Genomic DNA, 142,933 nt, shown 5'->3' with positions numbered 1-142,933 from the left:
TTGGTAATCCCAGCAGGTGTTTGGTGAAGATTGGAACAGTAATGTTATCAAGCTGCTCCCTCAGACTAAAAATCAAATATTTTTCCTTGCATTTGTGTGTTTTGCAAAGATCCTTTAAAATGGCCTCGTGGATATTTTTTAGGCTTTTTGGAGATAGATCCAAATGTTTGTCATTAATTTCTGGCCACATTTTCTCAAGCAGGCGATCACCAATGCAGTCAGGAGTGAGGCGCTCTGTGAAGAGCTTGTGTTTAGAGGCGACGTTGTCTATGGCCTTTGAAACCACCATCTGAATAACTTTGTTGACACACAACTTTTCCTCGCTCAGAGAATCAGATAGTGGACTGATCTGACAAGAAGTTAAAGACTCACTGTCACTGAGGAATCCCTGAAATCTGGGGGTTGCCTCATCTTTCAGTCCTCGACTTTCTGTTTCATCTCTGTAGCTTGAGTTGTCTACAGATATGCAGCCTACAACTGGTTGAGCCTCCAATCCCTGGTCTTCTACAGAGCTTTCACTTAGAGAATCAGACAGCAGACTGATACTAGAAAAAGTTAAAGACTCAGTGTCAGACTCAGGTACTTCTAGCTTCACATTGTTTTCCAGGAGACAAGATTCTGTTTTGTCAAAGTCTTTTCTATCAGCTGTGAAGTTTTTCTTCATACAGCTCTTTTTTGGCTTTGCTGTGTCTATTGTTTCGAGTTGTGTGTTTGAATTACCCACAGATATGCAGTCTAGGGCTGCTTCAGCCTCCAGTCCTGGAGTTTCTAAGTTTTCATTATCACTGTGGTCATCCACAGAGCTTTCATTCAGGATGCTGTCCTTTGCTCCTGTATCCTCTGTTTTCTCGGGGCAGTCTGTGCCCATGGACTGAAGACAGACCTCAGAGGTCTGCATGGAGGTTGGATCTCCATTCTCTGTGGGTTCCCTAGTTGATCTCACTAACATTTTACAAAACTTCAGCATGTCTGTTAACAAAGTGGAAAGCAGATGAAAGTCACAGTACTCTGGTTTGAACGGTACCAGAGATTGCCACTGTGGTACAATTGTACCAAAAAAGTGGTTGATGAGTAACTCCCAAGTTTCCACTGAGGTGTAAGTGAGTGGAGTATTCATGTTAAAGTCTGTACTATTTAAACTCTGAATTGGAGAAGTGGGATTCATTTGATGTGTAGTTGCAGTTGTGCTAGACATGTGTGCTGTTTGTAAACTAAATGCGCTTAAATTACACTCGCTGCTCTGATGCATAAATGCTTTGTGAACTGAGCTTTACTGGCATTGCTCTTGGCTATTTATAGCCTCGCATGTCAGAAGCCACGCCCACCCCGAAGAACGCATTGATAGGTCACAGCAGGTAGCCAGTGTGACGTCACACGCAGTTCTTGGCCCGAAGAAAACTGTTTAAAGTTAAATAATAATAATAATAAATTCTGTTTAAAGTAAGTAACAGCTCTCATGTGGCTCATTTATCAATAACAAAGAACCTTAAACGTTTTTTTTTTAGGTTAATAGCGATAATATATCCATAAGCACCCCAAGGTGAAGAAATACAGACAGGCTTTGAATGCTGCCTTGTTTTCATTGTCGCTAATAAAGTCTCGTACAAACATCAGCTAACGACAGGAGCGAGAACAGCCTGGAAAGCCTTAAGAGAGATAAAATAAATATAACTTTGATATGAACTAAAGTCTTTTTGTTGTTATTTCGTTATTGTATTTTGTGGCGTGGTGGCGGGGAAAGAACTCAACTAAGTATATCTGGTATACTTATCCGGCAGTATTTCCTAAATGTATATTAAATTGCAAACCATTGGAAAGAGATCAACAAATGTCGTGTAGCTGTGATCATTTTTGGCTGGATACACTAGGTGGAAGCAGCGATTTCTAATCCAAGGTACCTCAACCAAAGAAGAAGCACAGAGGCGAGCGATCCTTTCTAACTAATGGTGAGCAAAGTCCTGAAAAATCAAGCCGCGTTTTATTTTATTTTTTAGAAATCAGAGAAGGTATATTTCAAGATATTCTAAAACACACCCGGATTTTTTAAATGAAATAGGCTATTATCACAATATTTTTTTGGCTATCATGTCTGATCTCTCTTGTTCTCTTCTTCATCTCTAGGTTGGTGCTCCCTGCTCCGACTTTCTCCTCCTCTTTCTCACACGCTGCTGAATTTATCCTTGTGTGTCAGAGGTGCAAAGCCATAAGAATGAACAATAAATAGAACTGAAACTTTTTGGGTTGTTATTTAATTATTGAATTCTGTGAAGTGGAGGCGTAAAAAGAGCTCAGGTTATTTAATTAAGTGGTACTAGCAAACATAGGGAACATACATACATCTGCAGCCATGCAGCTGCACTGCTTTTTTAAGGTTGAGTGAGGATGGGAAGAACAGACAAAGAAACCACATGCTCAAAAATAAACAATAAATTGACCTCCCCAAAGGGATTAATAAAGTTCTATTCTATGCTCTACGTTAAGAGACCTGTTTTAATTCGGATAAGTCCCTCTGAGAGTAAAGGCAATCTCCAGCAGGCCTGAGCTAAGGAAACAAAGTACACTAATGTAGTTATAACGTAATGAGTCGTTATAGATATATACGTAATTATACACTGTATTGAGCAGGCTACTGCCCACACTAAACTGTGACTATCACCAGGCAATCTGGGGGTGTTTCCTAAATCACTAGCAGGCGCCAAACTTCTGACAGAGTGAACAGGATGTATGCAGGTAAACTCCAGATTGACACGAGCTGATTGGTGGAGTCATGGGGAAAATATTGGCTCGTGATCTACCTTACAGAAAGACAGAGAGAGGTACAACACCAGATGGAAGGTATTTTATTTACACACTAAACTAATCTGATATCCCATTTTCAGCAAATGAAATGAAACAACACAAAATGTATTTTTATTTCATTTTATTTTTTATTTTTTTTATTTATTTTGGTGTGGCACTGTTTCTTAACTTAAAATGTCCTGTTGTAATTGGACATTTTAAGTTAAGAAACGGTGCCAAACCACCCCCCTCCACTTCCCTCAAGGTGTATTATTGCAAGGTCAAGACCATGCAATAATACATAGAAACTCCAACCCCCAAGAGCATGCACTTTGGCGACAGTGGGAAGGAAAAACCCCCTTTTACAAGGGGGAAACCTCCAGCAGAACCAGGCTCAGGAATGGGGTGGCCATCTGCCTTGGCCAGTTGGGGATGAGGGAAGGAAGGCAGGAGAAAAAGAGTGGTTATTTTAACCACTCTTTTTTTTTTTTTGCCAATTAAAATTGGTCCATCTCATCTAAACTTGGTTTTAAAACTAAGTTTAGATGAGATGGACCAATTTAAATAAATATTTTAAGACAAGCACGTGTGCTTGTCTTAAAATAGCACACCTTTTTCTCATTTGCACTCATTTAGTGTGCACATGAGAAAATCCTAGAGATGATACTTTGTCTCTTCAGCTTGGCATGCTTTTTGAAAGTGTTGACAATTATTTCGTCAACCGTTGGGTTGCTTAACTTCATGAACTGTCCTGGAGAATGCCACTTTTCATGGAGATCATTGTATACTGTCAAGCTGAGTTCTTCAATGTTCTCTAGGGAGATTTTATATTTTTTGGACAAAATTTTGTTCCAGATCTTTTGGCTAAGCCTCTGTACAATGAAGTCAGTTGTTCCTGAATGCCATGTCGTCGTCTCATTTAGTTCGGCCATACTGTGTATTACCAGATCTCTAGTGAATTTTTCCACAAGCTCCCAGTACTCGTCCCAGTTTTTAGATACACTGAGTACTCTTTTTGGTAATCCCAGCAGGTGTTTGGTGAAGATTGGAACAGTAATGTTATCAAGCTGCTCCCTCAGACTAAAAATCAAATATTTTTCCTTGCATTTGTGTGTTTTGCAAAGATCCTTTAAAATGGCCTCGTGGATATTTTTTAGGCTTTTTGGAGATAGATCCAAATGTTTGTCATTAATTTCTGGCCACATTTTCTCAAGCAGGCGATCACCAATGCGGTCAGGAGTGAGGCGCTCTGTGAAGAGCTTGTGTTTAGAGGCGACGTTGTCTATGGCCTTTGAAACCACCATCTGAATAACTTTGTTGACACACAACTTTTCCTCGCTCAGAGAATCAGATAGTGGACTGATCTGACAAGAAGTTAAAGACTCACTGTCACTGAGGAATCCCTGAAATCTGGGGGTTGCCTCATCTTTCAGTCCTCGACTTTCTGTTTCATCTCTGTAGCTTGAGTTGTCTACAGATATGCAGCCTACAACTGGTTGAGCCTCCAATCCCTGGTCTTCTACAGAGCTTTCACTTAGAGAATCAGACAGCAGACTGATACTAGAAAAAGTTAAAGACTCAGTGTCAGACTCAGGTACTTCTAGCTTCACATTGTTTTCCAGGAGACAAGATTCTGTTTTGTCAAAGTCTTTTCTATCAGCTGTGAAGTTTTTCTTCATACAGCTCTTTTTTGGCTTTGCTGTGTCTATTGTTTCGAGTTGTGTGTTTGAATTACCCACAGATATGCAGTCTAGGGCTGCTTCAGCCTCCAGTCCTGGAGTTTCTAAGTTTTCATTATCACTGTGGTCATCCACAGAGCTTTCATTCAGGATGCTGTCCTTTGCTCCTGTATCCTCTGTTTTCTCGGGGCAGTCTGTGCCCATGGACTGAAGACAGACCTCAGAGGTCTGCATGGAGGTTGGATCTCCATTCTCTGTGGGTTCCCTAGTTGATCTCACTAACATTTTACAAAACTTCAGCATGTCTGTTAACAAAGTGGAAAGCAGATGAAAGTCACAGTACTCTGGTTTGAACGGTACCAGAGATTGCCACTGTGGTACAATTGTACCAAAAAAGTGGTTGATGAGTAACTCCCAAGTTTCCACTGAGGTGTAAGTGAGTGGAGTATTCATGTTAAAGTCTGTACTATTTAAACTCTGAATTGGAGAAGTGGGATTCATTTGATGTGTAGTTGCAGTTGTGCTAGACATGTGTGCTGTTTGTAAACTAAATGCGCTTAAATTACACTCGCTGCTCTGATGCATAAATGCTTTGTGAACTGAGCTTTACTGGCATTGCTCTTGGCTATTTATAGCCTCGCATGTCAGAAGCCACGCCCACCCCGAAGAACGCATTGATAGGTCACAGCAGGTAGCCAGTGTGACGTCACACGCAGTTCTTGGCCCGAAGAAAACTGTTTAAAGTTAAATAATAATAATAATAAATTCTGTTTAAAGTAAGTAACAGCTCTCATGTGGCTCATTTATCAATAACAAAGAACCTTAAACGTTTTTTTTTTTAGGTTAATAGCGATAATATATCCATAAGCACCCCAAGGTGAAGAAATACAGACAGGCTTTGAATGCTGCCTTGTTTTCATTGTCGCTAATAAAGTCTCGTACAAACATCAGCTAACGACAGGAGCGAGAACAGCCTGGAAAGCCTTAAGAGAGATAAAATAAATATAACTTTGATATGAACTAAAGTCTTTTTGTTGTTATTTCGTTATTGTATTTTGTGGCGTGGTGGCGGGGAAAGAACTCAACTAAGTATATCTGGTATACTTATCCGGCAGTATTTCCTAAATGTATATTAAATTGCAAACCATTGGAAAGAGATCAACAAATGTCGTGTAGCTGTGATCATTTTTGGCTGGATACACTAGGTGGAAGCAGCGATTTCTAATCCAAGGTACCTCAACCAAAGAAGAAGCACAGAGGCGAGCGATCCTTTCTAACTAATGGTGAGCAAAGTCCTGAAAAATCAAGCCGCGTTTTATTTTATTTTTTAGAAATCAGAGAAGGTATATTTCAAGATATTCTAAAACACACCCGGATTTTTTAAATGAAATAGGCTATTATCACAATATTTTTTTGGCTATCATGTCTGATCTCTCTTGTTCTCTTCTTCATCTCTAGGTTGGTGCTCCCTGCTCCGACTTTCTCCTCCTCTTTCTCACACGCTGCTGAATTTATCCTTGTGTGTCAGAGGTGCAAAGCCATAAGAATGAACAATAAATAGAACTGAAACTTTTTGGGTTGTTATTTAATTATTGAATTCTGTGAAGTGGAGGCGTAAAAAGAGCTCAGGTTATTTAATTAAGTGGTACTAGCAAACATAGGGAACATACATACATCTGCAGCCATGCAGCTGCACTGCTTTTTTAAGGTTGAGTGAGGATGGGAAGAACAGACAAAGAAACCACATGCTCAAAAATAAACAATAAATTGACCTCCCCAAAGGGATTAATAAAGTTCTATTCTATGCTCTACGTTAAGAGACCTGTTTTAATTCGGATAAGTCCCTCTGAGAGTAAAGGCAATCTCCAGCAGGCCTGAGCTAAGGAAACAAAGTACACTAATGTAGTTATAACGTAATGAGTCGTTATAGATATATACGTAATTATACACTGTATTGAGCAGGCTACTGCCCACACTAAACTGTGACTATCACCAGGCAATCTGGGGGTGTTTCCTAAATCACTAGCAGGCGCCAAACTTCTGACAGAGTGAACAGGATGTATGCAGGTAAACTCCAGATTGACACGAGCTGATTGGTGGAGTCATGGGGAAAATATTGGCTCGTGATCTACCTTACAGAAAGACAGAGAGAGGTACAACACCAGATGGAAGGTATTTTATTTACACACTAAACTAATCTGATATCCCATTTTCAGCAAATGAAATGAAACAACACAAAATGTATTTTTATTTCATTTTATTTTTTATTTTTTTTATTTATTTTGGTGTGGCACTGTTTCTTAACTTAAAATGTCCTGTTGTAATTGGACATTTTAAGTTAAGAAACGGTGCCAAACCACCCCCCTCCACTTCCCTCAAGGTGTATTATTGCAAGGTCAAGACCATGCAATAATACATAGAAACTCCAACCCCCAAGAGCATGCACTTTGGCGACAGTGGGAAGGAAAAACCCCCTTTTACAAGGGGGAAACCTCCAGCAGAACCAGGCTCAGGAATGGGGTGGCCATCTGCCTTGGCCAGTTGGGGATGAGGGAAGGAAGGCAGGAGAAAAAGAGTGGTTATTTTAACCACTCTTTTTTTTTTTTGCCAATTAAAATTGGTCCATCTCATCTAAACTTGGTTTTAAAACTAAGTTTAGATGAGATGGACCAATTTAAATAAATATTTTAAGACAAGCACGTGTGCTTGTCTTAAAATAGCACACCTTTTTCTCATTTGCACTCATTTAGTGTGCACATGAGAAAATCCTAGAGATGATACTTTGTCTCTTCAGCTTGGCATGCTTTTTGAAAGTGTTGACAATTATTTCGTCAACCGTTGGGTTGCTTAACTTCATGAACTGTCCTGGAGAATGCCACTTTTCATGGAGATCATTGTATACTGTCAAGCTGAGTTCTTCAATGTTCTCTAGGGAGATTTTATATTTTTTGGACAAAATTTTGTTCCAGATCTTTTGGCTAAGCCTCTGTACAATGAAGTCAGTTGTTCCTGAATGCCATGTCGTCGTCTCATTTAGTTCGGCCATACTGTGTATTACCAGATCTCTAGTGAATTTTTCCACAAGCTCCCAGTACTCGTCCCAGTTTTTAGATACACTGAGTACTCTTTTTGGTAATCCCAGCAGGTGTTTGGTGAAGATTGGAACAGTAATGTTATCAAGCTGCTCCCTCAGACTAAAAATCAAATATTTTTCCTTGCATTTGTGTGTTTTGCAAAGATCCTTTAAAATGGCCTCGTGGATATTTTTTAGGCTTTTTGGAGATAGATCCAAATGTTTGTCATTAATTTCTGGCCACATTTTCTCAAGCAGGCGATCACCAATGCGGTCAGGAGTGAGGCGCTCTGTGAAGAGCTTGTGTTTAGAGGCGACGTTGTCTATGGCCTTTGAAACCACCATCTGAATAACTTTGTTGACACACAACTTTTCCTCGCTCAGAGAATCAGATAGTGGACTGATCTGACAAGAAGTTAAAGACTCACTGTCACTGAGGAATCCCTGAAATCTGGGGGTTGCCTCATCTTTCAGTCCTCGACTTTCTGTTTCATCTCTGTAGCTTGAGTTGTCTACAGATATGCAGCCTACAACTGGTTGAGCCTCCAATCCCTGGTCTTCTACAGAGCTTTCACTTAGAGAATCAGACAGCAGACTGATACTAGAAAAAGTTAAAGACTCAGTGTCAGACTCAGGTACTTCTAGCTTCACATTGTTTTCCAGGAGACAAGATTCTGTTTTGTCAAAGTCTTTTCTATCAGCTGTGAAGTTTTTCTTCATACAGCTCTTTTTTGGCTTTGCTGTGTCTATTGTTTCGAGTTGTGTGTTTGAATTACCCACAGATATGCAGTCTAGGGCTGCTTCAGCCTCCAGTCCTGGAGTTTCTAAGTTTTCATTATCACTGTGGTCATCCACAGAGCTTTCATTCAGGATGCTGTCCTTTGCTCCTGTATCCTCTGTTTTCTCGGGGCAGTCTGTGCCCATGGACTGAAGACAGACCTCAGAGGTCTGCATGGAGGTTGGATCTCCATTCTCTGTGGGTTCCCTAGTTGATCTCACTAACATTTTACAAAACTTCAGCATGTCTGTTAACAAAGTGGAAAGCAGATGAAAGTCACAGTACTCTGGTTTGAACGGTACCAGAGATTGCCACTGTGGTACAATTGTACCAAAAAAGTGGTTGATGAGTAACTCCCAAGTTTCCACTGAGGTGTAAGTGAGTGGAGTATTCATGTTAAAGTCTGTACTATTTAAACTCTGAATTGGAGAAGTGGGATTCATTTGATGTGTAGTTGCAGTTGTGCTAGACATGTGTGCTGTTTGTAAACTAAATGCGCTTAAATTACACTCGCTGCTCTGATGCATAAATGCTTTGTGAACTGAGCTTTACTGGCATTGCTCTTGGCTATTTATAGCCTCGCATGTCAGAAGCCACGCCCACCCCGAAGAACGCATTGATAGGTCACAGCAGGTAGCCAGTGTGACGTCACACGCAGTTCTTGGCCCGAAGAAAACTGTTTAAAGTTAAATAATAATAATAATAAATTCTGTTTAAAGTAAGTAACAGCTCTCATGTGGCTCATTTATCAATAACAAAGAACCTTAAACGTTTTTTTTTTTAGGTTAATAGCGATAATATATCCATAAGCACCCCAAGGTGAAGAAATACAGACAGGCTTTGAATGCTGCCTTGTTTTCATTGTCGCTAATAAAGTCTCGTACAAACATCAGCTAACGACAGGAGCGAGAACAGCCTGGAAAGCCTTAAGAGAGATAAAATAAATATAACTTTGATATGAACTAAAGTCTTTTTGTTGTTATTTCGTTATTGTATTTTGTGGCGTGGTGGCGGGGAAAGAACTCAACTAAGTATATCTGGTATACTTATCCGGCAGTATTTCCTAAATGTATATTAAATTGCAAACCATTGGAAAGAGATCAACAAATGTCGTGTAGCTGTGATCATTTTTGGCTGGATACACTAGGTGGAAGCAGCGATTTCTAATCCAAGGTACCTCAACCAAAGAAGAAGCACAGAGGCGAGCGATCCTTTCTAACTAACGGTGAGCAAAGTCCTGAAAAATCAAGCCGCGTTTTATTTTATTTTTTAGAAATCAGAGAAGGTATATTTCAAGATATTCTAAAACACACCCGGATTTTTTAAATGAAATAGGCTATTATCACAATATTTTTTTGGCTATCATGTCTGATCTCTCTTGTTCTCTTCTTCATCTCTAGGTTGGTGCTCCCTGCTCCGACTTTCTCCTCCTCTTTCTCACACGCTGCTGAATTTATCCTTGTGTGTCAGAGGTGCAAAGCCATAAGAATGAACAATAAATAGAACTGAAACTTTTTGGGTTGTTATTTAATTATTGAATTCTGTGAAGTGGAGGCGTAAAAAGAGCTCAGGTTATTTAATTAAGTGGTACTAGCAAACATAGGGAACATACATACATCTGCAGCCATGCAGCTGCACTGCTTTTTTAAGGTTGAGTGAGGATGGGAAGAACAGACAAAGAAACCACATGCTCAAAAATAAACAATAAATTGACCTCCCCAAAGGGATTAATAAAGTTCTATTCTATGCTCTACGTTAAGAGACCTGTTTTAATTCGGATAAGTCCCTCTGAGAGTAAAGGCAATCTCCAGCAGGCCTGAGCTAAGGAAACAAAGTACACTAATGTAGTTATAACGTAATGAGTCGTTATAGATATATACGTAATTATACACTGTATTGAGCAGGCTACTGCCCACACTAAACTGTGACTATCACCAGGCAATCTGGGGGTGTTTCCTAAATCACTAGCAGGCGCCAAACTTCTGACAGAGTGAACAGGATGTATGCAGGTAAACTCCAGATTGACACGAGCTGATTGGTGGAGTCATGGGGAAAATATTGGCTCGTGATCTACCTTACAGAAAGACAGAGAGAGGTACAACACCAGATGGAAGGTATTTTATTTACACACTAAACTAATCTGATATCCCATTTTCAGCAAATGAAATGAAACAACACAAAATGTATTTTTATTTCATTTTATTTTTTATTTTTTTTATTTATTTTGGTGTGGCACTGTTTCTTAACTTAAAATGTCCTGTTGTAATTGGACATTTTAAGTTAAGAAACGGTGCCAAACCACCCCCCTCCACTTCCCTCAAGGTGTATTATTGCAAGGTCAAGACCATGCAATAATACATAGAAACTCCAACCCCCAAGAGCATGCACTTTGGCGACAGTGGGAAGGAAAAACCCCCTTTTACAAGGGGGAAACCTCCAGCAGAACCAGGCTCAGGAATGGGGTGGCCATCTGCCTTGGCCAGTTGGGGATGAGGGAAGGAAGGCAGGAGAAAAAGAGTGGTTATTTTAACCACTCTTTTTTTTTTTTTGCCAATTAAAATTGGTCCATCTCATCTAAACTTGGTTTTAAAACTAAGTTTAGATGAGATGGACCAATTTAAATAAATATTTTAAGACAAGCACGTGTGCTTGTCTTAAAATAGCACACCTTTTTCTCATTTGCACTCATTTAGTGTGCACATGAGAAAATCCTAGAGATGATACTTTGTCTCTTCAGCTTGGCATGCTTTTTGAAAGTGTTGACAATTATTTCGTCAACCGTTGGGTTGCTTAACTTCATGAACTGTCCTGGAGAATGCCACTTTTCATGGAGATCATTGTATACTGTCAAGCTGAGTTCTTCAATGTTCTCTAGGGAGATTTTATATTTTTTGGACAAAATTTTGTTCCAGATCTTTTGGCTAAGCCTCTGTACAATGAAGTCAGTTGTTCCTGAATGCCATGTCGTCGTCTCATTTAGTTCGGCCATACTGTGTATTACCAGATCTCTAGTGAATTTTTCCACAAGCTCCCAGTACTCGTCCCAGTTTTTAGATACACTGAGTACTCTTTTTGGTAATCCCAGCAGGTGTTTGGTGAAGATTGGAACAGTAATGTTATCAAGCTGCTCCCTCAGACTAAAAATCAAATATTTTTCCTTGCATTTGTGTGTTTTGCAAAGATCCTTTAAAATGGCCTCGTGGATATTTTTTAGGCTTTTTGGAGATAGATCCAAATGTTTGTCATTAATTTCTGGCCACATTTTCTCAAGCAGGCGATCACCAATGCGGTCAGGAGTGAGGCGCTCTGTGAAGAGCTTGTGTTTAGAGGCGACGTTGTCTATGGCCTTTGAAACCACCATCTGAATAACTTTGTTGACACACAACTTTTCCTCGCTCAGAGAATCAGATAGTGGACTGATCTGACAAGAAGTTAAAGACTCACTGTCACTGAGGAATCCCTGAAATCTGGGGGTTGCCTCATCTTTCAGTCCTCGACTTTCTGTTTCATCTCTGTAGCTTGAGTTGTCTACAGATATGCAGCCTACAACTGGTTGAGCCTCCAATCCCTGGTCTTCTACAGAGCTTTCACTTAGAGAATCAGACAGCAGACTGATACTAGAAAAAGTTAAAGACTCAGTGTCAGACTCAGGTACTTCTAGCTTCACATTGTTTTCCAGGAGACAAGATTCTGTTTTGTCAAAGTCTTTTCTATCAGCTGTGAAGTTTTTCTTCATACAGCTCTTTTTTGGCTTTGCTGTGTCTATTGTTTCGAGTTGTGTGTTTGAATTACCCACAGATATGCAGTCTAGGGCTGCTTCAGCCTCCAGTCCTGGAGTTTCTAAGTTTTCATTATCACTGTGGTCATCCACAGAGCTTTCATTCAGGATGCTGTCCTTTGCTCCTGTATCCTCTGTTTTCTCGGGGCAGTCTGTGCCCATGGACTGAAGACAGACCTCAGAGGTCTGCATGGAGGTTGGATCTCCATTCTCTGTGGGTTCCCTAGTTGATCTCACTAACATTTTACAAAACTTCAGCATGTCTGTTAACAAAGTGGAAAGCAGATGAAAGTCACAGTACTCTGGTTTGAACGGTACCAGAGATTGCCACTGTGGTACAATTGTACCAAAAAAGTGGTTGATGAGTAACTCCCAAGTTTCCACTGAGGTGTAAGTGAGTGGAGTATTCATGTTAAAGTCTGTACTATTTAAACTCTGAATTGGAGAAGTGGGATTCATTTGATGTGTAGTTGCAGTTGTGCTAGACATGTGTGCTGTTTGTAAACTAAATGCGCTTAAATTACACTCGCTGCTCTGATGCATAAATGCTTTGTGAACTGAGCTTTACTGGCATTGCTCTTGGCTATTTATAGCCTCGCATGTCAGAAGCCACGCCCACCCCGAAGAACGCATTGATAGGTCACAGCAGGTAGCCAGTGTGACGTCACACGCAGTTCTTGGCCCGAAGAAAACTGTTTAAAGTTAAATAATAATAATAATAAATTCTGTTTAAAGTAAGTAACAGCTCTCATGTGGCTCATTTATCAATAACAAAGAACCTTAAACGTTTTTTTTTTTAGGTTAATAGCGATAATATATCCATAAGCACCCCAAGGTGAAGAAATACAGACAGGCTTTGAATGCTGCCTTGTTTTCATTGTCGCTAATAAAGTCTCGTACAAACATCAGCTAACGACAGGAGCGAGAACAGCCTGGAAAGCCTTAAGAGAGATAAAATAAATATAACTTTGATATGAACTAAAGTCTTTTTGTTGTTATTTCGTTATTGTATTTTGTGGCGTGGTGGCGGGGAAAGAACTCAACTAAGTATATCTGGTATACTTATCCGGCAGTATTTCCTAAATGTATATTAAATTGCAAACCATTGGAAAGAGATCAACAAATGTCGTGTAGCTGTGATCATTTTTGGCTGGATACACTAGGTGGAAGCAGCGATTTCTAATCCAAGGTACCTCAACCAAAGAAGAAGCACAGAGGCGAGCGATCCTTTCTAACTAATGGTGAGCAAAGTCCTGAAAAATCAAGCCGCGTTTTATTTTATTTTTTAGAAATCAGAGAAGGTATATTTCAAGATATTCTAAAACACACCCGGATTTTTTAAATGAAATAGGCTATTATCACAATATTTTTTTGGCTATCATGTCTGATCTCTCTTGTTCTCTTCTTCATCTCTAGGTTGGTGCTCCCTGCTCCGACTTTCTCCTCCTCTTTCTCACACGCTGCTGAATTTATCCTTGTGTGTCAGAGGTGCAAAGCCATAAGAATGAACAATAAATAGAACTGAAACTTTTTGGGTTGTTATTTAATTATTGAATTCTGTGAAGTGGAGGCGTAAAAAGAGCTCAGGTTATTTAATTAAGTGGTACTAGCAAACATAGGGAACATACATACATCTGCAGCCATGCAGCTGCACTGCTTTTTTAAGGTTGAGTGAGGATGGGAAGAACAGACAAAGAAACCACATGCTCAAAAATAAACAATAAATTGACCTCCCCAAAGGGATTAATAAAGTTCTATTCTATGCTCTACGTTAAGAGACCTGTTTTAATTCGGATAAGTCCCTCTGAGAGTAAAGGCAATCTCCAGCAGGCCTGAGCTAAGGAAACAAAGTACACTAATGTAGTTATAACGTAATGAGTCGTTATAGATATATACGTAATTATACACTGTATTGAGCAGGCTACTGCCCACACTAAACTGTGACTATCACCAGGCAATCTGGGGGTGTTTCCTAAATCACTAGCAGGCGCCAAACTTCTGACAGAGTGAACAGGATGTATGCAGGTAAACTCCAGATTGACACGAGCTGATTGGTGGAGTCATGGGGAAAATATTGGCTCGTGATCTACCTTACAGAAAGACAGAGAGAGGTACAACACCAGATGGAAGGTATTTTATTTACACACTAAACTAATCTGATATCCCATTTTCAGCAAATGAAATGAAACAACACAAAATGTATTTTTATTTCATTTTATTTTTTATTTTTTTTATTTATTTTGGTGTGGCACTGTTTCTTAACTTAAAATGTCCTGTTGTAATTGGACATTTTAAGTTAAGAAACGGTGCCAAACCACCCCCCTCCACTTCCCTCAAGGTGTATTATTGCAAGGTCAAGACCATGCAATAATACATAGAAACTCCAACCCCCAAGAGCATGCACTTTGGCGACAGTGGGAAGGAAAAACCCCCTTTTACAAGGGGGAAACCTCCAGCAGAACCAGGCTCAGGAATGGGGTGGCCATCTGCCTTGGCCAGTTGGGGATGAGGGAAGGAAGGCAGGAGAAAAAGAGTGGTTATTTTAACCACTCTTTTTTTTTTTTTGCCAATTAAAATTGGTCCATCTCATCTAAACTTGGTTTTAAAACTAAGTTTAGATGAGATGGACCAATTTAAATAAATATTTTAAGACAAGCACGTGTGCTTGTCTTAAAATAGCACACCTTTTTCTCATTTGCACTCATTTAGTGTGCACATGAGAAAATCCTAGAGATGATACTTTGTCTCTTCAGCTTGGCATGCTTTTTGAAAGTGTTGACAATTATTTCGTCAACCGTTGGGTTGCTTAACTTCATGAACTGTCCTGGAGAATGCCACTTTTCATGGAGATCATTGTATACTGTCAAGCTGAGTTCTTCAATGTTCTCTAGGGAGATTTTATATTTTTTGGACAAAATTTTGTTCCAGATCTTTTGGCTAAGCCTCTGTACAATGAAGTCAGTTGTTCCTGAATGCCATGTCGTCGTCTCATTTAGTTCGGCCATACTGTGTATTACCAGATCTCTAGTGAATTTTTCCACAAGCTCCCAGTACTCGTCCCAGTTTTTAGATACACTGAGTACTCTTTTTGGTAATCCCAGCAGGTGTTTGGTGAAGATTGGAACAGTAATGTTATCAAGCTGCTCCCTCAGACTAAAAATCAAATATTTTTCCTTGCATTTGTGTGTTTTGCAAAGATCCTTTAAAATGGCCTCGTGGATATTTTTTAGGCTTTTTGGAGATAGATCCAAATGTTTGTCATTAATTTCTGGCCACATTTTCTCAAGCAGGCGATCACCAATGCGGTCAGGAGTGAGGCGCTCTGTGAAGAGCTTGTGTTTAGAGGCGACGTTGTCTATGGCCTTTGAAACCACCATCTGAATAACTTTGTTGACACACAACTTTTCCTCGCTCAGAGAATCAGATAGTGGACTGATCTGACAAGAAGTTAAAGACTCACTGTCACTGAGGAATCCCTGAAATCTGGGGGTTGCCTCATCTTTCAGTCCTCGACTTTCTGTTTCATCTCTGTAGCTTGAGTTGTCTACAGATATGCAGCCTACAACTGGTTGAGCCTCCAATCCCTGGTCTTCTACAGAGCTTTCACTTAGAGAATCAGACAGCAGACTGATACTAGAAAAAGTTAAAGACTCAGTGTCAGACTCAGGTACTTCTAGCTTCACATTGTTTTCCAGGAGACAAGATTCTGTTTTGTCAAAGTCTTTTCTATCAGCTGTGAAGTTTTTCTTCATACAGCTCTTTTTTGGCTTTGCTGTGTCTATTGTTTCGAGTTGTGTGTTTGAATTACCCACAGATATGCAGTCTAGGGCTGCTTCAGCCTCCAGTCCTGGAGTTTCTAAGTTTTCATTATCACTGTGGTCATCCACAGAGCTTTCATTCAGGATGCTGTCCTTTGCTCCTGTATCCTCTGTTTTCTCGGGGCAGTCTGTGCCCATGGACTGAAGACAGACCTCAGAGGTCTGCATGGAGGTTGGATCTCCATTCTCTGTGGGTTCCCTAGTTGATCTCACTAACATTTTACAAAACTTCAGCATGTCTGTTAACAAAGTGGAAAGCAGATGAAAGTCACAGTACTCTGGTTTGAACGGTACCAGAGATTGCCACTGTGGTACAATTGTACCAAAAAAGTGGTTGATGAGTAACTCCCAAGTTTCCACTGAGGTGTAAGTGAGTGGAGTATTCATGTTAAAGTCTGTACTATTTAAACTCTGAATTGGAGAAGTGGGATTCATTTGATGTGTAGTTGCAGTTGTGCTAGACATGTGTGCTGTTTGTAAACTAAATGCGCTTAAATTACACTCGCTGCTCTGATGCATAAATGCTTTGTGAACTGAGCTTTACTGGCATTGCTCTTGGCTATTTATAGCCTCGCATGTCAGAAGCCACGCCCACCCCGAAGAACGCATTGATAGGTCACAGCAGGTAGCCAGTGTGACGTCACACGCAGTTCTTGGCCCGAAGAAAACTGTTTAAAGTTAAATAATAATAATAATAAATTCTGTTTAAAGTAAGTAACAGCTCTCATGTGGCTCATTTATCAATAACAAAGAACCTTAAACGTTTTTTTTTTTTAGGTTAATAGCGATAATATATCCATAAGCACCCCAAGGTGAAGAAATACAGACAGGCTTTGAATGCTGCCTTGTTTTCATTGTCGCTAATAAAGTCTCGTACAAACATCAGCTAACGACAGGAGCGAGAACAGCCTGGAAAGCCTTAAGAGAGATAAAATAAATATAACTTTGATATGAACTAAAGTCTTTTTGTTGTTATTTCGTTATTGTATTTTGTGGCGTGGTGGCGGGGAAAGAACTCAACTAAGTATATCTGGTATACTTATCCGGCAGTATTTCCTAAATGTATATTAAATTGCAAACCATTGGAAAGAGATCAACAAATGTCGTGTAGCTGTGATCATTTTTGGCTGGATACACTAGGTGGAAGCAGCGATTTCTAATCCAAGGTACCTCAACCAAAGAAGAAGCACAGAGGCGAGCGATCCTTTCTAACTAATGGTGAGCAAAGTCCTGAAAAATCAAGCCGCGTTTTATTTTATTTTTTAGAAATCAGAGAAGGTATATTTCAAGATATTCTAAAACACACCCGGATTTTTTAAATGAAATAGGCTATTATCACAATATTTTTTTGGCTATCATGTCTGATCTCTCTTGTTCTCTTCTTCATCTCTAGGTTGGTGCTCCCTGCTCCGACTTTCTCCTCCTCTTTCTCACACGCTGCTGAATTTATCCTTGTGTGTCAGAGGTGCAAAGCCATAAGAATGAACAATAAATAGAACTGAAACTTTTTGGGTTGTTATTTAATTATTGAATTCTGTGAAGTGGAGGCGTAAAAAGAGCTCAGGTTATTTAATTAAGTGGTACTAGCAAACATAGGGAACATACATACATCTGCAGCCATGCAGCTGCACTGCTTTTTTAAGGTTGAGTGAGGATGGGAAGAACAGACAAAGAAACCACATGCTCAAAAATAAACAATAAATTGACCTCCCCAAAGGGATTAATAAAGTTCTATTCTATGCTCTACGTTAAGAGACCTGTTTTAATTCGGATAAGTCCCTCTGAGAGTAAAGGCAATCTCCAGCAGGCCTGAGCTAAGGAAACAAAGTACACTAATGTAGTTATAACGTAATGAGTCGTTATAGATATATACGTAATTATACACTGTATTGAGCAGGCTACTGCCCACACTAAACTGTGACTATCACCAGGCAATCTGGGGGTGTTTCCTAAATCACTAGCAGGCGCCAAACTTCTGACAGAGTGAACAGGATGTATGCAGGTAAACTCCAGATTGACACGAGCTGATTGGTGGAGTCATGGGGAAAATATTGGCTCGTGATCTACCTTACAGAAAGACAGAGAGAGGTACAACACCAGATGGAAGGTATTTTATTTACACACTAAACTAATCTGATATCCCATTTTCAGCAAATGAAATGAAACAACACAAAATGTATTTTTATTTCATTTTATTTTTTATTTTTTTTATTTATTTTGGTGTGGCGCTGTTTCTTAACTTAAAATGTCCTGTTGTAATTGGACATTTTAAGTTAAGAAACGGTGCCAAACCACCCCCCTCCACTTCCCTCAAGGTGTATTATTGCAAGGTCAAGACCATGCAATAATACATAGAAACTCCAACCCCCAAGAGCATGCACTTTGGCGACAGTGGGAAGGAAAAACCCCCTTTTACAAGGGGGAAACCTCCAGCAGAACCAGGCTCAGGAATGGGGTGGCCATCTGCCTTGGCCAGTTGGGGATGAGGGAAGGAAGGCAGGAGAAAAAGAGTGGTTATTTTAACCACTCTTTTTTTTTTTTGCCAATTAAAATTGGTCCATCTCATCTAAACTTGGTTTTAAAACTAAGTTTAGATGAGATGGACCAATTTAAATAAATATTTTAAGACAAGCACGTGTGCTTGTCTTAAAATAGCACACCTTTTTCTCATTTGCACTCATTTAGTGTGCACATGAGAAAATCCTAGAGATGATACTTTGTCTCTTCAGCTTGGCATGCTTTTTGAAAGTGTTGACAATTATTTCGTCAACCGTTGGGTTGCTTAACTTCATGAACTGTCCTGGAGAATGCCACTTTTCATGGAGATCATTGTATACTGTCAAGCTGAGTTCTTCAATGTTCTCTAGGGAGATTTTATATTTTTTGGACAAAATTTTGTTCCAGATCTTTTGGCTAAGCCTCTGTACAATGAAGTCAGTTGTTCCTGAATGCCATGTCGTCGTCTCATTTAGTTCGGCCATACTGTGTATTACCAGATCTCTAGTGAATTTTTCCACAAGCTCCCAGTACTCGTCCCAGTTTTTAGATACACTGAGTACTCTTTTTGGTAATCCCAGCAGGTGTTTGGTGAAGATTGGAACAGTAATGTTATCAAGCTGCTCCCTCAGACTAAAAATCAAATATTTTTCCTTGCATTTGTGTGTTTTGCAAAGATCCTTTAAAATGGCCTCGTGGATATTTTTTAGGCTTTTTGGAGATAGATCCAAATGTTTGTCATTAATTTCTGGCCACATTTTCTCAAGCAGGCGATCACCAATGCGGTCAGGAGTGAGGCGCTCTGTGAAGAGCTTGTGTTTAGAGGCGACGTTGTCTATGGCCTTTGAAACCACCATCTGAATAACTTTGTTGACACACAACTTTTCCTCGCTCAGAGAATCAGATAGTGGACTGATCTGACAAGAAGTTAAAGACTCACTGTCACTGAGGAATCCCTGAAATCTGGGGGTTGCCTCATCTTTCAGTCCTCGACTTTCTGTTTCATCTCTGTAGCTTGAGTTGTCTACAGATATGCAGCCTACAACTGGTTGAGCCTCCAATCCCTGGTCTTCTACAGAGCTTTCACTTAGAGAATCAGACAGCAGACTGATACTAGAAAAAGTTAAAGACTCAGTGTCAGACTCAGGTACTTCTAGCTTCACATTGTTTTCCAGGAGACAAGATTCTGTTTTGTCAAAGTCTTTTCTATCAGCTGTGAAGTTTTTCTTCATACAGCTCTTTTTTGGCTTTGCTGTGTCTATTGTTTCGAGTTGTGTGTTTGAATTACCCACAGATATGCAGTCTAGGGCTGCTTCAGCCTCCAGTCCTGGAGTTTCTAAGTTTTCATTATCACTGTGGTCATCCACAGAGCTTTCATTCAGGATGCTGTCCTTTGCTCCTGTATCCTCTGTTTTCTCGGGGCAGTCTGTGCCCATGGACTGAAGACAGACCTCAGAGGTCTGCATGGAGGTTGGATCTCCATTCTCTGTGGGTTCCCTAGTTGATCTCACTAACATTTTACAAAACTTCAGCATGTCTGTTAACAAAGTGGAAAGCAGATGAAAGTCACAGTACTCTGGTTTGAACGGTACCAGAGATTGCCACTGTGGTACAATTGTACCAAAAAAGTGGTTGATGAGTAACTCCCAAGTTTCCACTGAGGTGTAAGTGAGTGGAGTATTCATGTTAAAGTCTGTACTATTTAAACTCTGAATTGGAGAAGTGGGATTCATTTGATGTGTAGTTGCAGTTGTGCTAGACATGTGTGCTGTTTGTAAACTAAATGCGCTTAAATTACACTCGCTGCTCTGATGCATAAATGCTTTGTGAACTGAGCTTTACTGGCATTGCTCTTGGCTATTTATAGCCTCGCATGTCAGAAGCCACGCCCACCCCGAAGAACGCATTGATAGGTCACAGCAGGTAGCCAGTGTGACGTCACACGCAGTTCTTGGCCCGAAGAAAACTGTTTAAAGTTAAATAATAATAATAATAAATTCTGTTTAAAGTAAGTAACAGCTCTCATGTGGCTCATTTATCAATAACAAAGAACCTTAAACGTTTTTTTTTTAGGTTAATAGCGATAATATATCCATAAGCACCCCAAGGTGAAGAAATACAGACAGGCTTTGAATGCTGCCTTGTTTTCATTGTCGCTAATAAAGTCTCGTACAAACATCAGCTAACGACAGGAGCGAGAACAGCCTGGAAAGCCTTAAGAGAGATAAAATAAATATAACTTTGATATGAACTAAAGTCTTTTTGTTGTTATTTCGTTATTGTATTTTGTGGCGTGGTGGCGGGGAAAGAACTCAACTAAGTATATCTGGTATACTTATCCGGCAGTATTTCCTAAATGTATATTAAATTGCAAACCATTGGAAAGAGATCAACAAATGTCGTGTAGCTGTGATCATTTTTGGCTGGATACACTAGGTGGAAGCAGCGATTTCTAATCCAAGGTACCTCAACCAAAGAAGAAGCACAGAGGCGAGCGATCCTTTCTAACTAACGGTGAGCAAAGTCCTGAAAAATCAAGCCGCGTTTTATTTTATTTTTTAGAAATCAGAGAAGGTATATTTCAAGATATTCTAAAACACACCCGGATTTTTTAAATGAAATAGGCTATTATCACAATATTTTTTTGGCTATCATGTCTGATCTCTCTTGTTCTCTTCTTCATCTCTAGGTTGGTGCTCCCTGCTCCGACTTTCTCCTCCTCTTTCTCACACGCTGCTGAATTTATCCTTGTGTGTCAGAGGTGCAAAGCCATAAGAATGAACAATAAATAGAACTGAAACTTTTTGGGTTGTTATTTAATTATTGAATTCTGTGAAGTGGAGGCGTAAAAAGAGCTCAGGTTATTTAATTAAGTGGTACTAGCAAACATAGGGAACATACATACATCTGCAGCCATGCAGCTGCACTGCTTTTTTAAGGTTGAGTGAGGATGGGAAGAACAGACAAAGAAACCACATGCTCAAAAATAAACAATAAATTGACCTCCCCAAAGGGATTAATAAAGTTCTATTCTATGCTCTACGTTAAGAGACCTGTTTTAATTCGGATAAGTCCCTCTGAGAGTAAAGGCAATCTCCAGCAGGCCTGAGCTAAGGAAACAAAGTACACTAATGTAGTTATAACGTAATGAGTCGTTATAGATATATACGTAATTATCAGAGGTGGGACCAAGTCATTGCTTTGCAAGTCTCAAGTAAGTCTCAAGTCTTTATCCTCAAGTCTCAAGTCAAGTCTCAAGTAATGTCAGGCAAGTCAGAGTCGAGTCTCAAGTCACTGGTGTAAAAGTCCAAGTAAAGTCACAAGTCTGAAACTTTGAATTTCAAGTCCTTTCGAGTCTTAAAAAAAAAAAACGAAAAAATAATGTTGCAGTTATGCTAAATGTAAATATTAGACCATGTAATTTTAAAATCTGTGTTTTTCTCAACACATGACAAAATAGTGAACTTAGAAAATATACACAAATTGTGAAATTGCACCTCTTTAAAATGCAGCTCAATTAAACCTAGCTCCAAGAATAATTTTCACCGACAGTTCTGAGATAAGCTGCATGTTATTCTTGGATGCGGTTGTAGGACCGGCTTTAAAATCGCATGACAAAAATATCATACACATTAAAAAAAACTGTATCACCAACGTAGCCTGGACAACATTTGCTAGTTAGATGAAGTCAGCTATCTCATCGTAGCATATTTATATGCATATTTATAATTATACGGTTCTTGGAGTGAGTGCATACACTCGTGAAGTTTAGTAACTTCCGGTCACTGCAACAAGCCCAGGTACAGTTTACCGACGGATGGGTGCAGGACCTTGAAATGCACCGTGTAGAACGAAAGACCATCGTATGTATCATAAGTTTACCAGTCTCACAAATCGTCGTCATAAATACACATTCCTTAACCGTTTATTAATATAACCTTAGCAGTGACAATAATACTGTATGCTGTAATCGCACTGGGCAATTAGTGATACAAAACAACAGTTTTATCCTGTGAATAAAAGTATATGTTTTTGTCAATGTACCATAATAACAGAAGCGAAACGCAATATTGTGTCAGGACAATTCACTATTTATGCACAATAAATAAAGGAGCATAGCGCGACAATTTCTGTTCAGCGCCAGACTTGCTTGTAACCTATATCACTAATTATGTTAAGAAAAATGACGTATTAACTACAACAGCAGACTGACCTGTGTGGAAATGCTTGGAGCAGACTGACCTGTGAGCTGGAGAGTTCTGGGACGTTATAATTGGTCTTTGAATGGCTGCAATCCAGTCGCCTCTTTATTACTTCGGAAACATGGCTCGAACAATTTCTCTTCAACGACGTAATCCGATAACAACCGATCTCTTTACCCGTCGGCTTCCCGTGGCTGTCATGCGACCGGCTATTGCAGTTAATAATACAACGGCTTCTTGACATTTTTGTGTTTCTTTTTTATCGCTGTATAACTGATTTTAATTGAAAGCCTGCGTGCGCTAGTACCGCTCGCCACGAGTTCCCAGAATCCTTTGCGGTTCTACCCGTGAATGACGTCACATTTTCAATCTCTATATAATATGCATGTTAAATTTTATATTTTGGGTAAAATATCAAGTCTTTTCAAGTAAACCGGTTCAAGTCCAAGTCAAGTCCCAAGTCATTGGTGTAAAAGTCCAAGTCAAGTCACAAGTCTTAGAACATTTTTTCAAGTCAAGTCTAAAGTCATAAAATTAATGACTCGAGTCTGACTCGAGTCCAAGTCATGTGACTCGAGTCCACACCTCTGGTAATTATACACTGTATTGAGCAGGCTACTGCCCACACTAAACTGTGACTATCACCAGGCAATCTGGGGGTGTTTCCTAAATCACTAGCAGGCGCCAAACTTCTGACAGAGTGAACAGGATGTATGCAGGTAAACTCCAGATTGACACGAGCTGATTGGTGGAGTCATGGGGAAAATATTGGCTCGTGATCTACCTTACAGAAAGACAGAGAGAGGTGCAACACCAGATGGAAGGTATTTTATTTACACACTAAACTAATCTGATATCCCATTTTCAGCAAATGAAATGAAACAACACAAAATGTATTTTTATTTCATTTTATTTTTTTTTTTTTTTTTTATTTTGGTGTGGCACTGTTTCTTAACTTAAAATGTCCTGTTGTAATTGGACATTTTAAGTTAAGAAACGGTGCCAAACCACCCCCCTCCACTTCCCTCAAGGTGTATTATTGCAAGGTCAAGACCATGCAATAATACATAGAAACTCCAACCCCCAAGAGCATGCACTTTGGCGACAGTGGGAAGGAAAAAACCCCTTTTACAAGGGGGAAACCTCCAGCAGAACCAGGCTCAGGAATGGGGTGGCCATCTGCCTTGGCCAGTTGGGGATGAGGGAAGGAAGGCAGGAGAAAAAGAGTGGTTATTTTAACCACTCTTTTTTTTTTTTGCCAATTAAAATTGGTCCATCTCATCTAAACTTGGTTTTAAAACTAAGTTTAGATGAGATGGACCAATTTAAATAAATATTTTAAGACAAGCACGTGTGCTTGTCTTAAAATAGCACACCTTTTTCTCATTTGCACTCATTTAGTGTGCACATGAGAAAATCCTAGAGATGATACTTTGTCTCTTCAGCTTGGCATGCTTTTTGAAAGTGTTGACAATTATTTCGTCAACCGTTGGGTTGCTTAACTTCATGAACTGTCCTGGAGAATGCCACTTTTCATGGAGATCATTGTATACTGTCAAGCTGAGTTCTTCAATGTTCTCTAGGGAGATTTTATATTTTTTGGACAAAATTTTGTTCCAGATCTTTTGGCTAAGCCTCTGTACAATGAAGTCAGTTGTTCCTGAATGCCATGTCGTCGTCTCATTTAGTTCGGCCATACTGTGTATTACCAGATCTCTAGTGAATTTTTCCACAAGCTCCCAGTACTCGTCCCAGTTTTTAGATACACTGAGTACTCTTTTTGGTAATCCCAGCAGGTGTTTGGTGAAGATTGGAACAGTAATGTTATCAAGCTGCTCCCTCAGACTAAAAATCAAATATTTTTCCTTGCATTTGTGTGTTTTGCAAAGATCCTTTAAAATGGCCTCGTGGATATTTTTTAGGCTTTTTGGAGATAGATCCAAATGTTTGTCATTAATTTCTGGCCACATTTTCTCAAGCAGGCGATCACCAATGCGGTCAGGAGTGAGGCGCTCTGTGAAGAGCTTGTGTTTAGAGGCGACGTTGTCTATGGCCTTTGAAACCACCATCTGAATAACTTTGTTGACACACAACTTTTCCTCGCTCAGAGAATCAGATAGTGGACTGATCTGACAAGAAGTTAAAGACTCACTGTCACTGAGGAATCCCTGAAATCTGGGGGTTGCCTCATCTTTCAGTCCTCGACTTTCTGTTTCATCTCTGTAGCTTGAGTTGTCTACAGATATGCAGCCTACAACTGGTTGAGCCTCCAATCCCTGGTCTTCTACAGAGCTTTCACTTAGAGAATCAGACAGCAGACTGATACTAGAAAAAGTTAAAGACTCAGTGTCAGACTCAGGTACTTCTAGCTTCACATTGTTTTCCAGGAGACAAGATTCTGTTTTGTCAAAGTCTTTTCTATCAGCTGTGAAGTTTTTCTTCATACAGCTCTTTTTTGGCTTTGCTGTGTCTATTGTTTCGAGTTGTGTGTTTGAATTACCCACAGATATGCAGTCTAGGGCTGCTTCAGCCTCCAGTCCTGGAGTTTCTAAGTTTTCATTATCACTGTGGTCATCCACAGAGCTTTCATTCAGGATGCTGTCCTTTGCTCCTGTATCCTCTGTTTTCTCGGGGCAGTCTGTGCCCATGGACTGAAGACAGACCTCAGAGGTCTGCATGGAGGTTGGATCTCCATTCTCTGTGGGTTCCCTAGTTGATCTCACTAACATTTTACAAAACTTCAGCATGTCTGTTAACAAAGTGGAAAGCAGATGAAAGTCACAGTACTCTGGTTTGAACGGTACCAGAGATTGCCACTGTGGTACAATTGTACCAAAAAAGTGGTTGATGAGTAACTCCCAAGTTTCCACTGAGGTGTAAGTGAGTGGAGTATTCATGTTAAAGTCTGTACTATTTAAACTCTGAATTGGAGAAGTGGGATTCATTTGATGTGTAGTTGCAGTTGTGCTAGACATGTGTGCTGTTTGTAAACTAAATGCGCTTAAATTACACTCGCTGCTCTGATGCATAAATGCTTTGTGAACTGAGCTTTACTGGCATTGCTCTTGGCTATTTATAGCCTCGCATGTCAGAAGCCACGCCCACCCCGAAGAACGCATTGATAGGTCACAGCAGGTAGCCAGTGTGACGTCACACGCAGTTCTTGGCCCGAAGAAAACTGTTTAAAGTTAAATAATAATAATAATAAATTCTGTTTAAAGTAAGTAACAGCTCTCATGTGGCTCATTTATCAATAACAAAGAACCTTAAACGTTTTTTTTTTTAGGTTAATAGCGATAATATATCCATAAGCACCCCAAGGTGAAGAAATACAGACAGGCTTTGAATGCTGCCTTGTTTTCATTGTCGCTAATAAAGTCTCGTACAAACATCAGCTAACGACAGGAGCGAGAACAGCCTGGAAAGCCTTAAGAGAGATAAAATAAATATAACTTTGATATGAACTAAAGTCTTTTTGTTGTTATTTCGTTATTGTATTTTGTGGCGTGGTGGCGGGGAAAGAACTCAACTAAGTATATCTGGTATACTTATCCGGCAGTATTTCCTAAATGTATATTAAATTGCAAACCATTGGAAAGAGATCAACAAATGTCGTGTAGCTGTGATCATTTTTGGCTGGATACACTAGGTGGAAGCAGCGATTTCTAATCCAAGGTACCTCAACCAAAGAAGAAGCACAGAGGCGAGCGATCCTTTCTAACTAATGGTGAGCAAAGTCCTGAAAAATCAAGCCGCGTTTTATTTTATTTTTTAGAAATCAGAGAAGGTATATTTCAAGATATTCTAAAACACACCCGGATTTTTTAAATGAAATAGGCTATTATCACAATATTTTTTTGGCTATCATGTCTGATCTCTCTTGTTCTCTTCTTCATCTCTAGGTTGGTGCTCCCTGCTCCGACTTTCTCCTCCTCTTTCTCACACGCTGCTGAATTTATCCTTGTGTGTCAGAGGTGCAAAGCCATAAGAATGAACAATAAATAGAACTGAAACTTTTTGGGTTGTTATTTAATTATTGAATTCTGTGAAGTGGAGGCGTAAAAAGAGCTCAGGTTATTTAATTAAGTGGTACTAGCAAACATAGGGAACATACATACATCTGCAGCCATGCAGCTGCACTGCTTTTTTAAGGTTGAGTGAGGATGGGAAGAACAGACAAAGAAACCACATGCTCAAAAATAAACAATAAATTGACCTCCCCAAAGGGATTAATAAAGTTCTATTCTATGCTCTACGTTAAGAGACCTGTTTTAATTCGGATAAGTCCCTCTGAGAGTAAAGGCAATCTCCAGCAGGCCTGAGCTAAGGAAACAAAGTACACTAATGTAGTTATAACGTAATGAGTCGTTATAGATATATACGTAATTATACACTGTATTGAGCAGGCTACTGCCCACACTAAACTGTGACTATCACCAGGCAATCTGGGGGTGTTTCCTAAATCACTAGCAGGCGCCAAACTTCTGACAGAGTGAACAGGATGTATGCAGGTAAACTCCAGATTGACACGAGCTGATTGGTGGAGTCATGGGGAAAATATTGGCTCGTGATCTACCTTACAGAAAGACAGAGAGAGGTACAACACCAGATGGAAGGTATTTTATTTACACACTAAACTAATCTGATATCCCATTTTCAGCAAATGAAATGAAACAACACAAAATGTATTTTTATTTCATTTTATTTTTTATTTTTTTTATTTATTTTGGTGTGGCACTGTTTCTTAACTTAAAATGTCCTGTTGTAATTGGACATTTTAAGTTAAGAAACGGTGCCAAACCACCCCCCTCCACTTCCCTCAAGGTGTATTATTGCAAGGTCAAGACCATGCAATAATACATAGAAACTCCAAGCCCCAAGAGCATGCACTTTGGCGACAGTGGGAAGGAAAAACCCCCTTTTACAAGGGGGAAACCTCCAGCAGAACCAGGCTCAGGAATGGGGTGGCCATCTGCCTTGGCCAGTTGGGGATGAGGGAAGGAAGGCAGGAGAAAAAGAGTGGTTATTTTAACCACTCTTTTTTTTTTTTTGCCAATTAAAATTGGTCCATCTCATCTAAACTTGGTTTTAAAACTAAGTTTAGATGAGATGGACCAATTTAAATAAATATTTTAAGACAAGCACGTGTGCTTGTCTTAAAATAGCACACCTTTTTCTCATTTGCACTCATTTAGTGTGCACATGAGAAAATCCTAGAGATGATACTTTGTCTCTTCAGCTTGGCATGCTTTTTGAAAGTGTTGACAATTATTTCGTCAACCGTTGGGTTGCTTAACTTCATGAACTGTCCTGGAGAATGCCACTTTTCATGGAGATCATTGTATACTGTCAAGCTGAGTTCTTCAATGTTCTCTAGGGAGATTTTATATTTTTTGGACAAAATTTTGTTCCAGATCTTTTGGCTAAGCCTCTGTACAATGAAGTCAGTTGTTCCTGAATGCCATGTCGTCGTCTCATTTAGTTCGGCCATACTGTGTATTACCAGATCTCTAGTGAATTTTTCCACAAGCTCCCAGTACTCGTCCCAGTTTTTAGATACACTGAGTACTCTTTTTGGTAATCCCAGCAGGTGTTTGGTGAAGATTGGAACAGTAATGTTATCAAGCTGCTCCCTCAGACTAAAAATCAAATATTTTTCCTTGCATTTGTGTGTTTTGCAAAGATCCTTTAAAATGGCCTCGTGGATATTTTTTAGGCTTTTTGGAGATAGATCCAAATGTTTGTCATTAATTTCTGGCCACATTTTCTCAAGCAGGCGATCACCAATGCGGTCAGGAGTGAGGCGCTCTGTGAAGAGCTTGTGTTTAGAGGCGACGTTGTCTATGGCCTTTGAAACCACCATCTGAATAACTTTGTTGACACACAACTTTTCCTCGCTCAGAGAATCAGATAGTGGACTGATCTGACAAGAAGTTAAAGACTCACTGTCACTGAGGAATCCCTGAAATCTGGGGGTTGCCTCATCTTTCAGTCCTCGACTTTCTGTTTCATCTCTGTAGCTTGAGTTGTCTACAGATATGCAGCCTACAACTGGTTGAGCCTCCAATCCCTGGTCTTCTACAGAGCTTTCACTTAGAGAATCAGACAGCAGACTGATACTAGAAAAAGTTAAAGACTCAGTGTCAGACTCAGGTACTTCTAGCTTCACATTGTTTTCCAGGAGACAAGATTCTGTTTTGTCAAAGTCTTTTCTATCAGCTGTGAAGTTTTTCTTCATACAGCTCTTTTTTGGCTTTGCTGTGTCTATTGTTTCGAGTTGTGTGTTTGAATTACCCACAGATATGCAGTCTAGGGCTGCTTCAGCCTCCAGTCCTGGAGTTTCTAAGTTTTCATTATCACTGTGGTCATCCACAGAGCTTTCATTCAGGATGCTGTCCTTTGCTCCTGTATCCTCTGTTTTCTCGGGGCAGTCTGTGCCCATGGACTGAAGACAGACCTCAGAGGTCTGCATGGAGGTTGGATCTCCATTCTCTGTGGGTTCCCTAGTTGATCTCACTAACATTTTACAAAACTTCAGCATGTCTGTTAACAAAGTGGAAAGCAGATGAAAGTCACAGTACTCTGGTTTGAACGGTACCAGAGATTGCCACTGTGGTACAATTGTACCAAAAAAGTGGTTGATGAGTAACTCCCAAGTTTCCACTGAGGTGTAAGTGAGTGGAGTATTCATGTTAAAGTCTGTACTATTTAAACTCTGAATTGGAGAAGTGGGATTCATTTGATGTGTAGTTGCAGTTGTGCTAGACATGTGTGCTGTTTGTAAACTAAATGCGCTTAAATTACACTCGCTGCTCTGATGCATAAATGCTTTGTGAACTGAGCTTTACTGGCATTGCTCTTGGCTATTTATAGCCTCGCATGTCAGAAGCCACGCCCACCCCGAAGAACGCATTGATAGGTCACAGCAGGTAGCCAGTGTGACGTCACACGCAGTTCTTGGCCCGAAGAAAACTGTTTAAAGTTAAATAATAATAATAATAAATTCTGTTTAAAGTAAGTAACAGCTCTCATGTGGCTCATTTATCAATAACAAAGAACCTTAAACGTTTTTTTTTTTAGGTTAATAGCGATAATATATCCATAAGCACCCCAAGGTGAAGAAATACAGACAGGCTTTGAATGCTGCCTTGTTTTCATTGTCGCTAATAAAGTCTCGTACAAACATCAGCTAACGACAGGCGCGAGAACAGCCTGGAAAGCCTTAAGAGAGATAAAATAAATATAACTTTGATATGAACTAAAGTCTTTTTGTTGTTATTTCGTTATTGTATTTTGTGGCGTGGTGGCGGGGAAAGAACTCAACTAAGTATATCTGGTATACTTATCCGGCAGTATTTCCTAAATGTATATTAAATTGCAAACCATTGGAAAGAGATCAACAAATGTCGTGTAGCTGTGATCATTTTTGGCTGGATACACTAGGTGGAAGCAGCGATTTCTAATCCAAGGTACCTCAACCAAAGAAGAAGCACAGAGGCGAGCGATCCTTTCTAACTAATGGTGAGCAAAGTCCTGAAAAATCAAGCCGCGTTTTATTTTATTTTTTAGAAATCAGAGAAGGTATATTTCAAGATATTCTAAAACACACCCGGATTTTTTAAATGAAATAGGCTATTATCACAATATTTTTTTGGCTATCATGTCTGATCTCTCTTGTTCTCTTCTTCATCTCTAGGTTGGTGCTCCCTGCTCCGACTTTCTCCTCCTCTTTCTCACACGCTGCTGAATTTATCCTTGTGTGTCAGAGGTGCAAAGCCATAAGAATGAACAATAAATAGAACTGAAACTTTTTGGGTTGTTATTTAATTATTGAATTCTGTGAAGTGGAGGCGTAAAAAGAGCTCAGGTTATTTAATTAAGTGGTACTAGCAAACATAGGGAACATACATACATCTGCAGCCATGCAGCTGCACTGCTTTTTTAAGGTTGAGTGAGGATGGGAAGAACAGACAAAGAAACCACATGCTCAAAAATAAACAATAAATTGACCTCCCCAAAGGGATTAATAAAGTTCTATTCTATGCTCTACGTTAAGAGACCTGTTTGAATTCGGATAAGTCCCTCTGAGAGTAAAGGCAATCTCCAGCAGGCCTGAGCTAAGGAAACAAAGTACACTAATGTAGTTATAACGTAATGAGTCGTTATAGATATATACGTAATTATACACTGTATTGAGCAGGCTACTGCCCACACTAAACTGTGACTATCACCAGGCAATCTGGGGGTGTTTCCTAAATCACTAGCAGGCGCCAAACTTCTGACAGAGTGAACAGGATGTATGCAGGTAAACTCCAGATTGACACGAGCTGATTGGTGGAGTCATGGGGAAAATATTGGCTCGTGATCTACCTTACAGAAAGACAGAGAGAGGTACAACACCAGATGGAAGGTATTTTATTTACACACTAAACTAATCTGATATCCCATTTTCAGCAAATGAAATGAAACAACACAAAATGTATTTTTATTTCATTTTATTTTTTATTTTTTTTATTTATTTTGGTGTGGCACTGTTTCTTAACTTAAAATGTCCTGTTGTAATTGGACATTTTAAGTTAAGAAACGGTGCCAAACCACCCCCCTCCACTTCCCTCAAGGTGTATTATTGCAAGGTCAAGACCATGCAATAATACATAGAAACTCCAACCCCCAAGAGCATGCACTTTGGCGACAGTGGGAAGGAAAAACCCCCTTTTACAAGGGGGAAACCTCCAGCAGAACCAGGCTCAGGAATGGGGTGGCCATCTGCCTTGGCCAGTTGGGGATGAGGGAAGGAAGGCAGGAGAAAAAGAGTGGTTATTTTAACCACTCTTTTTTTTTTTTTGCCAATTAAAATTGGTCCATCTCATCTAAACTTGGTTTTAAAACTAAGTTTAGATGAGATGGACCAATTTAAATAAATATTTTAAGACAAGCACGTGTGCTTGTCTTAAAATAGCACACCTTTTTCTCATTTGCACTCATTTAGTGTGCACATGAGAAAATCCTAGAGATGATACTTTGTCTCTTCAGCTTGGCATGCTTTTTGAAAGTGTTGACAATTATTTCGTCAACCGTTGGGTTGCTTAACTTCATGAACTGTCCTGGAGAATGCCACTTTTCATGGAGATCATTGTATACTGTCAAGCTGAGTTCTTCAATGTTCTCTAGGGAGATTTTATATTTTTTGGACAAAATTTTGTTCCAGATCTTTTGGCTAAGCCTCTGTACAATGAAGTCAGTTGTTCCTGAATGCCATGTCGTCGTCTCATTTAGTTCGGCCATACTGTGTATTACCAGATCTCTAGTGAATTTTTCCACAAGCTCCCAGTACTCGTCCCAGTTTTTAGATACACTGAGTACTCTTTTTGGTAATCCCAGCAGGTGTTTGGTGAAGATTGGAACAGTAATGTTATCAAGCTGCTCCCTCAGACTAAAAATCAAATATTTTTCCTTGCATTTGTGTGTTTTGCAAAGATCCTTTAAAATGGCCTCGTGGATATTTTTTAGGCTTTTTGGAGATAGATCCAAATGTTTGTCATTAATTTCTGGCCACATTTTCTCAAGCAGGCGATCACCAATGCGGTCAGGAGTGAGGCGCTCTGTGAAGAGCTTGTGTTTAGAGGCGACGTTGTCTATGGCCTTTGAAACCACCATCTGAATAACTTTGTTGACACACAACTTTTCCTCGCTCAGAGAATCAGATAGTGGACTGATCTGACAAGAAGTTAAAGACTCACTGTCACTGAGGAATCCCTGAAATCTGGGGGTTGCCTCATCTTTCAGTCCTCGACTTTCTGTTTCATCTCTGTAGCTTGAGTTGTCTACAGATATGCAGCCTACAACTGGTTGAGCCTCCAATCCCTGGTCTTCTACAGAGCTTTCACTTAGAGAATCAGACAGCAGACTGATACTAGAAAAAGTTAAAGACTCAGTGTCAGACTCAGGTACTTCTAGCTTCACATTGTTTTCCAGGAGACAAGATTCTGTTTTGTCAAAGTCTTTTCTATCAGCTGTGAAGTTTTTCTTCATACAGCTCTTTTTTGGCTTTGCTGTGTCTATTGTTTCGAGTTGTGTGTTTGAATTACCCACAGATATGCAGTCTAGGGCTGCTTCAGCCTCCAGTCCTGGAGTTTCTAAGTTTTCATTATCACTGTGGTCATCCACAGAGCTTTCATTCAGGATGCTGTCCTTTGCTCCTGTATCCTCTGTTTTCTCGGGGCAGTCTGTGCCCATGGACTGAAGACAGACCTCAGAGGTCTGCATGGAGGTTGGATCTCCATTCTCTGTGGGTTCCCTAGTTGATCTCACTAACATTTTACAAAACTTCAGCATGTCTGTTAACAAAGTGGAAAGCAGATGAAAGTCACAGTACTCTGGTTTGAACGGTACCAGAGATTGCCACTGTGGTACAATTGTACCAAAAAAGTGGTTGATGAGTAACTCCCAAGTTTCCACTGAGGTGTAAGTGAGTGGAGTATTCATGTTAAAGTCTGTACTATTTAAACTCTGAATTGGAGAAGTGGGATTCATTTGATGTGTAGTTGCAGTTGTGCTAGACATGTGTGCTGTTTGTAAACTAAATGCGCTTAAATTACACTCGCTGCTCTGATGCATAAATGCTTTGTGAACTGAGCTTTACTGGCATTGCTCTTGGCTATTTATAGCCTCGCATGTCAGAAGCCACGCCCACCCCGAAGAACGCATTGATAGGTCACAGCAGGTAGCCAGTGTGACGTCACACGCAGTTCTTGGCCCGAAGAAAACTGTTTAAAGTTAAATAATAATAATAATAAATTCTGTTTAAAGTAAGTAACAGCTCTCATGTGGCTCATTTATCAATAACAAAGAACCTTAAACGTTTTTTTTTTTAGGTTAATAGCGATAATATATCCATAAGCACCCCAAGGTGAAGAAATACAGACAGGCTTTGAATGCTGCCTTGTTTTCATTGTCGCTAATAAAGTCTCGTACAAACATCAGCTAACGACAGGAGCGAGAACAGCCTGGAAAGCCTTAAGAGAGATAAAATAAATATAACTTTGATATGAACTAAAGTCTTTTTGTTGTTATTTCGTTATTGTATTTTGTGGCGTGGTGGCGGGGAAAGAACTCAACTAAGTATATCTGGTATACTTATCCGGCAGTATTTCCTAAATGTATATTAAATTGCAAACCATTGGAAAGAGATCAACAAATGTCGTGTAGCTGTGATCATTTTTGGCTGGATACACTAGGTGGAAGCAGCGATTTCTAATCCAAGGTACCTCAACCAAAGAAGAAGCACAGAGGCGAGCGATCCTTTCTAACTAATGGTGAGCAAAGTCCTGAAAAATCAAGCCGCGTTTTATTTTATTTTTTAGAAATCAGAGAAGGTATATTTCAAGATATTCTAAAACACACCCGGATTTTTTAAATGAAATAGGCTATTATCACAATATTTTTTTGGCTATCATGTCTGATCTCTCTTGTTCTCTTCTTCATCTCTAGGTTGGTGCTCCCTGCTCCGACTTTCTCCTCCTCTTTCTCACACGCTGCTGAATTTATCCTTGTGTGTCAGAGGTGCAAAGCCATAAGAATGAACAATAAATAGAACTGAAACTTTTTGGGTTGTTATTTAATTATTGAATTCTGTGAAGTGGAGGCGTAAAAAGAGCTCAGGTTATTTAATTAAGTGGTACTAGCAAACATAGGGAACATACATACATCTGCAGCCATGCAGCTGCACTGCTTTTTTAAGGTTGAGTGAGGATGGGAAGAACAGACAAAGAAACCACATGCTCAAAAATAAACAATAAATTGACCTCCCCAAAGGGATTAATAAAGTTCTATTCTATGCTCTACGTTAAGAGACCTGTTTTAATTCGGATAAGTCCCTCTGAGAGTAAAGGCAATCTCCAGCAGGCCTGAGCTAAGGAAACAAAGTACACTAATGTAGTTATAACGTAATGAGTCGTTATAGATATATACGTAATTATACACTGTATTGAGCAGGCTACTGCCCACACTAAACTGTGACTATCACCAGGCAATCTGGGGGTGTTTCCTAAATCACTAGCAGGCGCCAAACTTCTGACAGAGTGAACAGGATGTATGCAGGTAAACTCCAGATTGACACGAGCTGATTGGTGGAGTCATGGGGAAAATATTGGCTCGTGATCTACCTTACAGAAAGACAGAGAGAGGTACAACACCAGATGGAAGGTATTTTATTTACACACTAAACTAATCTGATATCCCATTTTCAGCAAATGAAATGAAACAACACAAAATGTATTTTTATTTCATTTTATTTTTTATTTTTTTTATTTATTTTGGTGTGGCGCTGTTTCTTAACTTAAAATGTCCTGTTGTAATTGGACATTTTAAGTTAAGAAACGGTGCCAAACCACCCCCCTCCACTTCCCTCAAGGTGTATTATTGCAAGGTCAAGACCATGCAATAATACATAGAAACTCCAACCCCCAAGAGCATGCACTTTGGCGACAGTGGGAAGGAAAAACCCCCTTTTACAAGGGGGAAACCTCCAGCAGAACCAGGCTCAGGAATGGGGTGGCCATCTGCCTTGGCCAGTTGGGGATGAGGGAAGGAAGGCAGGAGAAAAAGAGTGGTTATTTTAACCACTCTTTTTTTTTTTTGCCAATTAAAATTGGTCCATCTCATCTAAACTTGGTTTTAAAACTAAGTTTAGATGAGATGGACCAATTTAAATAAATATTTTAAGACAAGCACGTGTGCTTGTCTTAAAATAGCACACCTTTTTCTCATTTGCACTCATTTAGTGTGCACATGAGAAAATCCTAGAGATGATACTTTGTCTCTTCAGCTTGGCATGCTTTTTGAAAGTGTTGACAATTATTTCGTCAACCGTTGGGTTGCTTAACTTCATGAACTGTCCTGGAGAATGCCACTTTTCATGGAGATCATTGTATACTGTCAAGCTGAGTTCTTCAATGTTCTCTAGGGAGATTTTATATTTTTTGGACAAAATTTTGTTCCAGATCTTTTGGCTAAGCCTCTGTACAATGAAGTCAGTTGTTCCTGAATGCCATGTCGTCGTCTCATTTAGTTCGGCCATACTGTGTATTACCAGATCTCTAGTGAATTTTTCCACAAGCTCCCAGTACTCGTCCCAGTTTTTAGATACACTGAGTACTCTTTTTGGTAATCCCAGCAGGTGTTTGGTGAAGATTGGAACAGTAATGTTATCAAGCTGCTCCCTCAGACTAAAAATCAAATATTTTTCCTTGCATTTGTGTGTTTTGCAAAGATCCTTTAAAATGGCCTCGTGGATATTTTTTAGGCTTTTTGGAGATAGATCCAAATGTTTGTCATTAATTTCTGGCCACATTTTCTCAAGCAGGCGATCACCAATGCGGTCAGGAGTGAGGCGCTCTGTGAAGAGCTTGTGTTTAGAGGCGACGTTGTCTATGGCCTTTGAAACCACCATCTGAATAACTTTGTTGACACACAACTTTTCCTCGCTCAGAGAATCAGATAGTGGACTGATCTGACAAGAAGTTAAAGACTCACTGTCACTGAGGAATCCCTGAAATCTGGGGGTTGCCTCATCTTTCAGTCCTCGACTTTCTGTTTCATCTCTGTAGCTTGAGTTGTCTACAGATATGCAGCCTACAACTGGTTGAGCCTCCAATCCCTGGTCTTCTACAGAGCTTTCACTTAGAGAATCAGACAGCAGACTGATACTAGAAAAAGTTAAAGACTCAGTGTCAGACTCAGGTACTTCTAGCTTCACATTGTTTTCCAGGAGACAAGATTCTGTTTTGTCAAAGTCTTTTCTATCAGCTGTGAAGTTTTTCTTCATACAGCTCTTTTTTGGCTTTGCTGTGTCTATTGTTTCGAGTTGTGTGTTTGAATTACCCACAGATATGCAGTCTAGGGCTGCTTCAGCCTCCAGTCCTGGAGTTTCTAAGTTTTCATTATCACTGTGGTCATCCACAGAGCTTTCATTCAGGATGCTGTCCTTTGCTCCTGTATCCTCTGTTTTCTCGGGGCAGTCTGTGCCCATGGACTGAAGACAGACCTCAGAGGTCTGCATGGAGGTTGGATCTCCATTCTCTGTGGGTTCCCTAGTTGATCTCACTAACATTTTACAAAACTTCAGCATGTCTGTTAACAAAGTGGAAAGCAGATGAAAGTCACAGTACTCTGGTTTGAACGGTACCAGAGATTGCCACTGTGGTACAATTGTACCAAAAAAGTGGTTGATGAGTAACTCCCAAGTTTCCACTGAGGTGTAAGTGAGTGGAGTATTCATGTTAAAGTCTGTACTATTTAAACTCTGAATTGGAGAAGTGGGATTCATTTGATGTGTAGTTGCAGTTGTGCTAGACATGTGTGCTGTTTGTAAACTAAATGCGCTTAAATTACACTCGCTGCTCTGATGCATAAATGCTTTGTGAACTGAGCTTTACTGGCATTGCTCTTGGCTATTTATAGCCTCGCATGTCAGAAGCCACGCCCACCCCGAAGAACGCATTGATAGGTCACAGCAGGTAGCCAGTGTGACGTCACACGCAGTTCTTGGCCCGAAGAAAACTGTTTAAAGTTAAATAATAATAATAATAAATTCTGTTTAAAGTAAGTAACAGCTCTCATGTGGCTCATTTATCAATAACAAAGAACCTTAAACGTTTTTTTTTTAGGTTAATAGCGATAATATATCCATAAGCACCCCAAGGTGAAGAAATACAGACAGGCTTTGAATGCTGCCTTGTTTTCATTGTCGCTAATAAAGTCTCGTACAAACATCAGCTAACGACAGGAGCGAGAACAGCCTGGAAAGCCTTAAGAGAGATAAAATAAATATAACTTTGATATGAACTAAAGTCTTTTTGTTGTTATTTCGTTATTGTATTTTGTGGCGTGGTGGCGGGGAAAGAACTCAACTAAGTATATCTGGTATACTTATCCGGCAGTATTTCCTAAATGTATATTAAATTGCAAACCATTGGAAAGAGATCAACAAATGTCGTGTAGCTGTGATCATTTTTGGCTGGATACACTAGGTGGAAGCAGCGATTTCTAATCCAAGGTACCTCAACCAAAGAAGAAGCACAGAGGCGAGCGATCCTTTCTAACTAACGGTGAGCAAAGTCCTGAAAAATCAAGCCGCGTTTTATTTTATTTTTTAGAAATCAGAGAAGGTATATTTCAAGATATTCTAAAACACACCCGGATTTTTTAAATGAAATAGGCTATTATCACAATATTTTTTTGGCTATCATGTCTGATCTCTCTTGTTCTCTTCTTCATCTCTAGGTTGGTGCTCCCTGCTCCGACTTTCTCCTCCTCTTTCTCACACGCTGCTGAATTTATCCTTGTGTGTCAGAGGTGCAAAGCCATAAGAATGAACAATAAATAGAACTGAAACTTTTTGGGTTGTTATTTAATTATTGAATTCTGTGAAGTGGAGGCGTAAAAAGAGCTCAGGTTATTTAATTAAGTGGTACTAGCAAACATAGGGAACATACATACATCTGCAGCCATGCAGCTGCACTGCTTTTTTAAGGTTGAGTGAGGATGGGAAGAACAGACAAAGAAACCACATGCTCAAAAATAAACAATAAATTGACCTCCCCAAAGGGATTAATAAAGTTCTATTCTATGCTCTACGTTAAGAGACCTGTTTTAATTCGGATAAGTCCCTCTGAGAGTAAAGGCAATCTCCAGCAGGCCTGAGCTAAGGAAACAAAGTACACTAATGTAGTTATAACGTAATGAGTCGTTATAGATATATACGTAATTATCAGAGGTGGGACCAAGTCATTGCTTTGCAAGTCTCAAGTAAGTCTCAAGTCTTTATCCTCAAGTCTCAAGTCAAGTCTCAAGTAATGTCAGGCAAGTCAGAGTCGAGTCTCAAGTCACTGGTGTAAAAGTCCAAGTAAAGTCACAAGTCTGAAACTTTGAATTTCAAGTCCTTTCGAGTCTTAAAAAAAAAAAACGAAAAAATAATGTTGCAGTTATGCTAAATGTAAATATTAGACCATGTAATTTTAAAATCTGTGTTTTTCTCAACACATGACAAAATAGTGAACTTAGAAAATATACACAAATTGTGAAATTGCACCTCTTTAAAATGCAGCTCAATTAAACCTAGCTCCAAGAATAATTTTCACCGACAGTTCTGAGATAAGCTGCATGTTATTCTTGGATGCGGTTGTAGGACCGGCTTTAAAATCGCATGACAAAAATATCATACACATTAAAAAAAACTGTATCACCAACGTAGCCTGGACAACATTTGCTAGTTAGATGAAGTCAGCTATCTCATCGTAGCATATTTATATGCATATTTATAATTATACGGTTCTTGGAGTGAGTGCATACACTCGTGAAGTTTAGTAACTTCCGGTCACTGCAACAAGCCCAGGTACAGTTTACCGACGGATGGGTGCAGGACCTTGAAATGCACCGTGTAGAACGAAAGACCATCGTATGTATCATAAGTTTACCAGTCTCACAAATCGTCGTCATAAATACACATTCCTTAACCGTTTATTAATATAACCTTAGCAGTGACAATAATACTGTATGCTGTAATCGCACTGGGCAATTAGTGATACAAAACAACAGTTTTATCCTGTGAATAAAAGTATATGTTTTTGTCAATGTACCATAATAACAGAAGCGAAACGCAATATTGTGTCAGGACAATTCACTATTTATGCACAATAAATAAAGGAGCATAGCGCGACAATTTCTGTTCAGCGCCAGACTTGCTTGTAACCTATATCACTAATTATGTTAAGAAAAATGACGTATTAACTACAACAGCAGACTGACCTGTGTGGAAATGCTTGGAGCAGACTGACCTGTGAGCTGGAGAGTTCTGGGACGTTATAATTGGTCTTTGAATGGCTGCAATCCAGTCGCCTCTTTATTACTTCGGAAACATGGCTCGAACAATTTCTCTTCAACGACGTAATCCGATAACAACCGATCTCTTTACCCGTCGGCTTCCCGTGGCTGTCATGCGACCGGCTATTGCAGTTAATAATACAACGGCTTCTTGACATTTTTGTGTTTCTTTTTTATCGCTGTATAACTGATTTTAATTGAAAGCCTGCGTGCGCTAGTACCGCTCGCCACGAGTTCCCAGAATCCTTTGCGGTTCTACCCGTGAATGACGTCACATTTTCAATCTCTATATAATATGCATGTTAAATTTTATATTTTGGGTAAAATATCAAGTCTTTTCAAGTAAACCGGTTCAAGTCCAAGTCAAGTCCCAAGTCATTGGTGTAAAAGTCCAAGTCAAGTCACAAGTCTTAGAACATTTTTTCAAGTCAAGTCTAAAGTCATAAAATTAATGACTCGAGTCTGACTCGAGTCCAAGTCATGTGACTCGAGTCCACACCTCTGGTAATTATACACTGTATTGAGCAGGCTACTGCCCACACTAAACTGTGACTATCACCAGGCAATCTGGGGGTGTTTCCTAAATCACTAGCAGGCGCCAAACTTCTGACAGAGTGAACAGGATGTATGCAGGTAAACTCCAGATTGACACGAGCTGATTGGTGGAGTCATGGGGAAAATATTGGCTCGTGATCTACCTTACAGAAAGACAGAGAGAGGTGCAACACCAGATGGAAGGTATTTTATTTACACACTAAACTAATCTGATATCCCATTTTCAGCAAATGAAATGAAACAACACAAAATGTATTTTTATTTCATTTTATTTTTTTTTTTTTTTTTTATTTTGGTGTGGCACTGTTTCTTAACTTAAAATGTCCTGTTGTAATTGGACATTTTAAGTTAAGAAACGGTGCCAAACCACCCCCCTCCACTTCCCTCAAGGTGTATTATTGCAAGGTCAAGACCATGCAATAATACATAGAAACTCCAACCCCCAAGAGCATGCACTTTGGCGACAGTGGGAAGGAAAAAACCCCTTTTACAAGGGGGAAACCTCCAGCAGAACCAGGCTCAGGAATGGGGTGGCCATCTGCCTTGGCCAGTTGGGGATGAGGGAAGGAAGGCAGGAGAAAAAGAGTGGTTATTTTAACCACTCTTTTTTTTTTTTGCCAATTAAAATTGGTCCATCTCATCTAAACTTGGTTTTAAAACTAAGTTTAGATGAGATGGACCAATTTAAATAAATATTTTAAGACAAGCACGTGTGCTTGTCTTAAAATAGCACACCTTTTTCTCATTTGCACTCATTTAGTGTGCACATGAGAAAATCCTAGAGATGATACTTTGTCTCTTCAGCTTGGCATGCTTTTTGAAAGTGTTGACAATTATTTCGTCAACCGTTGGGTTGCTTAACTTCATGAACTGTCCTGGAGAATGCCACTTTTCATGGAGATCATTGTATACTGTCAAGCTGAGTTCTTCAATGTTCTCTAGGGAGATTTTATATTTTTTGGACAAAATTTTGTTCCAGATCTTTTGGCTAAGCCTCTGTACAATGAAGTCAGTTGTTCCTGAATGCCATGTCGTCGTCTCATTTAGTTCGGCCATACTGTGTATTACCAGATCTCTAGTGAATTTTTCCACAAGCTCCCAGTACTCGTCCCAGTTTTTAGATACACTGAGTACTCTTTTTGGTAATCCCAGCAGGTGTTTGGTGAAGATTGGAACAGTAATGTTATCAAGCTGCTCCCTCAGACTAAAAATCAAATATTTTTCCTTGCATTTGTGTGTTTTGCAAAGATCCTTTAAAATGGCCTCGTGGATATTTTTTAGGCTTTTTGGAGATAGATCCAAATGTTTGTCATTAATTTCTGGCCACATTTTCTCAAGCAGGCGATCACCAATGCGGTCAGGAGTGAGGCGCTCTGTGAAGAGCTTGTGTTTAGAGGCGACGTTGTCTATGGCCTTTGAAACCACCATCTGAATAACTTTGTTGACACACAACTTTTCCTCGCTCAGAGAATCAGATAGTGGACTGATCTGACAAGAAGTTAAAGACTCACTGTCACTGAGGAATCCCTGAAATCTGGGGGTTGCCTCATCTTTCAGTCCTCGACTTTCTGTTTCATCTCTGTAGCTTGAGTTGTCTACAGATATGCAGCCTACAACTGGTTGAGCCTCCAATCCCTGGTCTTCTACAGAGCTTTCACTTAGAGAATCAGACAGCAGACTGATACTAGAAAAAGTTAAAGACTCAGTGTCAGACTCAGGTACTTCTAGCTTCACATTGTTTTCCAGGAGACAAGATTCTGTTTTGTCAAAGTCTTTTCTATCAGCTGTGAAGTTTTTCTTCATACAGCTCTTTTTTGGCTTTGCTGTGTCTATTGTTTCGAGTTGTGTGTTTGAATTACCCACAGATATGCAGTCTAGGGCTGCTTCAGCCTCCAGTCCTGGAGTTTCTAAGTTTTCATTATCACTGTGGTCATCCACAGAGCTTTCATTCAGGATGCTGTCCTTTGCTCCTGTATCCTCTGTTTTCTCGGGGCAGTCTGTGCCCATGGACTGAAGACAGACCTCAGAGGTCTGCATGGAGGTTGGATCTCCATTCTCTGTGGGTTCCCTAGTTGATCTCACTAACATTTTACAAAACTTCAGCATGTCTGTTAACAAAGTGGAAAGCAGATGAAAGTCACAGTACTCTGGTTTGAACGGTACCAGAGATTGCCACTGTGGTACAATTGTACCAAAAAAGTGGTTGATGAGTAACTCCCAAGTTTCCACTGAGGTGTAAGTGAGTGGAGTATTCATGTTAAAGTCTGTACTATTTAAACTCTGAATTGGAGAAGTGGGATTCATTTGATGTGTAGTTGCAGTTGTGCTAGACATGTGTGCTGTTTGTAAACTAAATGCGCTTAAATTACACTCGCTGCTCTGATGCATAAATGCTTTGTGAACTGAGCTTTACTGGCATTGCTCTTGGCTATTTATAGCCTCGCATGTCAGAAGCCACGCCCACCCCGAAGAACGCATTGATAGGTCACAGCAGGTAGCCAGTGTGACGTCACACGCAGTTCTTGGCCCGAAGAAAACTGTTTAAAGTTAAATAATAATAATAATAAATTCTGTTTAAAGTAAGTAACAGCTCTCATGTGGCTCATTTATCAATAACAAAGAACCTTAAACGTTTTTTTTTTTAGGTTAATAGCGATAATATATCCATAAGCACCCCAAGGTGAAGAAATACAGACAGGCTTTGAATGCTGCCTTGTTTTCATTGTCGCTAATAAAGTCTCGTACAAACATCAGCTAACGACAGGAGCGAGAACAGCCTGGAAAGCCTTAAGAGAGATAAAATAAATATAACTTTGATATGAACTAAAGTCTTTTTGTTGTTATTTCGTTATTGTATTTTGTGGCGTGGTGGCGGGGAAAGAACTCAACTAAGTATATCTGGTATACTTATCCGGCAGTATTTCCTAAATGTATATTAAATTGCAAACCATTGGAAAGAGATCAACAAATGTCGTGTAGCTGTGATCATTTTTGGCTGGATACACTAGGTGGAAGCAGCGATTTCTAATCCAAGGTACCTCAACCAAAGAAGAAGCACAGAGGCGAGCGATCCTTTCTAACTAATGGTGAGCAAAGTCCTGAAAAATCAAGCCGCGTTTTATTTTATTTTTTAGAAATCAGAGAAGGTATATTTCAAGATATTCTAAAACACACCCGGATTTTTTAAATGAAATAGGCTATTATCACAATATTTTTTTGGCTATCATGTCTGATCTCTCTTGTTCTCTTCTTCATCTCTAGGTTGGTGCTCCCTGCTCCGACTTTCTCCTCCTCTTTCTCACACGCTGCTGAATTTATCCTTGTGTGTCAGAGGTGCAAAGCCATAAGAATGAACAATAAATAGAACTGAAACTTTTTGGGTTGTTATTTAATTATTGAATTCTGTGAAGTGGAGGCGTAAAAAGAGCTCAGGTTATTTAATTAAGTGGTACTAGCAAACATAGGGAACATACATACATCTGCAGCCATGCAGCTGCACTGCTTTTTTAAGGTTGAGTGAGGATGGGAAGAACAGACAAAGAAACCACATGCTCAAAAATAAACAATAAATTGACCTCCCCAAAGGGATTAATAAAGTTCTATTCTATGCTCTACGTTAAGAGACCTGTTTTAATTCGGATAAGTCCCTCTGAGAGTAAAGGCAATCTCCAGCAGGCCTGAGCTAAGGAAACAAAGTACACTAATGTAGTTATAACGTAATGAGTCGTTATAGATATATACGTAATTATACACTGTATTGAGCAGGCTACTGCCCACACTAAACTGTGACTATCACCAGGCAATCTGGGGGTGTTTCCTAAATCACTAGCAGGCGCCAAACTTCTGACAGAGTGAACAGGATGTATGCAGGTAAACTCCAGATTGACACGAGCTGATTGGTGGAGTCATGGGGAAAATATTGGCTCGTGATCTACCTTACAGAAAGACAGAGAGAGGTACAACACCAGATGGAAGGTATTTTATTTACACACTAAACTAATCTGATATCCCATTTTCAGCAAATGAAATGAAACAACACAAAATGTATTTTTATTTCATTTTATTTTTTATTTTTTTTATTTATTTTGGTGTGGCACTGTTTCTTAACTTAAAATGTCCTGTTGTAATTGGACATTTTAAGTTAAGAAACGGTGCCAAACCACCCCCCTCCACTTCCCTCAAGGTGTATTATTGCAAGGTCAAGACCATGCAATAATACATAGAAACTCCAAGCCCCAAGAGCATGCACTTTGGCGACAGTGGGAAGGAAAAACCCCCTTTTACAAGGGGGAAACCTCCAGCAGAACCAGGCTCAGGAATGGGGTGGCCATCTGCCTTGGCCAGTTGGGGATGAGGGAAGGAAGGCAGGAGAAAAAGAGTGGTTATTTTAACCACTCTTTTTTTTTTTTTGCCAATTAAAATTGGTCCATCTCATCTAAACTTGGTTTTAAAACTAAGTTTAGATGAGATGGACCAATTTAAATAAATATTTTAAGACAAGCACGTGTGCTTGTCTTAAAATAGCACACCTTTTTCTCATTTGCACTCATTTAGTGTGCACATGAGAAAATCCTAGAGATGATACTTTGTCTCTTCAGCTTGGCATGCTTTTTGAAAGTGTTGACAATTATTTCGTCAACCGTTGGGTTGCTTAACTTCATGAACTGTCCTGGAGAATGCCACTTTTCATGGAGATCATTGTATACTGTCAAGCTGAGTTCTTCAATGTTCTCTAGGGAGATTTTATATTTTTTGGACAAAATTTTGTTCCAGATCTTTTGGCTAAGCCTCTGTACAATGAAGTCAGTTGTTCCTGAATGCCATGTCGTCGTCTCATTTAGTTCGGCCATACTGTGTATTACCAGATCTCTAGTGAATTTTTCCACAAGCTCCCAGTACTCGTCCCAGTTTTTAGATACACTGAGTACTCTTTTTGGTAATCCCAGCAGGTGTTTGGTGAAGATTGGAACAGTAATGTTATCAAGCTGCTCCCTCAGACTAAAAATCAAATATTTTTCCTTGCATTTGTGTGTTTTGCAAAGATCCTTTAAAATGGCCTCGTGGATATTTTTTAGGCTTTTTGGAGATAGATCCAAATGTTTGTCATTAATTTCTGGCCACATTTTCTCAAGCAGGCGATCACCAATGCGGTCAGGAGTGAGGCGCTCTGTGAAGAGCTTGTGTTTAGAGGCGACGTTGTCTATGGCCTTTGAAACCACCATCTGAATAACTTTGTTGACACACAACTTTTCCTCGCTCAGAGAATCAGATAGTGGACTGATCTGACAAGAAGTTAAAGACTCACTGTCACTGAGGAATCCCTGAAATCTGGGGGTTGCCTCATCTTTCAGTCCTCGACTTTCTGTTTCATCTCTGTAGCTTGAGTTGTCTACAGATATGCAGCCTACAACTGGTTGAGCCTCCAATCCCTGGTCTTCTACAGAGCTTTCACTTAGAGAATCAGACAGCAGACTGATACTAGAAAAAGTTAAAGACTCAGTGTCAGACTCAGGTACTTCTAGCTTCACATTGTTTTCCAGGAGACAAGATTCTGTTTTGTCAAAGTCTTTTCTATCAGCTGTGAAGTTTTTCTTCATACAGCTCTTTTTTGGCTTTGCTGTGTCTATTGTTTCGAGTTGTGTGTTTGAATTACCCACAGATATGCAGTCTAGGGCTGCTTCAGCCTCCAGTCCTGGAGTTTCTAAGTTTTCATTATCACTGTGGTCATCCACAGAGCTTTCATTCAGGATGCTGTCCTTTGCTCCTGTATCCTCTGTTTTCTCGGGGCAGTCTGTGCCCATGGACTGAAGACAGACCTCAGAGGTCTGCATGGAGGTTGGATCTCCATTCTCTGTGGGTTCCCTAGTTGATCTCACTAACATTTTACAAAACTTCAGCATGTCTGTTAACAAAGTGGAAAGCAGATGAAAGTCACAGTACTCTGGTTTGAACGGTACCAGAGATTGCCACTGTGGTACAATTGTACCAAAAAAGTGGTTGATGAGTAACTCCCAAGTTTCCACTGAGGTGTAAGTGAGTGGAGTATTCATGTTAAAGTCTGTACTATTTAAACTCTGAATTGGAGAAGTGGGATTCATTTGATGTGTAGTTGCAGTTGTGCTAGACATGTGTGCTGTTTGTAAACTAAATGCGCTTAAATTACACTCGCTGCTCTGATGCATAAATGCTTTGTGAACTGAGCTTTACTGGCATTGCTCTTGGCTATTTATAGCCTCGCATGTCAGAAGCCACGCCCACCCCGAAGAACGCATTGATAGGTCACAGCAGGTAGCCAGTGTGACGTCACACGCAGTTCTTGGCCCGAAGAAAACTGTTTAAAGTTAAATAATAATAATAATAAATTCTGTTTAAAGTAAGTAACAGCTCTCATGTGGCTCATTTATCAATAACAAAGAACCTTAAACGTTTTTTTTTTTAGGTTAATAGCGATAATATATCCATAAGCACCCCAAGGTGAAGAAATACAGACAGGCTTTGAATGCTGCCTTGTTTTCATTGTCGCTAATAAAGTCTCGTACAAACATCAGCTAACGACAGGAGCGAGAACAGCCTGGAAAGCCTTAAGAGAGATAAAATAAATATAACTTTGATATGAACTAAAGTCTTTTTGTTGTTATTTCGTTATTGTATTTTGTGGCGTGGTGGCGGGGAAAGAACTCAACTAAGTATATCTGGTATACTTATCCGGCAGTATTTCCTAAATGTATATTAAATTGCAAACCATTGGAAAGAGATCAACAAATGTCGTGTAGCTGTGATCATTTTTGGCTGGATACACTAGGTGGAAGCAGCGATTTCTAATCCAAGGTACCTCAACCAAAGAAGAAGCACAGAGGCGAGCGATCCTTTCTAACTAATGGTGAGCAAAGTCCTGAAAAATCAAGCCGCGTTTTATTTTATTTTTTAGAAATCAGAGAAGGTATATTTCAAGATATTCTAAAACACACCCGGATTTTTTAAATGAAATAGGCTATTATCACAATATTTTTTTGGCTATCATGTCTGATCTCTCTTGTTCTCTTCTTCATCTCTAGGTTGGTGCTCCCTGCTCCGACTTTCTCCTCCTCTTTCTCACACGCTGCTGAATTTATCCTTGTGTGTCAGAGGTGCAAAGCCATAAGAATGAACAATAAATAGAACTGAAACTTTTTGGGTTGTTATTTAATTATTGAATTCTGTGAAGTGGAGGCGTAAAAAGAGCTCAGGTTATTTAATTAAGTGGTACTAGCAAACATAGGGAACATACATACATCTGCAGCCATGCAGCTGCACTGCTTTTTTAAGGTTGAGTGAGGATGGGAAGAACAGACAAAGAAACCACATGCTCAAAAATAAACAATAAATTGACCTCCCCAAAGGGATTAATAAAGTTCTATTCTATGCTCTACGTTAAGAGACCTGTTTTAATTCGGATAAGTCCCTCTGAGAGTAAAGGCAATCTCCAGCAGGCCTGAGCTAAGGAAACAAAGTACACTAATGTAGTTATAACGTAATGAGTCGTTATAGATATATACGTAATTATACACTGTATTGAGCAGGCTACTGCCCACACTAAACTGTGACTATCACCAGGCAATCTGGGGGTGTTTCCTAAATCACTAGCAGGCGCCAAACTTCTGACAGAGTGAACAGGATGTATGCAGGTAAACTCCAGATTGACACGAGCTGATTGGTGGAGTCATGGGGAAAATATTGGCTCGTGATCTACCTTACAGAAAGACAGAGAGAGGTACAACACCAGATGGAAGGTATTTTATTTACACACTAAACTAATCTGATATCCCATTTTCAGCAAATGAAATGAAACAACACAAAATGTATTTTTATTTCATTTTATTTTTTATTTTTTTTATTTATTTTGGTGTGGCACTGTTTCTTAACTTAAAATGTCCTGTTGTAATTGGACATTTTAAGTTAAGAAACGGTGCCAAACCACCCCCCTCCACTTCCCTCAAGGTGTATTATTGCAAGGTCAAGACCATGCAATAATACATAGAAACTCCAACCCCCAAGAGCATGCACTTTGGCGACAGTGGGAAGGAAAAACCCCCTTTTACAAGGGGGAAACCTCCAGCAGAACCAGGCTCAGGAATGGGGTGGCCATCTGCCTTGGCCAGTTGGGGATGAGGGAAGGAAGGCAGGAGAAAAAGAGTGGTTATTTTAACCACTCTTTTTTTTTTTTTGCCAATTAAAATTGGTCCATCTCATCTAAACTTGGTTTTAAAACTAAGTTTAGATGAGATGGACCAATTTAAATAAATATTTTAAGACAAGCACGTGTGCTTGTCTTAAAATAGCACACCTTTTTCTCATTTGCACTCATTTAGTGTGCACATGAGAAAATCCTAGAGATGATACTTTGTCTCTTCAGCTTGGCATGCTTTTTGAAAGTGTTGACAATTATTTCGTCAACCGTTGGGTTGCTTAACTTCATGAACTGTCCTGGAGAATGCCACTTTTCATGGAGATCATTGTATACTGTCAAGCTGAGTTCTTCAATGTTCTCTAGGGAGATTTTATATTTTTTGGACAAAATTTTGTTCCAGATCTTTTGGCTAAGCCTCTGTACAATGAAGTCAGTTGTTCCTGAATGCCATGTCGTCGTCTCATTTAGTTCGGCCATACTGTGTATTACCAGATCTCTAGTGAATTTTTCCACAAGCTCCCAGTACTCGTCCCAGTTTTTAGATACACTGAGTACTCTTTTTGGTAATCCCAGCAGGTGTTTGGTGAAGATTGGAACAGTAATGTTATCAAGCTGCTCCCTCAGACTAAAAATCAAATATTTTTCCTTGCATTTGTGTGTTTTGCAAAGATCCTTTAAAATGGCCTCGTGGATATTTTTTAGGCTTTTTGGAGATAGATCCAAATGTTTGTCATTAATTTCTGGCCACATTTTCTCAAGCAGGCGATCACCAATGCGGTCAGGAGTGAGGCGCTCTGTGAAGAGCTTGTGTTTAGAGGCGACGTTGTCTATGGCCTTTGAAACCACCATCTGAATAACTTTGTTGACACACAACTTTTCCTCGCTCAGAGAATCAGATAGTGGACTGATCTGACAAGAAGTTAAAGACTCACTGTCACTGAGGAATCCCTGAAATCTGGGGGTTGCCTCATCTTTCAGTCCTCGACTTTCTGTTTCATCTCTGTAGCTTGAGTTGTCTACAGATATGCAGCCTACAACTGGTTGAGCCTCCAATCCCTGGTCTTCTACAGAGCTTTCACTTAGAGAATCAGACAGCAGACTGATACTAGAAAAAGTTAAAGACTCAGTGTCAGACTCAGGTACTTCTAGCTTCACATTGTTTTCCAGGAGACAAGATTCTGTTTTGTCAAAGTCTTTTCTATCAGCTGTGAAGTTTTTCTTCATACAGCTCTTTTTTGGCTTTGCTGTGTCTATTGTTTCGAGTTGTGTGTTTGAATTACCCACAGATATGCAGTCTAGGGCTGCTTCAGCCTCCAGTCCTGGAGTTTCTAAGTTTTCATTATCACTGTGGTCATCCACAGAGCTTTCATTCAGGATGCTGTCCTTTGCTCCTGTATCCTCTGTTTTCTCGGGGCAGTCTGTGCCCATGGACTGAAGACAGACCTCAGAGGTCTGCATGGAGGTTGGATCTCCATTCTCTGTGGGTTCCCTAGTTGATCTCACTAACATTTTACAAAACTTCAGCATGTCTGTTAACAAAGTGGAAAGCAGATGAAAGTCACAGTACTCTGGTTTGAACGGTACCAGAGATTGCCACTGTGGTACAATTGTACCAAAAAAGTGGTTGATGAGTAACTCCCAAGTTTCCACTGAGGTGTAAGTGAGTGGAGTATTCATGTTAAAGTCTGTACTATTTAAACTCTGAATTGGAGAAGTGGGATTCATTTGATGTGTAGTTGCAGTTGTGCTAGACATGTGTGCTGTTTGTAAACTAAATGCGCTTAAATTACACTCGCTGCTCTGATGCATAAATGCTTTGTGAACTGAGCTTTACTGGCATTGCTCTTGGCTATTTATAGCCTCGCATGTCAGAAGCCACGCCCACCCCGAAGAACGCATTGATAGGTCACAGCAGGTAGCCAGTGTGACGTCACACGCAGTTCTTGGCCCGAAGAAAACTGTTTAAAGTTAAATAATAATAATAATAAATTCTGTTTAAAGTAAGTAACAGCTCTCATGTGGCTCATTTATCAATAACAAAGAACCTTAAACGTTTTTTTTTTTAGGTTAATAGCGATAATATATCCATAAGCACCCCAAGGTGAAGAAATACAGACAGGCTTTGAATGCTGCCTTGTTTTCATTGTCGCTAATAAAGTCTCGTACAAACATCAGCTAACGACAGGAGCGAGAACAGCCTGGAAAGCCTTAAGAGAGATAAAATAAATATAACTTTGATATGAACTAAAGTCTTTTTGTTGTTATTTCGTTATTGTATTTTGTGGCGTGGTGGCGGGGAAAGAACTCAACTAAGTATATCTGGTATACTTATCCGGCAGTATTTCCTAAATGTATATTAAATTGCAAACCATTGGAAAGAGATCAACAAATGTCGTGTAGCTGTGATCATTTTTGGCTGGATACACTAGGTGGAAGCAGCGATTTCTAATCCAAGGTACCTCAACCAAAGAAGAAGCACAGAGGCGAGCGATCCTTTCTAACTAATGGTGAGCAAAGTCCTGAAAAATCAAGCCGCGTTTTATTTTATTTTTTAGAAATCAGAGAAGGTATATTTCAAGATATTCTAAAACACACCCGGATTTTTTAAATGAAATAGGCTATTATCACAATATTTTTTTGGCTATCATGTCTGATCTCTCTTGTTCTCTTCTTCATCTCTAGGTTGGTGCTCCCTGCTCCGACTTTCTCCTCCTCTTTCTCACACGCTGCTGAATTTATCCTTGTGTGTCAGAGGTGCAAAGCCATAAGAATGAACAATAAATAGAACTGAAACTTTTTGGGTTGTTATTTAATTATTGAATTCTGTGAAGTGGAGGCGTAAAAAGAGCTCAGGTTATTTAATTAAGTGGTACTAGCAAACATAGGGAACATACATACATCTGCAGCCATGCAGCTGCACTGCTTTTTTAAGGTTGAGTGAGGATGGGAAGAACAGACAAAGAAACCACATGCTCAAAAATAAACAATAAATTGACCTCCCCAAAGGGATTAATAAAGTTCTATTCTATGCTCTACGTTAAGAGACCTGTTTTAATTCGGATAAGTCCCTCTGAGAGTAAAGGCAATCTCCAGCAGGCCTGAGCTAAGGAAACAAAGTACACTAATGTAGTTATAACGTAATGAGTCGTTATAGATATATACGTAATTATACACTGTATTGAGCAGGCTACTGCCCACACTAAACTGTGACTATCACCAGGCAATCTGGGGGTGTTTCCTAAATCACTAGCAGGCGCCAAACTTCTGACAGAGTGAACAGGATGTATGCAGGTAAACTCCAGATTGACACGAGCTGATTGGTGGAGTCATGGGGAAAATATTGGCTCGTGATCTACCTTACAGAAAGACAGAGAGAGGTACAACACCAGATGGAAGGTATTTTATTTACACACTAAACTAATCTGATATCCCATTTTCAGCAAATGAAATGAAACAACACAAAATGTATTTTTATTTCATTTTATTTTTTATTTTTTTTATTTATTTTGGTGTGGCACTGTTTCTTAACTTAAAATGTCCTGTTGTAATTGGACATTTTAAGTTAAGAAACGGTGCCAAACCACCCCCCTCCACTTCCCTCAAGGTGTATTATTGCAAGGTCAAGACCATGCAATAATACATAGAAACTCCAACCCCCAAGAGCATGCACTTTGGCGACAGTGGGAAGGAAAAACCCCCTTTTACAAGGGGGAAACCTCCAGCAGAACCAGGCTCAGGAATGGGGTGGCCATCTGCCTTGGCCAGTTGGGGATGAGGGAAGGAAGGCAGGAGAAAAAGAGTGGTTATTTTAACCACTCTTTTTTTTTTTTTGCCAATTAAAATTGGTCCATCTCATCTAAACTTGGTTTTAAAACTAAGTTTAGATGAGATGGACCAATTTAAATAAATATTTTAAGACAAGCACGTGTGCTTGTCTTAAAATAGCACACCTTTTTCTCATTTGCACTCATTTAGTGTGCACATGAGAAAATCCTAGAGATGATACTTTGTCTCTTCAGCTTGGCATGCTTTTTGAAAGTGTTGACAATTATTTCGTCAACCGTTGGGTTGCTTAACTTCATGAACTGTCCTGGAGAATGCCACTTTTCATGGAGATCATTGTATACTGTCAAGCTGAGTTCTTCAATGTTCTCTAGGGAGATTTTATATTTTTTGGACAAAATTTTGTTCCAGATCTTTTGGCTAAGCCTCTGTACAATGAAGTCAGTTGTTCCTGAATGCCATGTCGTCGTCTCATTTAGTTCGGCCATACTGTGTATTACCAGATCTCTAGTGAATTTTTCCACAAGCTCCCAGTACTCGTCCCAGTTTTTAGATACACTGAGTACTCTTTTTGGTAATCCCAGCAGGTGTTTGGTGAAGATTGGAACAGTAATGTTATCAAGCTGCTCCCTCAGACTAAAAATCAAATATTTTTCCTTGCATTTGTGTGTTTTGCAAAGATCCTTTAAAATGGCCTCGTGGATATTTTTTAGGCTTTTTGGAGATAGATCCAAATGTTTGTCATTAATTTCTGGCCACATTTTCTCAAGCAGGCGATCACCAATGCGGTCAGGAGTGAGGCGCTCTGTGAAGAGCTTGTGTTTAGAGGCGACGTTGTCTATGGCCTTTGAAACCACCATCTGAATAACTTTGTTGACACACAACTTTTCCTCGCTCAGAGAATCAGATAGTGGACTGATCTGACAAGAAGTTAAAGACTCACTGTCACTGAGGAATCCCTGAAATCTGGGGGTTGCCTCATCTTTCAGTCCTCGACTTTCTGTTTCATCTCTGTAGCTTGAGTTGTCTACAGATATGCAGCCTACAACTGGTTGAGCCTCCAATCCCTGGTCTTCTACAGAGCTTTCACTTAGAGAATCAGACAGCAGACTGATACTAGAAAAAGTTAAAGACTCAGTGTCAGACTCAGGTACTTCTAGCTTCACATTGTTTTCCAGGAGACAAGATTCTGTTTTGTCAAAGTCTTTTCTATCAGCTGTGAAGTTTTTCTTCATACAGCTCTTTTTTGGCTTTGCTGTGTCTATTGTTTCGAGTTGTGTGTTTGAATTACCCACAGATATGCAGTCTAGGGCTGCTTCAGCCTCCAGTCCTGGAGTTTCTAAGTTTTCATTATCACTGTGGTCATCCACAGAGCTTTCATTCAGGATGCTGTCCTTTGCTCCTGTATCCTCTGTTTTCTCGGGGCAGTCTGTGCCCATGGACTGAAGACAGACCTCAGAGGTCTGCATGGAGGTTGGATCTCCATTCTCTGTGGGTTCCCTAGTTGATCTCACTAACATTTTACAAAACTTCAGCATGTCTGTTAACAAAGTGGAAAGCAGATGAAAGTCACAGTACTCTGGTTTGAACGGTACCAGAGATTGCCACTGTGGTACAATTGTACCAAAAAAGTGGTTGATGAGTAACTCCCAAGTTTCCACTGAGGTGTAAGTGAGTGGAGTATTCATGTTAAAGTCTGTACTATTTAAACTCTGAATTGGAGAAGTGGGATTCATTTGATGTGTAGTTGCAGTTGTGCTAGACATGTGTGCTGTTTGTAAACTAAATGCGCTTAAATTACACTCGCTGCTCTGATGCATAAATGCTTTGTGAACTGAGCTTTACTGGCATTGCTCTTGGCTATTTATAGCCTCGCATGTCAGAAGCCACGCCCACCCCGAAGAACGCATTGATAGGTCACAGCAGGTAGCCAGTGTGACGTCACACGCAGTTCTTGGCCCGAAGAAAACTGTTTAAAGTTAAATAATAATAATAATAAATTCTGTTTAAAGTAAGTAACAGCTCTCATGTGGCTCATTTATCAATAACAAAGAACCTTAAACGTTTTTTTTTTTAGGTTAATAGCGATAATATATCCATAAGCACCCCAAGGTGAAGAAATACAGACAGGCTTTGAATGCTGCCTTGTTTTCATTGTCGCTAATAAAGTCTCGTACAAACATCAGCTAACGACAGGAGCGAGAACAGCCTGGAAAGCCTTAAGAGAGATAAAATAAATATAACTTTGATATGAACTAAAGTCTTTTTGTTGTTATTTCGTTATTGTATTTTGTGGCGTGGTGGCGGGGAAAGAACTCAACTAAGTATATCTGGTATACTTATCCGGCAGTATTTCCTAAATGTATATTAAATTGCAAACCATTGGAAAGAGATCAACAAATGTCGTGTAGCTGTGATCATTTTTGGCTGGATACACTAGGTGGAAGCAGCGATTTCTAATCCAAGGTACCTCAACCAAAGAAGAAGCACAGAGGCGAGCGATCCTTTCTAACTAATGGTGAGCAAAGTCCTGAAAAATCAAGCCGCGTTTTATTTTATTTTTTAGAAATCAGAGAAGGTATATTTCAAGATATTCTAAAACACACCCGGATTTTTTAAATGAAATAGGCTATTATCACAATATTTTTTTGGCTATCATGTCTGATCTCTCTTGTTCTCTTCTTCATCTCTAGGTTGGTGCTCCCTGCTCCGACTTTCTCCTCCTCTTTCTCACACGCTGCTGAATTTATCCTTGTGTGTCAGAGGTGCAAAGCCATAAGAATGAACAATAAATAGAACTGAAACTTTTTGGGTTGTTATTTAATTATTGAATTCTGTGAAGTGGAGGCGTAAAAAGAGCTCAGGTTATTTAATTAAGTGGTACTAGCAAACATAGGGAACATACATACATCTGCAGCCATGCAGCTGCACTGCTTTTTTAAGGTTGAGTGAGGATGGGAAGAACAGACAAAGAAACCACATGCTCAAAAATAAACAATAAATTGACCTCCCCAAAGGGATTAATAAAGTTCTATTCTATGCTCTACGTTAAGAGACCTGTTTTAATTCGGATAAGTCCCTCTGAGAGTAAAGGCAATCTCCAGCAGGCCTGAGCTAAGGAAACAAAGTACACTAATGTAGTTATAACGTAATGAGTCGTTATAGATATATACGTAATTATACACTGTATTGAGCAGGCTACTGCCCACACTAAACTGTGACTATCACCAGGCAATCTGGGGGTGTTTCCTAAATCACTAGCAGGCGCCAAACTTCTGACAGAGTGAACAGGATGTATGCAGGTAAACTCCAGATTGACACGAGCTGATTGGTGGAGTCATGGGGAAAATATTGGCTCGTGATCTACCTTACAGAAAGACAGAGAGAGGTACAACACCAGATGGAAGGTATTTTATTTACACACTAAACTAATCTGATATCCCATTTTCAGCAAATGAAATGAAACAACACAAAATGTATTTTTATTTCATTTTATTTTTTATTTTTTTTATTTATTTTGGTGTGGCACTGTTTCTTAACTTAAAATGTCCTGTTGTAATTGGACATTTTAAGTTAAGAAACGGTGCCAAACCACCCCCCTCCACTTCCCTCAAGGTGTATTATTGCAAGGTCAAGACCATGCAATAATACATAGAAACTCCAACCCCCAAGAGCATGCACTTTGGCGACAGTGGGAAGGAAAAACCCCCTTTTACAAGGGGGAAACCTCCAGCAGAACCAGGCTCAGGAATGGGGTGGCCATCTGCCTTGGCCAGTTGGGGATGAGGGAAGGAAGGCAGGAGAAAAAGAGTGGTTATTTTAACCACTCTTTTTTTTTTTTTGCCAATTAAAATTGGTCCATCTCATCTAAACTTGGTTTTAAAACTAAGTTTAGATGAGATGGACCAATTTAAATAAATATTTTAAGACAAGCACGTGTGCTTGTCTTAAAATAGCACACCTTTTTCTCATTTGCACTCATTTAGTGTGCACATGAGAAAATCCTAGAGATGATACTTTGTCTCTTCAGCTTGGCATGCTTTTTGAAAGTGTTGACAATTATTTCGTCAACCGTTGGGTTGCTTAACTTCATGAACTGTCCTGGAGAATGCCACTTTTCATGGAGATCATTGTATACTGTCAAGCTGAGTTCTTCAATGTTCTCTAGGGAGATTTTATATTTTTTGGACAAAATTTTGTTCCAGATCTTTTGGCTAAGCCTCTGTACAATGAAGTCAGTTGTTCCTGAATGCCATGTCGTCGTCTCATTTAGTTCGGCCATACTGTGTATTACCAGATCTCTAGTGAATTTTTCCACAAGCTCCCAGTACTCGTCCCAGTTTTTAGATACACTGAGTACTCTTTTTGGTAATCCCAGCAGGTGTTTGGTGAAGATTGGAACAGTAATGTTATCAAGCTGCTCCCTCAGACTAAAAATCAAATATTTTTCCTTGCATTTGTGTGTTTTGCAAAGATCCTTTAAAATGGCCTCGTGGATATTTTTTAGGCTTTTTGGAGATAGATCCAAATGTTTGTCATTAATTTCTGGCCACATTTTCTCAAGCAGGCGATCACCAATGCGGTCAGGAGTGAGGCGCTCTGTGAAGAGCTTGTGTTTAGAGGCGACGTTGTCTATGGCCTTTGAAACCACCATCTGAATAACTTTGTTGACACACAACTTTTCCTCGCTCAGAGAATCAGATAGTGGACTGATCTGACAAGAAGTTAAAGACTCACTGTCACTGAGGAATCCCTGAAATCTGGGGGTTGCCTCATCTTTCAGTCCTCGACTTTCTGTTTCATCTCTGTAGCTTGAGTTGTCTACAGATATGCAGCCTACAACTGGTTGAGCCTCCAATCCCTGGTCTTCTACAGAGCTTTCACTTAGAGAATCAGACAGCAGACTGATACTAGAAAAAGTTAAAGACTCAGTGTCAGACTCAGGTACTTCTAGCTTCACATTGTTTTCCAGGAGACAAGATTCTGTTTTGTCAAAGTCTTTTCTATCAGCTGTGAAGTTTTTCTTCATACAGCTCTTTTTTGGCTTTGCTGTGTCTATTGTTTCGAGTTGTGTGTTTGAATTACCCACAGATATGCAGTCTAGGGCTGCTTCAGCCTCCAGTCCTGGAGTTTCTAAGTTTTCATTATCACTGTGGTCATCCACAGAGCTTTCATTCAGGATGCTGTCCTTTGCTCCTGTATCCTCTGTTTTCTCGGGGCAGTCTGTGCCCATGGACTGAAGACAGACCTCAGAGGTCTGCATGGAGGTTGGATCTCCATTCTCTGTGGGTTCCCTAGTTGATCTCACTAACATTTTACAAAACTTCAGCATGTCTGTTAACAAAGTGGAAAGCAGATGAAAGTCACAGTACTCTGGTTTGAACGGTACCAGAGATTGCCACTGTGGTACAATTGTACCAAAAAAGTGGTTGATGAGTAACTCCCAAGTTTCCACTGAGGTGTAAGTGAGTGGAGTATTCATGTTAAAGTCTGTACTATTTAAACTCTGAATTGGAGAAGTGGGATTCATTTGATGTGTAGTTGCAGTTGTGCTAGACATGTGTGCTGTTTGTAAACTAAATGCGCTTAAATTACACTCGCTGCTCTGATGCATAAATGCTTTGTGAACTGAGCTTTACTGGCATTGCTCTTGGCTATTTATAGCCTCGCATGTCAGAAGCCACGCCCACCCCGAAGAACGCATTGATAGGTCACAGCAGGTAGCCAGTGTGACGTCACACGCAGTTCTTGGCCCGAAGAAAACTGTTTAAAGTTAAATAATAATAATAATAAATTCTGTTTAAAGTAAGTAACAGCTCTCATGTGGCTCATTTATCAATAACAAAGAACCTTAAACGTTTTTTTTTTTAGGTTAATAGCGATAATATATCCATAAGCACCCCAAGGTGAAGAAATACAGACAGGCTTTGAATGCTGCCTTGTTTTCATTGTCGCTAATAAAGTCTCGTACAAACATCAGCTAACGACAGGAGCGAGAACAGCCTGGAAAGCCTTAAGAGAGATAAAATAAATATAACTTTGATATGAACTAAAGTCTTTTTGTTGTTATTTCGTTATTGTATTTTGTGGCGTGGTGGCGGGGAAAGAACTCAACTAAGTATATCTGGTATACTTATCCGGCAGTATTTCCTAAATGTATATTAAATTGCAAACCATTGGAAAGAGATCAACAAATGTCGTGTAGCTGTGATCATTTTTGGCTGGATACACTAGGTGGAAGCAGCGATTTCTAATCCAAGGTACCTCAACCAAAGAAGAAGCACAGAGGCGAGCGATCCTTTCTAACTAATGGTGAGCAAAGTCCTGAAAAATCAAGCCGCGTTTTATTTTATTTTTTAGAAATCAGAGAAGGTATATTTCAAGATATTCTAAAACACACCCGGATTTTTTAAATGAAATAGGCTATTATCACAATATTTTTTTGGCTATCATGTCTGATCTCTCTTGTTCTCTTCTTCATCTCTAGGTTGGTGCTCCCTGCTCCGACTTTCTCCTCCTCTTTCTCACACGCTGCTGAATTTATCCTTGTGTGTCAGAGGTGCAAAGCCATAAGAATGAACAATAAATAGAACTGAAACTTTTTGGGTTGTTATTTAATTATTGAATTCTGTGAAGTGGAGGCGTAAAAAGAGCTCAGGTTATTTAATTAAGTGGTACTAGCAAACATAGGGAACATACATACATCTGCAGCCATGCAGCTGCACTGCTTTTTTAAGGTTGAGTGAGGATGGGAAGAACAGACAAAGAAACCACATGCTCAAAAATAAACAATAAATTGACCTCCCCAAAGGGATTAATAAAGTTCTATTCTATGCTCTACGTTAAGAGACCTGTTTTAATTCGGATAAGTCCCTCTGAGAGTAAAGGCAATCTCCAGCAGGCCTGAGCTAAGGAAACAAAGTACACTAATGTAGTTATAACGTAATGAGTCGTTATAGATATATACGTAATTATACACTGTATTGAGCAGGCTACTGCCCACACTAAACTGTGACTATCACCAGGCAATCTGGGGGTGTTTCCTAAATCACTAGCAGGCGCCAAACTTCTGACAGAGTGAACAGGATGTATGCAGGTAAACTCCAGATTGACACGAGCTGATTGGTGGAGTCATGGGGAAAATATTGGCTCGTGATCTACCTTACAGAAAGACAGAGAGAGGTACAACACCAGATGGAAGGTATTTTATTTACACACTAAACTAATCTGATATCCCATTTTCAGCAAATGAAATGAAACAACACAAAATGTATTTTTATTTCATTTTATTTTTTATTTTTTTTATTTATTTTGGTGTGGCACTGTTTCTTAACTTAAAATGTCCTGTTGTAATTGGACATTTTAAGTTAAGAAACGGTGCCAAACCACCCCCCTCCACTTCCCTCAAGGTGTATTATTGCAAGGTCAAGACCATGCAATAATACATAGAAACTCCAACCCCCAAGAGCATGCACTTTGGCGACAGTGGGAAGGAAAAACCCCCTTTTACAAGGGGGAAACCTCCAGCAGAACCAGGCTCAGGAATGGGGTGGCCATCTGCCTTGGCCAGTTGGGGATGAGGGAAGGAAGGCAGGAGAAAAAGAGTGGTTATTTTAACCACTCTTTTTTTTTTTTTGCCAATTAAAATTGGTCCATCTCATCTAAACTTGGTTTTAAAACTAAGTTTAGATGAGATGGACCAATTTAAATAAATATTTTAAGACAAGCACGTGTGCTTGTCTTAAAATAGCACACCTTTTTCTCATTTGCACTCATTTAGTGTGCACATGAGAAAATCCTAGAGATGATACTTTGTCTCTTCAGCTTGGCATGCTTTTTGAAAGTGTTGACAATTATTTCGTCAACCGTTGGGTTGCTTAACTTCATGAACTGTCCTGGAGAATGCCACTTTTCATGGAGATCATTGTATACTGTCAAGCTGAGTTCTTCAATGTTCTCTAGGGAGATTTTATATTTTTTGGACAAAATTTTGTTCCAGATCTTTTGGCTAAGCCTCTGTACAATGAAGTCAGTTGTTCCTGAATGCCATGTCGTCGTCTCATTTAGTTCGGCCATACTGTGTATTACCAGATCTCTAGTGAATTTTTCCACAAGCTCCCAGTACTCGTCCCAGTTTTTAGATACACTGAGTACTCTTTTTGGTAATCCCAGCAGGTGTTTGGTGAAGATTGGAACAGTAATGTTATCAAGCTGCTCCCTCAGACTAAAAATCAAATATTTTTCCTTGCATTTGTGTGTTTTGCAAAGATCCTTTAAAATGGCCTCGTGGATATTTTTTAGGCTTTTTGGAGATAGATCCAAATGTTTGTCATTAATTTCTGGCCACATTTTCTCAAGCAGGCGATCACCAATGCGGTCAGGAGTGAGGCGCTCTGTGAAGAGCTTGTGTTTAGAGGCGACGTTGTCTATGGCCTTTGAAACCACCATCTGAATAACTTTGTTGACACACAACTTTTCCTCGCTCAGAGAATCAGATAGTGGACTGATCTGACAAGAAGTTAAAGACTCACTGTCACTGAGGAATCCCTGAAATCTGGGGGTTGCCTCATCTTTCAGTCCTCGACTTTCTGTTTCATCTCTGTAGCTTGAGTTGTCTACAGATATGCAGCCTACAACTGGTTGAGCCTCCAATCCCTGGTCTTCTACAGAGCTTTCACTTAGAGAATCAGACAGCAGACTGATACTAGAAAAAGTTAAAGACTCAGTGTCAGACTCAGGTACTTCTAGCTTCACATTGTTTTCCAGGAGACAAGATTCTGTTTTGTCAAAGTCTTTTCTATCAGCTGTGAAGTTTTTCTTCATACAGCTCTTTTTTGGCTTTGCTGTGTCTATTGTTTCGAGTTGTGTGTTTGAATTACCCACAGATATGCAGTCTAGGGCTGCTTCAGCCTCCAGTCCTGGAGTTTCTAAGTTTTCATTATCACTGTGGTCATCCACAGAGCTTTCATTCAGGATGCTGTCCTTTGCTCCTGTATCCTCTGTTTTCTCGGGGCAGTCTGTGCCCATGGACTGAAGACAGACCTCAGAGGTCTGCATGGAGGTTGGATCTCCATTCTCTGTGGGTTCCCTAGTTGATCTCACTAACATTTTACAAAACTTCAGCATGTCTGTTAACAAAGTGGAAAGCAGATGAAAGTCACAGTACTCTGGTTTGAACGGTACCAGAGATTGCCACTGTGGTACAATTGTACCAAAAAAGTGGTTGATGAGTAACTCCCAAGTTTCCACTGAGGTGTAAGTGAGTGGAGTATTCATGTTAAAGTCTGTACTATTTAAACTCTGAATTGGAGAAGTGGGATTCATTTGATGTGTAGTTGCAGTTGTGCTAGACATGTGTGCTGTTTGTAAACTAAATGCGCTTAAATTACACTCGCTGCTCTGATGCATAAATGCTTTGTGAACTGAGCTTTACTGGCATTGCTCTTGGCTATTTATAGCCTCGCATGTCAGAAGCCACGCCCACCCCGAAGAACGCATTGATAGGTCACAGCAGGTAGCCAGTGTGACGTCACACGCAGTTCTTGGCCCGAAGAAAACTGTTTAAAGTTAAATAATAATAATAATAAATTCTGTTTAAAGTAAGTAACAGCTCTCATGTGGCTCATTTATCAATAACAAAGAACCTTAAACGTTTTTTTTTTTAGGTTAATAGCGATAATATATCCATAAGCACCCCAAGGTGAAGAAATACAGACAGGCTTTGAATGCTGCCTTGTTTTCATTGTCGCTAATAAAGTCTCGTACAAACATCAGCTAACGACAGGAGCGAGAACAGCCTGGAAAGCCTTAAGAGAGATAAAATAAATATAACTTTGATATGAACTAAAGTCTTTTTGTTGTTATTTCGTTATTGTATTTTGTGGCGTGGTGGCGGGGAAAGAACTCAACTAAGTATATCTGGTATACTTATCCGGCAGTATTTCCTAAATGTATATTAAATTGCAAACCATTGGAAAGAGATCAACAAATGTCGTGTAGCTGTGATCATTTTTGGCTGGATACACTAGGTGGAAGCAGCGATTTCTAATCCAAGGTACCTCAACCAAAGAAGAAGCACAGAGGCGAGCGATCCTTTCTAACTAATGGTGAGCAAAGTCCTGAAAAATCAAGCCGCGTTTTATTTTATTTTTTAGAAATCAGAGAAGGTATATTTCAAGATATTCTAAAACACACCCGGATTTTTTAAATGAAATAGGCTATTATCACAATATTTTTTTGGCTATCATGTCTGATCTCTCTTGTTCTCTTCTTCATCTCTAGGTTGGTGCTCCCTGCTCCGACTTTCTCCTCCTCTTTCTCACACGCTGCTGAATTTATCCTTGTGTGTCAGAGGTGCAAAGCCATAAGAATGAACAATAAATAGAACTGAAACTTTTTGGGTTGTTATTTAATTATTGAATTCTGTGAAGTGGAGGCGTAAAAAGAGCTCAGGTTATTTAATTAAGTGGTACTAGCAAACATAGGGAACATACATACATCTGCAGCCATGCAGCTGCACTGCTTTTTTAAGGTTGAGTGAGGATGGGAAGAACAGACAAAGAAACCACATGCTCAAAAATAAACAATAAATTGACCTCCCCAAAGGGATTAATAAAGTTCTATTCTATGCTCTACGTTAAGAGACCTGTTTTAATTCGGATAAGTCCCTCTGAGAGTAAAGGCAATCTCCAGCAGGCCTGAGCTAAGGAAACAAAGTACACTAATGTAGTTATAACGTAATGAGTCGTTATAGATATATACGTAATTATACACTGTATTGAGCAGGCTACTGCCCACACTAAACTGTGACTATCACCAGGCAATCTGGGGGTGTTTCCTAAATCACTAGCAGGCGCCAAACTTCTGACAGAGTGAACAGGATGTATGCAGGTAAACTCCAGATTGACACGAGCTGATTGGTGGAGTCATGGGGAAAATATTGGCTCGTGATCTACCTTACAGAAAGACAGAGAGAGGTACAACACCAGATGGAAGGTATTTTATTTACACACTAAACTAATCTGATATCCCATTTTCAGCAAATGAAATGAAACAACACAAAATGTATTTTTATTTCATTTTATTTTTTATTTTTTTTATTTATTTTGGTGTGGCACTGTTTCTTAACTTAAAATGTCCTGTTGTAATTGGACATTTTAAGTTAAGAAACGGTGCCAAACCACCCCCCTCCACTTCCCTCAAGGTGTATTATTGCAAGGTCAAGACCATGCAATAATACATAGAAACTCCAACCCCCAAGAGCATGCACTTTGGCGACAGTGGGAAGGAAAAACCCCCTTTTACAAGGGGGAAACCTCCAGCAGAACCAGGCTCAGGAATGGGGTGGCCATCTGCCTTGGCCAGTTGGGGATGAGGGAAGGAAGGCAGGAGAAAAAGAGTGGTTATTTTAACCACTCTTTTTTTTTTTTTGCCAATTAAAATTGGTCCATCTCATCTAAACTTGGTTTTAAAACTAAGTTTAGATGAGATGGACCAATTTAAATAAATATTTTAAGACAAGCACGTGTGCTTGTCTTAAAATAGCACACCTTTTTCTCATTTGCACTCATTTAGTGTGCACATGAGAAAATCCTAGAGATGATACTTTGTCTCTTCAGCTTGGCATGCTTTTTGAAAGTGTTGACAATTATTTCGTCAACCGTTGGGTTGCTTAACTTCATGAACTGTCCTGGAGAATGCCACTTTTCATGGAGATCATTGTATACTGTCAAGCTGAGTTCTTCAATGTTCTCTAGGGAGATTTTATATTTTTTGGACAAAATTTTGTTCCAGATCTTTTGGCTAAGCCTCTGTACAATGAAGTCAGTTGTTCCTGAATGCCATGTCGTCGTCTCATTTAGTTCGGCCATACTGTGTATTACCAGATCTCTAGTGAATTTTTCCACAAGCTCCCAGTACTCGTCCCAGTTTTTAGATACACTGAGTACTCTTTTTGGTAATCCCAGCAGGTGTTTGGTGAAGATTGGAACAGTAATGTTATCAAGCTGCTCCCTCAGACTAAAAATCAAATATTTTTCCTTGCATTTGTGTGTTTTGCAAAGATCCTTTAAAATGGCCTCGTGGATATTTTTTAGGCTTTTTGGAGATAGATCCAAATGTTTGTCATTAATTTCTGGCCACATTTTCTCAAGCAGGCGATCACCAATGCGGTCAGGAGTGAGGCGCTCTGTGAAGAGCTTGTGTTTAGAGGCGACGTTGTCTATGGCCTTTGAAACCACCATCTGAATAACTTTGTTGACACACAACTTTTCCTCGCTCAGAGAATCAGATAGTGGACTGATCTGACAAGAAGTTAAAGACTCACTGTCACTGAGGAATCCCTGAAATCTGGGGGTTGCCTCATCTTTCAGTCCTCGACTTTCTGTTTCATCTCTGTAGCTTGAGTTGTCTACAGATATGCAGCCTACAACTGGTTGAGCCTCCAATCCCTGGTCTTCTACAGAGCTTTCACTTAGAGAATCAGACAGCAGACTGATACTAGAAAAAGTTAAAGACTCAGTGTCAGACTCAGGTACTTCTAGCTTCACATTGTTTTCCAGGAGACAAGATTCTGTTTTGTCAAAGTCTTTTCTATCAGCTGTGAAGTTTTTCTTCATACAGCTCTTTTTTGGCTTTGCTGTGTCTATTGTTTCGAGTTGTGTGTTTGAATTACCCACAGATATGCAGTCTAGGGCTGCTTCAGCCTCCAGTCCTGGAGTTTCTAAGTTTTCATTATCACTGTGGTCATCCACAGAGCTTTCATTCAGGATGCTGTCCTTTGCTCCTGTATCCTCTGTTTTCTCGGGGCAGTCTGTGCCCATGGACTGAAGACAGACCTCAGAGGTCTGCATGGAGGTTGGATCTCCATTCTCTGTGGGTTCCCTAGTTGATCTCACTAACATTTTACAAAACTTCAGCATGTCTGTTAACAAAGTGGAAAGCAGATGAAAGTCACAGTACTCTGGTTTGAACGGTACCAGAGATTGCCACTGTGGTACAATTGTACCAAAAAAGTGGTTGATGAGTAACTCCCAAGTTTCCACTGAGGTGTAAGTGAGTGGAGTATTCATGTTAAAGTCTGTACTATTTAAACTCTGAATTGGAGAAGTGGGATTCATTTGATGTGTAGTTGCAGTTGTGCTAGACATGTGTGCTGTTTGTAAACTAAATGCGCTTAAATTACACTCGCTGCTCTGATGCATAAATGCTTTGTGAACTGAGCTTTACTGGCATTGCTCTTGGCTATTTATAGCCTCGCATGTCAGAAGCCACGCCCACCCCGAAGAACGCATTGATAGGTCACAGCAGGTAGCCAGTGTGACGTCACACGCAGTTCTTGGCCCGAAGAAAACTGTTTAAAGTTAAATAATAATAATAATAAATTCTGTTTAAAGTAAGTAACAGCTCTCATGTGGCTCATTTATCAATAACAAAGAACCTTAAACGTTTTTTTTTTTAGGTTAATAGCGATAATATATCCATAAGCACCCCAAGGTGAAGAAATACAGACAGGCTTTGAATGCTGCCTTGTTTTCATTGTCGCTAATAAAGTCTCGTACAAACATCAGCTAACGACAGGAGCGAGAACAGCCTGGAAAGCCTTAAGAGAGATAAAATAAATATAACTTTGATATGAACTAAAGTCTTTTTGTTGTTATTTCGTTATTGTATTTTGTGGCGTGGTGGCGGGGAAAGAACTCAACTAAGTATATCTGGTATACTTATCCGGCAGTATTTCCTAAATGTATATTAAATTGCAAACCATTGGAAAGAGATCAACAAATGTCGTGTAGCTGTGATCATTTTTGGCTGGATACACTAGGTGGAAGCAGCGATTTCTAATCCAAGGTACCTCAACCAAAGAAGAAGCACAGAGGCGAGCGATCCTTTCTAACTAATGGTGAGCAAAGTCCTGAAAAATCAAGCCGCGTTTTATTTTATTTTTTAGAAATCAGAGAAGGTATATTTCAAGATATTCTAAAACACACCCGGATTTTTTAAATGAAATAGGCTATTATCACAATATTTTTTTGGCTATCATGTCTGATCTCTCTTGTTCTCTTCTTCATCTCTAGGTTGGTGCTCCCTGCTCCGACTTTCTCCTCCTCTTTCTCACACGCTGCTGAATTTATCCTTGTGTGTCAGAGGTGCAAAGCCATAAGAATGAACAATAAATAGAACTGAAACTTTTTGGGTTGTTATTTAATTATTGAATTCTGTGAAGTGGAGGCGTAAAAAGAGCTCAGGTTATTTAATTAAGTGGTACTAGCAAACATAGGGAACATACATACATCTGCAGCCATGCAGCTGCACTGCTTTTTTAAGGTTGAGTGAGGATGGGAAGAACAGACAAAGAAACCACATGCTCAAAAATAAACAATAAATTGACCTCCCCAAAGGGATTAATAAAGTTCTATTCTATGCTCTACGTTAAGAGACCTGTTTTAATTCGGATAAGTCCCTCTGAGAGTAAAGGCAATCTCCAGCAGGCCTGAGCTAAGGAAACAAAGTACACTAATGTAGTTATAACGTAATGAGTCGTTATAGATATATACGTAATTATACACTGTATTGAGCAGGCTACTGCCCACACTAAACTGTGACTATCACCAGGCAATCTGGGGGTGTTTCCTAAATCACTAGCAGGCGCCAAACTTCTGACAGAGTGAACAGGATGTATGCAGGTAAACTCCAGATTGACACGAGCTGATTGGTGGAGTCATGGGGAAAATATTGGCTCGTGATCTACCTTACAGAAAGACAGAGAGAGGTACAACACCAGATGGAAGGTATTTTATTTACACACTAAACTAATCTGATATCCCATTTTCAGCAAATGAAATGAAACAACACAAAATGTATTTTTATTTCATTTTATTTTTTATTTTTTTTATTTATTTTGGTGTGGCACTGTTTCTTAACTTAAAATGTCCTGTTGTAATTGGACATTTTAAGTTAAGAAACGGTGCCAAACCACCCCCCTCCACTTCCCTCAAGGTGTATTATTGCAAGGTCAAGACCATGCAATAATACATAGAAACTCCAACCCCCAAGAGCATGCACTTTGGCGACAGTGGGAAGGAAAAACCCCCTTTTACAAGGGGGAAACCTCCAGCAGAACCAGGCTCAGGAATGGGGTGGCCATCTGCCTTGGCCAGTTGGGGATGAGGGAAGGAAGGCAGGAGAAAAAGAGTGGTTATTTTAACCACTCTTTTTTTTTTTTGCCAATTAAAATTGGTCCATCTCATCTAAACTTGGTTTTAAAACTAAGTTTAGATGAGATGGACCAATTTAAATAAATATTTTAAGACAAGCACGTGTGCTTGTCTTAAAATAGCACACCTTTTTCTCATTTGCACTCATTTAGTGTGCACATGAGAAAATCCTAGAGATGATACTTTGTCTCTTCAGCTTGGCATGCTTTTTGAAAGTGTTGACAATTATTTCGTCAACCGTTGGGTTGCTTAACTTCATGAACTGTCCTGGAGAATGCCACTTTTCATGGAGATCATTGTATACTGTCAAGCTGAGTTCTTCAATGTTCTCTAGGGAGATTTTATATTTTTTGGACAAAATTTTGTTCCAGATCTTTTGGCTAAGCCTCTGTACAATGAAGTCAGTTGTTCCTGAATGCCATGTCGTCGTCTCATTTAGTTCGGCCATACTGTGTATTACCAGATCTCTAGTGAATTTTTCCACAAGCTCCCAGTACTCGTCCCAGTTTTTAGATACACTGAGTACTCTTTTTGGTAATCCCAGCAGGTGTTTGGTGAAGATTGGAACAGTAATGTTATCAAGCTGCTCCCTCAGACTAAAAATCAAATATTTTTCCTTGCATTTGTGTGTTTTGCAAAGATCCTTTAAAATGGCCTCGTGGATATTTTTTAGGCTTTTTGGAGATAGATCCAAATGTTTGTCATTAATTTCTGGCCACATTTTCTCAAGCAGGCGATCACCAATGCAGTCAGGAGTGAGGCGCTCTGTGAAGAGCTTGTGTTTAGAGGCGACGTTGTCTATGGCCTTTGAAACCACCATCTGAATAACTTTGTTGACACACAACTTTTCCTCGCTCAGAGAATCAGATAGTGGACTGATCTGACAAGAAGTTAAAGACTCACTGTCACTGAGGAATCCCTGAAATCTGGGGGTTGCCTCATCTTTCAGTCCTCGACTTTCTGTTTCATCTCTGTAGCTTGAGTTGTCTACAGATATGCAGCCTACAACTGGTTGAGCCTCCAATCCCTGGTCTTCTACAGAGCTTTCACTTAGAGAATCAGACAGCAGACTGATACTAGAAAAAGTTAAAGACTCAGTGTCAGACTCAGGTACTTCTAGCTTCACATTGTTTTCCAGGAGACAAGATTCTGTTTTGTCAAAGTCTTTTCTATCAGCTGTGAAGTTTTTCTTCATACAGCTCTTTTTTGGCTTTGCTGTGTCTATTGTTTCGAGTTGTGTGTTTGAATTACCCACAGATATGCAGTCTAGGGCTGCTTCAGCCTCCAGTCCTGGAGTTTCTAAGTTTTCATTATCACTGTGGTCATCCACAGAGCTTTCATTCAGGATGCTGTCCTTTGCTCCTGTATCCTCTGTTTTCTCGGGGCAGTCTGTGCCCATGGACTGAAGACAGACCTCAGAGGTCTGCATGGAGGTTGGATCTCCATTCTCTGTGGGTTCCCTAGTTGATCTCACTAACATTTTACAAAACTTCAGCATGTCTGTTAACAAAGTGGAAAGCAGATGAAAGTCACAGTACTCTGGTTTGAACGGTACCAGAGATTGCCACTGTGGTACAATTGTACCAAAAAAGTGGTTGATGAGTAACTCCCAAGTTTCCACTGAGGTGTAAGTGAGTGGAGTATTCATGTTAAAGTCTGTACTATTTAAACTCTGAATTGGAGAAGTGGGATTCATTTGATGTGTAGTTGCAGTTGTGCTAGACATGTGTGCTGTTTGTAAACTAAATGCGCTTAAATTACACTCGCTGCTCTGATGCATAAATGCTTTGTGAACTGAGCTTTACTGGCATTGCTCTTGGCTATTTATAGCCTCGCATGTCAGAAGCCACGCCCACCCCGAAGAACGCATTGATAGGTCACAGCAGGTAGCCAGTGTGACGTCACACGCAGTTCTTGGCCCGAAGAAAACTGTTTAAAGTTAAATAATAATAATAATAAATTCTGTTTAAAGTAAGTAACAGCTCTCATGTGGCTCATTTATCAATAACAAAGAACCTTAAACGTTTTTTTTTTTTTAGGTTAATAGCGATAATATATCCATAAGCACCCCAAGGTGAAGAAATACAGACAGGCTTTGAATGCTGCCTTGTTTTCATTGTCGCTAATAAAGTCTCGTACAAACATCAGCTAACGACAGGAGCGAGAACAGCCTGGAAAGCCTTAAGAGAGATAAAATAAATATAACTTTGATATGAACTAAAGTCTTTTTGTTGTTATTTCGTTATTGTATTTTGTGGCGTGGTGGCGGGGAAAGAACTCAACTAAGTATATCTGGTATACTTATCCGGCAGTATTTCCTAAATGTATATTAAATTGCAAACCATTGGAAAGAGATCAACAAATGTCGTGTAGCTGTGATCATTTTTGGCTGGATACACTAGGTGGAAGCAGCGATTTCTAATCCAAGGTACCTCAACCAAAGAAGAAGCACAGAGGCGAGCGATCCTTTCTAACTAACGGTGAGCAAAGTCCTGAAAAATCAAGCCACGTTTTATTTTTTTTAGAAATCAGAGAAGGTATATTTCAAGATATTCTAAAACACACCCGGATTTTTTAAATGAAATAGGCTGGCGGAAACCGCCGGTGGTTTCAATTGTTTTCTAAGTCTAGCTATTTGGCTAACGTAGCTAGCATAGTAACCATAGTAACTATGATACCGGTTGCCGTATATTGTAGTTAAAGCTACAGTAAGGTTGACGATTCGTGCTAAGAAACTCTTATTTGTGGTTGTTATGGTCTTGGCAGATAAAGAACAGTAGTTAAAAAAAAGAATCTCCGACGATTACATTTCATAGAGCAGAACTGAATATAGTCCGCCCCAATCGGTAAAGCTAACTGTGCTAGGCTTTTGAGCAAGTGCACCTCGTGGACGTTTTCGTCCTCCAGAAATTAACAATTTCCCTATAATATCCCTAAATCCGATATCCATCATAAGTCGTGTCTAGAAGCAAGTACGCCTGCCTTGTCTCGAGACTCTGGAAGTGCGCTGCAGTGGAGGTCGGGGGGGTGTAAGAGCCGAGACGTTTATGATTAATCAGGGAGAAGAACTCTTCTGCTTATTTTCACGATATTGATGGCCCACAGTGTCAACATTTAGATTACAATGCATAAAATACATAAAAGCCACTGAAAATACATAATAATACAAGTCATATATCGACATTTCTAACAAGATAGAGATTTGTGTGCGTCAGATTTGATTTATTAGGTAAATTCCTCTTGAACCTAATTTTTATTTTTCTACTGCACAGCTTTTCCTGGTTCAGTGTTACGTACCGTTCAAATGACGTGTGTGACACATATAAATGAGTCCCCTGCTGTACACTGCAGGCAGTGGGTCTGTTTTACTTATTTGACAAAGATCTGAGCATTTTCCTGTTATTTCTGCCCATTTGTTAAACTATAATTTCTGTTTCATTAAGTAAACGGTTTCTCTCCGAGAAAAAACCAAACAAACATGGTTTGCATACTATATATTTATTGCCATGCTTTAATAATTAATGTTGTTTAACAGAAAAATATTCACTAAGCATTGTTGTTATAGATATTGTTCAATACAGTATGGTTCAATAGCTTTTGGGTAAACAGTTTTCTAGTGTGGAAACCAATAGATCTGTAAACCAAAATAATATTTCTCCACTCTCGAACCTACCTACATAATTTGTCATAGATTTGATTTTCTTACTTTGCTTTTAAGGATCTATCACATTGCCAAGATTTCTGTGTTTCTCAGAAAAGCTGGATTTGGATTTCCTTTGCAATTACATCTCCAAACCCTCAACTGCACTAATTTTGGTTTTTGTCATTATACGATCAGTCAAAGTCAAACCTCGATTTCCTTTGAACCCACTCTATCCCAGTGTGGCTCCTGTTTCCACATATATAAAAAAGACAAGCAGCCACGCCTCTGAGTCAGATATTGTTAACATTCTTCATCATCATTACTGCTTTCTCACTTAGGTAGGATCTAATAGTGTCTACAGTTACGCCCTCTCATTGCTTCTCTAAGCAGTCAGGTCAACTTCCAACACATGAAGTCCTAGATCCCTTAATTAAATCATGGCCCGCCAGCCATCCCAAGTCTACCAACCATATATCTGATTTGGCAGTCGAGACCTGTCTACTTAATTGTCTCTATATCCTCTGAAAGGCTTTTAAGTGTCTGCCAAGCACAGGCAGCCATGGTAGATTTATCCTGACACCTTTCCTACACTGCATGCAACACTAATGTTTAAATACCGCTTTACAGCGAGCCAGTATGTTGTGTGTAAATCCAAATAGTGTTTTAATTAGGAGGGTTCATGTTTTAAAGAATAAAAATACTGGGTTTGTATATATTATGTATTTATTTATTTATTGCAGGTCGCAGTTTAAATTCTGACTTTTTAAAATTTCAGTCTGTGCTCATTCCTGGGAGAAAGGATTCCGCCATTGGGGCACTTACACATGGAACATGTCCTGCAGGCAGTCGGTGTCTTGGAGGCGGTCATCCTTCGCAGTTTTGGCCCTGAAGGAGGACAGGTGCTGTTCACACGAGACACGGGACAGGCGATGTTGAGCCGCAGTGGGACACGCATTCTCACGGCACTACATCTGGAGCATCCGTTGGCCAGGTTAACAGTCAAACATTTACTTGAATGATTATACATATTTTTCTAGGTTTAACTCCTTGGTGACGTGTTTGTGTGTTCCTCATTTTAGGATGGTGGTGGAGTGTGTCTGGAAGCATAGCTCTGCAACAGGCGATGGATCCAAAACCTTTATCCTGCTGCTGGCATCATTGCTACGGTTGATTCATGCAGCAGCCAGCAAGGAGTCTAATGTGTCACACTCTTATAGCTCAACAAAAGCAGCAGAGGCTTCCACTGCCAGACACTTGGCTGACAAACTGCTAGCATTTGGGTTGAAGGAGTTGGATGAGCTCATTGCTACGGGAGTGGTCCCTTATGGAGGCTGCATTTCGTGGGAAGATTTCACTGTGGAAGCACAAACGCCATCTCTCACAAACAATCTCTGTGTTCAAAAGCTGCTAAGATCATTTTTTCACACACGCTGTGGTTACACGCACTGTGACTTCAGTAGTCACCTCACATGTGAGCTGCTCAGTCACTGGAAGTTTAAAAATCAACTACCTTCATTCTCTCTGCAGCTTGTAAGCGACTACTTCCCTGCTCTCCATACACCTGTGTCGGGCTTTCCTGTCCGCTCTTCACGTTTAATCGAGGGGCAGGTAATCCACAGGGACTTTGCCACGCCACCGCTTAAGACTGACCACCAGCCAGTTAAAGCTGTAGTTCTCACCGGGTCGCTGCAACCAACATTGCTCAGCACAGGAGACGTGCTTGAGTTGGGATGTAGAGGCAGAATGAAGGAGGAGAGAAGTATTTTACACTTTAGCTCCTGGATGGAAAGCTCACTGCAGGGTATTATTGCGAAGCTGCAGACTTTGGGTGTTTGTGTGCTTCTGTCTGCAGTAAAACAGTCTGCTGCTGTCCTGGCTTTAGCCACACAGGCAGAGATGTGCCTTGTAGAATGTGTCAGTGAAGATGAACTTTCTCTGTTTTCCCAGCTAAGTGGAACTACTCCAATCTGGGACTGTTCAATGATTGAATCAGAGCACGTAGCCACACTGGCTTTTTGCCGGCCGATACAGCTCGGAGCCCACAGGTATAAAAAACACACTTCGTCTTGAGTAATGTAGTGTGCTCGTATAATATTATAGATAGCAACAGGAAGTTTAGCATTATCTGTAATCTCCAAAACAGGAATTAATGCTGTTTTGTTTAGTTTAATGTATGGGTTTTGTCTCTTCCACAGGTATGTCCACGTGGCTTTCCAGGACTCGGAAGAAAGAATCACCATCAAACCCTGCAGTCTGATCATCTGTGCCCCAGGGGAAGGACAGATTGAGCAGTATGCATGTGCTTTACAAGATGCCATTCGCATGCTACTTAGAACTTGGGAGCCCATGCATGCAGCTGCAACCACAACATCAAAGAGCACCCTGCAGTCGCATAAAGGCGCATCTTTACATACAGATAGTCTGACCGAGGAAACCGCATACAGATCCATCGCTATACAGCCCATTCAAAAGTGTGTGTTAAAGCCAGGCTGTGTTTTATCTGCTGGTGGGTTATTTGAGCTTCTCTTACACTATGCCCTCCTACAACATGGACATAGTTGCTCAGTTTCCCCTGACCTAAATATAGATGCTTCTGTTTCCCAGCTCTTGGCAAATGCCCTACTGAGCGTGCCTCAAAAGATTTACTCTCACAGTCCGCACCATTTCCTGGAGTCTCAAAGAAGGGTCATAAGTTTTGTTAGTAAGTTTCCAAATGATTCCCACCCTTTTAGCCTTGTATATAAACGAGAAAATACTATAAGCCCTATACAGGTCGAAGGGCCTCTGGGGGATGGTAAACTAAGCTTGCATTGTTGTAGAGAGGGTGACAAATTGTCAAAAGTTTCAGAGTTGGATCTGGGCCTTGAATCTGTCTCCTGTAAATACCAGCTACTTCTTGCTGTATTGCAGTGTGTCGCAAGTCTCCTTAAGGTGGACGCTGTCCTGCCTACACACACTGCTTTACACACCCAGTCGCGTAGACTCACCAGGACTTCCTGGGAGGGTACAGAGGACGAAGGCGAGGACTGAGATTGTGTCTTAGTTAAGATAAAAGCCATAAACATATTTTCTCTCAGTGCTCCCTCATGTCAAAGATGGAGTAAATACTTAGCACTTTAATACATTTTTGGCACAGTGATTTTTCTATACCCACAAGATATATCCAACTATCTGTCCATTCTCTTCCACTTATCCTTGTCAGGGTCACGGGGGAACTGGAGCCTTTCCCAGCTACCATAGACCAAGAGGCAGGGTACACCCTGAACAGGTCGCCAGTCTGTTGCAGGGCTAACACATAGAGACAGACAACCATTCACACTTACATTCAAACCTATGGACAGTTTAGAATGATCAATTAACCTAACCCCACTAACTGCATGTCTTGACTGCATGACTGTGGGAGGAAGCCGGAGAACCTGGAGAGAACCCCTGCAAACACAAGGAGAACATGCAAAATCCACACAGAAAGGCCCCGACATGGTGGTGGAAACTCAGGAACATCTTTTTGTGAGGCAACCAGTGCTATTCACCTTGCCACTGTGTATATTTTGTTCCAACAAAATATATTTTTATTGCAAGACACAGATGGTATTTTCAGTTTTATGACCATGTTGTGGTTGGTTGCAGTTTCTGTGGCAGTAAAATGTTAAAGTGGTCTATAGCATCCTGTCCTGAATCAAGGCAAGGTCTGGCAGTAAAAAAGAAGGCATTAAACACTGTTGTAATACGGAATGTGCAGTTGCGAAATATTTTTATGTGTTGCAAACCTTCCAAGCGAGAATGTGTTAATGCCTTTTTTCTCAGTATTATTCATATTCATAGATTTTCTCTAAAATTTCTTCTCCTTTTCTATTTTCCTGGCCTATTCCCTTGCTAGTTTGTCCCTTACACAAACGGTTTAAATACAGATCATCTCACAAAACAGTCCTTTTTTATAATCAGTGTTATCTCCAAAAAACGATTGAGGCATTTAGAAGGGCAACACCCGGCTGTCAACAACCAAATCATAGCATGCTTCCTTGTGCTGTAATCAGAGGAACACAAACTCTATTTACTTCTATACTCGCCGCTTTTTAGATGGAAACTGTGAGTCATAAAGACATTAACTAGTCATACTGTTTACCGTAACTACCGTGTCATTAGTTTTGAAGACAAAAACTTTCCATAAAACATTTGTAACAGCACAATTAAGAAACAAAGACACTTCTTGTCTTTGTTTGTGTTCTAAGGGAGTCAGTCAGCTGATAGCTGCCAATATCAAAGAAGGGGAAGCTGAGGGAGTTTTCCCAATGTTTTTTTTTCTTTTTCCTACTGCGAAAAAGGAAACAAGCTTGAGTGTAGCTGTCATTGTTGTCAGTCCTATGGAGACACCTACGCACGTCTAACTCTTGCAGCATGCTGTATCGTGAGCAGCTAAATCTAAAATGTAAATAAAGCTCAGTCTAACAGTGAATCAGTGTAACTCTTATATTTTCATTGTAGTTATGAATGTTACCAAGTGACCTAAGAACAGGTGCAGTTAAATGTTCTCCAACTTGTTTACTATTACAGCGTTTGGGAATAATTGCAGGTCATATTATTTTATGGTCCACTTTTATTTCTCTATTTAAATGCTTAAATGCTCCCTTGCTGGCACGTTTTATTTTTCTATACTGAATTGTTTATATTTTCTCTATAAATAAACTTTATGATTGTTACAGTAAACTCATAGTCGACTCAGTACATTTTAGTTTATTTGGCGCTTATTGTTAAATTTTGTCTCTGTGAAACAGTGCATATGATATAAATCAATCTCTAAATTGAAGAGAACACTGCAAAATGCATCGTCAAACTGCACGTAAAAATATAAACAGCTAACATTAGAAATCTTACAAATACAAAAAGGAAAACATTTACAAACACAAATCAGGATAAGGACCAGGAACAAATCAAATGTCATGAAAATAAAGGAATCAAGATGCTACTCTAGCTTAAAGTTAACAGCTCGGTATTCAGCTGGCTACTCGTCACCTTAATTTTACTTAAGAAGTTGCATGAAAAAAGGAACTGTAAAACTGCTGCGGCTGTGTTGTGCAGAAGTGTTTGCTTTTTTGTGTTTGTTTTTTTATATCTGGACCATGTTCTTGCTAGTAGATGACCCCAAGTGACAGCAATAGAAATGTTATCAGTATACAATAGTATCATGTTTTGTTTAGATAATTAGCTGTTCACACACTAATTTCAGTCAAATCACCACAAAAGTACACATTTCTTTTTACTACACTGCCACTGAATAACAGATGACACCCATTTTAAAATTGGGCCTTATAACCACATAACAGCTATCTAGTCCAGGAAAGTGGGCCTAAGCATCAGCAGCACAGATAAGGCTGACGTATAATGCAATCAGAAATATGTGCACCCAGCCTAAGCTTAGTTTATCCCCCCCTTTAACGAGCAGTGTTTCTACTGGCAGTGGAGAGTCGTGGGACTCTAGGAATGACATCATGCAACATTAATGAGGACTTCGAGAGGGTGTCACACCACCTCCCTGGACCTCCTGATGGCGCAGCACAGGAGCATGCTAAAGATCATCCCAAACACCTGTAAGAAAGAGTGTTACAAGTTTTGAGCTCATTTCTGGACTGTCCTCATTCAGCACAATAGCATTAAGAGTTAAACCAATCATGCGCTCACCATAATGACCCCGATGGCAATGCCTACTCCTCCTATGATGTGCAATTTGGAGTTAAACACCTCTTCAATGGCATCAGGGCAGCTCTGCAAAAGATAGTAATAATTCCTTTGAGCTTTCTGAACATGACTTGTGGGATGGTACACATAAAAGACAGCCTGAGGGCATGTGGGCTCCTGTAAACCACCGTTGCTATGGTAACACTGCAAAGAGACTAGGGGATTGCTCTGCAAAGGGAAGATTGACAGACTTATGACACACATTGGACCATGATTATGCATTTGATTTACAGTAATTGCCACAGATCTCAGAGAGATGAAGCATGCCAGCATGCCTCTTGATTTCTCCACTCTCCATCTCTATCCACACACACACACACACACACACACACACACACATACACACACACACACACACACACACACACACACACACACACACACAGGATAGTCATACCTTAGTAATGAGCTCCTCCAGCAGCTCCCCCTTTGGACACGTTTCTGTGTTTGTTTCCTCTAACCTCCCATTTGGACCACAACAGTTCAGCTGTAAACATATATGAATATATGTTGTAAATGAACATGATGACCATGAATGCAGATGAAAACAGAGACCCCCCATCCCACACCCTCACCCCACCCCAAATGTGCTTTTCCATGGCATGCATTTTTCATTTAAGTCTGTGAAGGTTCTCAGTCATCCAGGTCATCGTAGTCAAAGGAGCTTGCAAAGAAAGGCGTCTCCAGACAGCTTTCTTTGCAAGCTCCATTGGCATTTTTAATTTAACTTTGCTATTTGGGCTGATTGGGACCTGATGAATGTAAAAACAAAGAATCACCGTTTTTTTCACCTGATTTTTGTTTCTGAGAAAAATGAGGTCCACATAAGAGGATATTCATTTTAAATTTTGATAGAACAGTGGCAGTATAATGTCATTGTAAGTGGATATCAGGCCCTATGTAGAGCAAAATTTAGTATTGTGGTCTACACAACCCAAAATGTGGTCCTAGGAAGTTAAACATAGTCACCGTGGCATCACCTAATGGTTTGTAGACTCACACACTGAAGTACACCCTGGGCTGTCATTTATGTTACTGTAAAAGGTTATATATAGATATATATATATATATATATATATATATATATATATATATATATATATATATATATATATATATAAAACCTTTTACAATAACATACAATAACATATATATATATACACACACATATATATATATATATTTATATACATATATATTTAAATTGTTAATTAACATTGACAATTAACCCTTCTCATATACACTTATGGACTATCTGAGGAATCACTCATCGTTGGTCATTAGATAGAATGGAGGTTTAAGGCTTCATTTTGGAGACCATGTCCATCCTTTTTATACAGATCATCCAAATAAAGCCTGCACCTCTCTTAATAGCGTTTGCGACACATGTTAATGCAGACATTAAGCCTGAGATACAGCATGTTAAGATGTGAGACTTAGAAAAGGTGGTAGATGTGTTGTTATCACTAGATACACGTTTTCCTTGTACTACCTGTATAGTTTGTTGTGTGTAATCATCTCACAGTTTTAGCTTCACACATAGCAGCTGTGGTTTTGATCTTAGTAATTCTCATGAAGAACGGTAATACAAAAAAAATCTGTCCTAGAAAACCAGTTTCACCTAGAAATAATAAACAACATTTATCTGACTCTACCGTAGGTGACAAATTTCTTTTGGATAAGATCAGAGTCGGCCTGAATTAGAAAGAGACTCACCTCAGCTTGAATCACCCGCAGTGTCTCTTTGAGGTGCTCGTCTCCATTTGACTTGTAGTTGTTGTACGTCTGTGTGTAAAATCCTGTGATATCATTCACCACCTGCAAAACAGCAGTAAACAGAGAAACGATGATATAATATATGTCACAGAGACACATAAATCTCCAAACCCCTTCACTCGACTCGCTTTTTTGGATTTGGTTTGTCTTTTCTGATCTGGCAGTGTTTTCTCACATGGATTCCTGTAGTGTACTAGGTCTGTGTAAAGTGTTTTCAACCTGATAGTTAGCATTATAATTTGTTAAAATGTTACCTGGCTTTGGTTAGAAAATCCCCAGATTCCAGCAGCTACCTCAATGGCAAATATGATTAGCAGGAAGAAGAAGAACTGCAGAAAGAAAAAGACTAAATTAAACTCAGCTGACTGTTTGCTTCCAGGCATGCTTGCGCGCATGTCTTCTGCACCCATGTATGAACACATAAGGTCAGTTGAGGGTAGCCAAACCCAGTTTTCATTTACTCCTCCTCTTGAGAGGTTTAATACGAGAAGAGAAGATTATGGCCAGACGGAGCAGGATGGTGGAAGCTAGTGCAGAGAAATCTAAGAGACTCTTCCGTGGCCTTCACACAGTTCAGTAAACAAAGATGAAGGCAGACATCTCATATCTTTTGAGTGAGCCCAAGGTTCGTCCGTAAAGCACACTTGTGACAGTGAGATAAAAAGTCCAAGTGCAGCTAAGTGAAATCACTAAGACAGTTAAAATTTTTATGTTAGTTAGATCAAAATTAGTTAATAGAATATGATAGTTATGAAGATTATTAAGTGGTACAAACCGTTCCCAGCATACAGGGGGACTCCCGGATGGCACCACAACATCCCAGAAAGCCCACCACCATGATCAGTGCTCCAGCTGCTATCAGAATATATACACCTACACACACACAACACATGTGATATACAGAGAAGAATAAATAGCTTTTATATAAATAGCTATGATATAATAAACATCCCTGCATCTTACCTGTGTAAAACACATATGAAGAATCTGGTTCTTCAAATAAGCTTTTGGTCTTCTGGTCTAATCTTAGCCACAGTCCTATAGCTAATACAGCAGTGCCGGCGAGCTGCAACACACAAAAATATATGTTGTCACATACAAGATATATTGCAATTTGGACCATGCAATTTGCATACTGTTTGCTCATTAAAAGTTGAGTCAAGAAGAAAACTCTTCATACTCAGTTCTCTTCATGTCCATGCATGCACCATCCCCCGCTTGCCAACCTAATCAGCAAGCATCGGTTAACAATTATGCCTCTGAGTTTTAAACACTGCACTGACCAGCTGTTTCTCCTGGTTTCATCCTTACAGTTTCGCAGTACTCAAACAGAAATCTTCAAATATAATTTAATAAACAGTGCCTCGTTGTGGAAACTCTCCTTTCACAGTAATTACTTCTATTTGTCTACAAATCAATCAAAAAAACACCTACAAATATTACAATTCAATACCTACACAGCTTCATGTTTCTAAAAAACAAAATAAAACAAATAGTCCAAAGTAAACTGAAACTGAACATTACACTTTTGATTCTTAAGCTCTGAGACAGATAACAGAGAAGGGAGCCTGCATGGCCACAGCTTGCACACATTCCTTTTAACATTTTCACTTAACATGAACACATAGTAGCAAGTTATTTGAAATATGCGGAGAAAGTATTCTAAAACTCAGAGTTTAGGACTTTAAAAAACGTGTGTACAAGGCCACTTACAAGCCTCGGCAAAGATAGGTTGGTAAATGTTTAACTTTGAGAAGAAAGGTGGCACGCAGTTTTTTTTTGAAAGCGTGGGAGTGTCACTTTGCCTTTTCTTCTCACGTTTTGACAAATGCTTCTTGTTTTGAATACTTTATGCCATATTGCTGCAGTTTTCCTGTATCCTTTAAAATATGTTAGCTAGTAGAAATTTGTTACAGAACTGTAACACAAGTTGAAACATTTCCCCTTTTCTTTATCACACAAACCACCAGATCAAAAAAATTTTTTTAAATAATAATTAATTAATTAAAAAGCAAAATACACCTACCCAGAAGAAAAGGTTGAAGATGAACATGAGATATTTCACACATTTGATTCCCCCACCGAGAGCCATGTTGAGTCACATTAAACAGTTCACCACTGTGACAAAGTAGTGCCTTTTTTTCCAGGAAGAAGCCAACGCAAAGGTAGTGGTAAGAGAGAGTATTCTCAATACCGTGCCTTTCAGAGTCACCTGATTATGGAGGTAGGGAGTGGCCAAAGTAACTCTTCTCTTTCAACCTGTTGTTCCATGTATAGTTAGAGGGTGTTATGATCTGGTAGATAGAGGGGTTGTGTCCAGGCATGTAAACGTTTCCTAAAATACCTGCTTGACGACACATTTAATCCTCTGGTATCTGAACTCGTACCTACAGTGAATGGGTCGACTTTTGCTTCCCATTACACCTACAGCTTCTGCTGCACCCAGAAGTGGGTTTTGATCCAGTCCAAGCAAAATTTGCGAACTCTGCTCTGTGTGCACTGACACAAAAGCTGCACTGAGCTTTGACCCTGGTTAGTTTCTATCTCAGAAGGGAAGTGTCTTTGTTTAAATGAGGATGCTAGTTATAAGGAAGCGTCCCTGTGTGTTGACAAATTCTGCTGATTAAGAGTTATACTGTAATTTATAATGTATTGTATTCCTAAAGCTTCTCCATTTCGAAACATTTGTGACTTTTAAAAAGTGATTCTAATGACCTATTTTCATCAATCTTATTAACACTCAAAACTTATTTTTTTCTCTCACACGTAGCGTTCACATGCTGTGGGAAATCTGTCTGCCCTGTAATTAATGCTACACTTAGCTCTATGTATAGCGTCGCAGATTACAAACGTGCATAAAAGGCAACACAACCATTTGAAACCACACGGACACATCCCACTCAAACACGCACAGCAAGACACACCCTGCGGGTGCGCAGGACAGCGGGACACACATAACCTACATGGGATATCTAGCATTCACGCACAAGCATGTGCGCGCGCACACCGCCAAGTAGACAGACTTCCATTAACAACTCTTTTAGGGGCGGAAATGTTAATTACTTAATTTTGGGGCTATATCTCGGCCACAATAAGCCCCCTCCCCCTCATTGCAAGTATTAAAATGCCATGCGCGCAAACTCCAGAGTGTGGCTAGTCTGCGCGGTGGAACTGGGTCACTTGGCCACTGGGGATTATTCTCCAGCCCGCACGGTCTCCACAAACATTGGGACACTTTGTATTTAGTGGCAGCCAGAGCCATAATTCATTCATGCGGCTGCTCAGACAATCCGGGGATAAGTAACAGACACACACCGTGAGCACTATTCTGCATCTGGGACGTCTATACCGTGTAATTTTATTCACTATAGTAACCTGCGCTCACACGAATGCGCATGTTCCTACGCAAACCTCACACACGTTCGCACACCTACACGCACACACACACGTAGAAAAACAGGCAGGATGCACACGAGAATAAAATATTTTCTTGCTTCGGACTCACCCAGAACACCAGGTTAAAGGCAAACATCAGGTATTTGATGCACGTCTCACCCCCCGACAGTGCAGCCATGGTGGTCCTTGAACTGTGACTCACACTTGTACCGCTATCTCAAATTCAAGAGGAGAAGAGCCACTATATAACAGCCTGTATGCAGAATGAGGTTATTTGCCGAGGCGCCGGCGCTGACGCGCGTCGTGCGGAGCGCGCCTGTAGTGGTCCGCCCCCTCACGGCTGCACAGCCTCCTATGGCTCCTCTTCTTTCTGTCTTTATTCCTGAAAACTTTTGTTTACAATTTCTTCTTTATTTAATTATTTGACCAAAAACAAGTGGATATGGTTCTATTAGTTATTTTCGGGGATTTTGTGGGATTTCCGGTGATGTAGGAGTGTTGACATCTCCACACGATTTTCGATTTATTCAGATTGCAGCCTGCACTTGCTTTTCAGTATAGTCTCGATGTGTGCCTTTCCTATATACAATAGTGGGAACAGTACACTTAACAGCACCCTGCTGTGGGCATTTGAATGCAAGTTCCTGCAGGACTCTGGGCATTGCGATGACGTAATTCTCCAGGAATAAGGAAAGCGCGTTCACGGATTAAATATACTGTACATGAATGAACACGGTGCACGAGCAGGCTGTGTGCTCGCCAGCAATATATAGCTCACAGACAGATTATAGGTTACACGCTCTCACTTCTAAACGCGATATGAAACAAGCAGCTTTGCAATTGAATGCATTAGCATCTGTGAGGCATGAAGGCTGTACATTAGTCTTGTGTCTGAACAGTCCTGCTTCAGGGTATATCACGCTTAGATATACGTTTTACGGCCATTTTTAAGTGGGCAATGAATTAGCTACCATTTATAGATGATGTATACATTTTTGTTTTACCTAATGTTTTTATAACTTTATTAATTTAATTTAACAACATAGCTGTGAAAGAGTCAACATCGCTATGCTCGAAAAAAGCCTGAAAAGTATGATGCCATTTGTCTACATTTAGCTTTTAATAATAAAGTTTTCAGTTTTCATATCCGTAGTAGGACTGAATTATTTCACGGGCGGTTTATTAATAAGTAGAAAACCCCCACTTTAACCCTTTAAAGCCTGAGCTATGACATTACTTCCAGAAAATTATTGAATTAGAAAAAATACACATAAATTTGCATATATTAGTTTTAATTTGGTTATATTTGCTATATTTGTTTGTGTGGTTGGGGGGGGGGGGGGGGGGTGGTTCTGCAGGATAACCAACTTGACCAAAACTGCCTCACCATGCATATAAATGACTACCTAAAGCTCTGCATGCCCTTTCAGTTAAGTTATTATATCAGAGCTATCAGAGCTGCTATACAGAAGACATGTAGGCACATTTGCAAGTAATAATGTTAGAATTTTGTTTTTCTCCAAATTCCGCATGTTCATTTGTCTGTTTTGAAAAACATCTCTTGGCATCTCACTGTCGCACTACAGGACATTTTTGGTTACACACATAATTTCAGTGATGCCAGTAATACCCTTGTTTCAAGCAGAGACGCCTTCTATCAGGCAGATTATGAACGTCTGCGTGGGTTTGCGGTGTGTTTGAAGCACACAGCTCCACAGGTGATTTCTAGCTCAACACTAGATAGATCATACATACTGTGCGAACATTTTGGGTGCTTTGTCTGTTTACACCAGATAGGTAGATCAGGTAGTCTCCACAGACCCTGATCATTACGTATTTAGTAGCCTAGAGTTACATAAAGAGAGTGAAAGCAAAAGAAACAGCCTCAGTCTGCAGAATTCTTATTTACTTATTTATAATTACTTTATGCTTGCTTCATACTTATATAAATACTTATTTTTGTGACATTGTGATACAGGTTGTGAATCTGAAAACACCAAACATATTCTTCTTCTTTTTCCTCAGCTTTGTCCAGAGACAACATAAGTTTCCACCTGAGAGTGCTGATCATCACATGTTCCCATTATGTGTGCGTGTGTGTATATGTGTGTGTAATTTTGGCGCCGTTAAGACAAGTGTGTTTGTGCATGTGACACTATCGAAGCAGTGTAATTGCGTGAGATCGCTTTAGTAAGTGTTTTTTTTACCAAAAGGATTGTTTGGCTTGGCACCGATACAGATACGTATGTGTAGACTAATCACTCAGCCAGGCGATCAGTGGGCATATCCTGGCATTGTCCCGTTGAGTGTGTTTGATGGTGTCAGTCTGCAGGCTCCAAGTTGTGGACAGAAAGGCATTCTTTCCCTCTTGTCTGAACCTGGCAAGGGGAGTGGACTTAAGAGAAAGCCTATGAAAGTTGGGTTGGGTTCAGTCTTTGCTATAAAACTGAGCTTCCAGTGGGGCTGAAATTCTTCTTAGTTTAGCCAATGCTTGACCATCACATTACTTTATAATGTCCGGACTCTGCGAGGTCTTAACGTCGTGATTTGGGATAGTGTCTGCTGTTTCTGGAGTCTGGAACCATGGAGGTATGAGTACTTGGAGTTTATAGAAGTAAAAAAAAGGGGTTTTGAAGCAGGCCTAACATCGCACACAAAATAACACGATCTTTGTACATCAGACAATAAAGATATTAGTTTAAGCTGTGATGAAAATGAAAGCATATATGTTTATGTGTTCCAGGACTACATAAAGAGATATTTGCGAGGAATTTGGGTTTTCCTGCAGCTGACCTGTGAGTATTATATTGGAGAATATCCAGTTTCGTTTCTATCTTTACACCCAAAAAGTGACATATGTTACGTGCTTCATATGAAATCTCTTATAATTCTTCTTCAGCACACATCGGCATATCTGTGTACTCTGTTTGTGTGTGTTCAGCTTGTCTAGCGAGCATGACAGGGAGATGCAGTCTGTTTGGACGGCACCACGTTCACACATTCGATGGCGTTTTGTATGACTTTCCTGGAGACTGCAGCTACCTTCTGGCTGGGGACTGCAACCACCACTCCTTCACACTGCTGGGTGAGTCACGCTCAAATTCAATAAAGAGATTCAGAAAAAGATTTGAATTTTAATAGTGTGCCAGGCTTATCTTGTGTAGTTTAGTGTGTAATGCCTCGTTGATGCAATATGTTGGCTTTTGGAAACTGTTTACAAGTCATCTTCACTTTTAATTTTCTGTCTTATTTGGCGAAGTCTGCCATGGTGGTGGTACAAAGTAGTAACAGTGTGTTCAAAATGTGCTTTGGATCTGCAGGCGACTTTCAAAATGGCAAAAAAACTGGAGTCACGCTATTTTTGGGGGATGTCTTTGAGTTGCACCTTTCTGTAGACGGACGGCTCTCACAAGGAGAAAAAAGGTAGCACACTAGCGCTGTCATTCAGCATTAAGTTTGTGTGTATAAATATTGAAAGCTCCTCGCTATTTTGCTTCTGCAGGAGCTTGATTTATGCCGTCTTTTTTTTCTAGGCTGTCACTGCCCTATGCATCTCACTCTGTGTTTGTGGGCTCAGAGCTCGGCTTTTACAAGCTCTGGAGTGAGGAGTTTGGCTTCACTGTCACCATTGATAATGCTGCCAACATCGCCTTGACCCTGACCAAACGCCATGCAAACCACACCTGCGGGCTCTGTGGCAACTTCAACTCTATGACTGCCGATGAATATACTGCTCAGGAAGGTATGTGCGTGCTATACAGCCCACAAGATGCAACTGTGAGAAGAGTGAAACTAGGGAGAGTTTATTATTACTGGAATAGAGGAAACGATTTGAGTCACCAGCACTCAGCAACAGGAAGAGGAACAACCGAGTACAGGAAAAGATAAAGTAAAAGAAAGCAAAAGACACAGTTGTGGTAGGATGAGATTAAGAACAAATCTGTCAACTTGTTTGTCTCTCTGTCTGTGCGTGCCTGTGTATTTTTCAGGATTCCTAACAGAGGACACTTATGACTTTGCAAATTCGTGGGCAGTGAAGGGAGCTGATCAGTCCTGTCAGCGTGTGTCAAATCCATCAAAATCCTGTAACACAACAAAAGAAACTTCCACGGTGAGAGGGTAGTTAACACAAATGCACATGTTTAGATAGTAGGCGTGTCATGATATCTGATGTGTAGACACAAGTCATTAAATAAAAGCTTTGTACATTTCTCCTCACAATAAAAAAGGTATTTTACAGTGGTTCACTTCCTAACAAAGCACCTGATATTTCTTTGTGTGTATTATGCTCTAATTTGTCTTTGTTTCTTTTACTGTTAATATGCAATAGGTTATATTTTTTTGCACACACAGAAACTCATAAAGATTTGTAAATAAACATTTTTCTTTACAAACATATAATGTATATTTTAAAATCAGGTGGGTTTTGGAGTTAAAGTGCCAACTATAACCCCCATTGTCTTTGGTTGATGTCCAAATACATATTATTAGTCTCATTTACTATTCTATCTCTACTTTTAACTTTTATTCGACAAAGGTATAAATTGTGCTTAAATGTCTCATATTGTATCAGATCTCTGACTTAGGATTTTAGAAAGACTTGGCATTTTTAATACATCTGTTCTTTTTTATAAAGGCATTTTGGCTTTCATACACAGGATTAAGGTTCAATATGCTCAAATGGGGACGACAGCCCAGTCTCTTTAAAAAAAAAACGAACAGCTGGTAAGCGGACAGATCTGACAGGTGTGATTGCAACTCTGTAGCCTGTGCAGTCTTTGTGGGTGAGCAGATACGAAATAAAAACAGTTGGATTTTGAAAGAACATTTTGCACATGTGAAACACCCACATGTGAGAAAACTGTACAAATTTCATGTTAGTGTGAAACCATAGGATCCTATCAGCATCTCCTTCAGTTCACTACAAAACTGATGAATATGTATTCTTTCACTTTTATTCAAAATCTCAGTTTCTATCATTATGATATTGCCATTTTCACAATTTTCACCCACCAGATGTTAATCCACTCTTCCTCTTTTTTTGGCATTTAACATATTTTCTGATGAAGTTTCAGACATGGTTTCTATTCCCCATTTATTCAGCTGCACAGGTTGTTAGACCTAAAAAGAGGCAAACAACTTATTTTCTGCCTGTTTGTGCTTATGTGTAGATTTTGTCCAGCTGCAGCGTGTTGCAGACCTCTAGTGTGTTTCTCCACTGCGCCCACTTGGTCTCTCCCGAACCATTCCTGCTGCTGTGTCAGGAGGAGGCCTGTCACTGTGATCAGACAGGGCCCGAAGATTGTTACTGTCCAATCCTGCTGGAGTATGCTCGCACATGCCACGCTCATGGGATACTTCTTCGCGGCTGGTCGCAGGAAAGCCAGTGCTGTGAGTTTATTAGTTTATTAGTTCTATAAAATTAACAGCAGGTTCTAACATGACATGCATTATTTATATATGCTTTTCTTTTGTGTAAAGTCCCCAAATGTCCAATTGGCATGCAGTACAGTGAATGCACCAAGTCTTGCTCTACAACCTGCCATAGCCTCAACATCCAGGAGGTCTGCAAGGAAGAGTGTGTTGATGGCTGCACGTGTCCTGGTAACCCCTCGCTCACGATATCTCTCTCCTGTCTCCGTCTTACTGTTTCTAGTAGTAACATGGCATGCATGTGTGTTTCAGCTGGCAAGGTTTTGGATGGTAATCGCTGTGTTGAGGTATCCCAGTGTTCCTGTGCGCACATGGGAAAACATTTCCCACCAGGAGCCACGGTCTCTCAGGACTGCAACACCTGGTGAGAAAGCAGTGCAGGCGCAAATACACAGAAATAGTTACATAGAAAATATGCTTCCTTCAAACAAATGTCTCTTTTGTGCAGTGTGTGTCGTCACGGTTCATGGGAATGCACCAATGAAGGCTGTCCTGGTGAGAGAGATGAACAATAATACACACTCACTAATACTTTCGTTTGGGAAATATAATCCTCATTTCTGATGTCATATCCTTGTTGTTGGTGTGTAGGTGAATGCTTGGTTGTTGGCCAGTCTCACTTCAAGAGCTTTGACAACAAGTTCTTCACTTTTGCTGGCCACTGCCAGTATCTGCTGGCAAAGGACTGCTCACAAAATGAGTTTTCTATCATAATTGAAAATGTACAGGTAAAAGTGAGCTTTGGTTTTCAATGCAAAATATAATATAAATTTGGAATTTGGAATTTGTTCTTGCACTAACTACACAATTACACAAAGAATGACCCTGTTAGCGTTCTGTCACTCCCGTGTTGCCGGCTTTTCATCATTTACAGCATTTAGGTTGCTTTTTATCTTTCAGTGCGCTGATGATCAGGATGCTGTGTGCACACGCTCAGTGACTCTCAGTCTGCCCTCTCTGGAGGACATGACAGTCAAGCTGAAGCATGGAGGAATTGTTTCTGTCAACAGCATGAACATCCAGACCCCAATGCATAACGGTATGCTACTTTAAAGTGCATTTAAATGACCTTTTATGCATATAAGTTAAGTAAATATACCTGTAAGATGGTTATCCATATATGAGAGAAGCACTCTGACAGATTTCAGAATGGCAACACATTAGCTCTAACAGCACAGCTCTGCTGAGTACTTGCGTGAGTCGTTCATTAATATTAACTGATTTTAACCAGGCAGTTTTCTACGTGTGTCATTTTACAGGCCGTTTACATATCCAGAGATCTGTTCAGTCTTCAGTACGTGTAAAGTTTGGTGAGGACTTTCGTCTGGACTGGGATGGGCGGGGCCGTGTGCTTTTAAAGGTTAAAGAAGTTGTATATCTTAAAGATGTTTCCTTTCAATAACCCCTGTATGAAAAGATGGGGAAAAAACTATCTTGAATTCTGTCTGCCTCCACAGCTGGGTCCACAATGGGCGGGCCGGACCTGTGGACTGTGTGGTAACTACAATGGTAACCAACGTGATGATTTTTTGACTGGTTCTGGGCTGGTTGAGGCTAGTCCTCACTCTTTTGGCCAGGCTTGGAGGATCAATGGAGACTGTGAATCCACTCAGAAATTTGAAACTGATCCATGTGCCGTTAATCCGAAAAGAGGTATATAAACCCACACAGACAGACATCACTCCAGTAATGACTTAACACTAATCTTACGATACCTCGATACCAGTGCGCTTTGCAGAAGAGGCGTGTGCAGTGATGATGTCAGACGTGTTCAGTCCGTGCCACTTTCTGGTGAATCCCGGTCCGTTCCAGCAGTTCTGTCGTTATGATGTGTGTGCGTGTGGGGACGGTGAGGAGTGCCTCTGCTCGGCTTTGTCCGCCTATGCAGCTGCCTGCTCAGCAAGAGGAGTGCTGCTCAACTGGAGGTCTCCTTCGCTCTGTGGTAACTTTTAGATTGGACCTATTTACAGTTGATCACTCACTCACTCACACACACACACACACACACACACACACACACACACACACACACACACACACACACACACACACACTCTCTCTCTCTCTCTCTCTCTCTCTCTCTCTTTCTGGCTCTTTCTGTGGTTTATTTAGAATCATTTTGTATGCATTTTTTTTTATAGATCATTTCATTTTCTGTAAGATTTTTAGATAATTTTACAAGCATGTCCTCTGCAGGATCTATGGTTTTCATTTATGTGTATGTTAGGGTCACCCTAAAATCTTGAGACTTTTGTGAATTTGAAGACTGCTTTGGATTACTGTCTTATTGTAGACATGTTTTTTTTTTAAGTTTTGGTTTCTTGACTGAATTTGCGGAATTTTACTGGAAAATATTCTTCCTCTTCCTGTGCAATGTTTCCTGTGCCACTGTCTGCTACAGCAAGCAGAATATATCCTCCCCCATGTTGGCAAAATGTTTCTTTCCTCAAATGGTGCCATTTCTTTCTCCTGATATATTTTTGTGGTTATTATGATTATTTAAGAACTAAATATGACATTGTTTTTCACCACTAAGTTTCAGATTTTTGTGGATTATGTGAGAGTGCTATTTATTTTCTGATAATGTTTCCATTCAGACCCGGTTTGTGCATTAGTGCTGCACAGTTCAATAGTGCAATATCTCTAATGGGTTAGTGAGAATAAATGACTAATCCTCCCTGATATGGTGTTCACAGCTCTGGAGTGCACAGGAGGACAGGTGTATGAGGCATGTGGGAGTGTGTGTGACCGGACTTGTGGTTCTCTGTCTGGCGCTGAGGCTGGCTGTGAGGGGGAGAGGGTGTGTGAGGAGGGCTGTTTCTGTCCCACTGGGAAGTACCTGAGTTCCTCAGGTGAATGTGTGACGGCTGACCAGTGCACCTGCCTGCATGATGGACAGCTCTACCAGCCTGATGATGTCTATGCAGATCACAACAGTATTTGGTCAGTGACTATGCATGCTTATGCAGAACTTTAAACTCTAAACAGCTGCTGTGGTTTACTGTTTTATCATTTTTGCCATCTTGTCTTTGCTTATGAGTGCAGCTACTGTGAGAAGGGGTCCATGCGGTGTAGCTCCACTGAAACGTCTTCATTGCTCTCTGACCTCTTCTATGATGATGACCCAGCACCATCCAGAGGTATAACTGAGTGTTTCAGTTCCCGAACCTTTTTCATGATAATGGCTAGTAAAAAACAAGCAGTTCTCATTAATAGTTCTCATTTGACAGTTGAACCCTGAACAACTTGATCAGTGTGTCTCGGGCAAATGTTTGATTTTTGTCATGAAGCTTGCTTGATTGTTTTTTTTTTTTTTTTAATTAATTCGTTTTTTTATGTATCCAGAGCGTCGGTCAACACAGTGCCCTCCTCCGCTCATTCGCGCAGAGTGTAATGCAGGAGAAAAGGGTCTGGAGTGTGCAAGAACCTGCCAAAATCTGGATCTGCCTTGTGTCAGTCTTGCTTGCATCCCAGGCTGCCTCTGTCCACCTGGCACTGTAGGTGGTTTGTTATGTTGTGTGCATGCTGTAAGTAACAAAGTGAACATATAAAGTGATTTGATTGATTAATCAAGCTGATTTCAGGTGCGTCACCGCAGAGAATGCATTACACCGGAGCAGTGTCCCTGTTACCATAACAACAGGCCATATGCAACAGGACAGACCATCTCTGTGGATTGCAACACCTGGTAAAATGCTTGTTAATATATTTGTCCATTAAAGGAAATACCTCTACTGTGTTTGCTTAGCAGGTGTCCTGTTTTGCAGTGTGTGCAAGAACAGAAAGTGGCAATGCACGGAGAAAGTGTGTGATGGTGTGTGCCGCACCGTGGGGGAAGGGCATTACATCACTTTTGATGGCTTAAAGTACTCTTTCCCTGGCCTCTGCCAGTATGTCCTAGTCCAGGTAAGAGACTGAGAAGGACTTCCAAAAAGGGCGCCAAAGTGAACTGCAGACTATGAAGTACATGCACTCTTTGTTAATCAGGTCCTGTCCTATCTTTCTCTACTTGCACATATCAATAGGATATGTGTAGTGGGGAAGACGGTTCCTTTAGGGTGCTGGTGGAAAACGAGGCCTGTGGAATTGTGGGACACCGCTGTGCAAAAGCTGTCACAATCTTCTACCAGGGAGGGTTAATAATAATGCAGCATGGAGAGGTAACACACAAACATTCATTTATACTGATTCACATCAACACATGCAACTTATTAAGTGATTTGTTGTATTAGTGCAAAGTCCAAATGGATTTATAATCTTGTAACATGTGAAAAAGTGTAAAACTTGAAATAATGTCTTTACTCTCGAGAGAGGCTATTAACCAAATATGTTGTTAACGTTAACTTACTTGAATATTTATCTAAAGACTGATATTCATTCATTCACAAAATTCATTCTAGATGTTTGGCTTTTAAACATTATATTTATAATTTAGGCATTTCAACAGCACAATTATTAGTGGAGGCTGTGTCATGGTCCTGGGCAATGTTGGCCCAGTATTCTTAGTTTTCGTGTGTTTTGTATTTTGTTCTTTATTTATGCCTTGGTTCCTAGGTTGTTCTGTTAAGATTACCCCCTGTGTGCCCCTCTGTGTATCTGTGAACCCTCGTTTCCCCTCCTTGTGTTTTATTCCATGTTTTCCCCAGCCCGTTATGTCTGTGCTCTCTCTCTCTTCCCGTCTGAACCTCTGTGTACTTCCTGTTTTACTTTGACAGTCTATCGTCAGTATGTGTCATGTTGCGTCCCCCTCAGTTCAGTGTCGCGTTCTCCGTCATGACTGTGTGCCCCTCCGTGTGTCTCCTCGTGAGTCAGTTCCTTTATGACTTCCCAGTTTAGGTTCATATTATTTTGTATCGCCTTCATCTTCTGTCAGCAATAAAGCTGTATTTTGAGTTCAGTCCTGTTTTCCCGTGAGTTTGCGTTTGGGTCCTCATCCTGCCTGCACACAGCCTAATCATGACAGGCTGTGGCTCAAGAGGTACAGCAGGTCATCTACAAATCGGAAGACTGGTGATTTGAGCTCTGGCTGCTCCAGTATATATGTATACAGTATACAAAGCACTTAAACACCAAAAAACAAGGTGCTTGTGTGAATGAGACATGTTGTCTAAAGACCCTTGAGGGCTCAAGTACAGTAGAAACATGCAGTTTGATGCAAAACCACAAACTGCCTTGTATATTTCAGCAGTTAGATTCAACTAAAAGTTTTTTTAGTGTAATGTAAAGCAGGACACAAGTACATTTATAACTTGTGTCCTGCTTTACTCAGACACTCTGCAAACGAACTTAGTCAAGTTGTAAGCTTTTGAGACTTGACCTCTCAGTATCCCAAATGCACCTGTAATGATGACCTTTCTGTCTTTCAGGTGAAGATGAAGAGGCCGGTGCCGCAGGGCTCACAGGTGGAGATTGTCCGATCTGGTCACTTTTACACTCTGCAGCTGGGGAAACACATTTCCCTCAGCTGGGATATGGGAACCCGCCTCCTGGTTCACATCTCACCTGAATACAGGGTACTGATGTATTATGACTAATTGTGACTGCTTGAATCTTTTTCATTTTAGTCATAATATAAAATATTAAATATTATTGCGTGTAGGGTCGGGTGTGCGGCTTGTGTGGTAACTTTGATGGGAATGTAAACAACGACTTGATGAGCAGTAACCACCAGCTAGAGGTGGATTCTTCACACTTTGGGAACTCCTGGAAGGTCATTCCCAGCTGTGCTGATCTCACAAAGGTAAAGTCTAGACTTAAAGGGTTGGTTTGCTGAATGGAAAAATTTATATTTTCTCTCTACTCATAACTAATGTTAGGAAAATCTGCTGATGTTTTGTGTGTCTAAAAGAAAAAATATGTCACTATCAGTAGCTTAAAAATCCTATATCGGATGATTTCTAATATTTAGATCTATCTCTGAGCATTGTACTTCACCAGGACTGTTTGTGGGCTTACAGGGCTGAAAATTAGATTTCTTTCATTGTCAGCGTTATTCATTATATCCCACCGAGAAACATTAAAAATATATTTAGATCACAGTGACTGATCTACTTGAAAATCTCTGCAGGCAACCAACTCACAGTAGTGTAAAACTAAAATGAATCATTCGCATACATTTTTTATGTTATTACAATGAAATCAAGTATGGTGACGATTGCAGTTCTTTGCATATATTTCAGTAGTGCACTGGCACAGAATAGATAGAGACATTCTACAAGAAAATTCACAAAGAGATAAACTATGTCGCACCAATTTGCTGTTTTTATTTTATGTGTGTAGATACCTGCTCCTTGCACCGACAACATTGTCAAACTGGTAACAGTGGAGCAGTCGTGCCGTATCCTCACTGGTTCCCTCTTTAAAGAATGCAACAGTCAGGTGAGCAATTACAGGCAAACTTTAACTGATCAAGTGAGATGCTTTGGGTTTATACTCTTTACCCTCTACCTTTGCCTGTGTGTCTGTAGGTGGATGCAGAGCCTTATGTAGAGATGTGTGTGGAGGCAGCATGCTCGTGCCCATCAGTGGGTGACTGCCAGTGTTTCTGTGATGTTATTGCCGCCTATGCACAGGCTTGCTCAGAGAGTGGTGTATTCGTCAACTGGAGATCAAATGATCTTTGCCGTGAGTATGAAGAATTCATTATGATATAAAAAACACAAGTCATAACTGCTTGACCAAACTAACAAAAATAATTGAAGTCCCATCTAGTCGCATCTAGTTTTTTGTGCTAAAAGTCATGATTTTACTCAGAATATCAGAATGCAGATTGCACATTTTTATCAGTAGTCTAATATCACAATTATTATAAAGTTATCTTTATAATAATAAAGTTATTTTTTTGTAGCTAAGTGAAATGACTGAAAAGTGCATGCTACAATGTTCTGATTCCTTAGCACTGAGCTGTGAGGAGCTGAATCCTAGAATCCCAGGTGTAGGGGAGGAGTTATGTCAGTGGAGATACAATACCTGTGGTCCTGCCTGTCCAGTCACCTGCCAACATCCAGATCCCCTCCAGTGTTCGCTCAGATGTGTGGAAGGCTGCCATGCCTACTGCCGTCCAGGTATCAACAAACACTAAATGAATGCTTTCAGGATTTATATATCGCACGAATATATTGTGGGGATTTTTACACTGACTTTGATGTTCTTAGGACAACTCCTGGATGAGGTGGCCATGCGATGTGTTGAACCCTCTCATTGTCAGGTGTGTATGCATGAGGGTCAAAGAATCTCCCATGGGAACAAGGTCATCCTGAATCACAATGACCCCGACCAGTGCAGGATATGGTAATACTTCATCACAACATTTCCTTATGAGTTTGAATATTTCGGTTTTCTGCTTCTCACCAGGCTTGGCTTACATAGAACCGAGGTTACCCTGGTAACCAAATGTTTGGTGATGAATGCTTTGCAATTATATTTCATGATGCTTTGTTGTTTCTTTACTATAGTCATTGTGACAAAAACACATTAAGCTGTGAAGCGTGTGCCTCCTCCACCATGTTCACAACTCCCACACCGACGCCCACCTATGGCACCTTCACAACAATTCCCTTCACCACGTTGATGCCTGAGGGCACGTGTGACCGTGCCATGGACCTAGCATTCTTACTGGATGGATCAGAAGCTCTGACTGAAGATGAATTTGAGGCTGCAAAACAGTTCATACTTGGGGTGGTTGAACGATTCCGCATGGGCTCAGCTCACACTCGAGCAACAGTGCTACTCTACCACTCTGGAGTCAAAACATATGATCTGCAGGTAGTTAAACACTGCACGCACGTGTGACTCAGCAAGTGGGTATTTTTGCACAAAATATGGAATATCTGCAAAATCTGTCTGTAAGGAGTTTAATTTTGGTGTGTTCATGAGTTTTGGTTGCGTTGATACAGAAACATGTGATACACATGTTTGTGTTGGTGTTCTAACTATCAGTAATTCATGTTTGAGTAAAATAAGAATGAAAAAGATTTTAAAGTGTTATTTCTGCTGTAATCAATCCAGTCAGAGTTAATACACTAAAAAAACATAAATTTGTATATACAGCCTTCTAAATTCAGCAAAAAAGTGGAAACTAAAATGCAACAGGAAGCAAGTGGATGCATTGAATAATGCTGATGACTAATCAAGCTTGGTAAAAAGCAGCTTTTTTGGCTCACTGAAACAGATTCATAGTAAAAGTCTACATGTGAATACTTGATCTACTATTTTTCCTCCCTCTCTTATGCCTCTAGGTTCAGAAGTGGATATTTAAGAAGACTGTGCGTGAGCTTCATTACACAGGAGGAGATGCCGCTTTCATGGATGAGGCCGTCAAATATCTGGCTATCAACATCTATGACAAGAACAAGCGTGAGAATGCCGGCCGCATTGCCATTATCTTGGCTGCTAGTCCCAACCCTCGCCCTATCCGTTCCATTGTAAAGATGCTCCGAAAGAAGGCCATCACCACCCTGACAGTGGCACTGGGTCCTGGGGTAGATATGTCACAAATTACTGAAATCTCCAAGGCCAATCCTGATAACAGGGCCTATGTGCTGAGCAGCACAGGTGAGCTGCCTGATCGGCTGCTGGAGCTGACAGATTACCTCTGCACCTTAGGAATGGAGCCCGAGGTGGTGAAACCTCCAGCACCAAAGATCACAGTGGGTAAACCTCAAAAGACCACGACCACCACTTCCCCAGTTCTTCATCTGGAGACAAAACCCACACGGCGCCTCCCCAACACTCTTGAAGCTACAGCACCGTCTGGCCTATCGCCCACTACCACATCGCCATCTGTTCTTTCTCCAACCAAAGATGTAACATTTATCATAGAAGGCTCTGATGCTGTTGGTGAAATAAACTTTAACAAGTCGCTCCTCTTCCTGGAGGAAGTTATCACAAAACTGACAGAGGAGGAGGAGTTGATTCGCATCACTGTGATCCAATACTCAGTGACAGTCACTGTGGAGATCAGTCGGTGGGAGATAAGGCAGCACAGAACCCGCCTGCTGGAACGCCTGAGGGAGGTTCGTTGGAGGGGTGGTAGTAAGACAAACACTGGAGCAGCTATCACTACCACTTTTCAAGAAATGGCTACGGTCCAGCCTTCTCTTCGTCCAACCCCACCTCAGCTGGTTTTCCTTGTGACAGAAAACCCACCAACTGACACAGTAACGCGCCCACCATCTACCAGCGTCCAGACTCATGTGTATCCCATTGGTGTTGGACCAAAGATACAAGAAATGGACTTGATTCAGTTCAGTTTTCCTCAGCGTCCATTAATGGTGGAGGACTACAGCCATCTGTCTAGCGTGGTCCACCGCATAGTCAACATCACACGCACCACAGTCAGACCCCGCTCACCAACACTGCCACCACTAGTTGTCCCAACACATGCCAGCTTGCCAGTCTCAGGTACCATAACAGAAATGTTTATTCTCATCAAACAGTCCTCAGGGATTTCTTAGTCTATATTAACTTGGAGTCTTATATTTGCACAGTGCCGTGTAAGAAGCCTCTGGATGTGCTGTTCCTGCTGAAGTCTGGAGGGCAGCTTGAGGACATGAAGACATTTGTTAAAGCTTTTATCAGTAATGCTGACATAGGTAGGTGTGATGCAGCTCTTATATGCAGATTTTTCTCACTGGTGTGTTGTTATTAATTTAGTTTGCAATCACTGTTTTTAGCAGGGGTTTTTTTCTTCAGAAATGCAGCATGTTTAAGGGCCAAATAGGCTCTAAGAAAAATATTGAAGTATGTCTTTTTCCCCAACTGATATTTCCCAGATTTCCATGAGAACAATACAGTTACTAAATTGCTTTAGTTTATTCGTGTTAGATCAAATCATATATATATTTTTTAGCATTATTGACCTTGAAAGAACAATATTACTCATGTTTAAATTATTAAAGAAGCACCTTTCTACAGTGAGTTCTGTGTTTGTATGTGTGCAGGGCTCAGTGGCACTCTTGTGAGTGTTGTGCAGTATGGAGACACCAACACAGCAGAATTCCTATGGAGTGATCAACAGAGCAAATCAGACCTCCTGAGGATGGTGGAGAGAATTACTACAAGGACTCCTGCAGCCCCTAAACTAGGTAAAGGAGCTTGCTTAAACTAATATGCACACATATTTAGACAGATGCACAATCACATGCAGTCATTTTTCTCACTTTTTGCAGGGTCTGCATTGAGATTTGCTGTGCAGACATCGATCTCACCAATCAGTGGTGGAAGAGTTGGTGTAGCCAAGGCTGTGGTGATGCTGGTGATGGACAAATCAACTGATGATGTCGGGGAAGCAGCTAATGAGGCACTGGCAGCAGGTAATTAAATCATCATTAACACACTGGATACCTCAGTAAAAACTTCAGTTGGTATGTTTCCATCCTTCATCTTCCTCTGTTATAGCTGCGGTGTAGCTTCACTGATAAGATTGTCTTCCCTCAGGTGTATCAGTGTTCCCAATTGGGATTGGACCAGACTATGACAAGAGTGAACTTGGAGTGCTTGGTCGCCAGGGCAACCAAGACAACACTCTCCATCTGAACAGCATGGATCAGTTACTGATGTTGCTGACTCTGGACAGGAGTTACACAGAGAGAATCTGCAGAGGTGCTTACAGGCAGAGACACATACATTAAATCTTCATTACATAGCGATGATAGAAATTGACAGTAATGGAAATGTTATGTGCTCTGTTATATATATATTTTATTTATTTTAAAATTGTATGTATTTTTTTAGCTGGTCCACCAGGAGTGTGTGTTGATGATAATGGAAATGAGAGAAAGGTGAGTACTGTCTGCTAGATACAACATTAATGTAACCTTTTACAAGATTTACTTTTAGCAAATTGTGCATTTCTCTCTACATGCCTTAGCCTGGTGAGTCATGGCTGCTGGAGGATGGCTGTCACTCCCTCCTCTGCCACCCCAGTGGGGCGGTGACAGTACAGAATCACAAAGTCAGCTGTGACAGATTGGAGCCTCCAGCCTGCAGAAACAACATGCCACCTGTTAAAGTCCAGGAGACTTGCAACTGCCACTGGGAATGCCCTTGTACGTACATCCAAAGGATCCAATAGCCTCTTAGGTCTAGTCCATCTATATAAAGTGTGGACTATTTGTGTACTTGCTGTTAACAATGAATGCTGGGAGCTAACATTCCTTTCTATTTATACTAAGTGTTAATAGAGCACAAGATTCTGGCTCCTGTACAAACACATGTTTTCCCTCCTGCCTCAAATGTATTGACAGGCATGTGTATGGGCAGCTCCACCAACCATGTAGTGAGGTTTGATGGCCTGGCACTTAGGCTGGATGGGGAGGGTTTGTGCTCCTATACACTTCTCACTGTCAGCAGAGGCTCCAGTGAAGGGTCAGAGGTCAAACTCCACACTGGACCTTGCCAAGACTCGGCAAACTACCACCAAGTCTGCATGAAAGCCATGGAGGTGATCCATGGCTCATATAGGGTGCTGCTGAAGGATGACATGACGGTAAGATATATGATATATGTTATGTTTAAGAAGTCTGCATTAACTGTAAGGATTTGCTCATTTATTTTGCATATGTTTATTTGAGCAGGCCATGATTGGAGAGGAAGAGCTTGCACTGCCGTGGCGGCACTCTGGCATTGAGCTGGTGCGTTATGGCGGAGTGATGCTGCAGCTGAAATCGGATCATGGCTACGTTCTGAGTTTCACACCTCAGAGCAATGAGTTTACCATCACATTACTCAGCTCCACTACGACGGGGCACACTGCTGGACTTTGCGGTAACTTATATTAAGAGCCCACATTTGTCAAATATATGACAAAAGTCAGCATGTCTCACCCAGTGGCTTTCTGTATTTGTCTTTTTATTCTGATAACTGCCCCAAATATTGTTTTATCAGGTGGCTGTGGGGAGGAGAAGTTGAATGTCCTTTCTTTACGCAATGGCACCTCGACCACCGACCAACCAGCTTTCATCTTAGACTGGACTGTAGCTGTAGAGCACGGTGTGTGCCTGCCAAGACGAAGGGCGGTGTGTGCATCTGGAGCGGCGATGGGATGTCAAGCTCTACGTTCCGAGGTGTTCGAACCATGCCATGCATATATTCCCGTTCAGGTTTTCCTCACCAAGTGTGAAGAGCAGGCATGTGAGGAGTCAGATGTGTGCGAGCTCATTTCAGCCTATGCACGCCTCTGTAGACAAAGAGGTGTGTGTGTGGACTGGAGGAGCCCTCACCTCTGCCGTGAGTAATTTTCTGATTTGCAGACGAGTTTATCTTCTACTCCAGTGAAAACATTTTAACACCTGAGCCTAGATCTAAACTTAACACTGTTCTGTGTTGCAGCGTTACAGTGCCCGAGTTCCATGGAGTATGATTCATGTCGGACAGGTTGCGTGCAGGACTGTGGTAGCATACAGTCATTGCCAGGCGACTGGTCGGTTGCTAGGAGTAACGAGTCATCCTGTATGGACACGCCGACTGAAGGCTGTTTCTGTGCTGAAGGCACAGTTTTGAATCAGGGACGGTGTATACCGCCAGAAGCATGTGGACAGTGTGTTGACCATCATGGGCACACATACACGGTGAGGCACAAAACAAGAAAAGTGTGACTGAATCTGCTAGGAAGCAGTGACGCAAAATCAAGTTCTTAGTTAAAATAAATAAACACATATGCTGTTGGAATACTATCAGGCAAACACTTAGAGAACAGGTTAGAGACTAAAATGTGATTTGATTGCCCTCTAGTGTTTATTTCTAATATGACCAACTTCACAACACGAGCCTGGTTTTGTCTGTGTTTGTACAGTATATGCAGAGTTGGGTACCAGAAGAGAACCCATGTTTGATTTGCATGTGTTTGGATCAGCAACGGATCAACTGCACTGACCGGCCCTGCAACGATGTCAGAAGTCAGAAACCCTTCTTTTGCTCCTCATTATGCTCTTTGCGTCTGCTTTTGTAGTGTTACTAAAGAAGAAGAAGAAAAACTGCCATCTTTTTTAAATTAATCATGTGTATCTGTTTGTAGCTCCAGTGTGTGGACCTTGTGAGGTCCTCAGAAAGAAGACAGAGTCCAAGTGCTGCCCAGAGTATGAGTGTGGTATGTAAAAAAGGATAGTCTCTATTTGCAACAAGGAGCAGCTTTACTATACTGTGTGGTCAGTCACTCAGTGTAGTTATTAAATTATTATGGTCCAAATAGCTCAACTTTAACTCCTAATAACTAATAACATAGTTATTCCTAATTCATTCCCCAGTATCTATCCTCATTTTTTTATACTTTGTTGGATAGTGTTACCAAATGTATATCATGTGTCCAACTTGCAACACACTGAGCCATGCTGTCACTTTCCAGTTTGTGATCTAGTGAGCTGTTACCTGCCTGAGGTTCCCCGCTGTGAGGACGGTCAGACTGTGGTCCTGAAAAACCCCGGGGAATGTCAGCCTATACACGAGTGTGGTAAGTCATTAATACATTCTCTATGATGCTCCGGCCCCACGGGTAAACACACACATAGTCATGAAACAGAGCGCATGTTGACACAGCCGTATTCACCTCTTTTTCTGTCTCAGTGTGCAAAAAGGAAGAGTGTCCTCTTCAAGCTCCCCCCAATTGTACACCACATCGCCATCTGTCGGTGAGAAAGACAAAGTGCTGCGACGTGTTTGAATGTGACTGCAGCTGCCAAAACTCCACCCACACCTGTCCCACTGGGTTCATCACGTCCTCCACTACCAACGATTGTGGGTGCACAGAAACCAACTGCCTGCCAGACAAGGTGAGTGTATTTTTGGATTCAAATCTGAGTGCAATATGTTTGTTGTTTGTCCTGCAAGCTTTATGTCCTCTGTGTCTCTAGGTGTGTGTGGTTGGTGGAGTGGTTCACTCAGTGGGGAGTGAATGGGAGCAAGGTTGTGAGAAGTGCATCTGCACCGAGCTGCAGGACAAAGACACGTCTCTCCATGTTGCACAGTGCAAACCGCCTGTTTGTGACCGGGCCTGTCCTCTGGTGAGATTCACAGAGACACCAAAGACGCATATTTAGCTTGTGCTTCTAAAGTGATACATTCCTATATATATTTAATATGTATTTCAGGGCTCAACATACACTTCATCAGAAGGAGAGTGCTGTGGAAAGTGCACACCAACCAGCTGTGTGGAGTCAGGGGGAGAGATGCGAGGGGACACACTTATCAGTGGAAAGCTTAGACAAGTATGTGTGTGTAGAAATCAGACATGCCTGAAGGATATGTGCAAATAATTATTGCTGCATAATTATGAATCTCAAAGTGTTTGAGTCAGTGAGGGACAAGAAGTCACTCAGCAAACTGCTCTCCATCACTGACAACCCATTGCACCAACTCCAGTCCACTAGAGAGCCAGCAGAGCTCCTTCTCCACCGGACTTATTAAAGCCGACTGCCATAAAGAATGCTTCAGGAAATCCATCCTGCTATTCTCTATAAAGCCGTACAACATGTCTCCTTTTTGTACCACTATCAAACCTAGTGTACATGTTATTCATTAATGCTACAATGGCTTGCAAAAGTATTCGGCCCCCTTGAACTTTTCCACATTTTGTCACATCACAGCCACAAACATGAATCAATTTAAAAAAATAAAAAAAAAGGAATTCCACGTGAAAGACCAATACAAAGTGGTGTACACGTGAGAAGTGGAACGAAAATCATACATGATTCCAAACATTTTTTTACAAATAAATAACTGCAAAGTGGGGTGTGCGTAATTATTCAGCCCCCTGAGTCAATACTTTTGCTGCAATTACAGCTGCCAGTCTTTTAGGGTATGTCTCTACCAGCTTTGCACATGTAGCAACTGAAATCCTTGCCCATTCTTCTTCGCAAAACAGCTCCAGCTCAGTCAGATTAGATGGACAGTGTTTGTGAACAGCAGGTTTCAGATCTTGCCACAGATTCTCGATTGGATTTAGATCTGGACTTTGACTGGGCCATTCTAACACATGGATATGTTTTGTTTTAAACCATTCCATTGTTGCCCTGGCTTTATGTTTAGGGTCGTTGTCCTGCTGGAAGGTGAACCTCCGCCCCAGTCTCAAGTCTTTTGCAGACTCCAAGAGGTTTTCTTCCAAGATTGCCCTGTATTTGGCCCCATCCATCTTCCCATCAACTCTGACCAGCTTCCCTGTCCCTGCTGAAGAGAAGCACCCCCAGAGCATGATGCTGCCACCACCATATTTGACAGTGTGTTCAGAGTGATGTTAGTTTTCCGCCACACATGGCGTTTTGCATTTTGGCCAAAAAGTTCCATTTTGGTCTCATCTGACCAGAGCACCTTCTTCCACATGTTTGCTGTGTCCCCCACATGGCTTGTGGCAAACTGCAAACGGGACTTCTTATGGTTTTCTGTTAACAATGGCTTTCTTCTTGCCACTCTTCCATAAAGGCCAACTTTGTGCAGTGCACGACTAATAGCTATCCTATGGACAGATTCCCCCACCTGAGCTGTAGAGCTCTGCAGCTCGTCCAGAGTCACCATGGGCCTCTTGGCTGCATTTCTGATCAGCGCTCTCCTTGTTCGGCCTGTGAGTTTAGGTGGACGGCCTTGTCTTGGTAGGTTTACAGTTGTGCCATACTCCCTCCATTTCTGAATGATCGCTTGAACAGTGCTCCGTGGGATGATCAAGGCTTGGGAAATCTTTTTGTAGCCTAAGCCTGCTTTAAATTTCTCAATAACTTTATCCCTGACCTGTCTGGTGTGTTCTTTGGACTTCATGGTGTTGTTGCTCCCAATATCCTCTTAGACAACCTCTGAGGCCGTCACAGAGCAGCTGTATTTGTACTGACATTAGATTACACACAGGTGCACTCTGTTTAGTCATTAGCACTCATCAGGCAATATCTATGGGCAACTGACTGCACCCAGACCAAAGGGGGCTGAATAATTACGCACACCCCACTTTTCAGTTATTTATTTGTAAAAAAAAATGTTTGGAATCATGTATAATTTTCGTTCCACTTCTCATGTGTACACCACTTTGTGTTGGTCTTTCACGTGGAATTCCAATAAAATAGATTCATGTTTGTGGCTGTAATGTGACAAAATGTGGATAAGTTCATACTTTTGCAAGCCATTGTATTTGGAGTATTTGCCCTACTGCAAAAAAATAAGTCTTTTTTTTTTGTCGTTTCTTTCACTTTATTTTTTATTGTCTTATTTTTTCACTGCTGCATATAAATTTATTACTACCTCACATAAGAAGGCATTCATCTTTCTATCGATCTAATTCTCATCTCTGTGTCGTCTTTAGGTGGGTGACAGATGGAAGTCTCCAGATAATAAATGTGTCTTACATCAGTGCATAAAAGTCAGAGATGAGGTGTTCATCTCTGCTTCAAATGTCAGCTGCTCGATTACGGATACTCCATCCTGCCCACTGGGGACTGAGTTACGCTGTGACACCGAGGACTGCTGCCCCCGCTGCCACTGTGGTAAACACACATACACACATAGACTTACTCAGAAGGCACACAGACAATCCAGTGCACCGGGTTAGGAAACTGCCCTTTAGCTCGCAAGCGATGCATGAATCATCAAGCTTGCATTCATCTAACTTTCCCTTCAGTCAAATCATCCACACAGTGTTTTCATAACAACTTGCAGTTGCAGTTTATGTCCAACAGATGACTCTGGTGTCATCCCAGAGATTGTTATCCTGATCTGACCTTACACAAACTGGGGATTGAATTACTTTTTAACAAACGACTGTGGAAATTATTTGTGCTTTTCTCTCTGCAGCTCCTGTGAACGCCTGTGTTCTCAACCACACGCTGATAGGGGTAAGTCATTCAGAGAAGTAGTAGCTGCCTTGGTATAAAAAAAGACATTTGGAAATGATGTTTTATTTTGATATACTGTATATGTGTTTGTACAGGCAGGGGAGCAGCTGATGGTTGATGCGTGTACACGCTGTCAGTGTAGGATAGTGGATGGTCCAATCAGGAAATATGAACTGTCCTGCAGGAAAACAAGCTGTCCCTCTTGCCCCATGGTAGCCATCCTCAAATTATTTTGTTTGTTTTAACTCTTGTCATTTCTCATCCTCATCATAACCGATTAATACAATCACAAATCCACATTCCTTAATTGTCTGTTCGCATTCCTTCCCTGCTCATCATTAAACTGTAGCCACATCATCTTTCCATGATTCACTTTATTCACAAAGGTAAATAAGATGTTTTTTATTTAGAAAACAAAATCCAGGTATCTTATGTCTTTGTATTTGCAGTAGTAAACTCCCAATGTCTTTTTACATTAATGGACACTTAAAACTAACCTCCACATTTTTAGGGGTACACTCTGGAGAAGGAGGAAGGTACTTGCTGTGGTCGATGTGCTCCCACCGCCTGCTTCGTTCAACAACCAGATGGAAAACTCATCAGTGTGAAAGTAAGTCCTATGCAAACAAGATGATACCACGCTACAACTTCTGTTGTCTATTCTATGCAGTGCTATAGCTTATAATACTCTTTCATGCCAGTCGTACTGTTCGTGGCTACATACTGTAAGAATGAATCGTGTTCTTTCAGGTCAATACGACGAGCGAGAATGGTTGCACCTCATATACATGTGGTCTGAATAGTGAAGGAAATCTTGTGCTGCAGACCAAAGTGACAGCCTGCCCGTCTTTTAATCGCCAAGCTTGCTTAGACCAAGGGGTAAAGCTCTCATTGAGCGCACAGTATTCCCTTATCTATACCTTTTCTCCCAGGAATGTATGATAACATTGTCTCTCCTGTTTTTACTTTCCCAGGGAAAAGTCAGTCAAATTGGAACAACCTGCTGTGAGACGTGTGAGTTGAACTGTTCCCTTTGCAAGAGCAGTAAATTATCTTTTTTTTTTAATTATTTGGATCTTAACAATAGTGTGTGTGTGTGTGTGTGTGTGTGTGTGTGTGTGTGTGTGTGTGTGTGTGTGTGTGTGTGTGTGTGTGTAAAGGTACAGAGCCAGAGTGCCGAAAGACAGTGGGAAGGCTCGACTACATCAAGGTGGATGACTGCCAATCAGAGCACCAGATAGACCTGTACTACTGTGAGGTAAGATACACAGACACACACACACGCACACACATTTAAGAATGATTAAATCTTTTCCCCTGTAGGATTAACCTGCAAATTTGAGTGAAATCGTAACACTGTCCCTCACCATCCTGTCCTTTCTGTCTCCCTGTTGTTATGTGTACCCTTCCATCTGTCTGTCTTTCTGTCTGTCAGGGCAAATGTCGCAGTAAGTCCATGTACTCCCTGCAGAGGGCTGCTGTGGAGCAGGAGTGCGTTTGCTGTGCTGCGGTAGAGACAGAGCCTCTCAACGTTCCTGTCATGTGTGCCAATGGCACTCGTAGCCACCACACAATTCTGTCTGTAACCAAATGCGACTGTCTGTCCAGACACTGCACCTAGAGAGTGGAAGAAAAAGAATAGAAGACAGAGATTATAAAGGTTGATGCTTTGTGTTTATCCAAGAAAATGTAGCAGTATTAAAAAAAACTACCTTGACAAATAGCAATAAAACAAACTTACCTGTTTCTGTAAGCATCACCTTTTGTGTGTTGTTGTAATTTGATTATTTCTGTTGAAATGTATTCATAAAAACTACTGTTTGTTAAATGTTTGTATATAAACATGTGACATTTACTCTTTCACAGCGTTGCAGAATAAGTTTAATATACATTAAGTGCGAATCCAGAAACACCATGTTGCTCAAAAAGTGCAACTTTTACACTTGGGTGTTTTTTGTTTTTTTTTACTCAATTTAATTCAGCGCTACTGTGTCTTTACTGAGTTGCATGAAACTAGTGAGGGATTGGACAGTGAGATACAAAAATAAAACCGCTTTTCAATACGTTGCTCTTTAAAAACTGCCCCAAAATACACATGATACATACAATTCGTGTGACTGACTACACATCAGTATAACAAGGAAGTAATAATAAAAGTATTACAATAAATAATGCTTAGAACACTATGTAATGTACTCAAGGGAGCCAGTTTTGCTTTTATTTTCAATAGCAGGAAACATTCACTATGAATTTTTATGTCTTTTTTTAAGACCTTTTACATCTCCACTGCAGGTAGTTGAAGCAGGACAGTTAAAGTCAAAATAAGTGCTAATGTAAGTTTTTTATTTAAAATATTTTGTATTATCACTACTACATATGGCATTATATAATTTTTGACATTTTTTTCAGTGTCGTCTCAGAGCCTACAGAGGGTAGCCGAGGTTCAGTTTCAAGGGTCACTTGTAAACCCTTTCCCTCTTAGCTTACAAACACACACAGCTACACTCACACACCCCTCTTGTATCCAGTAATATGCTTCACACCTTCCTTCCGTTCAGTATGGAACGGTCAGGGAATTAGCCGTCTTGTGCTCGCGCAATAAGCCAGGGGTTGCGGGAGCGCGCGCGGATTGTCCACCATCTCAGCCCCTCAGGCTGTGCAAATCGCGCGTCTTGTCAATCATCTCCCTGGCGAAGACCTGATCCTCCGCGAGTACTGGTGAGTCCTCTTTTCGCTTTCTTTCATCGGAAGTGCAAATTTTAAAAAAAGCGCGCATCATTTTGCTATCCAGCACTGAGGCATATACAGGTATATCCTATGGTGTCCGATTTATAAGGGTCATTTGGACTTTACCACTCATTTATTTGCAAGTGTTTACAATACCCATGATTTGAGCTACTGCTACTGTTGAAATCCCCCGATGGATGTAGTGGTGCGTGTCAGTGTGCTGAGACTGTGTTTTTTTCCCCAAACCACCATCTGCGTGCGCACAACTGTTGCGCCAACGAGCATCCAATTAAACATATTTATCGAATCACCAAAGCAACTGCCCAGGGATTAATTAGTCAAAATGAAAATTAGATAATTTGATGACGTCTCTTGTCGATGTTTTTATGCTGATTTAGATTTAGGCTTCAATGATAGTCTGTAGGCTCGAGTGAAAGTTTGATGCAAGTCATTTTGAGCTCTCCTTGCTGTTGTTGTGCTGGAAAGTAACAAGCGGTTCTTTGAAATTAGCGATGGGTGGGTGCTTCAGGAGAGACAGTATTAGAGCAGCGCCACATTAAAGTTAGTGTGCAGGTACATCTGACCCCCGGCGTCTCGGGTTGAGCTGTCAGCAAGCTTACAGGCCTATAAGCCCCATGCTGAGACACACGCAATTCTGTTGTCACTCCTCCGGTGCCTGCTTTAAAGTTACCAGGAAAGGAGGACAAATACGTCATAAAACAGACTTGGGGGATAAAAGTCAGTAAAAAATATTCAAATAAATAAAACATGAGGAGAATATTAGTAGTCAGGGGCAATCACCACACTATCATTAAGATGCTAATTTATTGATTAAAAGATGAAATCCAAAAAGGATAATTTGGGGGAATAATATTCTCTTAGAAGAGAACTTCTTGACCAATTTTTTTTTAATCCAGTTGTATTTTGTTTTTGTTTTTCTAGATCTGAGGTCTTAGTTTTGACCTAATAGCTGGAAAGAGGCATACATCTATAAGAGTGTTGTGGGAGGGGGAAACTGATGTCAGTGGTGGCTTTAGATGATGACAGAAGTGTGGGGAAGGTTTCAGGATCTACGAGAGGAAAGAGGAGACCTGTGTGAATCTAAATCTTAATTGTCACACAGAAAGGAGTTTTAGATGTGGTCCAGCACCCAAGCTCCAGGCTTAATATTTCCAGCAGATTAATGATGGACCTCTGTGGTATGTTAATGGGACATGATTAATTCGGTTAACTGCAAAGTGTGCATAAATATTATTATATATGAACAGTTTTAGCAAGAATCTCAGCCACAGAAGAAATGGCACTATGACTAATAAGCTAATTGAATAGGGCTCAAAATATGGAACATCCAATGGAAATGAAATTAAAACAACAAACCAGACCCGTTTGCAAAATTATTAGAGAGAAATCTAAAACACCCTACCTACATTACATAATTAAACAGACCAATCATAAATGTCCAATAGACCATGTGTAGTCAAACAGGAACATCAATATCTGTTTTGAATGTTTACTTTGTGCTAAAAATGCAGAAGAAAAGAAAGTAACCTGCAATTTTACCTGCAATGTCTTGCCAGTGTGTGTCAAGCTGTGTTTGCTGACTCTTGGATAACTGGGATTATCGTGGATGTTTGTGTATATGTGTAAGGGGATTGACTGTTGAAGTTGTTGTCGTTTTTGTTGTACTCGTGCTGGTTTGTTGGCTGTTAGTGTAATTGTGTAACTGGAGGCTTAGTATTTTAGGTTGGTAGGACTTTAATACAATTTTACCAACATACAAAGTGTAATCATGATGCAAACATTGTGACCATTTTCGGTTCCAAGAAGTAATCTTAATATTTAAAAAATTTAAATTTTAAAAATGTTGTGTTCAATCCTTCAGGTAATTTTCCAAGGAAAAGAAATAGCTGGCATTGTTTTTCTGAAGCTCTAATTGGTCAACAGATGAAAGGAATTATAACAAAACATCATCAGTTGGCAACCAAAACTCCAGAAAAAACAGAAGAAGATCCCCTGACCCCCAAAACATTTTTTTAGCGTAGCATCTGAGTAAAAAAAATTTTTTCTTTATATTGTACATCTTTATACAGTAGCACATCAATTATAGCCCTAACTAAGCAAATTACACTGAAAAACATGCTATGATAATTAAAAATATGACAATATACAAATAGTGATAAAGAAAATGTACTGTACTGATCATGCAGGGGGGAAAAACTACATATTGCTTAAAAAATCACTCAGACTGAATAAAGATTTCAAATCAAAACACATATTGAGATGTTTTGGTGACAACATAAAAGTTTTTAAATAGAGAAAGATTTTTTCAGATTTGACATGTTTTAACCTCTTATCAGTTTCAGAAACATAAATATAATAGTATCTCAAAGCACATGGACAATATTATATTGCATCGAAATGGACTGTAACTGTTTTTTGTCAGTTTTTTTGACATGTGATCTTATACTACTATGTTCAGCAATGCTAGTTTTTTCAAACATTTTCCTGTGAGGGGATAGAAGGGAGGAATAAAAACAGAAAGCATTATACTTATTAAACACTTTTTTTTAGGAGAATTCATCAGACAGAGATGAAAGGATGATGCTGTTCTTGGCTGTGCAGAGTGAAATGTAAAGCCGCTGTTAAAATATTAGTCATAGTTTATTATAAAATGTGTTTGTTTTTTCAATTTACGTTTAAGAAAAACTAAATGGACTGTTACATCTTTTGAATAACTGAAGCTCGAAGAAAACAATAATAATGAAAGTGAAATTGACGTATTTAATCTTACGAGCTCTGATCCTGTTTCAGTGCATTAGTATGCACAAACGTGCTCAAAGCAAAGGTCAAATTCGCCTTTTGGTTTCACATGGGCCACAAACCTCACTGTCCTGGGTTGGTGATCACAATGTCTAACTCTTATAGCTGACTTTGTTGCTCTTTGCTATGCCTCACCTGATCTGCTCTAAAAAGACTTAAAAAAAAAACCTTCCAAAAGCCTCAAAAAGAGCTGTGTAAAAGTCTACATTGTGCTGAAAAGTTAATGTAGAGTTCCAAGTCAAGCCAAAGAAATGACTCCATATTTTATTTCTGTGAATTCAAGGGATTCACAGCAATAGCGAGAGTGTGAGTCACAGTCTTTCGAGATGCCGCTTCATTCTTTAGCACCAGAGTCTGAGCTCAGCGACCAAATTGTCCCAACAGATTGCAGCCTGTGCTGCTTGGATTGCAGTGTGGGCTTAATCTGAGCCTACAGCTTCAATTGAGTAAAAAAAAGGGAGACAAGACAGCTTAATTTTGGCTTTGAGTTTATCTGTCAGTCTGAAAGAGCCCCTACTGTTTTCTCAGATATATTATTTGACCTTAAATTAAGGATCAATCTAAATATTTCATATTTTCTGCAAAAAGACTGAGAAGACAACATTTGCCTCAGTTTTATTATTTGTTTTTTCCCATACAATAATGATTTTTTATCCCATTGTATACATGAGTGTATATTGTTAGGTCGACAAAAAAAAAGTCTTCTTGACTTGATATATAATTAAATGGGCATTTAAAAAAAACATAATAATTAAAGGTAAATTAAAATAAACCTTGACTCGCTTCCTTGTTCTTTTAATTAGGAGGTCTAATGAATGTTAGATAACATGTCATCACTTTATAAGTTATACTTATAAGTTTTACTTACAGGAATGAGAGCACAAAACAGTTGCATTAAGTTATATATTAATATTCTCCTGGCAGGCCTTTGGCAACACTTAACTCTTGTTTTCTCTTTCATGTGCCCACAGAGGGATGAAACGGAAACGAATGTATGCCCTTAACCACAGCAATGAGTGAGTCATCGTCCTTTCACTCACAGAAGCTTATTTCATTGGCCCGATCACTGTCTGGGCTCGGACTTGACGCCGCCAATGGAGGCCCTGTCAACCTCGATGACAATGACGAGCCTCCACCTCCGGTATGGTTGCACCTGAACGCTGGCTTTAACATCCCACGTCTGTAGCGCATCTTTTCCTCCTACAGCTCTGCTTTCTTATTCTGGAGATGTCACATTTAAACTGTTGCCACGTTGCCTGTACAGTATTCGCCCTAAAATCACAGCCTTTATCTCATCACTCAGCCAAATTATAATATTTGTTTTCTGGTTTGGTAGGAGTCTGGCATTGAGCTTGGCCCTGGGCTTTTTTTTGCTGATGGCAAGAGGAAAGTGGACTACGTGCTTTGCTACAAATACAAAAAAAGGAGAACATCAAAGTCGCGTCTTTCCCTTTCATCTAACGGGAGTCTACCGATACCTATACCAATGCCAATCCCGATACAAGGTCGATGGGAAGCGGAAGCAGAGTCTGGGGAGCCGGGAGCTCATGCGGGAGACGCGGAAGAGTCTAAGCTTACTGAGGAGGAAAAAGCTTTAATGAGGGAGGAGTTTGAAGCAGGCCTGCTGGAGGCTGGGCTACAGATTGAGCGTGATAAGGAGGTGTGTATGTGCTTTTACAGAGCTTTCACAGTGAATATTGTTGTTTACAGCTTTGGACTGCCCTTAAGTGATTCGACCACAAATCCTATGATTGGACAGCTGCCCAGCAGGTAAACCATAAGCCTGCCCGCTGAAGCTAGAAGCCTCGTCTGCACAATAGAATGCTTAATTTCAGTGGTGTATGATTGAATAATAAATTAAAAAATACACAACTAACAACAAAATAGTGCCGGATTTGTTTTTTCATGAACACAATGTACAAAGGGTTTGTTTCTATCCTATTTGTGTCTTTGCACATAAATGCATTTAGTGTGTGATTTTTCTGTCTGTCTATTTGATTGTGCAGAGCTCGTAGGTTAAATTGGCTGCTGTTTTACATGGGGATTAAGAGCATTGATTGTAAGGGCGAAGCCAAAGGCCAGATTATAGGACCTTATTAAACAGTGAGTTAATACTGTGAAGCGTGTGCTGGCTGCCACATACATGTATTTGGCTGCGACTAGTAAGTATTTATATGTAAAGGAATAGTGTGCTTGATCATGTCTTAGCTATAACATCGAAAGGTTTTTTGTTATTAAAGCTAGCAATAACATTATTATGTTTTACAATATTCATTACTTGTCCCCATTGAGGCTCAGGATACATGTGAAAAAGGCTGTTACGGATTTACTGCTGTAAATGCACAACATAGCCATATCTGGGAGGTGATGTTTGAGCTTGTGATGCTGTACCTGCCTAGCAATGTGGTCACTGCAGTAATTGCTTTGGCAGACAGGAAGACAGAGCTCAAGAAGCTCAGTAACTGACCACATTTCGTATTATCAGAACCGATAATTGGGTACATCATTGCAATTTGCAGGAAAGCGTCCCAACAGTTATCTGCAGTTTTCCATACTTTGCAGGATTGAGTGGTCCTGGATTTGTGATAATGGGATTTCTTACAAAACAGCTTCATCAAATATAATCAAATGTGTCATCCTGACAGGTTTAGAGAAGCATATATTTTAGTTATGAATGTAATTTTTTGCCATCTTCACATTTCTAATGACTCTCTCTGGCAATATGTGTGCTGATGTGCAGAGGTCAAACGGCATGGGGTTTATTCGACTGCACATCCCATGGTCAATACTGAGCCGAGAAGCGGAGCTGCAGAAGATCAAAGTCGCAGTAAAAAAGGTCAGCAGTTTCACGCAGTCAGTAACATATCTTGGTCAGTGAAATTCCAGTTTTATTTAGTACATTTTGAGCTTTTTTTTTTGAGATTTTTAATTTGGTTCGGGGACTTGCAGTTTGGAAAACTGTGGAAAATGACCAAGTAGCTTTGATCAAAATGTTTTTCATGTGTGTCGTCTTTCTGTAGAAATGTGAATTGCGGAAACGGACAGGCATTGCTGGGATGTGGGATTCTGTTGCCACTAAAATCAACACACCATTTCAGCCGGACGTCCCCGATTTTGACATCCAGAGGGACTCCCAGACACGCGTCAATTTTAAAACCCTCAAACACCCTTTTATCAGAGACAAACTCCATCTGTGAGTACATAGATGATCACACTTACTGGTGAATAATAAGGACAATCTTAGCTTTGGACACACATAGTTTTATTGGTGACTGAAAAATCAAAGTGGTATTCAGTAGGTATTATATTTTAATATAAAGATAATTCAGAACTTTGTATGCCACTGAAACACGCAAAAAAGGAACTTGCCATTCGCAAAACTTTTGAGAACAGCCTTTATTTTTAACCCTAATTTATTTTGTCCCTACAGCTATGACATCAAGTCAACAGAGACTCTGTTTGACAATGCGACGCGGAGCAGAATAGTGAGTCCGGGAGTTTTTGTCATGAAAAAAAGATTCTGAAATCTAAAGTTTAAATATAAATGAGCTCACTTAAAATTTCTATACTATGTTACGTGTGCTTCTAGGTAGCTGAGATTATTTCACGTACTACTTGCAGACACTCTTGCCAAACTACCGGTGAGATCTACTTTTTTTCTGTTTCATATTGTTCAGAGTCATGCTGACAGTCGTAGCTAAACTGCCTGTGTGTTACATTACCTTCTTGTGTTGTAAGGCATCAACTCTTTACTGGCTCGGGGTGTCTATGTTGCTGCTTTCCCTCTGCATGACGTAAGTAAAATGAAGACCTCTGCTTGAAGTGCTTTTGTTCTGCTCAGTTACTGTATATAAGTAACAAAAAAATGTACAACTCCTAAAAACCTCATCTTCACTCAATCCTGTGGATTTAATATGATTTAAAGTAAACCACTATGTGTCTTATAAAGAGCTGATCACTTTTTCTGTTTTAGGGGTCATTCACAAGGAGAGGACGGAAAGATCAGAGAAATGATAGACAGGTGAGTTTTCTCTAACTGGATGTGGATAAGCATGTGTTGACAAAATGTTTTTTCCCTCTGGAACATCCTTGATGACGTCGATGGAGGTGATACATTCATTTAAGGGATAAAATCTTTGCTGTTGCTAACCAAGCTTCAGAGCGCTTAGGCGCTAACATATTTTAAAAATAATACAATGTACAAATCTATATGTGATCCAGTAGTTTGAGTTCTTTCATACATAATCAAATCTTAATACAGTTTGATTATTTACTATCAACACCCTGGGTGAGGTCCACAGGTCTGACATTTATAATGAAAGGCCTGAAAACATTGCATCTGACATTTTAGTTATTAACTGTTATAAACTTTTCTGTCATGTTCTTGTGCATCTTTCAGCTCCTCCATGAAGAATGGGCTAACTATGGAGTCATGCATAAATACCAGCCTGTAGATCTTATCAGGTACTGAGCTATGAATTTCTAGCTATAGCTTTAGCTTTTAGTGTATTGTTCATTACAGCCACTAATACTGATCTTTAAGAAACAATATAGGTGTTTAAGGCTTGCCATTATCATTATTATTATTATTATAGATGAGATGCCAAGTCAAAGTTTTAAACTAAAAGTACTAATTCTACTATTAATAATAAAGTTCATAGATGTGCCAAGTAAACGTTAAGGTTTCTAATGTTTCTCAGGTGAGATCAGTTTTTTCTTGTGTTTTTAAATTGAACACCGCTTGAGTCTAAAATAGCATATGTCCTTGGCTCTTCACATTTCCACTTGACAAAAATGTATAGCCTGCACGTTGCTCCTTTGTTTACAGAAAGTACTTTGGAGAACAGATTGGGTTGTATTTTGCATGGCTGGGTGTTTATACTCAGCTCCTCATCCCTCCTTCAGTACTGGGCATCATTGTCTTCCTATACGGCATACTTACTGTGGATACCAATGTGCCAAGGTGGGTAGATACTAATTAGTCTTCAAATCTGTTTGTGCTTATCAAAAGTGTATTACTGACACACAGTGTTAATGTTATTATGCATGTGCTGTTTTAACATGTGTATTTAAGTCAGGAGACGTGTAATGACAGCTTGAACATCACCATGTGTCCACTTTGTGATGGCGTGTGCGACTACTGGCGTCTGAGTTCGGTGTGCTCATTGGCCCGAGCTTCATACCTGTTTGACAATGGAGCCACTGTCCTCTTTGCTATTTTCATGTCTCTGTGGGGTAACTATACACACTTTAATGCATATCCCTGTTACAGCATACGCAGTAAGTTTTAACACAGCAACTCCAGTAGATAGACAGACATTTAATAAACACTTAGATTTCTTAATTCAACTTTCAGTTTACCCAGATATACATTTTAAGATATGAAGCTACTTATTTTGTAAAAAAACAGGCTTATTTAATTTTCTGAACACATTCACATTTAGGATATGTTTGTGAATAAATTTCCTGCCAAAATAGATTTTTTTTAACCTAGTGAATGCAAATAATTTTTTTTAAATGGTTATATTTTTTTTAATTTCTCTGAATTCCTTATGTTCATTTTTTTGTAGCTGCATGGTTTCTTGAGCACTGGAAAAGGCGGCAGATGTATCTGAAACATACGTGGGACCTGACGAGCCTCGAGGATGAGGAGGTAATGAAGTAGATTTGGCATATTGTACAATTAAAAAAAAACTATGCTCTAATAACTGAAAATGAAAATCAATCAAATTATTACATAATTTTATTTTTTCACTTTCTATTTTTATAACCCATGTAAGTCAAGCCCAGAGTTTTAACCTCTTGACACTTGACGGCAGGGATAAGTTGTGGTTTACCTTGTAGATTATCATTTGTTTCAGAACACCGCCCATCCCCTACATACACATACCTGTAGGCACCCATGTATCCATGTGTTTAGGGTGTTAAGTGTGGTAATGGGATTGGCGAGTTCTTAAAGGGTATTTCCTGGATAGTATGACAAAGCAGGGTCATAACATACACAGACACAGCCTAGAACAACTATAGCTGTTTGAACTTCGCTTGAGATTATCCAGCGGACGTACATGAGAATGTACCCTGACCAGCCACTTCATTAGGTACTCCTGCTATCCAATCGCATAACATCAGCTCCATTCGTCCACTCCATCCATTTAAACATATAGACGTTAGGCAACATGCTCTGCTAAAATTCAAACAGAATGGGGAATAAAGTGATTTTAAACATGTCATGGTTATAGATCTCAGATCCAAGATCCAGGTCCAAGTATCAAAAACTGTTTACTTTAGTTTTTTACTGGGATTTTCGCCCGCAAACATTTCTAAAATTTAAAGAGAAGGATCCAAAAGTCCAAAAGAGAAATATCCAGAAAATGCCATACTGATGCCAGAGGTCAGAAAGGCAACAGTAACTCAAATCACGACTTGTTACAACCAAGGAATGCAGAAGAGCATCTCTGAGTGCACAACACATCAAACCTTGAAGTGGATAGCTGCCACTCCTGTCAGCTGGGAACTACAAACTGAGGCTGCAGTTACTCTGGGCTCACCAAAGGTGCACAGTAGAAAAAAAAATGGTCCATATCTACTGCAACATTTGGATGGCAGGGTCAGATTTTGAAACATGAGCAACAGAAAGACTCTGTCATGCCTTGTGTCAACGGTTCAGTTTAATGATGTAGGTGATATCTTCTTGGAACACGTTTAGCTCCTTAGTACCACTTAAGCATTGTTTAACACCACAGCCTGCCTGAATATAAGTCTATCCTTTTATGACCATGTTATTCTGATGGCTGCTTCCCCCAGAATAACATGCCATGGCCCACAGCTTAAATAATCTCATACTGGTTTTTTGAACATCACGAGGGGTTCATTATGCTCAAATGGTCTCCACAGACACCAGATCTCAATTCAATTGGGGACCTTTGGGATGTGGTGGGATGGGAGATTGCCATGTTGAATTTGCAGCCGACAAATCTGCAGCAACTTGTGTGATGCTGTCATGTTGATATCGACCAAAATCTCTCAGGAAGGTTTCTGTCATCTTGTTAAGTCTAAGGCTCAAGTGGGTCTTTACCAGAGACTAGCAAGGTGTACTGAATAAACTAGCCAATGAGTGTGTCTTAGAAATAGTTGAAATTCATGAAATTCATAGCAACGACATGTGGCCCCTCCCCAGAACCGTCCATCCATCTTTTTTTTTTCCAAATTCTTATTCAAATGAACTATTTTTGAATAAATATATAACACAGAGAATTATCTGTTGTGTGTTACAGAGTTCATGAACAGCATTCATTTATGAAAACAGCTAATCTTTCTTACTCTCTCTCTTCCCTTTCTAACTGTGTGTGCATATCTGTCTCTGCCTCTTTCATTCGTCACTTTGTCTCCTGCCCGAAGGAGCGAGTCCAGGTGGGCAGGTTTCTTTACCCGCAAGTTTCTGTAGCCATTTTTTATGCATTGTGAAATAAATTCATTGTTAATGTTTTAATGTGTTGGCATTTAATGGGTTGTGTATCTACAGTTAAGAATTTTAATACTAAACATCAGCAATTGAAAAACTCAGTTAATGGTCACAGTTGCAGATTGAAATCACTTACATTAAAGGTGTAAATAATTCACACAAAATAAATGGTTTTGTAATGGCAGATGCCAGACATTAGTACATGTGTTTTAAATGTGTGTGTGTGTGTGTGTGTGTGTGTGTGTGTGTACTGCAGGAGGAGCTGAGACCTGAATATGAAGAAGCACTGCAGGAGAAAAAAGCCAAGATGAAAGCACAGTCTGCAAACAAGGTATAATGTGTGTTTTTATTCACATTCAGTTTTATAACTTGCCACACAAAAGACACAGATTTCACTCACTCACTGCGTCTTTTTTCCTCTGTTGCAGATGACTCAGTCTGGGGACGGTAGAGATGGAGAAACAGACCAGATGCTGGCCTACCAGGTATCACTACACTGCCCTGAGTGACAGGACATTATGTGGACAGAGCTGCTGGGGGTAAAGGGCAGGGCTGTATTTAAACTTCTTTCATTACTGCTAGCAGATAATGTCACTCCCCGATTTACTTTATTCTCAATGAAGTTAAGTGAATTACTGCCAGAAAAGCAAATCTTACAGTTTATCTGGGTTTTTCATATATTGTAGATTTAATATAGACTACCTGTGTGTGTATGACTTTATGTTGGTTCATAATAAACCCCCCTACACCTACTGTGGATGGTTGAGTCCAAAGCAGCTTACCTGCCTGAGATTAGCCCAGATTACTGTTGGAGAGGGAAAAGGGAGCAGAGGAAGAAGGGGAGGGGATTTCTGTCCTTTGAGATGGCAAACACGCACCTGCCAGACAGAAACAAAAACGTGTGTGCATGTGTGTGTGTAGAACATGTGCAGTGCATTAATGCACAGTGCTAACTCATATACCGATGATGAGAACAAAAATAATATGCATGTTTTCTTGGCAGCAAGAGCCCGAGTCACTGGACATAGAGGATCACATGCCAGGTTATCTCATCAATATATCCACCTTACTACTGCTGGTACTGCAATCATACTTTCTTCTTATTCTCACATTTCTATCTTTCTTTTTTGTTGATTTGATTTCTTAAGGGAGATTATTATTATTATTATCATTATTTGTATTTTTATTTGTTTGTATTTAACAGTAATCAGAAGGTTTTTATATTTTAATATAAACTTTAAAGTTTTTATAAACTTTTTGTGTCTTCAGATATTCATCACCTTCTCAGCGGTGTTCGGGGTGGCAGTTTACCGCATCTGCATGCTGAGTGTGTGGTCCATGAACCCTGATCCGGAGGCCAAGGCCAGCGTTAGGATGACAGTCACAACCACAGGCATCATCCTCAATATGCTGGTTGTTCTGGTGTTGGAAGAGGTCTACGGAGCGATCGCCGTGTGGCTAACTGAGCTTGGTACTTTTTTAATGCTGTTAGAAAGTTTAATCATTGAAATTGTTTAAATTGGAGACAGAAAGCAGTAAAATCTTGAAGGTAAAACAAGTTATAAAACTGGACACTCACCAGCAAACATAATTTACTACTCAAGAAAGTAAGGCATTACACATTACCGCATTTTCCTGAATTTATATTACTTGATTACTCCCTGGAGAAAGTAATTCATTACAGTACTTGTTACATTACTTTTGTGTTACCTGAAACTCATTGTCACAAAATTATCAGTTGACAGTATAAACCTGAGGCTACAGTCTCACACTCCAGCACATAACCTCATCCTAAGCAGGTGAGGTGTGAAGACACACATGTGATCTATCTTTATATGTATGAACACAAAACTGGCAACACAGCACAGAGATGAAAACCACCCGAAGCCACAGTGATTCTATTCTAGAAACATCTTTACTGATTATAACGGTGTCACTGTTGTTGAGACAGCTCTAACATTGTCCACTCTGTTTTACAAGATCTGTCTTTAAGCCTTCTGCTGTTTGAGTTTTAATTTTCATGTAACTAACTGTATCATCTAACACGATTAGATACTTCACCATGTATTTTAGTACAACAGGTCTTGGTGATATTGTTAGTGAAACGTAACCAGTATAAAGAAACTGATGATGCAGGTGATGTGTTTAAAGTTGTAATTGGAATTAATAGAATTAAGTCATGTCTCAACAGAACTTCCAAAGACAACGGAGGAGTTTGAAGAGAGACTAATATTCAAGTCCTTCTTCCTCAAATCCATGAACGCCTTTGCACCAATTTTCTATGTGGCCTTCTTCAAGGGCAGGTCTGTATTTTTGTCTTTCTTCACAAGCTCATAAAGTGACCTGGGGTCCCATTTGATGTGGGACTACACAGCATTTTTATTCTTTGTCTGTCGTCTCACAGGTAGAGATAATTAACCATTTTGATTGTCACCAGTTTTCTAAAATTAGCACTGCAGGAGAGATACTTTTCTAATGTCTGGCTTGTATCCAATGGCTGTGAAGCAAACAGGGAAGGCTGTAATCATGGGTCGAGTGCAGGTTAACCTGTTGCCGTCTTTTGCTGCCCAAGATACAGCCAACAGGGAAAAATGCGAGTGACCACAAAGTCATAATGGAGTACTATCACTTTCAATCTTTTGTCATCTCACTTATGCCAGTGTTTAGTTAAAAAATGGTGAAAGAATACATTTTTATACAGTTTTAATGGCAATAGTTATGCAGACTGTGACAGAGTATGATAGAAATTAAGCTGTTGAAATTGCATAAGGCAACACAATCTTTCTCTTCCTATATGGTTAATGTATTTACTTAGCAAAGGAATGGAAAATTGCATTCAAATTAAATATATTTCCTCTTCATATGCTACATTTCATATATATTGTCTCACACAAACATACTCTTTGCCCCATGATTAGTTTGCTGAGATGAGTTTGTCCTACTCACTCTGCACTGTGTGTCTTCATTCCTTTATCACGTGACTTGGTCCTCTCCTCATACAGGTTTGCTGGGCGGCCTGGCGATTATGTTTATGTCTTTGGAGACTATCGCATGGAGGAGGTTTGTTGCACTACACACATCAGTGATTATTGTTTTGTGTATGTACGTGTAAGATAAATGATCTGTAGTCTTTTATGTAAATGTGTGTTTTGCCTTCTACAGTGCGCCCCTCCTGGCTGCCTCATTGAGCTGTGCATCCAGCTCAGCATGATCATGCTCGGAAAACAACTCATCCAAAACAATGTGTTTGAGATACTCGTACCGTAAGTGTTCCCAGATACTGCTTAATGTACAGAATTTGAATCTGTAATTTGACTCTGTAAATATATCTTTTCTGTTTTACAGTAAGTTGAAAAAGATGTACAGAACAATACAGGAACAAAAAGGAAAGAATAGAGGAGCAGAAGATGAGGACAGTGAAACAGAGGAGAAGCGACCGAAACAGCAGTTTGACAAGGATTTCACCCTCGAACCGTTTGAAGGTGTCAGTCCAGAATACATGGAAATGAGTAAGTCTCTTCTGGTCCCTTGGATATATATTTATTCACAAAATCATTCAATACTGCAACGAACCTGCATTAACATGTAACCATGTGTGCATGTCTTGACATATACAGTAATCCAGTATGGGTTTGTGACTCTGTTTGTGGCCTCCTTCCCGCTGGCACCAGCGTTTGCGCTGCTCAACAATGTCATCGAGATTCGCCTCGACGCTGCAAAATTTGTCACCGAAATCCGGCGTCCCGATGCTGTGAGGTGCAAAGACATAGGTACAGATTTCACATGTGCTCATGTCCTCTCTGTCTTCCTCTGTGTGAATGTGACACTAAAAAAAACCCTATCCCTAAATTTCTAATCAAGTTCTTTTTCTTTCCTTTCTTTTACATGAATACACGCATGCCCACACACATTGATACACATGGATTGACACACTTCTTTCCTCCCCTTTGTCTCTTTTCATGTGCATGCTATCTCCAGGGATTTGGTACAACATCCTTTGTGGAATCAGCAAATTCTCTGTCATCACCAATGTAAGTGTGTGTGCGTGTATGAGTCTTCTCTCTATAACCTTTGACTTCTGGCAGAGAAGTGTATACTGAAGGGAACTCCAGTTTAACTGCAACTTAATGCTGCTGCTATGTCCTTGCTGAATAAGTGCAAATGTTCAGTCCATCGAATTAAATTCTGTTTACTGAAATTCATAATATTGTAACAAGGCACTCTATGGCAGCTAGAGGTGTGGCATAATTTGCAGGTCTCTGAGCTCAAAAGCAACTTTAATGCAGCTTTAAATTATTTTAATTGCTCATATACTTGAATTTGCAGTATACTTAAAATCTTCCTCCTTTCACTTTGATGCTGGTTTGCAGCATTTCTGTGTCATAGCATAGAAATGCTGCAAACACATGTGGAACAGTTGTAACAAAGTGTACTTTTAAACATATAATATAATATAATATAATATAATATAATATAATATAATATAATATAATATAATATAATATAATATAATATAATATAATATAATACAATATAATATAATATATAATATAATATATAATGTAAGTTGCAAATTGAAATAGTCGGGACTTTTTTGGTTGGCTCTTTTAGAGGTCTACAAATTTCACAACAGACATGCAACAAATTAAATTTTTAAAAATACTGATTTCCTTTTTTATTTGTCACTCATCTTGTCACTGGTGTTACCATATTCTTTTGGCAAGTTTAAAGGCTTTACAAAATATTATTCCTCAGCCTCTTTAGGATAAGGAAACAAGATTTCATTTTATTATTTACAGTTTGGTTTGTTCAGCTTGTGGCTGTTTGACATTTGTTTATTTGTGCATTTGCTAATAACAATATAAATATTAGAGTTACAGTTAAAAATGAATAATAACGCAATCCTGTATATCCTAACCCACACAGTTACTAATTACTAATGTGTCGAAATCAAATATTAAACACCTTGCTTGATGTGATCGGAAAAAAAGCCCCACTCAGTTTGGAGATACCAAACAAAAGGAGGATTAATAATGAGAAAGAAATGTTTTCTGTAAATTGGAGTCATTAATTTAATCAGTTTTTATTTTGTTCTTTTTCTTACAATTCACTAAAGGTAAGGTAAAATCTTAAACTAAACCTTTTTTATGAAATTATAAAATAAAAGAGAAAAGTTCTTATAAATGAAAAGAGGCATTGGTCTTATTGCGAGCAATTCAGTAAATATGTCAGAGGAAATGCTGGGAATTGAGTGATGTCATCACTATCATTTTTTCTTTCAAAATAATACACTTTTTTAATATGAAAACATCAGGGGAATAATACTTTCTTTATATATATGTTTTTAGATTTTGTCTACAATTCATTTTGTTATGTCACGTTTATTGTATGTTTGATAGTTATGTAGATATTATTGCATTTTAAATGGTGAAAAAAAACCCCACTTTTTAAAACAAAACATGCTGCTTACCACTATCCTTTATTGTGTGGTGGAGCACTCATCTGTGGTGCTTGGATCTATATATAAACTGCTTTCGGCTAATTTATTCTCAAAGGGATGCCACAGCTCGACGTGTTTATTTTGGCAGATTACACCAGAAACCCTTCCTGACAATAATATATTTGACAAATCTTGTCAATTTGATGGCTCAGGTATAATTGTTCAAATCACATATTGTAATATTTTAACACAGACATAAATCAAAAATTTAATTAAAACACCAAATTATTTTTAAAGTGTAATATTTCTTTAAAAGCTACAGACAAAAAAGTAGACAGTATTACCAATGTTACGTTATTCTTATTATTGGACCATAAAGTTATTTATTGCTAATGTAACTTTCACCCCTTGTTTGTCTTTCTAGGCATTTGTCATCTCCTTCACATCAGAGTTTGTTCCACGAATGGTTTACCAGTACATGTACAGCGCTAATGGCACCATGAGCGGATACACGGAGCACTCGCTGTCCTACTTCGATGTCAGCAACTTCCCCTCTGGCACAGCGCCAAACACCACCCTTATCACTGGAGTATCCATGTGCAGGTCAGAGTCACTCTATTAACCTTGACCTACCTGGAACTTTCTTTAAATCCTTTAGTCCAGCAGCTTAGCGCTTTACCTGGAACATATACAAAAAGACTTCCTCAAGATTTCCACATTTTGTCATGTGTCAGATTCATTTTTCATCAGTCTTCATGGATACTTGAAAATTACAAAGCAAACTTTTTTTGAAGGTATTGTTAAATGTATTAAAGATAACAATTTACTTCAGTATTCAGACCTTACAGGGCTATAATTGAGCTCTGGCGCATCCTGTTAAAATTAATGAGATGTTTCAGCAACTTAACTGGGTACAGCCTATATGAAAAGGCACACACCTGTCGATATAAATTCTTCCTGTTGATGGTGGATGTCAGATTGAAGGCCAAACCGTAGCGTATCCTGTATGATACTGGAAGAGCAGTGGCTTATCACAGAGCAGACGCTGAGGGACATACTGTGATTCATGCTCATATCCATCCAGTATCCGCTTCAAAATTTCCATCCATCCATTCAGCCACACAGCCAGCAGTTTTCTTAACGGATTATTCCTCTCTCAGTCTATCTCACTTGTCATTTGGCGAGAGGCAGAGTGTATTCTGGTTAGGTTGGCAGTTCATCACATGGCCAACACATAGAAACAGACAGACAGTTTAGAATCACCATTTAACCTAACATGCATGTCTTTTAAGCTGTGCATGGAAATTCAACACCTAAGAGAAAATCACGCAGCGCCAGGGAGAGCATATCTGCATCGTCTCCCAGCCCCTCGTGGACTTGTTCACACATTTAAATAATGAGCGAGTGGTCACTATGAAAGATCCTTATGTGGAGATGGGACCATCACTGGTGTAGCAGTCCACCAATCAGGCCCTCGTGGTAGTGTAGCAAGTTTTGGAGCAGTTTCTTATCAAGCAGTTTATAGTTTTGTTTGGAGAAAATAGATCCGACTTCATTAACACTGTCTGTACAGACTAAGGCACTCGTGACAACGTAATGCAATGGGGATGTTTATGTTTTGTTTTTTGTTTGTTTTTATTACAACAAGGCGTGGAAGACAAGACGGGATAGTGATAAAGATGCTTGCAGAAAAAAATGTTAATTTTCAGTGAAAGTCTTTTGCAACCGATGACAAATAACCACCCCAAACACAAAAACACGGCCTAGAATGACCCAACCACAGGCAAGACCTGAGAGACGGGAACGTGGCTGTGCAGTGACACCAGGCAGTTCTGCCAAGAAGAATAGGCGAAGCTTCCAAAACAATCATGTGCCAAACTTGTAAGATCATTCCAAAGAAAGGCCGTGACTGTTGCCAAAGCTGCTTTAACCAAGTACTGAGAGAAACTTCTGAATGCTTAATGTATATAAAATGGGACGTTTCAGGCTTTTGTTTTAGTGCATTTACAAAACATTCATAAAACTTTTTGTGGAGTATTTGTGTGGAAATTAATAAGAGGTTAGAAAAAGAAGTATAAGAATCAATTTTGAGATTTGAAAGGATTTGAATTGTTTTTATTTTTTACTGTAAATGTGTGCAAGGATGAGTTTTAAGAAATTGTCAAATCTTGGCTTGGATAGCTTTTAGCTTTTTTGTGTGTATTTTTTTCCGTGCTCTCACATGTTTCTCTGTGCTAATACTCACAGTGTATCTTTCTGTCAGGTATAAAGACTACAGAGATCCTCCGTGGGCAACAGATTCATACACCTTCTCTAAACAGTACTGGTCTGTCCTGGCTGCAAAACTGGCCTTCGTAATTTTCTTCCAGGTATCAATATTACTTAGCTACAGTAGGACATATGCTACACTTAGTCTGAAAGGGTATCTCCAGCTCTGTTTTTACTTAAATCCATGAATAGCTTTCTATCCCGCTGATATGTGACTTCTCAAAGGATGTTAATATAATGTATAGATAAGTAGAGATGCACCAGTCCAACTTTTCCTCTTCTGATATTTGCTGATAGTTTTTATCTGACAGTAGCGTTGTCTTTGATATTAAGTTGGATAATTTATATTAATATGTCCTCTATTTCACTGTGACCAGACCTATTTATCTGATATTTATCTGTTTATAATAAAAAGTGATCTCAGTGAGTGTGCAAACTGCCTAATGGCATTCAGTGTTAATCCAGCAAAATAGTGCTTTCTTACCTATAGGCAGCCTCGCCTCTGTCAGTGCGCCCCAGGGCAGCTGTGGCTACAATGTAGCTTGCCATCACCAGTGTGTGAATGTGTGTGTGAATGGGTGAATGACTGAATGTAGTGTAAAGCGCTTTGGGGTCTTTAGGGACTAAGTAAAGCGCTATACAAATACAGGCTATTTACCATTTACCATAGGTACCTTTAAAAAAATTATTTTAACAAATACATTTTTGGCTTTCAAAACTATTTAACCCTCTTTAAAAATAAAAATCTAAACTCTTGTTACTTGTTTTTTCTATCAGAACCTTGCCATGTTCCTCAGCATGTTAGTTGCCTGGATGATCCCAGATGTACCACGATCTCTGCGGGAACAGCTGAAGAAAGAGAACATGTTGCTGATGGAGTTTCTGCTGACTCAAGACCAAGAAGCACGTGCCAAAACTCACTCCACAAAACCCTCAGCCCCCTACTTCCCCACCAACATAGACATTGTGGTGGAGGCACCACCAGAAAATCAAGAAGAAGTACAAGTGGAGGAAGAGGAAGTGGTGGGGGTTGAGATCAATTTGGATGCAAGGAGCAGAGATAGTGACAGTGATCCAGAGATTGGAAATGTATTGGTAGAAGGTGGAGTAAATGGTCTAGAAGAGCGAGGAGATGAAGGTGAAGAGGAAAACAGAGAGGCCGAAGGAACAGAAAAGGAAGGAGAAGGAGATGTTAAGGAGGAGGATGGGAAGGAAGAAGGTGGAAAGGAAGAGTTTGAGCAAGAGGAAAGTGATGAAAAGGAGAAAGGAGGGCAGAGAACAAATGAAGATGAAGCAAAGGAAGTTGAGAATGAAAATTTTACTGTAGATCTGGACGTCTTCATGAGTGAGCTGGGCCTCTTAGGTAAGAGGAGACAATTTAATAACAGAGCACAAGTTCTTCTTTCTTTGTTCATCTTGTCTGTGAAACATATTGTCTGCATCGTACAATTCATTTTTTTGTTTTTTGTTATATAGATGAAGAACCCTCATCGGGCACAATTAAAGATATGGAGCTTCCCCGCTCAGGCTCCAAACAAGAATGCCAGAAAGATGCTGAACCTCTGTCACATTCATCGTGTAAAAGAGGATCATCCCAGAGTCTGAAGATCTCCACGGAAGGGATTACAACAACAGATGATGAAACTAAGAGCTTCTCATTAATTGCACCTCCTCCCAGAGAGCCAGGCTCAAAGGCCAAGGCCCGATGCTCCACCCTGCCTTCTCGCCACAGAGGGGCTGAGGCTTGCTACAGCCTGCCAAGGCCCAGCCACTCCACCAGCCTCACCAGGTTCCAGCAGAAGTCCACACTTATTCCCCTGGTTTCCCTGGACCCTTCATCATCAGCTTCGCCCAGCCCATTATCTCCCACACACACACAGGCATCCGCATCATCTACACAGCCTCTACTTGCCCAACAGCACAAAGCCTCAACTGAACTGTTTGTGCTGAAAGGCCCTCCACCCCAACAGCCACGCTCCAGGGCCAAAGCCCGGTGCTTAACCCTGCCTCCAAGACAAAGAGCACAGGGTCCTGAGGAGCACTCTAAAAAGCCTAGCCATTCCACCAGCTTTACAAAGCTGGAAGACCGTATCCCGCCTTCCCCCAGTGAACTGAAGCGCAACAGACCAGTATGAGGAGAGCTGCAAGGCGAAGTGGAAGAGAAGGAGGGTGGAGGAGGGAGGGAGAGGACTATTCAGATAACCTTCTCCTGTCTGTGCCTGGAGGCACACCCTTCAGTCCCCACTGCATATACCTGTGGTGTGAAAGGAAACATAAATGGAAACTCCTTTTTATCATGTTACTCCTCATTATACTGCTCAGTGGTTTAGGGCTAAACCTAACAATGGGGGTGCTGGGCAATTCAGAGAAAGACTGCTCTGAAAGTCTCCTTGCTATGACCTGTGAAAAAAAACCCACTGGACCGTATTCTGTTTTATTTCTGTGTATATTTTTGGGCTGTTCTTTTTTGCCTACACTCACATCTCAGTAGCCAATGCTCCTCTGTTACTTCCAGTCCAACACATGCAGCAGTGCTGCCTTGTAGGCCAGCTGAAGATGAAACTGTATTCATTGCAGCTAGAATCAGCTCATGTGCTTTTAGATTTACGTTTATCTTTAGATGTTTTGATATATAAACACATGAACTTATAATAAAAGACCCCCATGTTTTTCATGTTTGTTCTTCATTGTAAAGTTGTGTAGTAACCTCAAGGCTGTTTTTCCTTGGACAAGGGCTTTGATTATTGACAGGAAACACTTAAATATTATACTGATCGCAGCTGATTTTAAAGTCAGTATTTGTTATGGCTGCCTTTAACGTAGCCTATGCTCTATAAGGCAAGCTTTTTTATAATTTCTTTAAGTAGTCTTCAGGAATAGTTCTCCGGGCTAACTGAAGGACATCCAAAGCTCTCCTTTGTATGTTTGCGTCCTTTGTGTTTCATTCTCTGGTAAGATAATCCCACACTGCTTCAATGCTCTGGGGAGGCCAATCTATGACTGATAGTGCCTCGCGGTGTGTTTTTACTTCACTGGCAGTGTGTGCACACCATGCCAAAATGTTTTTGTTTTTTATTATTATTGTAGAGTCAACTTAAGAAAACCTGGAGAACTATTGCTCAAGACCTCTTTAAAGAAATATGAGAGAATCTGGCACCTTGGAAGCAAAATGTAAATAAGTGAGGGGTGTTTAAGACTTTTCGCACAGTTTTGTATGAATCATATAATGGTTTACATGTTGACCTAACAAGATTTTATTCCTGGGAGGAGACACAAATCTCTTTGATGTTGTGTCAGGAAGGGCAAAATAAATAAACAGATCAAAATCAAAATATACCCACTGAAATATTCAGTTACCTGCTATGACGAGTAAAAAAGCAGCTTGTTCTTCTCTGAGAAAGCAAACTGAACAAAAGTGTTCAGCAGACCCACCACTACATTTATAACACGTCACTCATGTACAGTATATTGACAAGCAGGTCCATGTATTATGTTGTCTCTATCGCCACCTTCTGGTGTATGTTGAAACAAAACTATCTACTGTTCCACATTTTATTAAGGATGCTTTAGTAACGAGTTGCTTTATGTTCACTTTTATTTTTTCAACATCTGAAGCTTGACATTGTCAGTGGGAAATCACAAAAATAATCACTAGACTGCTTTAATAAGTTCCTTGAAATTATTACTTTTATTTCCGCACAGAAAACTGAAAAAGGAAATACTTTCTGTTAACCAAAACCAAGTCCAAGGTCATCTCATTTGTATTAATAAGTTTGTTATCAACCCAGTTAGCTATGTATACAGAGTGATGTTTCACTCTCTTTGTGTGTCAGTTGCTTTTCTGCCCTGGCTCCTCCTCCCCTGCCCTGCCAATGAATGGGACCTTTGTGGGGGTTTTCCTGGCATTCCAAGGGAATTCTTTTGCAGGTGAGGGTACGCAAATACTCCCACCCTCTGACTCTTGCAGCTTACAAGTGAACATGCAAATATGCTCCAAGGTGTTTGCAGTGCTCAGCTGTGCTAATCTCAAAAGACTTGCAGCAACTACAAGGGTGTGATCACAAGAGCAGACAAAGTGGGAGGGAAGGATCCCATTCAGGTGAGCGACCATACGCATGCCTAGAAACATGCTCACTGGAGTCTAGTGCCACACAATGAGACACATTGTACAGATGAAGTGAGGCAGCAGACTGAGCTGATATTTGCTTTCTATAACTATGAAGAATGGCTTTACAATAGCAGGAAGAGGGATCGTCTAGGATCACAGGACAGTGCTGTTACCTGGTGTGGATAAGAGGAGTACCACTGAGTTGTATGAGTAACAGACTGGCAGAGGAAAACACCAGACACTACTCACACTGGGACACTGAAGGTGAGTGTGTGTTTGGGAAGACATTTCCATACTTAGTTTTTATGTATTTTGTTACCTAAACTAAAGGATGTAATAACTTCAATCAAGCGGAAGGCTGGAATTATTGGAGTTTACACCATATTTAACTGTTTCTCTAGTTTCATCATTCTTTGTCGCGTACACTCACTCGCTTTGTCTGCCTCAGCTTCCCTCTCTATTGTTAGAACTTGTCAAGACAACACCGCTTGCGGGCACATTTGACTGTTCTTATGCTGACTTATTAACTACCTTTGAGGCTCAGGGACACACTGATATGACTCAGTCTATCGTAGCGAGTAAATTTAGAGCAAATATTTTAACTGATCATTTAAACCAGTTACAATCCAGCTCGCTTTAAGTATTTAAGTACTTTTCTCACTGCTCAAAAAACACACTTTTATCTACAGTTATGATCAGAGTCCACGAGAAGAAGGACTTTGTTTCTCCTTAATCTCCCTTTTGAATTGCTCCTCACCCATCTTTATCTTTCTTGCCCTTTGATATCTACGCAGTTCTTCTTCTGTATATTGCTCACTTCATTCATGACTGCCAGTACATCGAGAATTGATATTTGAGTTGAAGATAGTGGAAAGTCGAATCAAAAATTGCTGCTGTGATGAAAAGTTGGCACCATATGGTAGATTTCTTGGCTGTGAATGTGCTTGGATCATAGCAGCAGCCTGATCTTGATGCCATCTAGTGACCGCTGTTAAGTTTCAAGAATATGTACGTGGCTCATTCAGTGGCGTCACACTACTTTGGCAGGAGATCTTCATGATAACAAAAAGAAAAGAGGGAAATGTAACAAGAAAAGAAAAGAAAAAAATTCATTTGAATTTGGAAACAAGATTTTTATTTATTTACTTGAGTAACAGTGATAGTTAGATGTAATTTTTGTGTGTTTTCCAGCATCATGTTGCAGACAGTTGGGGAGTGGATCTGGTGGGACCGTTTGTGGCTGCCAGGAAATTTGTCCTGGTCTGCTTTAGAGGACAAGGAAGGTCGTGTCTATGCGAAAGTGTCTCATCTTTATGCCTCTCTACCCTGTGCCCTTTGCCTGCTTGTAGTCAGATACTTGTTTGAAAGGTAAGACCGCAAAGTATGTAAGTAAATATGCCTGTGTGTCAATGAGATTAGTAACGCAGTCATCTGGTTTTAGAATCCCAGGACTTTTTTGTGTTTAGGAGGAAGTGACCAGTTTTTGGTGCTGTTTCAGGTACTTTGCCACACCACTGGCTAATTTTTGGGGAATCAGGGACAAGATACGTCTCCCAGCAGAACAAAACCCTATACTAGAAAAATACTTCTGCAGCCAAACACGGGTTCCTTCTCAAGTGAGTTTTACTGCGAACACATGGATAATACAGTGATGTGAAGCCCCCACCCTGATCTCTTTTTTCAGACATATTTCATCATCATCATCATCATCATCATCGTTTATTTGTATAGCACTTTAAGAACACACCAGGCAGACCAAAGTGCTGAACAACACAGATATTTGTTACACTTATATTTTTTCAGGTCATCAACCGCAGCACGGTGGCACGGTGGTTAGCACTGTTGCCGCACAGCAAGAAGGTTCTGAGTTCAATTCCACCATCAGGCCGGGGTCTTTCTGTGTGGAGTTTGCATGTTCTCCCCGTGTTTGCGTGGGTTCTCTCCGGGTACTCCGGCTTCCTCCCACCGTCCAAAGACATGCAGCTTGTGGGGATAGGTTAATTGGATAATCCAAATTGCCACTAGGTGTGAATGGTTGTCTGTCCCTATGTGTTAGCCCTGTGACAGACTGGCAACCTGTCCAGGGTGTACCCCGCTTTTGCCCTATGACAGCTGGGATAGGCTCCAGCGCCTCCCGCGACCCTGAAAAGGATAAGCGGAAGCGAATGGATGGATGGATGGAAACAACCTTTATTATTAGACAAGGATAATCAGAGTAAATACAAAATGCAGTTTTTGAATTATGCTTTTTATTATTAAGGGGAAAAAAGGTGTCTGGACCTATGTGAAAAAGCAATGACCCATAAACCCCACAACTGGTTGTGCCACCCTTGTTATCAAGAACTACACTCAACAAAAATATAAACGCAACACCTTTGTTACTGCTCCCATTCCCCATGGGATGGACGTAGAGACCTAAAATTCATTCCAGATACACAATATAACCATCCCTCCCAAACAGTGGTCACAAATCAGTCCAAATGTGTGGTAGTGGGCACATCTGCTATATTGAGATAATCCATCCCACCTCACAGGTGTGCCACATCAGGATGCTGATCTGACATCATGAGTAGTGCACAGGTGTACCTCAGACTGCCCACAACAAAAGGCCACCCTGGAATGTGCAGTTTTGTCTCACAGCAAAATGCCACAGATGCCACAAGCAATGAGGGAGCGTGCAATTGGCATGCTGACAGCAGGAATGTCAACCAGATCTGTCGCCCGTGCATTGAATGTTCATTTCTCAACCATAAGCCGTCTCCACAGGCGTTTCAGAGAATATGGCAGCACATCCAACCGGCCTCACAACCGCAGACCTCGTGTAACCACACCAGCCCAGGACCTCCACATCCAGCAGGTTCACCTCCAAGATCGTCTGAGACCAGCCACCCAGACAGCTGCTGGAACAATTGGTTTGCACAACCAAACAATTTCTGCACAAACTGTCAGAAACCGTCTCAGGGACGCTCAACTGCATGCCCGTCGTCCTCATCGGGGTCTTGACCTGACTCCAGCTCGTCGCCGTAACAGACTTGTGTGGGCAAATGCTCACATTCGATGGCGTCTGGCACGTTGGAGAGGTGTGCGCTTCACGGATGAATCATGGTTCACATTGTTCAGGGCAGATGGCAGCTGAGAATGTCCCAGTTCTTGCATGGCCAGCATACTCACCGGACATGTCACCCATTGAGCATGTTCGGGATGTGCTTGACCGGCGTATACGACAGCGTGTACCAGTTCCCACGAATATCCAACAACCTCGCACAGCCATTGAAGTGGAGTGGACCAACATTCCACAGGCCACAATTGACAATCTGATAGACTCCATGCGACGATGTGTTGCACTGCATGAGGCAAATGGTGGTCACACCAGATAATGACCGGTTCTGGGTCCCCAGACCCCCAATAGCGCAAAAAACTGCACATTCCAGGGTGGCCTTTTGTTGTGGGCAGTCTGAGGTACACCTGTGCACTACTCATGATGTCAGATCAGCATCCTGATGTGGCACACCTGTGAGGTGGGATGGATTATCTCAATATAGCAGATGTGCCCACTACCACACATTTGGACGGATTTGTGACCACTGTTTGGGAGGGATGGTTATATTGTGTATCTGGAATGAATTTTAGGTCTCTACGTCCATCCCATGGGGAATGGGAGCAGTAACAAAGGTGTTGCGTTTATATTTTTGTTGAGTGTATAATCAAGTCTTTAGAATAACTGAAACTTAATCTTTCACATTACAATGGACGGCTTATTTAAGGTCATGACAGAGTATTTCAATTGGATTTAAGACTGGACTTTGATTACGCTAATCTAAAACCTTTTATTTTAAAAAAAAAACTTTTTTTTTGAGCCATTAACGTAAATTTTCTGGTAGGTTTCAGATATGTGTCTCCCTATCTGACCGCGCTTGAGCTTCAGTCATCCAGGTCTTGAAGCAGGAGAGCAGTTCTGGGATATGATGCTCTTTTTCTGAAATGCTGTGTTAGTTTTATGTCACATGTAACAGGACTTAAACCAGTCCACAGAATATTTTCCCCAAATATGAGCCGAGCCTTTGTGTTCTTTTTTGGTCAGCAGTGGTTTTCTCCTTGAAACTCTCACATAGATGTCATGTTCGACCAGTCTCTTTCTATGGTTGAATCATTAACCTTAACTGAGGCAAATGAGGTCTGCGCTTTTGCGACCTCCTGGACGAGCCTCCTTGGAGTGATTTTGATAGGTTGGATAGTCTTGGGAAGGTTCACCATTGTTCCAGGTTTTTCTCTATTTGTGGATAAGTGCCTTTATTATGGTTCAAGGAGTCCCAAAGCCTTTATAACCCTTTCCTGAAATGTCAGGAAAGGGTTGATGGTATTGGATTGGTTATTTCCTTGAATACTTAAAAGTGTAATTTAACTGCTGCATTTACTATTTACTCAGGTTATCTTTGTCTAATAATACCATTTGTTTGATGATCTGAAACATGTAAGGGTGACAAATATGACAAAAAAAAATAGTAAATGATTGAAAGTACAAAAGAAAAACAAATCCAGATTTTTGTTCAAATAAGCTACAGGTAAAATGCATTTTAATGGAACATCATAAAGTCTTTTTACGTGTGCATCACATCCCTTTAAACATGTTTGGTTGCCACAAATTTTAGTGGAATTGCACTGTTAAAGTGTGTTAATAATCAAAGACTAAAGCTTAGTCTTTGATTATTGTGGAAAGGTTATAAACACTGGAATGTCTCCTGTTGTGTCTCAGGCTGACGTGTGGTCTCTGTGTAAGAAGACTGGCTGGCCAGAAAGGAGAGTTCAGGTGTGGTTCAGGAGGAGAAGGAACCAGGAGCGACCGGGGCTTCGAAAGAGGTTCAGTGAAGCCAGGTGAGCGTATGTCTGTGTGAACTGAAGATGCACTGATATGAAAAGATTAATGTCTATGCAAATATGTGACATTATGGCTTTTGCCTGTCAACAGTTGGAGATGTGCATTTTATCTTTTTGCATTTTTTGGTGGAATCCTAGCTCTCTATGATGTAAGTACTGGGACTGTCCTTACAAGGCATTAGTGAACAGCCAGCTTGGTTGGTTTGTTTCTCTGATATTCACGTCACACTCTCTGCTTTACTGTTTTCCTTGGATTTAGAAACCCTGGGTTTATAATCTAAGGGAAGTTTGGGCAGGTTTTCCTAAACAGGTACGTGCCTATCCCTTTGGTATTTGCGATGGATTACACAGTACAGCATGATGAATGACACAAAAACACACCTGCTTGTCCCCACACAGTCCCTTCTGCCATCACAGTACTGGTATTACATGTTGGAAATGGGCTTCTATCTTTCTTTGGTCTTCAGTCTCACATTTGATGTGAAACGAAAAGTAAGTGTACAAATGTGTAGAGTGACAATGAAGTAGTTTCATTTATTTTAATCTTGGAGGATTTGTTTTCTACCCACAATACAACCTCCCCCACTATGTTTTATGCAGAGCCAAAGGACAATCACGAGCTTTTTAATAAATAAACATTTTTAATAAATGTTTAATAAATAAATAATAGGTTTCAATTATTCAGGCACAACATATGCATTTCTGTATATTAGAAATAATAAGAAAATGAGCAACGTAAAACAAAATTGTTGCTTCTACTATACATAAATGAATCACACTTAAATGTGTAATCATCTCCCAAAGGCACATTTTGAGACAGAAAAATATTTAATGTAATAATGTCATTAGATTATTATTAGATTAGATTTCTGTGTTTTTAGAATACAGTTTTGGGGGCAAAGCCTGTTGTATTATGTGATCTTTGTGTCTTATTTGTCTTGTTTACTTTTAGGACTTTAAAGAGCAGGTGGTTCATCATATGGCCACACTGACTCTCCTGAGTTTTTCCTGGATTTCAAACTTCGTCCGTATCGGAACCCTTGTCATGGTTGTTCATGACTCTTCTGACATCCTACTCGAGGTCAGTGCTGTAGCTGTATTAGCTTTAGTGAGGGTACTTATACTTATGGGTATGTGGTGTTGCATTGTCAGTTAGTCAGAAAAAGACTGATTAAAATTTGAACTTCAGCCAGCCACTCTTTTGAAATGATTGCATCTGTATTTTTTTATGATGACCTTTTTTTCTTAAAAAAAAATAAAAAATTGTAAAGGTGGTGATCCAGCAAAAATCTGGCAGTGAACAATTTCTGAGGTGGCATGTAAAATAAGAAAACTCATTCTTTGTGTTTGGAGGCTTTTTTAATGTGTCAAAATATACATAGATTTAAGTATAGAGTTACTTTAGGCATATTTGATGGCAAAACAGGTAACATGTATTTACTCTCCCCCCTTATAGGGTGCAAAAGTATTCAACTACGCCACGTGGCAGCAGACTTCTAACGGCATGTTTGTGGTGTTTGCAGTCGTCTTTATGGTGACAAGACTTATTGTTTTTCCTTTTTGGTAAGTATTTTAAAAGAAAAATTGCACCCTAGTGATGATCTTGATGATCTTAGTGTGATATGTTAAAATATTACGAGTGTGTTTTCCACAGGCTGATTCACTGTACATGGGTGTACCCACTGGAATTGTATCCTGCCTTCTTTGGCTACTATTTCTTCAACGTCATGTTGTTGGTTCTCCAGTTGCTCCACCTGTACTGGGCTGCTCTCATATTAAGAATGGTTTACAAGTTTATCTTTACCCAGGTGGGTTTACAGATGTCTCTGTGTCCATGCATGTGGGATGTGTGGGAATGTGGGGTATGTTTTATTTCTGTCTGTGTTGTTTATCCTCTTTGCTTATTTTCATCCTGCAGCTGGAAGGCGATGATAGGAGTGATAAAGAGGAAGATGACAGTGACCCACCGATAGAAAGAAACCACAAACCGAGTCACATGAATGGTTCTGGTGCCAGAGGCAGGGCCAATGGCCACTGAAACATACAGAGAGAAACAGAGAAAGATGTACAGCAGATATGTGGACATTTTTCTTCAAGTCTTTGGATTACAACTGTTAGAGTTTAACTGTTTGTAAAATGATAAAGCATATAGTATTATTCTAAAGCACAGAATATTATTGCATAGGTAACTGTGAAGGATTACAAAAATAAACTTGTATGACACTACATGCTTTCTGCAACTCCGTGACCACATGTTGTTTTACTCCACTCTTAAATGAAAAACAGAAATTCTTTTTCATTTATTTTGTGCTTTTGTATGTTGGTGGGAATAATTAGTAACAATAAAGACAAATATGAAAATGTATCAGAGAGACAGGTCACGCTGGAGAGGCGTAGCTGAGATAGTTTGGACATGTGCAGAGGGGAGAGAGTGAATATACTGGACAAATGATGTTGAATATGGAGCTGCCAGGTAGGAAGAAAAGAGGAAGACCACAAAGAAGATTTCTGGATGTAGTGAAGGAGGACATGCAGAGGGTTGGTGTAATAAAAGAGGATGCCTGGGGTAGAGTGAGACAGAGGCAGATGATCCGCTGTGATGACTTCCAAAGTGAGCGGCTGATATGATATGACAATATGACTTTTAGATCTCACATGCATGGGTTATTCTATTTCAAATAGGACAAATTATAAACCATGAACCTTTTAAAATAAGATATACTTTATAAATGTTGCAAATAAATTACAGTTGCCAAAACAGAAAAAAGCACATACAATTACCAATAAAGTGGCTCAAGTCAATACCATTAAAATAAAATAAAAAAAACAGCTCAAAAAAACACACAAAAACAATACAATTGCTCTATAGAGCAAAAAAACTTAAAAAAAAAAATCAAATCAAGCAAGATTAAAGCGGATTAAAAAGCCACAACACAAATATATGGCTGTATGAATGTACTACACTGCAGTTGTTTTGTTTCTAATTACAACCTCGACGTCTCGCGACGATCAGCGAGAACTGACGAGTACACCGTTACCATAGAGACTACATCACAAACCAAGCTAAAATAGCTAAAGCAGCTAAACTTGTTAAACTTTCCGGCATGTACTCGCAGTTTTGCCTGAGTGAAAAATGGCACATATAAGAACTTACCGCACACCTGTGAAAATGGGAAACTGGTTTGAAGAGCAGCGCTTAAAAGAGGTTTGTTTAAAAAGAGAGAGAGAGAAAAAAAACTACTGGAACATTTAATGTTTCAACCAGCAATGGGTTGAAAATAGCACTGGTAGTAATTCAGTGTTATTATATATGTTTAGGAAGTGAATTTGATTCGGGGTTACGAGGTTCTAGTTAACACAGACTTACTGCGAACTGGGCATCGATCTAATAAATAATAACAAATAGTCTGCTAATTTTTGGAATTTTTTAATAAACATTTAGCCTTTTACAATTCATGGTCAAAATATTCCCATATTCTTCGAAATGTACTTTACATCTGACTGTTTATAGTCCTGTTTCCACACCTAAAGAAAGTATTCAGTGCTAGACGTTTTATGAGTTGTAGGCAACACAAAAATACGTTGATATAGCTATTGGGGTAAAGTTTTCAGGGTTCAACTGCACAGAGACAAAAACAAACGCAAAATGTCACGCAGCTAGATATAATCCTGAAATACTGAATTGGGGAGATTACAAAAAAATTTTGTAATAATGGTTTAATGCTACTGTAAATGTTTTTAAGTAATTGATTTGCTTTACTTGCTACAGTAACTAGTAGTGGTGGGACTGAAAAGAAAACTGTGTTAAAGAGTACTTACTTGATGTCTTATTTTTTTTCTCCAGGATGAAGTAAAAGAACATCTGGAGAAAAAAGAGAGGGGTGAGCTTGCTGGCCAGAAAATGGACTTCCTCAAAGAGAACATTTTAAAACCGGTAAAATGGGTTTTAACCTAATAAAATACTTGTTGAAACCAATCACACTGGCAATGTGCTAATAAGGGACTTTATCTGTTTGTGTAGGTGAAATTCTCCGTGACAAATGATGGCACTCTGCACTTTGGTGATATTGTGATGTTAGTGAACATGGGAGGAGGAAACAGGGAGTGCAGTGCAGTGAGCATCAATGCTGATGTTAACAGCTTAACAAAGATTCCTTCTCCCAGCATTCAAGCTCCGTGTGCAGTCAGCGCTGTCAGGAGTGTCCAGCCGTGCACACGCACAGCTTTCGTCATTACCAGGTAAACACCCTCAAATTTACATTAACATAAACTTTAATACTTATAGCAACACCCTGATTTAAATCTGCAACATCTGCTTGTGTGACATCAGTGTAGATGGCAGTCCTGAGGGATCCACTCTTCATTTTGAGCAAAGTTTTGCCTTAAAGACAACAAGTGGCTTTGCCAGGGGAGTAAGTGAACACACACACACACACACACACACACACACACGCGCACACACACACACACACACACACACACACACACACACGCACGCACACACACACACACACACACACACACACACACACACAATACACATTTTAATTACATGTTGAATACAAAGAGTATCTTGAATGGGCATTCCAGTGATTTTCCACATAAAAATCCTTTAGTATGTTTGTTACAGTTATTGTCAGTTATTTCAGTTGTGTTCTTGGTATGAGAGGAGGATATAAGTCTTTTAAGCACTGATTATTATATAACACTGTTTTTTCAGTTATGTCTTTGGACTGATCTAAACTAGATGTGTTGAGTTTAGAGGATTTATTAAGGTGTTTATTACTGGTAGTAGATACAGTGTTGAAGTGTAATACCAGAAAGGATGGCCTGTACAAATGAGCCAATATGTATGAATAGTCTGTTTATTATAGTATTTTAGTAGCTTTATATAAGTTATGACATTACCTTTAAAAACCTGATCTTGTCAGTGTGCCAATTACTGGAAGGTTAAATTATTATCTTTCTAAGAAAAAAACAATTACCACTAAGTTGCGTTCTTTTTAACACAGTGTGATCCATTTGTGACAGGTGTGGACTATAGTCAAGCTAGTTTGGCACCTGGACCCTTGTAGGTCACTTGACACACTACACGCTCTTATACTACTGTGGGTTCTTGCTTTTAAAGTGAAAGCTGAAAAAAATTGAAACAGTCCCTCTTTTCTTTATCCCAGAGGATGAAAAACAATTTCAAACTGTGATGGTTCAAATAGTTTTTGCACATCACCTCAGTCCATCTCTAAAGAGTTAGGTCCCAAAGAACACATTGGCTTTTTATACTATGCTTTTTTCATTACCTTAGGAGAGTTTGAATTTGAATTTGTGGCGATAGCAACAAACTGTGTTTACTGGGTTAAGGCCATGCATTAATGTCAGATATGAAGTCATGTTGGTTTTTAATTCACTGCTTTCTGAGAGTGTTCGACTTTCTCCCTTGCATACAGATATTTCTCAGGATTATCTAGCCATCCATAAATCCCCTTTTTTAATGCAAGATTTAAATGGCTTCTAGGTTGCTATAGTCTTTTTTAAATGAACTTTTAACATGCCATGCTTTTTTCTTATGTCTAAATGTAGATATCCAATATCCTGTCAAGAAAACAAAAATCAAAATAGAGAAAGGTTCACAGGAGGCACGACATAATGAACCAGCAAAGCCTAAGGGCAGACACACACTAAATGCACATGGGAAGATGAATAAATGAGACACAGGTAAAGTCATTCAAGATGATAATGAAGTAAAATAGCCCAGAAGGGATGAAAAAGTACAAGGGAATAACGCTCAAAATGAAAGAGGAAAATTTAAAGCAGAACAAAGAACAGATGCAGAAAAACAGCAAGCTATAGACAGGGTGAACAGAAAACGCACAGGAAAGGAAAACCACAAACACATGGAAGTACCATAACTAATGTTACAACATGAATCAAAGCAGGGTCTCATATACACATGGGATGTATGTACAATTTGAATGATTGCTTCTTGTATTTACATGTATTCTTTCCCTTTCTTTCCCTCAGCTTTACTTGACGAGTGACCTGCAAAGTTTTCAAAAGGTAAGTTAAGTTTTAACATTAATTACAGCAAAAATAACTGTGACAATGCTTTAAATGAAAAATTAATGGAAAAATTGTGCATTTGTACATACTGTACATACTTTAGTGCAAGATGACATAATTATGTTCCCCCTTTTTGTGAGAATTTTTACTATTATCATATATTTTGACCTAAAAGTGTGCAAAAAAGTCTCGCCTCCAAGAAGTAAGCCTGGAAGACAGCGATTCCTTTCTGTCATGGTGGAAGATAGTTTACTTTGACCCCCAGGAAAGACTTGAATATGAGGGTCTGCCAGTTCCTGTAAGTGTTTACTGTATCTTCCTGGTTACACCTGCTGCAGCATCAGTGTTATAAATGCATTATGTTCCTTTCACTGCCATTAAGAATTGTGTTTTGTCTATGCTTTTTTAGGCTAATGTGAAGGTGCTGATTGTACATTGCAAAACAAACCAGGCTCTTGCTGTTCTGGGTGATCAAGTCCTCTGGTATTTTTCAATTTTCTTTTCAAATGTAACTCCAAACCAGTTGTGTTGGGCATTTATGATATCAGCTTAGATGTCTGTTAGCACATTAGCAATAACAAACAATACTCTAGGATACATAAGGAGCAAGTAAAGAAGAAAACAGTACATTTTTGCTACAATGACATTAAAATTGCACTGCTACTCAGGTCCAATTAGCTAATCAGCTCCACAGCCGCTATAAGAACATGTGAAAGCAACCATCTGTTGTGTCCTTAATAATGACCACCAAGATGTGAATTCATTTGTGCATAACAGTTGTGTCCTTGCAGGACCATGTACGGCAAGGAGTATGAGCTGACGGCTCACACGTTCTTGGATTCCCATAAAGCTGAACAGGACAACAATCACTGGATACTCTGCACCGCTGATCCTGCAGGGGACGGACTTGTACTTTTCAAACAACCACAGTTGATGGCTAAAAAAACAGAACTTGAGGCGTTCTCAGAAGCTAACCCTAGTGTTTAACACCATCTGTTTTTATGCTAAAATGTATTGTAATAAAGGTTTTTTTTTTCTGGTTAGGTCATCACTTGTAATGCAGGAAGATTCTAGTGCAAAAATCAGTAACACATAACCACCAACTGTTAAGTGTGTTTTACTAGAAGTAATAAGTAATAATTTGACAGCAATGTTCATGAATTTGTTAATAACTAGTTTGTAAACCATCTATGAACATTATCTGGAAAGCTATAACAAAGTTGCAGCTGATGTTAAAATATTAATAATTAACACTTTATTATGTGGATGATTATTATACAGCTGGAACTTGTATTTGATTGTTTTTTTAATGTTTTTTTTTTTATTGTGCATAAATAGTCAGTTCAGTTAGCATCAGAAGACTGTGATGCAAATAACAGAAAGTTATTCGAGGGAAGGCTGTATAAAGTAAATAGAACTGGTCCCAGCACGGTTCCCTGTGGAGCTCTGTATAGAAAACACTCCCCATTTTCATGAGGAAATGGAAATCTGTTTCGCAGATATGAGGTCTAGCAGGACAAACACAGAGATTAATCAACTGTCAGCAGGCATAAGTAGATCATTCATAACCTTCACCAGTGCCGTTTCTGCACTGACTAGAATTTGCTAAATAAACTAAAGTAAAAAGAAGGTTGGAGTTTGGTCAATAATTTGCTAAGACAGCTGGGCCAAGTAGAGGCTTTTTAAGTAATAGTAAACTTATCTTAACTTATCTTAAAAGCCTGTGGTAGGTACCCTAGTAATAAAGATAGATTTATCATATTTAAGATCGATACATTAGTTAATTGTGGGACTTTTTAAACAGTCTTATCAAAAGGGGTCTAATAGAGTTGATGGTTTGAAGGAAGTAATCATTGGAAGTTAACTGAGGAATATCGATCTATACTGCTTATAAATTCAGGAACGTCCAAAGATGCAACCCTCATCTGCAAAAAAGCTGTGACTTTGTAAATAATGTAAAGCAAAAATGATTTAAGTCTTCTATTTAACTGAAACTGCAATACAAAGTAATGTTCTGTAAAAGAAAATTGAAAAGAAAAATTTACAAAACATTATTGTTCTCTCAATTTTTTTTTTGGCAATTGGGGAAAAATAAACAGCAAGAAGGAGACGATCCCAGAAGAACCTTCCAAGAAGAGCCAATATCCCAGTTGTGTGTGTGATAGGAGAGACAGCTAGTCTACCCCTTGGAAGTTTAAGTCTATCTCACTGCAGGAACGACTCTGAGGGATGGCTTTAGAGAACAACGAATATTAAAAACAGACCTCTGTTCTCTGAGATGTCTGCGGGATTAGGTTTCGGTTTAAATTTTTTCTTTTGTCTTCATGACCTCAATTGTGGGGCAGAGGTTCTGGAAGCATTATCAGTAAACCAGACTTCCAAGTGCATGGCTTAGACCTCAGTTTTTTGTTTTATCTGAGCTTGCATTTAAGTTACCATCGCTGAAGCAAAACAAACAAACATCACAATGAGACGTGTTTGTTTTCTCCTGGTTTTGGTCGTAATGTGCAGCATCATGTTTCTTCTAATTATATGCAGTGAAATACATATAATGATCCCGCTCAGAGTTTAAAAGGTTTTATGTAGCTACATCATTGATGTTTTTTTCCCTTATGTGTTGTTTCACAGCAGCGTTTGAACATGTTTGCTGCTATTATGCTTTTCATTTAAGTGTCATTCGTCTGAAACGGACTGTGTTGCTGCACCTGCCAGGTGATTGAGCCACACTGAGCGTGACTCAGAGACAAAGGGAGAAGCCCTTACTGCACATGGTGGTTCTGAAGAACTTCTCCACTGCAGAGAGGTAAGCCAACCACAGGGAAAGACAGTTAACTGTAATATTTTTGGCGTCTGCAGCAGTGGTGAAAGAGAGAATCGAGATACTAGAAGATCTGTAATGTCAGCATGGTTGATTTTAGTTTGTCTGAAGAGTGGTTTATTTTCATAATAAAAACAGCACCACAGATCAATACATTAGTAGTTAATTAATTAATTAATTAATAAACATTTATTTGCCATATACAGTTCCAGAAAACATTCAAGTACACGATGATGTGGCTCCGGAGCTTTTAAATTACGTCTTAAATTAAGTTTTTTTTTCAATAGTGCAGTAGATACTGAGAGGAATGAGAGCTTACAGCGGTTTGTTTTACAGCCGCTTGCTGTAACATCATCTTCCATGGCCAGT

General features: G+C 40.0%; 6 protein-coding genes across 8 annotated transcripts; 5 read left to right on the top strand and 1 right to left on the bottom strand.

The window, feature by feature from the left end:
* The first annotated feature begins 69,553 nt into the window (after positions 1-69,553).
* Positions 69,554-75,299, top strand: bbs10 (Bardet-Biedl syndrome 10). Of its 2 annotated transcripts, XM_080304709.1 has the most exons (5): positions 69,554-69,683; positions 71,622-71,837; positions 71,926-72,647; positions 72,794-72,891; positions 73,042-73,181. In XM_080304709.1, the coding sequence occupies exons 2-4, from the start codon at positions 71,671-71,673 to the stop codon at positions 72,832-72,834; spliced, it is 930 nt and encodes a 309-aa protein (XP_080160835.1). In that variant the 5' UTR covers positions 69,554-69,683; positions 71,622-71,670; the 3' UTR covers positions 72,835-72,891; positions 73,042-73,181. The 2 variants fall into 2 exon arrangements, with proteins under 2 accessions (XP_080160835.1, XP_026031817.2); XM_026176032.2 differs by having other exon boundaries at positions 71,926-72,891; positions 73,042-75,299.
* Positions 75,300-75,562: 263 nt separating this feature from the next.
* Positions 75,563-82,085, bottom strand: cd9a (CD9 molecule a). Of its 2 annotated transcripts, none has more exons than XM_026176030.2 (8): positions 81,861-82,085; positions 79,319-79,421; positions 79,131-79,228; positions 78,610-78,684; positions 78,296-78,397; positions 76,977-77,066; positions 76,523-76,606; positions 75,563-76,429 (listed from the first exon to the last, which is right to left on the bottom strand). In XM_026176030.2, exons 1-8 carry the CDS (start codon positions 81,927-81,929, stop codon positions 76,364-76,366), a joined length of 687 nt encoding a protein of 228 aa, XP_026031815.1. In that variant the 5' UTR covers positions 81,930-82,085; the 3' UTR covers positions 75,563-76,363. The 2 variants fall into 2 exon arrangements, with proteins under 2 accessions (XP_026031815.1, XP_026031816.1); XM_026176031.2 differs by lacking the exon at positions 81,861-82,085 and adding an exon at positions 80,382-80,574.
* Positions 82,086-84,224: 2,139 nt separating this feature from the next.
* On the top strand, positions 84,225-105,852 carry vwf (von Willebrand factor). The gene is made up of 53 exons (XM_026176029.2): positions 84,225-84,340; positions 84,495-84,546; positions 84,693-84,836; positions 85,072-85,174; positions 85,285-85,493; positions 85,741-85,862; positions 86,923-87,142; positions 87,233-87,355; positions 87,437-87,548; positions 87,633-87,679; positions 87,776-87,912; positions 88,085-88,223; positions 88,444-88,544; positions 88,642-88,837; positions 88,911-89,126; positions 89,881-90,127; positions 90,230-90,324; positions 90,530-90,681; positions 90,769-90,872; positions 90,952-91,090; positions 91,210-91,344; positions 92,551-92,697; positions 92,784-92,924; positions 93,464-93,562; positions 93,652-93,808; positions 94,081-94,248; positions 94,339-94,474; positions 94,639-94,948; positions 95,422-96,586; positions 96,673-96,777; positions 97,126-97,269; positions 97,354-97,497; positions 97,622-97,786; positions 97,919-97,965; positions 98,055-98,232; positions 98,431-98,672; positions 98,761-98,950; positions 99,071-99,412; positions 99,515-99,753; positions 99,978-100,080; positions 100,200-100,271; positions 100,527-100,631; positions 100,745-100,950; positions 101,032-101,181; positions 101,269-101,385; positions 103,461-103,641; positions 103,949-103,989; positions 104,085-104,201; positions 104,501-104,599; positions 104,740-104,868; positions 104,964-105,003; positions 105,150-105,247; positions 105,425-105,852. Exons 1-53 carry the CDS (start codon positions 84,335-84,337, stop codon positions 105,608-105,610), a joined length of 8,562 nt encoding a protein of 2,853 aa, XP_026031814.2. The 5' UTR covers positions 84,225-84,334; the 3' UTR covers positions 105,611-105,852.
* Positions 105,853-106,553: 701 nt separating this feature from the next.
* Positions 106,554-127,380, top strand: ano2a (anoctamin 2a). The gene is made up of 28 exons (XM_026176028.2): positions 106,554-106,707; positions 110,508-110,677; positions 110,873-111,196; positions 112,277-112,372; positions 112,557-112,729; positions 112,967-113,021; positions 113,126-113,177; positions 113,275-113,330; positions 113,510-113,557; positions 113,936-114,000; positions 114,365-114,499; positions 114,611-114,771; positions 115,107-115,189; positions 116,935-116,946; positions 117,255-117,329; positions 117,427-117,483; positions 118,002-118,076; positions 118,268-118,469; positions 119,190-119,301; positions 120,001-120,058; positions 120,161-120,261; positions 120,344-120,507; positions 120,616-120,768; positions 120,977-121,029; positions 122,863-123,041; positions 124,702-124,807; positions 125,484-126,069; positions 126,183-127,380. The coding sequence occupies exons 2-28, from the start codon at positions 110,531-110,533 to the stop codon at positions 126,839-126,841; spliced, it is 3,987 nt and encodes a 1,328-aa protein (XP_026031813.2). The 5' UTR covers positions 106,554-106,707; positions 110,508-110,530; the 3' UTR covers positions 126,842-127,380.
* Positions 127,381-127,531: 151 nt separating this feature from the next.
* Positions 127,532-135,915, top strand: cers3b (ceramide synthase 3b). Its single transcript, XM_026177088.2, has 12 exons — positions 127,532-128,805; positions 128,930-129,078; positions 130,006-130,182; positions 130,313-130,430; positions 133,568-133,686; positions 133,781-133,838; positions 133,949-133,999; positions 134,089-134,181; positions 134,642-134,770; positions 135,146-135,252; positions 135,344-135,497; positions 135,608-135,915. The coding sequence occupies exons 3-12, from the start codon at positions 130,010-130,012 to the stop codon at positions 135,725-135,727; spliced, it is 1,122 nt and encodes a 373-aa protein (XP_026032873.1). The 5' UTR covers positions 127,532-128,805; positions 128,930-129,078; positions 130,006-130,009; the 3' UTR covers positions 135,728-135,915.
* Positions 135,916-136,206: 291 nt separating this feature from the next.
* cfap161 (cilia and flagella associated protein 161) lies at positions 136,207-141,795 on the top strand. Its single transcript, XM_026177087.2, has 8 exons — positions 136,207-136,894; positions 137,534-137,623; positions 137,711-137,928; positions 138,020-138,101; positions 139,708-139,743; positions 139,922-140,044; positions 140,156-140,229; positions 140,538-141,795. Exons 1-8 carry the CDS (start codon positions 136,823-136,825, stop codon positions 140,731-140,733), a joined length of 891 nt encoding a protein of 296 aa, XP_026032872.1. The 5' UTR covers positions 136,207-136,822; the 3' UTR covers positions 140,734-141,795.
* The last annotated feature ends 1,138 nt before the right edge of the window (positions 141,796-142,933 follow it).

The sequence above is a fragment of the Astatotilapia calliptera genome, chromosome 7 (assembly GCF_964374335.1).
Source record: "Astatotilapia calliptera chromosome 7, fAstCal68.1, whole genome shotgun sequence".
Lineage (NCBI taxonomy): Eukaryota > Metazoa > Chordata > Actinopteri > Cichliformes > Cichlidae > Astatotilapia > Astatotilapia calliptera.
The sequence above is the reverse complement of the archived record's forward strand: the minus strand, read 5'-3'. Positions and strand labels throughout refer to the sequence as shown.

Bases quoted from the DNA above. Each gene is read 5' to 3' on its own strand.
- vwf (XM_026176029.2), top strand. The intron at 98,233-98,430 runs GTACGTACATCC...ATGTATTGACAG, and splicing joins CTGCCACTGGGAATGCCCTT to GCATGTGTATGGGCAGCTCC. The intron at 99,413-99,514 runs GTGAGTAATTTT...TCTGTGTTGCAG, and splicing joins GAGGAGCCCTCACCTCTGCC to CGTTACAGTGCCCGAGTTCC.
- cd9a (XM_026176030.2), bottom strand. From the start codon at position 81,929: ATGGCTGCACTGTCGGGGGGTGAGACGTGCATCAAATACCTGATGTTT. The intron at 79,422-81,860 runs GTGAGTCCGAAG...TGTGTGTTGCAG, and splicing joins CCTTTAACCTGGTGTTCTGG to CTCGCCGGCACTGCTGTATT. The intron at 78,398-78,609 runs GTAACATTTTAA...GCTGTTTTGCAG, and splicing joins GATTTTCTAACCAAAGCCAG to GTGGTGAATGATATCACAGG.
- cers3b (XM_026177088.2), top strand. From the start codon at position 130,010: ATGTTGCAGACAGTTGGGGAGTGGATCTGGTGGGACCGTTTGTGGCTG. The intron at 134,000-134,088 runs GTACGTGCCTAT...GTCCCCACACAG, and splicing joins GGGCAGGTTTTCCTAAACAG to TCCCTTCTGCCATCACAGTA. The intron at 135,498-135,607 runs GTGGGTTTACAG...TTCATCCTGCAG, and splicing joins ACAAGTTTATCTTTACCCAG to CTGGAAGGCGATGATAGGAG.
- ano2a (XM_026176028.2), top strand. From the start codon at position 110,531: ATGCCCTTAACCACAGCAATGAGTGAGTCATCGTCCTTTCACTCACAG. The intron at 113,178-113,274 runs GTGAGATCTACT...TTGTGTTGTAAG, and splicing joins ACACTCTTGCCAAACTACCG to GCATCAACTCTTTACTGGCT. The intron at 117,330-117,426 runs GTATAATGTGTG...CCTCTGTTGCAG, and splicing joins AAGCACAGTCTGCAAACAAG to ATGACTCAGTCTGGGGACGG.
- bbs10 (XM_026176032.2), top strand. From the start codon at position 71,671: ATGGAACATGTCCTGCAGGCAGTCGGTGTCTTGGAGGCGGTCATCCTT. The intron at 71,838-71,925 runs GTTAACAGTCAA...TCCTCATTTTAG, and splicing joins CTGGAGCATCCGTTGGCCAG to GATGGTGGTGGAGTGTGTCT. The intron at 72,892-73,041 runs GTATAAAAAACA...TCTCTTCCACAG, and splicing joins ATACAGCTCGGAGCCCACAG to GTATGTCCACGTGGCTTTCC.
- cfap161 (XM_026177087.2), top strand. From the start codon at position 136,823: ATGGCACATATAAGAACTTACCGCACACCTGTGAAAATGGGAAACTGG. The intron at 136,895-137,533 runs GTTTGTTTAAAA...TTTTTTCTCCAG, and splicing joins AAGAGCAGCGCTTAAAAGAG to GATGAAGTAAAAGAACATCT. The intron at 138,102-139,707 runs GTAAGTGAACAC...TCTTTCCCTCAG, and splicing joins CAAGTGGCTTTGCCAGGGGA to CTTTACTTGACGAGTGACCT.